Raw genomic sequence first — 144,179 nt, 5'->3', positions numbered from 1 at the left:
AGCAGCTTTATGGACTGGTGTTCCTAAATAGGAATTGTCTTTTCCCTATTTGTGCAAGTCTGGCTGTGTTTTTTACTTCCATAATTGCATGCATTCTTTTAGCAATATGATTGATTGGATCAAAGTATATCTTTCTTATGTTGCTCTTTTTCTTAAATCAAGTTATCTGAATTGCTGGAGATAAAAACAGATTTTTTTTTCCAATAAAAGTAAGCATACATGTCCAGTCTTCAAGAAAGACCATGCTCTCTATCTGTTTTGTTGCTCAGTACAAATAAATACATTGATTTTTAGTAGAAGTTTTCATAGTAATAAAATGTAACTAATAAGAAAAGCATGGATAAATACTAGAAAGAATTATAACAATGAAACCTCCTACAAAGTAAAGAAAATGTCTAATCTAGGTGAGTAGAGAAAAGGGTTAAAAAAAATCGCAAGGATTCAAGAAGCTTAGATGACTTTGGAAACACAGATCAAAAACAAAGAGACTGCAAGTATAATTAACTCCATTACTGCTCAGTCAAATGAAAACAGCTGTGACACCCCGTCTTATTTATGACAGCAGCAAATAGCTCTATTCCCTTGCTGGTTATTGCTGTAGGACAGCAGTGGTTCTACAGCAGGTGAAATAGAAACAAGCTTCTAATATTTATGTCACTAGATCAGGTTATGGATACAAGATTTATGCAAAAGTTCTATAAAAATATCTAAGTAGCTTTTATATCTTCCTGCAGCAATCCTTTTCCAAGAGCAAACTAAATATCTCTTTATTAAATATGATTCTATGCTCTGCGTAGTACTGTGGCACAAAGGCAGCTCCCCCACTGCTAAAGATGAGAATGTGTTTTCACTGCAAATCCAGTTTTGTTCACTCTGTAAAATGTAAATAAAAAGTCATTTAGGTCTCAAAACACACTCATTTATTTGCAGATCCAAGTTACACTTTGTCAATGTGGAACGGGATACATGATAGCTTGATAACAGAACTGTTAGCTATACCTAAAAGAGCCTGGGTTTGCTTTTGAAAGCATGGAAAGCAAGCAAGAAAAAGAGTTTTCAGATTAGGGTCCTTATTTTATTAGCAAATGTCATTAAATCAGATGATACCTACTTTAATATAAAAAATGTACGTGGGGACAAGATTTCCTAAAACGTATTTTTTTTTTATCCTGCAGCTTTAATCATTTTGCTTCCTACACCTAATCAGTCTTACTTTTTACTCAAACTGCCCATTAAACAGTGACTGAGAAATAAGATTTTAAATAACAGGACAGAAAATAAAGCAAGTAGAATGTTGCACACTTCACGGCTGACCTTTTCACCCTCTCCCCTGCTCATCAACCTCCCTCCTCCCGTTCCCCTCCAGTTTCAATGCTGACTGCACTCCCCAGCTCCACGGTGCGTTGACACTTGCTTGCTCCCTGCTGTAGCACCTACCTGCAACCCCCTAGATTCAAGCCCCTTTATTTCTTCACGCCTTTTCCATTATGCACCAGAAGTTTGTTCTCTAAGCACCTCACTTTGGTCCCATGTGGCCAGACACACCTACCCCCTCAGCAGCCACAGCCTTCTAGTGGCTTTGAGCAACCTTGCCATCCCTCCCTGAAGAGGTCACCTCTGTTACCTCATCCACCTACACCATGGAATGCTATGGATCCCACACCAGCGACCTGAGTGGCATCTATTCTCTGTACAAGGCTCCTGATTGCTCTCCTACTGCAACAGCATATGCCTAAATGCTCCTTCCCACCACTGTCAACATCACTCTTCCCCTCTTTACAGGTGTTCAACATAAGACATAACATCAGGAACCAGCCTCTGTGGTACAGCCATGCTGGAATACCTCTACTGCGCTGTGCCACCATCCTCAAGTAACACAGAAATGATGGAGTAGCTCAAGTTGGGTCTCAGACAGACAGACATCATGTATCTGTCTTTGTGTCCTCCATCTGGTTCTTGCATTTTTTCTAGCATTTTTTCCAAAAAAGCAAGGGTGTCACTTACAATATTCCCTGTGATCTGTTGGACACACTAACTGCATATCCAAATAGAAATGCCATCAAGATTATAGAATCATAGAATGGTTTGGCTTGGAAGGGACCTTAAAGATCATCTAGTTCCAACCCTCTGCCTTGGGCAGGGACACCTTCCACTAGACCAGGTTGTTCAAAGCCCCATCCAGCCTGGCCTTGAATGTTTCCAGGGATGGGGCATCCACAACTTCCCTGGGCAATCTGTTCCAGTGCCTCACCACCCACACAGTAAAGAATTTCTTCATTATGTCTAACTTAAGCCTACCCTCTTCCAGTTTAAGGCCATTACCCCTCATCCGATCACTACATGCCCCGCTAAAGAGTTTGTCCCCATCTTCCTTATAAGCCCTCTTTAGTTACTGGAAGGCTGCTACAAGGTCTCCCCAGAGCCTTCGTTTTGCCAGATGACCATGAGTGTTTCAGATGCAGGTAGAAACAAATTTGCCCTTTTTCTGCCACACAAATATGGGAATCTAGAAGGTCTGACTCCCTCCTAGTTTCATTTTCACTGAAAATAATGTGCAGAGGTCTGCTGACTAACTACACATGTAGTTACATACGAGCACAGCGCAGACCATGGTGAGCTTCCCCTGTGGTCTCATCACTATACCTTTACCCAGTCTTTGGTACCTGTCCACAGGAAACCATAGGCATGTGCTAGCCTGTAATACCCTGTTACTGACTAGTTTTGAAGACATTTTGTGGTCCTAACTCTTACAATGATTTATGAGAGAGAACACAGGAGTGAAACTCAGGGTCTGTCAAAGCTACAAGCAAAACTCCAGCTGGCCTCAGCAGTACAAAGGCTGAACGACTAGTAGTCCTAGCTGTGGGCACATGCACAACAACCATGTTAAGACAATTTGGCATTGTCACACTAACACTGAGCTTTCAGCTCTTCCATGATACAAATGCTTTGCCTCGATCTGGCAAATAATTGGTCCAAGTTTTGAGTAACAGTGGGAATATTTGTAGTTTTTAGCTCACAAAGGGATGAATTCTCCCTCTGTTTACTTTCTGCATGATAGAGAAGCAGCACTGGACACTACTAGGAAAAAGCATATGGCAACCATATTTTCTAGCCCTTTTCTTAAAGCATAAAATTCCTCATTCCTATCTAGTACGAAGACCCAGACCCACAAGACAATGTGTCCAAGCAATGCCAAGAAGAGGTACTGAAATCATGATCAAGGTAAATGCTTGCCTGGATTTGGATCATAAATCAAACTCTCCCAGAAAGTTTTATTTATAAATCCCAGATGATCTCTCTGCTTCCAAGAGAGACTCTGAATTTCTTGGCTTTCTCAGTCTCCCTGCAGCTGCAGCGCAGCATCACCACCACAGCTGTGAAGGCAACACGCAGTGGCCAGCTGTGCTGGGCTTCCCATGGAGCCTTCCCTGTGAACAACAGTTGGAGACCTCCACAATGAATAAGCTGAGCATCCCTGGCAGCCAGAGCCACATGGGGCCTCTTTTTGCCATGCTGTCACTCTGAGGAGACTCAGAAGCAGGGTTTTGCCTTTTGCCTTTGTGGGGAGGGTTAGAGTCTAAAAATCATTATGAAATTCCATTTTTGCTTCATCTGGGCAAGTTATTTTGTTGATGGAAAATTGCAGACAGCTCTAGGTAGCTGTTTGCTCTGTAAGGGGCCTCAAAGCAAAGAGAAGCACAGAAGACCCAGAGCACAACGAAAGACTGGAATGGTCAAAAGAGGGGCAGGGTACAAAGGGTGCGCAAAAGGCATGTAGCTGGTAAGGCCAAATACCTTCAAACCTTTGTCCAGGAGCTGGACCGTAAGGTGCCTGAGGCACCTGCACAAAAAGGGCTGATATCCCTCAGAAACTAAGGAGCCTTGCACCTTGTTGACCAACAGCTGGAAGAGTGTAGGACAGCCAAGATACCTCAAAGGGCACCACAAACCCAGGTTTGAGCTGCTGAATTATGCTCTGAGAACTGACAATGAGCCCTGGACCACCTTCTCAGGAGAACATCCTTCTATTGCCTTCTGCAAAAGGTTGTGGACAAACCAAAGAATATGGCTGACATGGTAATATATGTGTTGATACAGCAGACGTCTTCGCCATTGTTCTCGCCATTTTGTAGCTTGCCAACAGCACAACTATAAATTTTCCTATATTACAATAGCAAAATTAGATGATCCTAACAGTCATTCATGAAGAAGCATATGAGGCTACCAACAATCAGCACAGAAATAAATTATTTTATAACCTTATGTCAAACCCACACAGAAAACAGATTCACTGCTTCTGGCATATCTTCCCAAATTTGGCCTATAACCTAAAGACAGGCAATGTTTAAAAATTAGAAACAAGAAATACAGACTGTCCTGGTACAATTATGTTGATCTTTCAGCAATGTAATCAACAGAAAAATGTAGTCTGTGAGGTATTAATGTTTTTAGAAATTTAATAGTTGTTCTCTTAAAATAAATATCATACCATTTAATATAATTTATCCAGAGAACAGGAATATAACAGTACTCCAAATCAAAACATAGGATCTAAAAATAAAATTAAAAAACATATATGAGTAAGACATACTGTACTTTAGTTAAAATAACAGCTAAATGTCAGCTTATATTTCTGTATAGGAACATCTTTGACCTGCAAAAGACCACAAAAAAATTATTTTGTCTTTAATATAGGGGAGCTATATTAACTCTACTTAGTGGGGAAAAAAAAAATTAATTAACAGCTGTAAATTGCTTATTAAACTCAAAATAAATTAATTTCTTTATCTGTCCCTAGTCTACACTACTGAGATGGCAATAGTAATTAAAAAACAGATAAACTGTTAAAAAAAAGTCCATAATTTAATACACTTATGCAATGTGAGTTCTTAAGTGTGCAACAATAGAGATATTAAAAACCACCACAGTGATAAGATTCTGCTTTAAAGATGAGACCTCATATGCCAACTTTCAACAGAGAATGATTTCTTAAAGTCAAGTCATAAACCCTAAAACTGGGATTTCATGAAGAGACTATAATTTATAATACTTCTGCAGTTTTCAATTATTCAGATGCTCATGGCCCAACAAATTGAATAATGAATGGAGTAATGAATTGAACCCTGACAAGATGATAACAGAAAATATTATGAGTAGTCAATACACAGCGGAACCCACTTACAGAAAGATCCCTCAAAGAAATAACTTATTTGAAGGACACATTTTCTCTTGAAATCCAAAAGACTTGCAGGGAAATGTGTGCAGGAGTTGCCATTAACAAATAACCACTAAAGGCATAAACCTGCAGAACAGTATGTTTCTAGTGACCGAACTGTGAATCATAATCATAAATAGGCCAGTTATATTTTCTGTGGATGTAGGTTATGCATTTCATTATTGCTTTTTTTTCCTCCCTCTAATGCCACAGAGAGAGAAAAAGAATGGCCATATAAATTCTTAAACACTGTAGCTGCAGGCTTAGCCTTGGAGGTGTGATGATATTCCATAGATGCTAAAGCACACAGGTCTTAACAGTATTTAATACATTTGCATCAACACTGCAAGTCAAAAACATAAATAATAAAAATGATAAATATACTGTTCTCAAATGGTGATAGGTAATGCACGTCTGTATCTCCCAGCTAGTATTTAAAGGAGCAGTGCAGACAGCCAGAAAACGCTGTATTTAAAAAAAAACCAAAGGCACAGGTTTAAAAAAATAAAATCCCAAACCAAAACCAGATTAAAACAAAATGCTATTCCGCACCAGCAAAGACATAGGTAACTTATTCTACATATTTAAATTTTGTGAGACATTGACCAATGCTTCAAACAAAGGGAAACAACACTGCCTCCCAAAAACTGACCTTGAACTTTCTGCAAAAAATCAAAATAAGCCTTTTATGGAAGTTTGGAAACTATTGGACTACCTATAAGAGAAAAAAAAAATCCTGATGCCTGTTAGAAGAGATCCAAACACAAGGCTCATTATTTGTGGCATGTTTTGCTTGAATCCAGGGTTGGTCTTCAGTGCTAGGTCAACACTTTTACTTGGTTCACCCCAAAGACCCAAATAGCTGTAAATACAGGAAAATCTGGAAATAAACTTAACAGTTCAAGACTCTTTGTGACTGTACTTTTGTACTATTTTGATTCAGCAAAGAAATCTGAATGGTATCAGAAACCTCAAGCTTAGGTACACTGGGTTTCCCACAGGCCAGGGCAAAAAAAAAAAAAAAATCGAGAAGTTGGGACATTTTAGTAAATACTCAAATTCTTGGGCATTCTTGAGCACAGTGAACTACTCACCTCCTCGTTGTGTCAATTAACTCTGTCTCATGGGACTGTGTTGTGGTTTTGTTAGTGAGGGGGGGGCCTAAGGTGGTAGCTTCTGTAGGAAACTGCTAGAAGTCGCTCCCCTTTGTTCAGTGGACTCAGCCGGGCCTAGGGCGGACCTGCTGCTGGCCAAGGCTGAGCCAATTGGTAGTAGAATGTTCCGTGATAACGCTTCTGTGATAACATATTTAAGAAGGGGAAAACAGAAAAAAAAGAAGAGAAGATGTGAAGAAGCTGAGCGGGGGCAGAAGCACAGAGGGGGAGGCGCAGGCCTCATGGGCCTTGCAGGCCTCACCCTCTGGCCTCTTGCCAGGCGGCCGACTGGGCCCAACTCAGCCTGGCCCGGCTGCAAGAAGTGGAGACGAGATGAAATGGATGATGTGAAGAGATTCTGAGAGTCATCTGTCAGCCTGTTGTGAAGAACTTTTCTTGTGAGAGGAACAGTTGCAGACGCTAAGGTCAGTGAAGAAGGAGGGGGAGGAGTAATGCGGCTCCTGGCCAAGATTCCCCTGCAGCCTGTGGTGATGACCATGGTGGAGCAGGTTGTCCCCCTGCAGCCCATGGAGGTCCACGGAGGAGCAGAGATCCACCTGCAGCCCGTGGAGGACCCCACACTGGGGGGAGGTGGATGCCTGAAGGCGGCTGTGGCCCGTGGAGGGCCTGCTGGGGCAGCTGTTCTGGAGAGACTGCACCCCGTGGAAGAGATGACCCACGCCAGAGCAGTTTCACGAAGGACTGTGGCCCATGGGAGGGACCCCACAACAGAGCAGGGGAGGAATGTGAGGAGTTCTTCCCCCAGCCATGAAGCAGCGGCGTAAAACAACGCGTGATGAACTGACTGCAACCCCCATTCCCTCTTCCCCGCTGTGCTGCTTGGAGGGGGAAGGTAGTAGAGATAATGTTAAGCTTGGGAAGAGGGAGGGGTGGAGGGAGATTATCTTGTTCTCTGTCTCATTATCCTGCTAGTTTTAGTAATAAATGAATAGTTTTCCCCAAGTTGAGTCTGTTTTGCCCGTGACAGTAACTTTAAGGATTTTCTCCCTGTCCTTATCTCAAACCTCGAACTGTTTTTTCTTATGTTATCTCTCCCTATTCTCTTGGAGAGAATAGTCTGAGAGTAGTCTGGTCCTGATCGGGGCTGAACTATGACAGACTGTTAGGAAAGCATGCTTATTTCTATGAAATAGTGAAAGAAACTGCCCGTTTCCAGCATTCTGAAGAAAAACCCTAGCTATGCAGTAACCAGTGCCAGGTGGCACAGCCCACCTTTCAGTAGCATCTTGAAATGCTCTGTTCCTATATGGACACTCCTAATGTGCAATGACAGCTCATCAAAAAGCTACATCAATTGGGAAAATAGATCTGCACTTTGGAAGTCACCAATGCGAGCACAGATCCTATCACACGCAGTTGCCAGCTCACCACCCCATCAGAAGCTCGCATGCCCTGACATTTGTATGAACTCTCCCTGAATCACCTCTGTAAAAATCCATGAGCTGGATTACAGTGTACAGGGAGCCCAGAGCGCATATGCACACCCATCCCTTCTTATAACCTTAAAGGGATTTAGTCAGCTTTCAGCACCTAGAAGACCTGTTCTTATGCCACAGAGAAATTCAGATCTCTGCTATAATAGTGTAAATCCACAATTAACTACATAGATGGAAGAAATAAAAATATACAAATACCTAAATTGTGTGTATATGATTTTTCTTTATTGATTTCCTCTCATAACAGAGGGAAAACCAGGCATATCTGGAAGTTTGGACCAGCACTAGCATTGAAAAGGTAAGTACGTCTTAACAACAAATTGGCTTTGAAAATGAGATGCTCTAATAGAATCACTGTAATTACACTTAAAAATCACTTACATTTTTATTTCAGCATTTTCAGTACCCTGCTGGTAGTAAGTGACCTCCAATCATATCCTAAACATTAAATTGCACCCTTTACCTCTCCATTTTTCTTCAGAAATTGGGTTTTTTTACAGGTGTATCACTGTTTTCTTTCCACAAGCATTTTTTCTAGTATTTAACTCATCAGTTGTGGCAGCTTGCATTGCTTATCTAATCCAATATCCCATTATTGAAATAATGATCTAGCAATAAAAACACATTGATTTGTGTTTACTGTTAATATTTTATAGCTTAAAGCCCATTTTCCTAGCCAGAATAATGATTTGCTGCTCTATTCTGTCATCTTGTCTCATACTGAGTAGCTCCAATGAAGCCAATGGGATGGTTTAGTTAGTATGGCAAGACTCAGTGTAGCACAGGGACATAACTCTTAACAACAGAATGAAACTTTTGAAGAATTTTAAATAAATTATTGCTATCATCCTTAAGCTCAAGCTCTGAGGGCAGTGGGAACTGTCCCAGAGAAAGCGCAGTAACTAGTTTTGTACAGATTGAAGCTGTGCTCACCTTCCTGCATTTTTCTTCCCCACAAAATAGCTGTGAACTGGAGTGCTAAAGGGAAAGACATGCAGGGTTCTTGCAAAGGATATAGGAAAGGTCTTTGCTAAAGGTTGACCTGGAAATAGTCTATGTCTCACTCGAAGACGAGCCTCATGAACACAGATGCAGCTCTTCTCAGAGGGATGCTTCACCAAAGAGATCTAAATTTCAGCATGGTGCCACCAGTATAATTTTGGTATGGTGGAGCCCTACCTCTATGAGGTGGGGAATTTAAGGGAAGATTTAAAGTCTTTTTTAAGGACCATAGCATATGGAAAATGTCAGCCAGCTACTGTTAGAGAAAAATCACATAAAATATCTATTTCTGAAGCATTGGCAATGCTAAAACTTTTTTTTTTCCAGTGGTATATTCTTCAGCTGGGCCTGTGTTTGATATTCACAATTTTTTTTACTAGACTGTTTTTCTCCCATAGGTCTCTTAACAGAAAAGCATCGCTGTATCTTCATCCTTACTTTGTATTTCTCATCCTTTGTCTGCTATCCTTCTAAGAAATGCATTTCCTTCATGTAAAAAATCAGTCATATGTGGATGGTGAACTGCCTTGGGCAAGGCTATTGTCTTTACTTGCTTGATCTGTACAGAATATACTGTCTGAGTCTCCATTAAACAGTTTGGGTTACAAATGACTCAAAATTTTAATTAAAATGGTAATTTGTTTCCTATGCCTTAGTTCACACATTAATAATAATAGACAAGGCACTAAAACAAGGGTAATATTTAAATTCTGTTATGATTAGTGCTTGAATATTCCCTAACATGTTGGGGCTCGAAATGAAAGACTGTCTAAGTATAAAACTGCTATTTGATGATAGTTTCTGTTAGCTCTGCACAATAAATCTTCATCATGCAAACTCATCTCTGCTCCTCTTAGGGCTAGCACAGCTTGCTGCTGGTGTTTCCAGGTACACCTCCCCCAGCAGCATCAAAGCAGTTCAGTGGTTCTCACCTCCCTACATGCTGCAGAGCAACATCTATGCAAGCAGTTCATGCTGATGCTAATATTTGGATTATCAGCATAAATCCACTGCTTAATATGGGGATAACTTCTAATTTACATATTGGGCTTCTAACGCTCTAAATAGAGGCTTTCCTGAAACTTCTACCCTATCCAGCAGCTCCATCTTCTCTAAGACCTAAAAAATTAGATGAATCCCACTTCAAATCAGACTGGGCCAGAGCCTCTGACAAATTCCAGTTATGGGAATTATCTGCTGCCCACTTAAAACTGCCGCCCAAGTGCCTATCCCAGCTATTTCAGGCAGACACGGTGCCTCTCTTCACACATGCCCCAGGATGCTGCACCATGGGGCCAGGCATGACCAGACGGCCCTTGTATCCCCTCATAGTGCTGGGAAAATGCTTCCTTTGCTTGTTTGATGGGGAAATGCTGCAAAGCACGTAGGGATTCCCATGAAATGAAAAGGCCTGTTAAAAGTGTCAGAGGTTATTTAACATCCCCTTCAATAAGTTGATTTTTATATTTCTGTGAGGAGAGGTAAAAACACAGCAGTACTTTGAGATGGGGGATTATGCTGCAAGTACCGAAGAAGGATGTGCATCCTTGGTCGCAGCGAAACACTGAGGCAACACCTGTGGGGGACTCCAGAGATGTGCTGGGGGCACCCTCTAAGAAGCACAGGAGCTCACTTTCTTTGATGCAGCCCACCCTTTCTTTGGACACTGTTTAATCATCCCTGTCAAAACCAATTTTTACTCCAAGGGCTCCTAAAGATAATCCAAAGGGTATGGGTCACGGTATTATTCAGTAAAACACACACGCATAGATACTTGTACTTATAAAAAAGAAACAACAAAACCAGTAACAGCAACAAACCTTTGGCACAAAACAAGCTGAAACAAGGGATGACTATTTAAGACAAAGTATTTCAAATAAAAGATTCACTCTCTTTTCTAGAGATCCACTCTCAGTCCAAGTTTGTTCCTTATCTTACGCCTCTCTCTTCTGATAACCATCCCCATTTGCTGAATGGCAGTTCCAGTAGCCTTCAAAACCATAGCACTTGTATAGCAAGCCAAATTCACTTAAGAAAAAGTATTGGAATTTGGGGGGTAATTTTTGATTGTCTGACGATAGATACAAAAAGACACTTTCTGCAAGTTCCTCTAAGTAGATATTTTTAACTGCATACAGTCCTAATATGATTCAGCACACCAATGAAGGTCCACTTCTTGAGCAGAGCAGATTTTATGGTCCTTGCCCTCCAATTGTAAGGAGACATGTCACTGATCCAAAACCAGTGTACTCTCCAGAAAACCTCTAAACTTCATTCAAGCTTAAATGTCAAATAAACCTAGTGCTGGTATTTTGCACAAATGTGAATATTACCTCATGAGCATCTAACAACCTGATGCATGTAATTTATCACAAAGTTAAAACATTGCTCTAGGAATTTCTTTTTTTTATATTATTGACACACCACTGGTAAAACCAGTTGCGTACACAGCAGAATTAAAAAAATGAAAACTCCACAAACAAAAATGCAAGCGTCATTTAAAATCTCAAGAATGGTTATAAATATTGTGTTCTTGCCTTTCTAGTTGTTACAGAAAAATGAAATGCTAAATCATGTTTTATTAAACCATAGCTTCTATGAGAGCTTCTCTCTCACGAGATTGTCTCATGTTTCATTTTACTAACTCTGAAAACACTGCTGGAGTTAAATATAAAATTGGAAATAGTTTGGGGTTTTTTTTTTTTAAATCATGGTTCACAGTTAGATTTACTAAACCAGTTGAAACTGCATCACTTCAAAGCCTAATGTATAAAACAGTTTTATCTAATGTGCTAAGAAACACCAGGTCGATGAACGCTTTTGACTTACAGAGTGTACTGACTTGATCTATTAAACAGACAGCTGCACTCAGTGAGAGTCTCGTTTTGAAAGGATTCCTTATTTTTGGATTAAAAAAAAAATCTATAATGTCACTCCGAAAAGTCTTTAAGAATGTGTACATACAGATTCAAATGTGTATATATAGTCATGCTGGACTCAATGGCATTCAATGTATTTAAACACCTGCACTTATGGAGTGTTTTGCTGGATGAGGGCCGTACAAAATATTGACATCTGGATTAAAGAATAAGGATCCATAAAATGCCTATCTAAATCAAATCTGTAGCACAGTTCTGTGTTAAGCACTTAGGAAACCCTATGTACTTGTAAAATCCCATATGGTGAACACATACCTGGCATATAGCAGCAGATCATCCAGGATTAGGTGTCTTGTGTATCTACAGTTCTGACGCTGAAGTGAAGTCCTATTTGGAAGGTCAAAACTCAGACAAGTACAGTAGTTCCAACATTAAGAAAGGCAGCTTTATAAAATAATGACACATGGTACTTAACATAGAATTTCTCATTTGTGGAACTGCTTATGTTGGGCTTTCTGCAGGGGGGAAGGGGCAGATGTTACCTACACTACAGTTTGTAGGATCTATCTGAGACTGAGGCATTGCAGTGCTAAACACGATACTGTAAACACAGTCCCTGTCATGAAGAATGGATTGCGTAAATGGACAAGAAAAAGATGGTAAAAGTGGAAATAAAAGCAGACTTACCCAAGATCTCAGTAGACCAGTGCCGTGAATGTGGTTGGAATCTGCCCAACTAGGACAGGGACACAGAAATCTGGCAGATAACAAATAATATTAGTTTTGGGAACAGGGATCAAAGGGAAGGGAAAGTGCCTCCAGCTTCACTGAACACCGTTCCCAGAGTCTGGCTCGCGAGGTGAAGGTGCATTCCAGCTCTTTCCATCAACTTCCCCAAGTCATACAGCTGAACAACTCCTAAGCACAGTATTATAAACTATATTTCCTAGGAAGAAAAAAGAAAAAAAGGCAAGGAAGTCCTCTAGGATTTAATGAAGTAATACAACTGCACAAACAACTGAGCATCTGTGTAGACGGTCCCAAAGAGTTCAGAGATGAGTTCATAAACTTCATGGCAGTCTTCCCATTGGAGTATGAATAGCCATGCGTGTTTTACAGATTGGGTACACATCTGTACGAGTGTGTTCTGGAGGCCAGATCCTGAGGATACTAGGGCTGCGTAGCACTTTCAAGGATGCAGAACCACAGCTACAACAATTTATTGGTGTTACAGCAGAGCTTGGACTGGTCCATAGGAGTTCTCACCACCTACTCAAATTATTGTTCCCCTAAACCAAACTTGCACAACAACGAGAAGACAAAACTGCTTTCTACTGAACACTGCACATAAATCAAGCCATCTGCAAATAATCACCCAGACCTTATCAAAAATGAATTAACTTTTTTTTTTTCTTTTCCCATCTCTCTCCCACACAGAATATTGAGAGAAGAGAAATATCCTTTCTGGAGTCTTAAAAGTCACTCTCTTACAGTTGAAAGCACTCTATCTGGCACAACAAGCACATGCATTGTGCTCTTCACCTGTCATTGCACCCATCTATGCTGGACAAGGCCTCGTCTTGTCACGGAGACAAAGTCCAACGCTACAGGATTCCAGCTTGAATAGAGAAGACCATTGTGATTTTTGTGGGACTTTGGCTGAACATTTAACACCCTCCCTTATTGCTCTCCCAGGAGGTCAGACTTTTAAGATAAGTCAGTGCAGCACAAAAGACAAATGCACTTGCACATTCGAGATACGTTTAACGTGCACACACAAGTCCCTGGGATTTTTTAATAGTAAAATAAACAAGAAAGGTAGGGGAAAGCAGAGAAAAACTCTCTCTCTGATCATTAGTGTGCCAATGTGTTCTTGGCACATTACAGAAAATTAGTAGCTTTTAAGAAAGGGCTTTTAATTGCTTAATCTAAGTAATGTGGACAATGGCATACGTGTTTTATTTTAGGGTCTATCTAGCCCACTCAGAAAATGTAATGGACCTAATTTTCATTTAGTATAGGTCTGTGCAGTTCCTAAAACATCTAAATGGCTATTAATTTAATCAGGTAATTTAACTATAGCTCTAGAAAAGGCCACCAGCTAGTTGTCACGCAATGATTATGAGGATGACATTTCTATCCCATGATGCCAGAGGCAGACTTTGATACATCATTTTCTTTTTGAAGGTTAAACTCAGATAACCTGCCTTTGGCATTTAATTAGCTACATATTAAACACTCTTTTAATAATAAAATGATTAAAAATTTTATTGCTTCTCAAATGAGGCCCTTTTAGATAGATTTAATGACTTGGTTAGAGCACTGTAGTTTGTGAACCAAACCTTAGTTAGACCAGTATATAGTATAATGATATGCTTTACAGCTTGCAAAATCTGTATTTTATTCAAATGACTGCCATAATCATTTTGGGTAAAACTTATAATGCATTCTTCTGTATTTTTAAGTCTAACTGTTAAATGTCATTGAAAAGTAACCAAAAACCAACTGATTTCAGGATTTAAAGAAATGATCAAATTCAGGTATAGTTACATGAAGCTGCAGTAGGATTAATGTACTGTATTTTATACAGAAATTGTTTATCCTTTTAAAAAATCTTTTTTCACTGTTCAGTATCTGTAAAAAAAACCCCTCATGTTCACCTAGCAATGATAAAAAAGCATGAAGTGGCTGACAGTCTCCACTCTTTATTTGGTATAAAAATGTTAGCGATTTAATGAAAACTGACACACAAAAAGATAATATTTTTCCCATTCCTGCATGGTAATAACAGTGTCATGACTGCAGAATAGCTGCAAAGATAATAATTCCATGGACTGTGCCCACAGAGCGAATAGTACTATAAGGCAAAGCAAGCACATGGCATTTAAGAATACATATATTTTATGTCTGTGTGCATACAGATTTCTCTCTATACTTAAACCGAACAAGTACCTTATCTACAGATTAGTGTAATTATTAAAAGCTTAACTTTTTGCAGCCAGGAGTTTGGCCCACCAAAATCCCATCACCTTCACAGCCAGAAGCAGGTCATCTCCTCACAGGCAGTTAGTTACTGGCAGAGACGCATAATGTAGGAATCAACCTACCATCCAGTCCCCTTAAAAGTGGTCCCTTAGGGAAGAAGTACATTGTCAGGACAGCTGGATAAAGAGGGAAGTTAATCTCCAAGTCTGTCAACCTAGCACTTTTCATCAGCATAAAAATGAAGGAGAAAAAACAAGAGCAAACCCAATGAAGAACTGAAGAGTAATATCTTTTAAACTGTACTGCTTTGTACCCAAGTCTTTGAAGGATTCCTCATTGACTTAGACCCTGCTAGATGTCTCTCCTCAACATCTACTCAACCCAGCCATGACAAAGTAAAAGCCTGAGTCTTCTTAAACATTCCCTTTACAGGCAGGTAGGACAGACTATTTCCTTTGCCAAGATCTATTTGATAAAGGAAAAGGGGGAGTCCATCAGGATTGTGGTTATGCCCTTTTAATTTTCAAACTGCCTTTGTCCCTGTCCAGGTGTAAATTAAGGCAATCTAGAAGTTACTCTGCTTACAGTTTCAGCTGAGCACGCCACAGGGAGTAGAAACCTACTTTTCTCTGCTCTTCCCACGTCTCCTGTACCAGGGCAGGCATGCAGCAGAGAAGTGTGCACTGGTGTCCTTATCACCACTAACATCCACACAATTTTACACCTCATGTTTGATACAAGAAACCACATATCTAAAGAGTCAGGGCAGATGGTCACGTCAGGGCCGTGAGTGTGCCGACAGGCTCTAATTGCCCTGGCCAGCCTCTCATGCAGGGTGTATCTGCCTTTGTGCCCTGGTGGTATGTCGACCTGGCTTCTCCTTGGATTTTGTAACCACAGGCTCGCCTGGACTGTTGGTTTGACCCTGGTTACTGTTGTTGGCCTCAGTCTGCTCCTCTTGTTCAGGTACCATGGGGCTGATAAATCCCTGCCTGGGCTTCCTGTGTTGTCACCCTTGCCTCCTGTCTCATCTGCCCTTGGGAAGCAGCCTGCTCCCACTGCTCCCTGACAGGTTGCTGTTGAACACAAAATATTGGGAGTTTTTTTGTTTCTTTGTTTTAACAGGTACATCTGTACAACATGACATGTGGAAATAACCAAGCTAGACTGGAACAAAACAAGTTAAGTAATGAAGCCAGCACAGTTTTATTGGAATGACGCTTTTCAGGGGTCAATAAATCCCTGTGAGAAGCCTGGACAGTCTGGCTCCTGCTAAGGGTTGAGAGTTACTGTAGATGGCTTCACACAGCATTATGCCAGCGTATGGACAATCCTAACATGCTCTCTTTCAGCTTTTTTAGGCCACACCTCATTTCAATTAACTAAGACTTCTTCATGCCTCATTATATGATATGGCTAAAAGGGTAAGAGGTGCTTTGCACCTCATTTGATGCTTGCAGCACCTAAGCCAAGAGATGAGATAAAACTTTTTAAGTGCTGCCCTAATAGCCCAAAGGGGGTACTACACAGAATATTTACATTTTCTAGCCTAGACAAAAGCCCTACCAGAGAGGACCACCACAGAAATGTTTCTAGAAGAAATTGTAGTAGATACATCAAGAGAAAAAGATGAGGACAGTTCTTACAAAGGCAAATGGAGAGCGTGTAAAATACTACCGCTTCAGTACACCTCTATTTTACTAAAATGCTGCTAAGCCATAGGAAAACCAAACCACATACCATGAACTGAAGGTTTTAGAGGCTATTTCTTCTCATACTTAGAGAACAGCTTGCTTGAAGAGACGGTTTATCACTGGGGTGGTGACACTCAGATCGCTGCCTTTGCACTGCCCTTTTGTGAGGGCTGGGGGAAAAATAATCTCTCAGAGTTTGTCTTTAAGCATGTACAGATTTAAACAAGAACTCAAAAGATGGTGGGAAAGAAGATAGGTCAAGGATTTTCCTAAGTACTAGATCAACAAGAAAAAAGAAAAAAAAAAACCTTAGTCTTTCTAGATTTGTTTTTCAGTAGCACCCATTTTAAGCATGCCTTCCAGCACTGTTACCTTTTCCATGGCGGTTTTTGTTTTCTATTTTGTTTTTTCTTTCTTAGCAGTTGAATCTTCCCTATCAAACCATCTAATTCTGTAAGCTATTGTTACTTGAAAGCAGAGGAATAAAACAAGCAGCAAATCTGTCTTAAAATGCAAATGCCCTCTTCCAGTCACGCGTGTGCCTGCTCTGGGAGCATGCCCACCCTCTGCAAAAATTCCTAGGCATACCAGCTTTCATAGTCTCATTTTTCTTTGTGAATAATGACTATCCCTTTTCTTATGCTACACCTCTGTGCCCAGCTATTCAGTTTCTGCTTTTTCACAAGGGAAAAAGCTATGATCTTAATATCATGGGATGATATTACAGTATATTATTTTACTATGCATCTATGCTGCAGGTGAACTACTGAATGAAGAAGGTTCAGGCAACACTCTTTTTTTACTCCTGTCTTGAAAGTATGCAGATTTTTCACTCCTTATATACTACAAAAGTGCTTCCTAGTGTGGTGGATTACATGGCCAAGGACTAAATCTATACTTAAATACAAACTGTTAGCCCTTTTGTGCCTCTTACAGTGCCCATCAGGACTAGCTAATGTGAATACAGGTCAGAAATGGTCCTCCAGCAAAATCAGCAAGCAGATACTTGGGTAGAAGCCTGACTTCTGGAGAGACAATGGAAAAACTCTGATTGCCTGCAGTGATGCTCATGTTTCACCCAGTTTATTCAAATATATCAATTATAGTTAACTCCAGCTGGATAATAAAGGTATTGTATTAAGGGTGCTGTGTTAACGGCTAAGCCAAGGCATCGCTTGTTGCAATTAAATAAAGCTTTTCCCTTTCTTCCAGGCATATGATCCTACGCTCCCCAATACCTTATGGAGTCAGCTCATCACACCAATAAACAACTAACTTGGCAAGAAGAAAGCTCTCTGGTTGTACAGTGTGCTGAGCTGGCTCACTAATGAATCTCACAAGCCTGAGAACTGGCATAAGGGAACAAAATTCTGACTGGGATCAGGATGGTCCCTTTAAATGACAGCAAGCCTTTTGGTGTCATAAAATTATGCCCTGAATAGGAACTGAAACATAAAAAAAACCTCTCCAGCACCCCTCCAGTGGAAACATGAAATCCAGTTTTAATTTGCTGAGAAAAGGCAGTGATCCAACTCTGTACAAATCAATCACGTAAGAAGACTTCTAGTTTTCCAGCATCATTACATGCTATGGAAGATATCAGAAACACAATCAATGTGATTTGGACCTACACCTTATACTTTAGCTCCAAGCTACCTGTAAAGGAGTAGCAAGCACAAAGTGGAGCTGGAAACAAAGCACACTGCACTCAGAAGCCATAGGAATTTCAGATATTCAGAAACAATTTCTAATTAATATTAAATCCCTCCGCTCCCAAAAAAAAAAAAAAAAAAGCAACCCTTTTACATGAGCCTGAACCTCAGAACTTCAGGCCCTGGTGGCTAGAGGAGCATCTATGAGTTAAAGGACTACCATGGAAAAAGGAATCGGGGTCTGATATCTTGGAACTACTCCATTTAACCCTAAAATTACTTTTTCTCTTCAAAGTGGCTGGAGAGCTCCTACTGAAAACTAACTGGAGTAGTTGCATACTTCCTATTCATGATCCATAAGGATCCATAGTTAACTTCTGTGTATCAAAACAGAATTGCACGTACAATTTGTTCCTGACCCAAAGCAGTAATCAAACAAACAAACTCCTGAAACAAGGAGTAATGTACTTTCTTTCAGCATATACATTCGCCTGTGCCGGAAAGCATGTGATCATTTTTTTTTTATTCCTGGCTTAACGTCCAGAAAACTAAAGAAGTGTTCACTTGCAAGAAAGGGTTTCAAATTACTAGACATACTGTGATCAGACAATTGCCTCACGCAGAGTGAATGAAAGACCAAAGTTGACCGCCTTTGTGGCAGTAATGTCTTAGGAGTGGCAAGGAAGTGATTAGTTTCCTGCTGATAACCCCATCCACCAGTCTTAATATCTCTTTACCTCCAGTACAGTAACTCTGAAAAGGAAACCTTTCCACACAGGTTGCAGATTCTCAGTAGCAGTCCATTGAGCTCAGCTGCTGTGTTCAGCTGCATATACAAGATGTAACACTGCATCTTCATAACTGAAAATGCTTTGCCTGTAGCAGCCTCTCTTGCAGAAGAAAAGTTTGATATGCTCAGTGAAAGGGAGCACTTGCTTCACTGAGGAATAAATTACAGCTGTAGAAGTCCAAAAGAGAAACTTTTGCAATTTTTTTTTTTTAATATACAAACTTCCCACAGACATGTACAACTTATCATGTGTAGGATTATGGCAAGGATTCTTAGTTTTACAAGACTAAGTAAAATCCAGCTTTTCCTAACAGGTGCTATCTGCAAAGGAGAGGAGCTTTCCTTTCCTTTGGAGAAGTACAGGAAATATTATTCCCTGCCCACAAACCCAAACTCCAAAGCTGTTGTTTCTCTGCACACTTGCTGCTTTGCTGTCTCCCCTCAAGGACAGGATCTTGGGGGTTTCATGTAATTTGTATGAAAATGTAATGCTTTCCAGCTCTCTTTCATTTATGTTATGCAAAGTCAGTATTCTCCTCTGCAGAATTTAAAGCATACCCAGTGAAACTTGACAGGTAAGGGAGGGTAGGTGGAGGAAGGTCTTTGAGGTCTGAGAAAGTGAATATAATTTACAATGCCTAAACCCATAAAATCTCATTAAATATGTAAAGCCAGCAGAGCTACCAGGAGAAGAAACTAGGCAGGGCTGGCCCCAAGCACTGAGGACGCACTCCACAGAGACTCCCCAGTGACCTTCAGTGGGGAGAGGACTGCGCGTAGGTGAGCTTTGCTGCACCGTGGCAGAAGTCTTGTGGGACGTTCTCCAGTGAGGTAAGCTGCTGGGACACCGCTCCTCTTCCCCTCTCTCTTCGTCAGTAGTGGACAAATATACACACAGATGCCACACTTCATCCCTCACGCCACTCCTTTGCTGGGCTGAATGAGAAACCATTACCCTGTTGCAAAAGATTTAAAGACCATTCCTGTTCTGTACTATGAAGGATCCATAGGTTTTTTTTTCAGTTTCTCCCACTAATCCAATCATCTAATGTTCTGAGCTGTAGGCTGTAAGAAATGTAGCTGGTCTTTGAACCCAATCCATCACGGGCCAGGAAAGCCCATCACTGGGGAGATTTTACCCCTGTCTCATTCCAGTTTGATATTATTTCCTGAGTCCTCCCAAACCAATTCTAACAAAAACATTATTAAAATGGTAAGTCAAGGAAGTACTCTATTTCAATAAACAGATTTTTCAGACAAATGCTGGTTTTGAGCTTTCCCAAGCATATCACACGCAGTCTGCAGATGGGGCCCATGTCTATGATGTCAATAGGAGCAGAGTGTGCTTAAAGACCCCAGGCACCCACACAGCCAGGTACAGAACCAGATCCTAGACTTCATGGATTAAACCATACATGCATTGGTCAAACAACACAGAACTGTTTCAAAGGAGCACTAAATGCCCATGATTTACTATGATACCAACTGAAATCCATCCTTGTGCTTTTAGTTGCTTACTATTTTCTATTTTTTTTTTCCTCCCTTCCTCTCTCTCCTTTCTGTTTGGCTGAAAAAAAATAATGTTCCATCTTAAGCATGACACTGAGTCTCCTAGTTTTGCTATGAATATGAAAAACAAATGCTTAAAAGAAATGCACCTGGCTCTATGCAATTCTCTAAAATACACAATGCAATGAAAGAGCTGTTACAAGTCTTCCTGCAAGTATAAAAAAAACTCCAGGTTTTTTCCTTTGCATGCTTCACATCTAATCAATTTACAATGTGACAGTATTCCTAGAAAACCTTCTTTCTTACTGTATAAAGGTCTGGTATTCAAGCATTTTTGAGTGATAATTCAATAGGATTAAATTACACTCATGTGACAGCTCAACCTCACTAATGAGGTACATTGCAGTAAACTGTTGACAGAACTGTCTGGAAGGCTTCTTTAATTTACCAACATGTAACAACATGGGAAAAGCATTAGTCAACTAGATGAAGATGAATAAGCATTGGGGTCTGGGGGCATTTTACATTAACACATGACAACCTAAAAGTGGTTTTGTCACTTGCTCTATTTAGCCCAAGGCAGTCACTGAATAACTGGTACCTGTTAGCGTGATTGACTTACCAAAGCAACAGAAGGGATTATATTTACGAATGTCTGTATGGAAAACATGCCAGAGAAATGTCTTCCTTTTTTTTTCTTAAAAGATAACAGTTGTTTTGTGGGAAGGTGTCTTACAGCTACAGCCATACTGAAAGAATTTTTAAGTCTCTTCAAACAGCCTGCCAGAGTGCTACATTGATTATTTCACTTAAGGAGTTCTTTAAGACTAGATTTGTACTAGATTTTAAAAATCTTGTTTAAAACAGATAATTTCATACAGCTGTGGACTAGCAGTAGTATATACAACCTTGTACTAAGCAGAAAATGTAAGAGGAAGAGAGAAGGATGCAGAGAGACTCCATAGCTTCCAGTAACACAAAACTACTCTTTATGTATATCAGTTTCTGCATATGTACTGCCATTAGCATGCTTAAATAGAAGCTGAGGGATATTTAAGGAATTGATGGTATCCTTAAAAAGGGAAACTAAAATGCATGTGAAAGTGAAGACAAAGCAATGCCAGTAACTTTAAATGTGCAGCTTCCTGAAGGTATAAATTAGTGCAGGCAATTTTAAAGGTGTGATGAAAAGGCTCTCACCTGATGCACTCAACTGATGTATCTGCTGCATTTTTAAAAACTGAAAAGTTAAATGCTTGCAAATAGCTTGAATCTTAAGCAAAAGATGTTGCACCATGACTTACGGAAAGTGATCCACTGAAGGAAAAGTCTGTCCTTCTATTTAATCAGGTTGCATATTCAGTGGGGAGAAAAAAAAAGGTATTTATGGAATGCTCACAGTTATATGTGAGTTTACTTCCCTAAGAGGCATTATCTGCCTCAAAGGAATTAAAATATTCCCTAATGGAGGGGAGAAAAAAGAAAACTGAACCAGAACACAAATTTTCCAGTGTAGCTGAAACAAGCATCCTAAAATAAGACTGTGGTTGAGGACTGAGGGGAAGCAGGAGATTTTTGTATGCTTACCAAAAAAAGAAAAATGGAAAGGCTAAATTCACTTGGATGGGAATCAGACCCCAAACCCACACAGCTGTCCAGTTACATTGAATTTGAACAATGTGAAAAGAAGAGAAACAAAAGAGGTGTAAATTAATCTTGCCATGAGTAAAACTGATGAGGTTAAGTGATAGATATGCACTCAGTCTTTTAAAAGATCCATCTTTTCCCATTTGGATTTCTGCTAGTCTGCTGCTATCTGTGGGCTAACACTACCTTAATTTTTTCCATCTGTACTGGCTGTACTACCGGAACGCAACACTTTTTGCATCTGTTCCTAATTCAAACAAGACTTATTCTTACCAGTGTAGTCCTATTGCCTGTGATCACAAAATTAAAAATCCTAGTTTTAATACAAGTTAACAGCCCTCACCAGTCTCTTCAGCATTTCAGACCAGTAAATATGACAGATGAAAAGAAAAAGGGCTACAGGGGCAACACCTGGGGACTAATATAACTGCCAAAGTCTGGTGCTCAGTGTCCCCCTCTCACCTCCCTGTCACTTACACACCGACACCCCTTGCTTTGTACAATATCAGATCCATGGAACAGCACGGACAGAATATCAAGGACAGCCTGAGTGTAGAGTAACCTACATTCTGGTCCTTTCACATCTATTACAAACAACTTCCTGTGAGAATAAAAATCCTGAAGGTCTACTGCCACCAGGTGCTTTCTTCAAACCTGTCTTCCTCCATCAGGTCTTCCTTCTCACCCCCCCCTACGACTCTCCTGTCTGTACAGCTGCAGAGTTGATGTTTTGTATGGGCTGTGCTCTCCTTTACAGCATTAATAGGAAGCCAAGAACTTTGACTGTATTTGGAAAACTGTTTTGAAAACATAAAGAGAAATGTCTTATATGACAAATATCCAGAAAGAGGAACAGGGGAGGGGAAAGGTGACTGCCATATATAGAATAGCTCATTTAAATTTGTTTTTGAAGACCTTTGCACCTTGTAATCTCAGTGATGGCTGACTGAAAGCACTGATGCCACAAAAATGGAGTAGAAAAACAGATGCATGCTGTGTAGATAATGCATCTTTTTTAACAGTCTGAGTCTCTGGGGCTAAAAAGGGCTGGTGCATGACTTTGTCTCTCTTCCTTTTTTCCCTCAACTCGGATGCAAGTGTATTTATTATGCAGCAGGCTGAAACTTTTTCATCACAAAAGTTAACTTTTTTCCGTTGAGTTTTACTGTTTACTGGAAAGGGGAATTACTTACACAGCTTCCATTACTGTAGTGCCAAAGTAGCTCACAGTCCTGCTGCATTCATCCTCATAGGATTATTTGAAGGAGGGACAACACTCTTATCTACATTTTTTATATGGTAAGACCTAGGCTCAGAAGCTGATGCCTTCAAACTCAGTAACTTGCCAAACTGTACATGAACTTCTCTGCCACAACAAGGCCCTGAACTTGCGTCACTCAAGTTTTTCTATATGAAAAAATCAGCAATGAAAAAGCTTTCCTTTCAGACAACCAGCTTCTGAAAACACATAATTTCCTTCCTAATTGGTTCTTAGAACTACCAAATGTCTACAGCTGCCAGATGACACCTTGAATAATCCTCAGGATGATATGATCAGGCATATTAATAAGTCTATTGATGGCTCTAAGTTTTTTTTCCTGCTGAGGTATTTTATTATTAATAGTTTCTAATTACTAATCAGTAAGTGAGACTGAAAAGGCTGGCATGCATTAGCTAGTCAGGAAAGGGCTAAGAGTCCTAGCATCCAAAATACCAACAGAAGTGATTTGTCTAGCCTGTTGAAAACACAGGGGTTTGGTTAAGTTTTTTTTTAAAGCACTAAAATTTCCTAACCAGTCACAAGCTTCCCAGTATGTCTGATCTCTTCTACTTTGAATCAAGAGTAATTCCAAATTCAAGAAAAATATCAAGGGTGGGATTTTATCCTTAGGAATAATTTCAGCTGGTTTCCAGTGGAAACAGGCAGGAATCTTGTAAAGTTCCTGCCCATTAATACTTGACTACATACAGAAACCAGAACTGCATTTGTAAGGAGAGGTACTCTTTCAGAGACCAGAGTTCACAGGTTTCCTCCCTTTTCGCTTCTACCAAAAATACTTAGAACAAGTAGGACTTAAGAAACTGACTGATCCTTTGTCTAATGAAAAGCAGCTTTTTTTCGTGTTCACCCCATGCATTGCCAGAAAGACACAAAAAGGAGGAAAGTTAAGACACCGACTGCATGCTCCTTTGTTTCTGGAAGACACAAGGCAACTTCAGAGCATTCATGAACCTGAATCACTTCTCTCCCTTAATGAGACAGTATCTAGGAGCATCCATGGACTATGAACTACACCATGTTTTTCTCACATATCATGACTTTCTCAGGTACAACAAATCATGCTAGCAAAGTGAGTGTAGCTGAATGAGCACAAAGGCCTAATCCATCTAGGCTCTGAGAGTACATTATAGCCATACAGCAATAAATTCACCAGTGGGTTAAATTTACACCCCTCCAGCACATCAACAGAATGACTAAATTCATACTCGGTATTGTTATCCTTTCTCTACAGGTGAAGAAACTAATCAGTGCAGAACTTGAAGTAGGACACTGGAATGCCAGAAGAAAATCACAGATTTTGAGTGCTTCTTCTCCAACACCACCAACATACACACACAGCCTAGGCTTGCCGGTAATGCCCAGCCTTTCCAGTACCCTCAGCAAAGACCAAAGAGCGCACAGAGTGGAACTCAGCAGCCTCTCTCGCTCCATCCCATAAGGGAAGGACAGCAATGCCATCACATCTTCCTGACAGTGTTATTGTGCAATTCCAGAGCTGGATCTTGGGGCTATCTTCTCTCTATGTTGAAACATCCATGAGCTATTAATTTAGTATATGCTCATCACTGTCCTGATTCTTTTGTTCAGTGAAGAGTCCCCTAAGTCACTGTCCTTTTTTTATGACTGTCATGCAAGTACTTTACCCGTGGCAATGCCTTTGAGTAGTGATATCTGCAAAAATTGTACTTTTGACAGTCTACAGGTAGTACAGGCAACTGTCAGAAATGGCAGTCAGCCCCATCCTCTCCTGTTTGGCTCCAGTTCCCTGAACACAAGTCCCATTCCTATCTCCATTGACCGAGGGTAACCTCTCGGGCAGAGATGCTGAGCTGAGCTGGAGGTGCGGCACTTGCACAGAAGGCAGCTGCCCGCCAGTGGGGCTCCTGGCTGTGGGTGTGGGCCTGATCACCTGCAGAGCCATGACCGTAGGTACCACCCACGTGAAGGCACCTCACAGTTAATGCAAGCACCCGAACAAAAGCAACCATGTGCTTCCTTAGCATCCTTCTTGGGAAACGGCTCAGGTGCTAACTTGTCCTTCAAAACATGTCCTTATTCATGATTATGCAGCGCCTAACACAAGACAGACACGAGGCACCATCCCAGAATAAATTGTGATTGTCCTAACAAGCACAGCACCTACCCCGAAAAATCCACATTGCTTGCTTGCAATGTATGGCCTTGACTTACCTGGAGAGAATAGTTGAGTGGGCAGAGCACGGATACTGTGCTCCATTTTTCAGCTCAGGGAGAAAAGCGTACCCTAAGCTGCTACTGCTGCCATTACTCTGCTCCTCCAGCTTGGATCACTGGCAATTCCAGGTCTGCTGCCCTTATCTGCTACAAGATCTGCCAGCCAAAAGATGACACACATCCCTTGTTATGACAAATTGCTTAATTACAAGTTTGGCAATATGTAATACTTTGTATTTGCTATTATCGTCAAAGTAGAAGAAAATGAAAAAAACATCCATTACCCTGAGAAAAAAGTCTACTGTTACCATAAATTTCTGATAAAGAAATGAAGTAGGTTCAAGTTTAATCACACCAGCAGTAAATCAAATATCAAATTTAAAACAACGAATTACAAAGAGCCTCCTCACAGTCACTTAGCATTGATAAATTAGTAATGTAATATTAAATTATTCATATCTTTTTTTTTCCTTAGGACTATAATGATATACTGTACACACCACTGATAATTTACTTAGGCTGAGTCCATTCATTTAATTATGCTGCTAAACTTGGTAGGCCAATTGGTCATCATGAGAGTTTCCAGGCAAGCTAATCACAAATATATAGAACATGTCCCTTATTGTCCCCAGCGGCTAAGTGCTAAAATGCTATTTAGTGCTCAGAAGGTTAATGTCCTGCTTATGTAAATTGTCCAATTTAACATTCAGCAGCAGTATCATAAATTCTGGCTCCAGGATTTCATTAAACGTATGTTCAAACTAGTTGACCTTAAAGGTTAACAAGCACAAGTTAAACAGGACAATTATTTAACTCGCTTCTTATCAAGAGACTGAAGCGCTCTAGCCATTTAATAGTTATGCATACTTCACAATTAGAATTCTTAAAAGGTCTCTGATAAAGCGACAGGTCATGAATTTTCATAAGGATGTCAGATAATAACTATTTATCTGCACTTGTTTTTCTTTCTTATAAACTTAAACTTTGATCTTAACATTCAATTAGAAATGATTCCACAAAGAAAGACTAGGTGACTCAAGGAGCTTGTCTTCACATTAATTTGAATCTAAATTAAGCTTTAAAAACATTGCATCCATATTGTCTCCTACAGAAATTAATTCCGAAGTTAGCGACCTATTCTTCAAGCAAAAACCACTTTGGCCTTTCAAGTGTTAGACAATCGAAAAACACTGAATGCCAAATTATTACACAGGTTAACCATTGCATTTTTATGTAAATCACAGGAAAAAAAGTCCCCCTATACATCATGAAATAACTTGTATTATACACAATTGACTTGCCTCCTAATATGTTAACCAAAGATGAAGACAGATTAGCTGAGACCGTTTCTTTCTTGCACTGCTCTATTTCTCACACAGCCTCTTTTCCTGAGGCTTCTGTGAAATATGAACAACAGCAGCTCCCGAAAGTGGCTGCCACAGCCACCGCTACCTATGGCGGTGGTGATGCATTGAGAGCAGCCCCTTTGCTGACATTTCAAATCCCAAACTCACAACTTCCAAATGCAACAGGATCAAGTCGTAGCTTCAGGGATACATTAGAACAGTAAACATGCATGAGAAATCTCAGGAGCTGACAGTAGCTATATTCCAAGAAAGTCTTAAGAAACATTTCTTTTTTTTTCCCAGCCTAGCTATATGAGGTGATTTTATTTTCAGATAAAATAGCAACTACAAGCAATTTTATATTTATAAATCATGCGAATACCACAGTATTTTAGAGAGAGAAAAGAATGGAAGAGAAATCAAGTTGATATTTGAGGGAGAAAGTATTTTCCTTTTTGAATATGATTATGCTTTCACCCAGCTCGTAATATGAGGATTTTTTTTTAGTGCAAATTTTACTCCTGAGGGTGTCTTTTGCAAAATAGGACCAAAGGACACTTTGGAGCTAAGGCCTAATTTTTTTTTTCAGTAATACCTGAAACAAATGCAGGTCAGTGGGAATAAGTCCCTGAAGTTGGGAAGTTGACGACACATTTTTCAGTATTTTATTTTAAATTCTATCCTAAAAAGGATCAGAGAACTACACATTTTGGCAGTCTGAACAAATACTCAAGAATACAGTTATACCATGTCAGCCTTGAGGGGAAGGGACTAAGACTCGGTAAGAACTGCTACTTGCAGTACATTTAAACAGCCCATGGAAGTACGATACATTCTAATTTTGTGTAATTAGCAGATTGCTTTGGCTTGGTTCACCAGAGTTTTGTCTCCCAAAAGCATTGTAATTTAATGATGGCAAAGCAGTAGATGATGAATACTCATTCCTTTTTCTAAAGGTTATTGAAAAACTTGAAGAAAGAAAATAATTTTCTAGCATCCTGAATATGACAGCATTTTATGACCTCATGTGTGGCTCTTTTTACAAACTTCATCTTTTGAATTCTGGCTTCAAATTCTTCCTGAAAGAGGACATAAATAAAGCTGAATGGCTAATGGACTAAAAACACTTATGATCAGGTTTTCATAACGAACATTATTAATGGCTTCCTTTGCACATGCACTGACATATAGTGCAATACTCATTTCTAAAGTAAGATTTAGAGCCCTATTTGCAATAAAAAGCTAACAGATGCAAATAAAAAAAGAGAGATTCCATTACATAGCTACACACAATGGATTTCTATTAAGGATAAACAGAAACATTTTTTTTCTAGAGGCAGAAAGAGCTTCCACAGAGCTTCATTAGAAACTCACACATGCATGTGGGATCCACATTCATCTTCTCAGACAGACATGGGTATGTTTCTTTTATTGCTGTCAGCAATACTAAAAACCTTAGGTCTGGTTTTAAGTAGGAATGCATGCATGCATCCTATTTTGACTCTTCCTAGAATGGTGAATCTTCATATCTGAAAAATCAGGTTGCGAGTGTCAAGATTATCTCCAAACAATGAAAAAACCCACCAAACCCAACCAAAAAAAAAAGAAAAAAACAGGCAACTTCAAAAATGACTCTTACACAAAATGCAGCAGTCTGTCTATTTACCAGTTAAGATAATCATAAACCCTCTACTCTGCCTCTTCACAAATCCCAGGCTAGCTAAATGTTTTTGTCCCGATAGTAAAAGCCAAGTTGTTCTTCCTGCTGCCACTCTCATACCCCTGGGGCGGCAGCCGCATTCCTGCAGAGCAAATGAAGATCCTGCCAGCATGGGGAGGCTCACTCAGGCAGGAGGCTGAACAGCCCGATGAGCCTGATTTACACAATAGCACTCACTCTCAAAACAAAACCAATAACAACTATGGAACTAACTGCTTTTGGAATTAAAAGTAAAGCTAATTCCTCTGACTCTGTGTTCTGGTTTTGTTAGTGAGGGGGGGCCTAAGGTGGTAGCTTCTGTAGGAAACTGCTAGAAGTCGCTCCCCTTTGTTCAGTGGACTCGGCCGGGCCTAGGGCGGACCTGCTGCTGGCCAAGGCCGAGCCAATTGGTAGCAGAATGTCCCGTGATAACGCCTCTGCGATAACGTATTTAAGTAGGGGAAAACAGGAAAAGGAGGGGGAGAAGATGTGAAGCAGCTGAGCGGGGGGCAGAGAGGGGGAGGCGCGAGCCTCATGGGCCTTGCAGGCCTCACCCTCTGGCCTCCCGCCGGGCAGCCGACTGGGCCCAACTCGGCCCGGCCTGGCTGCAAGAAGTGGAGAGGAGATGAGAAGTGAATAAGATGTAAAAAGGATCCTGAGAGGCGTCTGCCAGCCTGTTGTGAGGAACGGCTGCAGACGCCAAGGTCAGTTCAGAAGGAGGGGGAGGAGTAATATGGCTCCTGGCCAAGATTCCTCTGCAACTCGTGGTGAAGACCATGGTGGAGCGGGTTGTCCCCCTGCAGCCCATGGAGGTCCACGGAGGGGCAGAGATCCACCTGCAGCTCGTGGAGGACCCCACGCCAGAGCAGGTGGAGGCCTGAAGGAGGCTGTGGCCCGTGGAGGGCCCGCTGGGGCAGCTGTTCTAGAGGGACTGCACCCCGTGGAAGAGATGACCCACGCCGGAGCAGTTTCACGAAGGACTGTGGCCCGTGGGAGGGACCCCACGCTGGAGCAGAGGAGGAATGCGAGGAGTTCTTCCCCTGACGATGATACAGCGGCGTAAAACAACGCGTGATGAACTGACCGCGACCCCCATTCCCTTTTCCCCCCCTGTGCCGCTCGGGAGGGGAAGGTAGTAGAGATAATGTTAAGCCTGGGAAGAGGGAGGGGTGGGGGGAGGTTATCTTGTTCCCTGTCTCATTCTCCTGCTAATTTTAGAAAATAAATGAATAGTTTTCCCCAAGTCGAGTCTGTTTTGCCCGTGACGGTAACTTTAAGGATTTCTCCCCGTCCTTATCTCAAACCTTGAGCCGTTTTTCTTATATCATCTCCCCCTGTTCTCTCGGAGGGTGGGGGGAGCGGGAGAGAGACTGCGTAGTCTGGTCCTGATCAGGGCTGAACTACGACACTCTGCATTCTTTCAATAATTTCCTTAGACCCCTTCCAAACATCCAAATTCACCTCAACAAAAGAAAACACTACTAAATCACGTAGTTCAGCTCCCCTATAGATTCAGATTAAGGTCTGTAATGCTATTCTTTTCTCAGATACTTAGTAAATAATGTGGTGATGAGGCTCAAATGAAACCTTAGGCAAATGACCAAAAGACCACACAACTCTGAAGCCGAAGGTTTTAGAGGAGTCAAGTGTCCTCATCATATCAGCGTGCTTTTTGTGGTGGCTGCTGCCCAGAGAGATTTGCATTGTTGGGCTAGTTGGTTGTCTCCAAAGAGGGTGATGGTAGCAAAGCCTATCCTATAAAAGATGGACCCGAGAATAGCAAAGCAGTCCCAAGCACAGTTTGCTCAGAAACATGACAAATAGCTACATAGGTTCAGCCAAGTCCCTTGTTCCAGTCAGTAACTTCATTTACAGGAAAACTGCTCAGTGGATTTAGGGAGTTGAATTGCAATAATTATTTCTGTTGGGGCTGGAGAAGAAAAAAAAAACATAATTCAAGTTTAGTTAATGCTAGCATTCAGATGAAAGCTGAAAGAGTAATTTTACCATAACAGGTTTGTCTATTACTAATTTAGGCAAGAAATGAACTTGACAATCATTAGGAGTTATGGTTTTGCACAGGGAATAAAAACGTAGTATGAAGTTTTGTTTTCCCTGAATGTTGTTGGATATCTACTACTGACTTCAGGGGAACCAGGAATTTACCTGGTTTGTCTTTTATTAAAGATGGAAGCCTCCTAAAACACTTTGAAAAATAACCCAAATATTACCTGGGAAGGTGCCTGTTGCAAGAACACAGAGAGAAGAAAACTTGATGAAGACAGATTGGATGACAACTCTCTCCCGCACCCATCTTAACAGTACGTGCATCTTGCTTGATCAAGCTACCTCTTCCTTCCCCTTTACTCCTCCATCTCTAAACATATGTAACACACTTCTCACTGGACAGTTTAGGTCCCTCTAAATATGTTCCAGTCATGGTAAGACTCTTGATGGATCACACATTGTTTAAATTAGTTTTAACTATGGTTGTTACCCAAGCTAAAGGAGAATTAGCTGGATTCACTGATTTGTAGATGATCTCTACTGTGAGGAGGAGGGAGTGGAGAAGGATTGATTTTTAGAAATAAATTACTTTGCAGCAATACGTCTAAATGCAAAATTTAGGTTCTATGTTTAAAGTGTTCTTGTGACCTTACTACTAGCAAAACTCTTTAAGAAAAACCTACTATTACTCAAAAATCTGAGTATGATAGAAGACCAATTGTGAACCAAAAAGGCCAGTTGTAGACAAATTCTCATTGTGCTTCAGCTGTCCAGAGGAAAAAAAAAATAAAACTTAATAATTTTACAGAAGAGTTGCTGATATGAGAATCACAGCTTTTCATCAGCACTCAGGTGTGAGTAGCAGTTACAGCTCACGTGCCCATAACTTCATGTATTCAGGCTTTGTCACGGTAACTATGCACATGCTCAGTATGCTCAGTAAGCACATGTTTCAAGATCACAGGTACTCATGGAGTGGCTTCATGTTCCGAGAGTTCACAGGTATGAGACTCTTGCTGAATCAGGATTTAAAACCTTTTTGAACTCAGATTTTTTTTTTATTTTACTGATTGGCATAGGATAACTTATGCAATCAGGTGCTATTGAAGGTAAGTGTATCAAAATCTGGTATTAAATGACGTGTAAAAATAGATACAGTTGCTGATCTTGTGCACACAAGTTTGAAAGTATAGGCCAGACCCACTAAAAACCAAGATTTCCCTTTCTTATAGTTAAATAAAAAATATGAAAATTTTAAGCTAGTTTAGCATAAAATCTTTCTTTAGCTCTTACACCATTGTACAATGATATTATCTCATCCTCCTCAATTATCTCAATACAGTTTTTGCTTTGTAGCTACAATACTGTTTTTGGCTAACCCTTCTGCATCTCTATTTTATAATGACTTTTATGGCCAATGTGAAATCACTGCAGTGAGGTTTCACCTGGTTTTGTGAGGACTGTTATAATCATTAACAAAGTAGATTCAGGAAGATTTTATAATTTGATATAATAATTAGGCATAATTTTAAAAGATTCAGGTAACAAATAAACCTTTTAGACAAAAATGTATATAAAATTCCCTGAGACTATTCTGTAGTAGTAAGTGACTCATCTTTTAATTAATCACCTTAAAAAATTACCTTTCTCTACAGTTTGTTGCTTTATAGCTGGTGAGACATTCCTACTATCAGAACTTAGAAGAACTGTCCCTGCACAACTCACCATTCATAAAAGCTAAGTTACTATTCTGGCACTTTTGTGACAATTAGAGGCTTTTATTATGATTTGAGTATTATACATTTGGATTATCTTCTGCTACAGACAGGCTCAAGCCACTTCTGTGGCTCAAGTCTCTTCTGTGATTTCCAGAGAGCAGGAGACAACTTTCTAAGCTTACTTAAGCTTTTCTGCTTTTTTTCATATTTGCAAGTTTGTTTTTCTTCTCTTCTAACCATTACTGAGAATTCTTTAAAATTATCAAATATGATGAATATGGCTCACAACAGCTTAAATGAAAAAAGACACTTCCAAATTCTTGAAGATAAAATATTCATTGACTGTTTTGTTCTCCAACCTGTCCTCCTTGACAAGTCCTTAAACACTATAAAATCTACTCAGGACATAGAACCACATTTTGGGGGACAAGTGCTTTTTCTCAATTGTTCATTGTAACTCCAGTTAGCTCCTATGATTCAAATATTGGTAAAATGGAGACAAACTGACATGAATTCATAAAATTCCAGTTACTAGTTCATGTTTGACTTGATCATGTCAGGTAATATATCACTACTATAATTCATTCCTATGAAGTATAGGGATAAGAATGGTTATTAAGCCTGAATGAATCAATGGAATTAGTGAAGAAGAAATAGAGAGGAATTTAAGATTCAGCTACCAGGTACATTAAGCCCTTTTATCTCTCTTTCATTTTCTCATATTGATGTGGGAGAAAATAATAATTACTCCTCAACATGACATACACACTTACATATCTCTTAAACCAGGAAGCTGTATTTGAAATGGCACCATGGTATTGGTTGAAAGTTACAACACAATAACCAATAGCTACATGCAGAATAAATTGTGTCAAATAATACAGATAGTTGTAAACTCAAGCACTCAAAGTTAGGAAAAGATAGATTTAAGATTACCAGGCATTACTCCACACATACGCAATGTGATAACCTGCCAACATTCAATGGGCAAGGTTTCACAAATTCTTTTTAGCATAATTTTTCAGTCCATGACTCCGAATCTCAGAACCAAACCCCCTTTTTATGTACATGAGAGTTGTTCTTCTTGGCTTTTCTATGGTTTTCATTGCTTAGGTAGCTAACAGTTGCAAAAGCGTTCAGTTAAGTCCAAAAACATGCACTTACGTTCACAGATACAGGCATAAAGGTTTGAAAATGCTGCATTTACCCCTCTGTGTCTCCCTCTTAAAACCATTAAGATTTACTTCACTGGTGATTTTAAGGCTCAGGGGCCAAACGAGTACTGACGGAAAGAAATAGGAAGTTTCCACTTGACCTTGCTGGGAGCTGGACTAGAACTTTCATGAGGCAAAACATTTGCAGGGGACCAGGTAGTATTTTATTATGATTTATTAAATGTCAGTTTATATGAGTTTTATTGAATATGAGATTACAGCAGTAGTTATTATATGACAGCACAGTATTCTGTGATTTACTCATGGACTGCTCTTCTTTCTTCAACTGCAAATACCCTGCAGAGTCTGGGGGAAAACATGGCATCAGCTAAACCAAAGAAATTGAAATGAGAATAAACATGTTTAAATCTCGAGTCACTGGAGAGCTTTATCATGCTCATCTTCTATCTGGTGTTATTGATCTCTTTTAGTGTGGGAATCAGGCTGTGAATATGACCTACAAAAGTGGCAAAGATTTTGAACTTTATTATACTGGCTGAGGATTCAGCCTTCATTGGAACTGAAAGGGCAATTGTTCGGGGGATACATGAGAGTCAAGGCAATTTGCTCACAAAGTGAAGAGGAAGAGAGCAGTAGCAGCCATAGGGGAAAGACGGAAAAGAAAACACAGCCGGACAGATCAGAAACACTGAGCTGTTCAGTTGGGATAAGAAGGACTCAGTACTTAAGAAGCTGAGAATAATGCCACAGAAACATATGAGGGATGCTAAAATGCTCAATTCTCATGGAAGCCAATACAATTTCTAGAACAGAAAAAAAAAGGGTTATATTAGAAATTACCACAATTATATTTTTTTTTCATTTCTATTCTGTTGAAATTTAAGCATAAACATCTTGATCCAAAGGCCGCTGGAGGCAGCAGGTCTCTGCATTTACTTCCACACATATCCAATTAAATCAAAACTGAACTCCCATCTTCAAGGCTCTCGGTGGCCTGTGCTGAGGTTATCTGAGAGGATACGCTGATAACAGCTGATAACAGCTGATAACTACAGCATGACTGAACTTTTTAGAATAAGGATAAGTCTGTCTGCACAGGCAAGAGTACCTTTGCACAGAATGAGACAAGTCTGTGGAGCACTCTCCCACAAGAACTAAGGATAATACAAAACATTACTACCTTATTTAAGCACAAAGTATGTTTCTCTGACCCTGTTTCTTTTACATAAACCCACTGCACATTTGGGCGTGTGTCTGTGCATTTGTGTTGAAATGCATCATGGAAACTTCCCTCCTGGAGACAAACTGACAACCGGCATATGGCAAACATTGGCCACTTTGCTTAGCACATTGCTGGGATCTATGCGTTCATTGTAACTCTAGAACAGACCTGGGCAGAAAGCAGCTCTACCACTCCAAAGAGAAAACAAAGGCATGTGTTGTCTTCATTTTGCTGCTGCTATTTTTGTAATGGGGAATATAAAATAACCACTTCAACTTAGTTGTATTCCAGTATTGCTGATATTTAAACTTTAAGCAAAAAAAAAAAAAAAAAAAAAATTAACACATTCAAAATCTTAGAAAAGAAATGTTAGGATTGCAAATCCCCGTGTCATACTTTTTACAGCATTTTTTCAGACTTAGGCTTTCCTGCATCCACAGAGTAAAGTTTCATGCACTGTCTCTTTATCCATGGTTTTACTATAGATCTATACACACAGAATTGTGCCTCTGTTGCTCTTCAGACCCTCCTGACAATGATAAACTGGGAGGTAACTGTTGCTTTTTCTGGATTGGAAAGATTTTGTAGGCTGGTTTTATCTCCAGCGTTCCTCTGGCCACAATTTCAATACAGAAAAACATTCAGGCCAGAGTGATGGGAGACAATGACAGTCATTTGAAATGAGGTTTGGCAACAAATTTGCTAACAAATGCTTTGGGATAATGCTTGTGGAGAGAAGTATGCTATCAGAGATGTGACTTGTTAATTCAGTCTGAGGAAAGATGGTTCAAAGCTGTCATTTATTGGAACCCATTACAGGACTTAATCTGAAGATTTTGACATACTTCCAAGACAAATATGCTACCAAGAGTAAGACATGTTCAATAAGGTGTGTGCACTAGGAAAAGAGGACTGTAATTGCCATATGGGAAGAGGTTTTTGCCTATGCAGTTTAATAACCTTCTCCTAGCAGTGTCCCTTCTGACACAACGTGATTCGGAGATGAATCATGCCAAGCAAATGGTAAGTGTCTTTATCATCACCTAGCAGACTTGACCAAAGAGTGCATATTATTGGCAGACACTCTAGGATTTGAGCCCTACAGTGTAAAGTATTAAGAATTATGTCTCCTGTAAAGCTTAGGCCTCTTCATTAAACATCATGGGGGTGTTTATGGTTTCCTTCTTATTCTGCAGATCATAGCAGAGGCCCAAATTTTTCAGCACAGGGTTTCTCTTTGTTTGTAACAATAAATTAGACTGACATTCTTTCCACACAGTTCTGCTTTTCAGGACAGCTTTTGATAGAAACAATAAGTCCAATACTGTTTGTCCTTAGCTGGCACTTAACCAAGATGTACATATTTAGCCTTTATAAACTTGCCTTGTGAAAACAGTTTCCCCAGCCATGTAATAATTTCTGTCGCTCTTTTCTGACCTCTCTTCAAGTTCTACTTTTTCCATCTGACACTGAGGTAGCAAAAGGAGTTTTCTACCTTGGTTGCCACCCACATTATTAGGAGAAAAACATGGAATGACAGAAGTACAAAGACATGAGTCACTGACTGTGCAGGGTAGCAACAATAAATAAAATATTTATTTACAAAAAAAAAAACCCAAGGTGTAGAAATTAAATAGCATTTAAGTTTTTAAAACCTGCAAAATACTGAAGAATACTCTACATGTAACATTTTTCTCCTGCAGTAATTTTTCTCTGAGGCACCATCATACGATAATTGAGCTTTAAAAAACAACAGTCATCTTAAAATCAAACAGTCTGAGATCATTAATATCTAGGTATAGCATTTCTTGCACCTCATTTACAGTATGAGCCACCATTCCTTGTTTTAATACATTTATGAATACAGACTTTCTAAGGTGTCAGTGAAGGTGCAGAAGGGGGAGGTGATTTATATGATCATGCTTAATGATTATGGTGTAAGGCAGCAAGCGTTTTGGGCAAATGTCCTCAGATACATTACCAGCTATATACTCATATCTATACTCATACTTTTCAGTGTCCAAGGTTATTTGTACTGCACCTTTAGAGCTCCAAGGAATCCTGGAGCTTCTGCCTGATAGCATACTTAATCAATAGAACAACAGCAGTTCTTGATAAGGAACTTCTGTTTGCTTAACTTGGAGTATTTTTACAAAGTTGCGTATGAAAATGTGCTTCTTTCACAGTTTTGATGTTCTAGCTGGTGCTTTTTTCAGGATGCACTTCTTACAGGTGCATCAAATTGAATAATTGGATGATCAGTACTGTTACAGTCTGGCCTTAAAATCTGCGTGTCTATTTACTGGTTGCCAAGTGACAGAAACTGAGTGTTATTTTCTAACCTAAGGTAAGAAGGGTTTTTGGTTTTGGTTTTTTTTTTTCCTACACATGATGGATAGCCTGCTGTTCTCAACACTCAGCGCTAAAGCAAATACTACCATTAAGAGCAAGCGATTTCAGTACATCAACTGAACAGAAGTTTACAAAAATTTCTAGCATCCTAAACTCTTAATGTGAAAAGTTTGTAAAAGAAAGTAAAGGATAGTCAGTGATCTAGGACTTAAACTATTCATGCTAAGCATTAAATCAGTGTAATTTGGGTGGATACAGTAATTGCCATGTGGAAGTTAGCATCCCAGCCCATCGTAGAGGAGACCTGTGGTGGAACATGTAATTTTGGATATGCAGAAGAAAAGCTGAATTGTTTATGGAGGAGCCATGACGCACTCAGCTGTGGCCCATGTGCCTTTTGGTGTCTGAGGAGGTTTGAGCTCATCTACCCCAGATATCAGCTACTGCAGAGTAATTTTAAAGATTGAAAACACTTTCCCACAAGTATCTTCAGAGGACATCTCTAGTGTAGAAAAAAACATATTAAAAATAGTATGTGAAAGTATCAGTGTGCAAATGGTGTATCTTTAAGAGGGTGTAACAAATGTTCATTTGTCTTTTTTTAATTTATTTTTAAATTTGACTGAATGAAAAGCCAACAGACGATAACTTCAGCTTTTCATTCCTCCTCATGTTAAAAACTGTCCGCCTTTTGGGCCTTGACCTAAGTTTTCTTAGGGCCATCATCACTGTGAAGGTAGGACTTCAAATTCTTCTTCACATTGAGCAATGTACAGCAAACACAACATCAATTTATTTTTATCATTGTCAAGTTCGTTGCGGCTCCCAAAGGTGGAAGAAAGTAACCAGCAGAGAATAACCAGCCTGGGGTTTGCTGGGTTTGAGCTTTTGCAGGGATACTATCCACACTTTGGCTGAGATAGCCTTTCCCAATGAATGGAAATGTCGGGCCACACACATGCCCCGCCCCTGGAAACACTCAAGGCCAGGCTGGACGGGGCCCTGAGCAACCCGATCTAGTCGGGAATGTCCCTGCTCCTTGCAGGGGGGTTGGACTAGATGACCTTTAAAGGTCCCTTCCAACCCTAACCATTCTGTATCGGTGTCTGAGTGGTGGTGATCCCAAGATGGTGACTCTGAAAAAGGTAACAGCCCACGGAGAAGAGGCTCTCAGGGCCTCACTGGGCTTTTCTGGAAGGAGAAGCAGCCCAGCACCCGAGACTCATGGATCTCCTCGGGCCTGAAAGGGAGCAGAAGCCTTCAGAAAACCGCTCTGCTTTATTTATTTATATTTCTGTCCCTTGTTCAGTTAAAAAACCCAACACATCCCCTCAAACTCATCGTGGTGCCTCCACGGCGCTTCAAGGTCCCCCGCCCGCCGCGGAAGCCGCTACCGCTCGCCTTCCCGGAACCTTTGGAGGCGGAACGCAGGTTCGCGGTGCGGGGGCCGGGCCGGAAGGCGTCACCGAGTGGACTCTGGGGAAGATGGCGGCCGCCGTGGCCGGCTCACGTGGACGAGGGGCCGTGGTGGGCGAGGAAGCGGACAGCGGTAACGGGCGCTGCTTTACCAGCGAGAGCGGGAAGGGGCAGGAGTGGGAAGGGGTTTGGGTCTCTCTCAGCTCGGACGGGCTTCTGAGGCCTCCCTGTCGGCTGCTCCTCTCTGCCCCGTCCGAGCGGGCCGGTGGGCCTGAGCCCCTCCTAACCCCCTTCCAGAGCCTGGGCCGAGGGTTGGAGCCGGGTGGTCCGGGGCGGCAGGAGCTAAGGCCCTGGTGAGACCGCCTGCCGGAGCCCCTTCCTAGTTGGGTGGAAGCGGCGGGGAGCCGGCGGGGCTCCATGTGGGTGGCTTCCCGCGGTGCCTGGCGTTGTGCCGCTGCCTGCCCTGCCCTCCCTGCGCTGTCGCTTGTGGGTTTTCTCCCTTTTATCTGCTTAGCCTGGCGAGTACAGACGGTAGCTCGTTTATTCTCTGGGCCCACCAAAATAACTTTCGCTGCCGCGTGTCTCTGGGGCACCTCTTTTTTTTGGGGGGCGGGGAGGTGACAGGGCAGAGCTGCACGAGCTCCGGGGTGCGATGGGCTGTGTGTCTGTCTGTGTCTGTCTGTCTGTCTGTGCGAGACGGGGATCTACTTCGTGCTCCGAAGGAAATCCGTGAGATACGCCAGTTACGGTAATCCCCCAGTAGAGCGCGGAGTATAAACACACTCATACTCCATCCTTTATACGTGCTTCTCCACTCATTCCTGCCTCTTCGTGTGTTGTGAGGGTATATCTAACTAGTTGTGATCGCTTTTTAATTATATCGTGTAACTGGATGTTTTAGTTTTTGGGTTTGTTTTTTTTTTCCTTCTTTTGCGAGGAATCAAGGTTGTGGCCATTTGGAGCTGTAGCTCACAGTGGTTCTGTTTGGTTTGAGGGTCAAAACTGAACACAAGAGGAAGCCTTGTGTGAGAGCTTCTTTCGGAGCTAATTTCTGAATGATTGCTGTTTTTAACTGTATGTGCCTACACCTAGATGACTGAGCAACTTTAGATTAATCAAGTGTGGAGATGTATACATATGTTTCATCTCCACACACACAGTTAGGATTTTTTTTATTAAATCTATGCCAGGCTTCAATCTTTGCAATTCAGAATAGAGCCCCAGGTCCTGCTTCTCATAGACTTAATCTAGTTTAAATTACTTTGAAATACCTCTGCTTTATCTCATAGTGTTGGCAGATCCTCTGATGTGTTAAAGAATAAGTTATGGTTGGTTGTTGAAGCCTTGTTCATCTTTCTGTAGTTGTTGAAAGCAAAATGTTGTTGATATTATCCGGTATTATTGTCCTATTTTAGTGGCAGAATATATTATATAAAGGAGACTAATACATGCCTTTGGGATTTTCCCTTTTGTAAGTCTGATCTGGTTTTTGTGGCTGACGGGGGAAGTTGGTCCTGAGCAGTGTGTGGAATTCAGGTTTGGACTTTTGGTAGCTGTTAGCTTTTGTATGTATAAAAAGTCACAAGTAGGAGTTAACTCCTTGTTTAAAAACTAGATAGCAATATTTTAAAATGGACGTGCCTTAGGAGTGAAAACTTGGCAAATTATTTTACATGTAGGAACCAGGATGTGGTGATGCACCTGTTTCTTTACATTCAGTGGTTTGATTTCTATTCATTTTTAAATTTGGAAACTGGGGTATGGAGACATAACGATATCATTAAAAGAATGCCTTTTGTAGTTTCTGAATGTGTTGAACAAATTTGGCACTTCTAAATTTCCAATTTATAGTAAAGACTGTTGGGAGGGGGAAAAAAAGTCATTTAACCTGCGCGGAGTGTGACATAGCACTGTGTTTGTCTTGGTGATAGTAAAAATCATACTAATATATATAATGAGCAAGTATTCAGTAAGTATTTCTCATCCGCATTTGTGATGTAAACAGACGATCTTGCTTCCTCTCATGATGATAACTGGATCTCTGCGAGCCTCTCAACATGCCTGGGCATTAGAGGCTTTGTCTTAAATTGATTACCACCACTGTTTTGCTGTTACATTGGGGTTTTTTGCTGCTTCAAAAAGGCACATGGAGAAGGAAGAGTAATAAGTTAGTCTGACAGCAGAGTGTATATTTATGTTTGTTAAGTAATTAAGCAGGCAATTAAGCAGGAATATCATTAGTAACTGCATGATTTTATGGAAAACAGATCTTGTGAAGCAGTCCTGACTTCATTCTCTTAATGATTTGGTTGATAAAGGTAGGTCATGGGATATAGTAGTGCTTGCAAGGTAAAGCACTTGACTCAGTAGTACTTCACATTGCAATTTTAAAATACTCTTTTTAAAGTAGCCTGAGAGTAGTAGATGGATAAAAGCCAGTCAGCTGGTATCTCAGAGTTGGTGGGCAATTTTCCCTGACTGATCTCAGAAACCAGCCTCCTTCTGTCCAGCACTTGTTTTGTGGCCTTGAAAGTTGTAACATAACTTATGTAAAACTTTTGGGTAGCACAAATATTAGTGGGATTGTATTTAATAGTGGCAGGACACTAGTATGCTCTGCTCTTGATTACATGGTAAAGTAGGTCCACTGAAATAACCAAACATGTTTTAGCACACATTAATCTTGCAGTCCGTTTCATTCTAGTTAATCATCCGCACCCTTGAAGACTTGATTTTTGCTATTTGACCTACTGAGTAGACTAATTAGGGAAGTGGTATATTCTTTTTTGTGTTTGATTTGCCGTCTAGTTGGCTGTTCTCTCATGTTTTACTGTTGCTTGATTCCAGACCTCAGTATTATAACTTTAATTCCATCTTTTTTGTTTTGAAGGGGGTATAGGGTAAGGAAACTTGAATTTAGGGATGTTTTATTTGTATATCAAGAATTTGAGCAGTTACTTATATGAGAAAAACTCATTACCTCTGGTTTGTTTTGAGCTACATGACAACTATCTTGATTCTTTATTTCAGAAAGCAATCTCCTCTCTGTGTTCGTTATGTTTAGGTAATCGTACTTTCACTGGAGTTATTTTCCTTCAGCAGGTTTTGCTTTCGTGTAAGAAATGCCACCCGACCTTAATCCATGTGGCTGTTTGCATTTAAACACTAGATGTCACTGTTGCAGTTTGTAGATAAGTGTGTACATGCATCTATAGATGCATGTATATGCATTTATGAATCATAATTGTTGAACTGGAAAATACATTTTTTTTTCCCCAAAAGTTGACACTCATAAACATGAAAATATTAATTAGTCTAATAATACATTTCCAAGGCTGCCTTTTCCCTTTTACCCAACTTCTTAAATGATTTTAAATCATCATGGAGATGAGCAAGCATTTGGCTGGACACTAGCTAATAAATTCATTATGGTGGTGTATGCCTGCTTGAGGAATTAATTGTAACAGCAAGCAGAACATGGCCCTGAACTCGGATAACATTTACATATGGAGCAAATTAAGTTAGTGATGAATTCTTACTAGAAACAGAACTCCTGATCCTTTTTTTTTTGTTGTTGTTGTTCCTTTTTTTTTTTTACCTCTAGATTCTGAGTTAAGCTCAGGACTTCCAGAAGACAGCTACTCTTCAGGAGGTGAAGCCCTGGATGGTGATGATGAAGATGAAACAGCAGCAGTTGACAATGCCGTTGAAGAGGCAACAAGCTCCAAAGCTGGCCCAAGTGCAGGCTGGGCAGATGCCATGGCAAAAGTGCTCAACAAAAAGATTCCACAAAATAAGTCCACCATCTTGGCCAAGAATAAAAAACTGGAGAAGGAGAAAGAAAAGGAAAAACAAGAAAGGCTGGAGAAGAGGATGAAAGTGAGAAAAAGATGCAGTATTTCATTGTGCAGTCACAGTCAGATGGGGATATATGAGATATCCCGTCAGCAGGGATTAAGGAGGGTGCTCTGAGGCGGTCTCAGTTTTGGAATCTCTTCTCCACAGTGATCACAATTAGCTTCAATTTTTTACTTTCCGGATAGTCATGCTTGTAGGGCTTTTTCCCTTACTGCTTTTTCTGGATTATCAGGTAGGCAGATCTTTGGCAGTAGGACTGTTCCAGTCTATCAGCTTAAGCTGTTTTGTTTTTTTTTTTCTGTTAGAGATTGAAAGCAACTGCTTTAAGCTTAGTTTGTTAATTGCTGTTGTTAATTTGGGGTATAATACACTTTGTTGGCATTACAAGTTAAAATAGTTCTCTCTCATTCAAAGTGAGAGGGAGAAAGAGAAGATAACTACTTTAATTTAAATTCTGCTGCAACTTCCAAAATCAAAGACCTTTAGGTTGAGATTGCAGTAATTATTTATGTGGTTGTGAATAGTTGTTTGTTCCCCTCGATGATTTTCCTGGTAGGAGTTTTCTATTACAGTGTTTTTGCCCTAGGTTGCTTCTGGTTCTGAAACAGTTATGAAGAAAACAAAACTATGTTGGCAATTAAGTCATTTGTTTGTGTGTCTTTAGTGGAACTTTTAATTCTAGGCTGTGATTGATTTACCTTCAGGCTAAAAACACATTAATAGTTCTAATGTCTCATCTTACCAGTTCTGTTTCAGTGGGATAACCAGGTTATCCTCCTGACAATCTGGGACATGCTGTGGTTAGGCCATGGCCTGCCTTTTGAATACAGAGAGCTTCTATATGGCATCTGCTCAGTTATGATTGTCCTAAATGCCTGTTCTCATCTAGTAAATGTGTGGGATTATTGCAAAGCAAAAGTGGGCTGCGGGTCCCAAAACTGACATTTTTATCCTTAGAAAAACTTGAGAACAGTCTGCCTTCTGTTAATTTCTTGCTGATGGAAGCTGGAATAGGGCACTTCTTTTGATCAAAGGCCAAAATGTGGTCCTAAACTCACAAATTTGTAGTAGTCTGCCTGGAATTATAAAGGTAAGAATTCTGAAGTTCCGTGAAGACTTATTTTGTAAAACAGACATAATGCAACATCACCAGACCTAGAACACTGTTAAATTGTTAAGAGGGAGGAAAAAATATTTCACTACCTTCCTCTTGAAGCAGAGGCTGGGGAAACACAGTTTTCTCCTATTGTAGCAGAAATAAAGCTGGTGGTGTTGTGGCCCCTGGTAATGAGAAAGCAGATCAGTTTGGTTTTGAAACAAAGAGCCTCCAAAAACCTGCAAAAATCAGTGTTGTACGCGGGAGTTGTTCTCTGGTGGGCACTTGATGCTCTTCCTGGTGTTTGAGTTCTGCCCATTGTAGTCTTTGCCATATGTCACTGTCAGTCACAAAGCTGTACCATGATTAATTCAGTGGAGGAAGTGGAATTCCCAAGGCTGAAAATGTGACATGCCTGTCTTCATAGACCCAGGATTTTATTATGTATAAATTTCTCTGTGATCAGCTTGTGAAGTCTTGGAGTTGAAAGCTGTCTTTGAATAATTTCATTGTGTGTAGCAGTCAGCGTGGAAGCATTTGAGTTTTTCTAGATTCCTTTCACTTGCTTTGAGCCAGAGGCATCACTGTGGTGTGACTCTTTTCTAGTTTTTGTTACAGAAAGCAAGTGACTCTTTGAGATTTGACTGTGGTCCCTGGTTTGTCAGTGCAAGAGTTTTGCCTCGTAGCCTCGTACCTGTTGTCCGGCCCCATTTGGAGCTCCCCTTACCCTCAAACCAAACTGAGCTTTGTTGGTTTATGTTTTCTTTTGTTTTTTTTTTTTTTTTTTTGGTCCTGCTACATACTCTGTCAGAGTATGTTGCATTCTGAAATGCTCCATGTTGTTTCACATAACAATATTTATAATGCAGCTTGATAAAAAGCGGGAGTGGGAAATGATGTGCCGAGTGAAGCCAGATGTTGTCAAAGACAGAGACAGAGAAAGAAATCTTCAGAGAATTGCCACAAGGTAAGAGTTTTTCTCAGTGCTTTCCTGAAATGTATGTGTATTGAAAACAGGAGGAAAAGGGGAAGAAAAGGCCTGTGCAGGTAATCTGTTTCCAATCAGGTTGAACTCTTAAAAAGTGACTAACAGGAGCCAAGTGATTTATATACAGATCTGCATTGTACAGTATCGAGTTCAACAAAAGATTTCAGAAGCTTTTTGAAAGAGTAAAAATTAGATGGGAATGTAATGTTTGCTTAACAGAAGTGCTTTGTTGGATCCCCTCATTTTCTTAATTTAATGCTTTCAAAATGCAGAACAGTTGTTTCTACTGCTCTGTTTTTTCCTTCTCTGCGGAGGATTCACCAGATCCGCAGCTGTTAAGTTCAGTTGCCTGTTCTGCATTGTGGTAGTTTGGTGTCGCAGAACTAGTTGAACCCCATGTCTGTGTCTGTCTCTTTACTCATTCCTCAGCCTTGTCCCTCTGCTTCAGCTGCTCTTAAATTCTTGCCTGAGGAATTTAATCGCTGATTGTAGGACAAGTAACACGCTTCTGGGATGAAACATGCTCTTGCACTGATCTCAGTGCCATGTTAGCCTGTTTACTTTAGGATCTGAGTAGCTATTTGTGGATTTGTTTGTTGCTGGTTTTTAGCAATAAGTGTGAAGGAGGAGTGAAAATTGAAAGTCTCTTAAGTTGTAGTGAATGTTACTTAACTGAATTGAGATTTTAAGTAACCTTTTTGGGGAGCTAGAAACCATCCAGCATCTGCTGTGATTAGTTGCTTTGGTAGAGAGTTCATTTTCTGTAAAGGGAACTTCAGGGAAAAACTTTGTTTTGTTGGTTTTTTTTTCCCCATCCCAGAGGTGTTGTACAACTATTTAATGCTGTCAGGACGCACCAAAAAAATATTGATGAGAAGGTGAAGAAAGCTGGGAGCTCTGACAGGCAGCGTGCTAAACTGCTGTCATCTGTTTCAAAGAAAGATTTCATCAGTGTTTTAAGAAACATGGAGGGTGCTAAAGGAAGCAAGAATTCTGCTGGAAAGGCCACAAAAAGTAAACAGGTAGGCTTCATCTGGGAGAAAAAAATACATACAAGATACCTTCACAGCATAATTACTGTCTGTTAATGTGCCTGCCCTTCAGAATAGCTCTGATCCAAATGCCTGGGTTTTTGAGACTACTTAGGAAGGGAGCAAATAGCTCTTAGCTTGCTTTCGCTGTCTTTTGAATATCAAGGTACAAAACTGTGGAAGTCCTTCTGGTAAGACATCAAGCCTTGTGTACAAATAACTTGTTTTAGCTTTGTATTTAAAAAAAAAAAAAACCATGAAAAATTAGATTTTTATCTTGGATTTTGCACCAACCATGGAACAAACTGCTAGTTTTTAGTGGGTTGTGACATTCATACTTTGACCAGTAGTAGTAATCGGCTCTTTAAAATTTTTAAAGGCGTGAGGGCTCTTCATCTTATATAGTGTATTGGACTGTACTACTTGTGTGTGCCTACAGTTTTGGGCATTTCAAACTGGCTTGCTGTGGATGAATATGGTATCTGGAACTGAAGAGCTTTGCCATACATGTGAATACTGCAACAGAAAGAAACTGAGACATATTAAACATTATATGTAGGCTTTTCCTTCCCTAATTCTGTGTGTGTGTTAGGCTGATGCGACTTTATTGCTGTTAATGATGTTTTGGAAAGAAGTATTTTGACACATTCCCCTTTTTCCACACATGCTCAGGAGAGACACAGTATAATTGGACTCGTTCAACTCTTTATTGATTCTTTCAACTCACCAAGTAGCTCAGGGTTGAAAACAAATTGCTCAGACATACTTTTTCTCGTATTTCAGAAGCTGCACGTTTTTGAAGTGTATTTTTGTTCAGGTTTGAACTTTGTGCTTGGTAGTGGGTGGAATACTGTTGGCCCAGTCTCACAGCAGTTAACTAAGTGCTTTTCTGTGCCAGGAAGAAATACTTTAATCAGTTGGGAGACAACAGTTTGTCATATGTTTTTTGTTTGTATGCACTTGGGGAGCATGCTGAAACTGCCTGGCATGAAGAGCTCATACAATTTTCATGCAAGTGTAATATTAAAGTATTTTTTTAAATTCTTTGGATAATGAGAACAATTTAGCTTGGTGCTGACACTTTATTTCTCCTTAAATAATTCCAGCTTGCTTGTTTGGGTGGGAGGGTGTGCATGTGTAGGCTTTTTCCGCCCCCTGTCTTTTTTTTTTTTTTGCTCCCCTGGAATAGCAGAAGAACATTGGAGTGATAGTAGTGCCAACTACTATTGTGGTAGGCATTGAATCAATAACTGAGTAAAAACTACGACCCTTTTTTCTTTGTGTCAGATTGTAGCAGGGCAATTTTCTAATTACTAGGTCAGAAAATATAGATTGCAAATGTTTCTATACTATGAAAAAAGTGTGTCTTATTTTTGGCAGCATCAGTAACAGCATATTTCCATTACAGGTGCTACTTTCACATTGCTTATGAACAAAAACTTCAGATTTTGGAGGTTTTTTTAATATAAGGCTACACTTATAGGTCTGGATTTTTTGTATAGGGAGGAGCGTTGGGTTTTTTAGTTGGTTTTTTTTGAATAGCCATGTCTGCCTGGATAGACCACCCCTTCCCTCCCTTGTTGCATTTGCTTCAGTGACTCTCCATTCAGTACTGAACCAAACACTTTAATAACTCGTTTTCAAGCTGTTCTGAACCTGACTTATTTTCTCTTGAGAACATATCTTACCCGTTTAGCAGGCTCCCATCCTCATAGTTTTTGATGCTTGGGGTTGAGGCCAAAATCTGATCTTCAGTTTTCTCAGAACTGTGTGAACATGTACTACTGGCCTCCACTGTCATGTCTCTACTTCTTGAGGGTTTTTCAGAGGGTAGTAAGCAGGGATGAGGTTTTTGGGTGGCGAATTCCTTGCAACAGGAGTTTGGTAGATTGTTTGTGCCATCTGAAAGATTTTGTTTGTTTTGTGTTCTTTTTTTTTTTTTGTAGCAGCCTGCTTTGTTTTTAGCAATTGAGTGTATGGTGTGTATTTCGTTTTTAAGCGAGGGGAAATATATTTATTTATTTATCTCAACAAAAACAATGGAAGAGATGCCAATCCCAAACTCTAGGCACTCTGCCATCAATTAAAATGCAATCCAGAACAATAAAAACACTACCGCACCCACATAAAACAAGCAGTCAGCAAGAAAAATAGCAGAGTAAAGTTTTCCTGGTTAAGCAAACCTTTCTTTACTCAAGCCTTGTGCTATAAAGGGAGACTTGAGTATATTTGTGAGAATGGGCAAATGCTTTTTCTTCCTCTGCAATGGTCATGGAATACAAAATTTGCTGCTGCATTTTTGAAAATTGGAAGAAACTACCAAAGTGTCAGGGGTTGTCAAATAAAACCACTTATAAAGCTCTGTTATGGTTGACTCTTTAATCAGGTATATGTGTGTGTGTGAGAAAAAGAAATCAAATGCTCGGTTAAGGCTCATCTGTAGCAGTGTGATTTCACAGTAGCGCAACCACTTTAAAAAATTTGTTCTCTGTTTCCAGAGAGCAGCTTCGTGCATTGATAGGAAGGACAGGTAGCCTGTGCCCTGTGAGAACATCGTTTATAGTCTTGTATACTTTTAGCCATTGGCCTAAATATTACTTGGTGTGCACCAATATTGCTGTAAAAAAAAGACAGGCTGTTAAAATCTTCATGTGCCATATGAAACTGTAGCCCTTCTTCAGGTTTTGCGTGCCCAGATGGGAGTAATTACTTTTCTGAGCTGGAGCCAAAAACTTTGCCTTTCATAGCATTAGCTGTTCTTCAAGGTATTTCTTAATCCTTGCTGAGCCAGCTGACTTGTGTAATATTTTTCCGTTTTTTTTCCATACATGATGCTTGCCTCTGGGTAAGATCATCTAATTTCCCTCCCCTCGCCACCTTATCTGGATGTCTTGCAGTGTGGGAGAAAAATGCAATAATTTTCTTTCAAAAAATACCGCTTGTTTGTTGTTTGGTTGGTTTTTTTAAGTTTTGAGCTCTTTTTTTTCTGGGAAGTGTTTATTGGGAAATACAAGCGCTTTCAATTTTGTTCAATGCAAGCCTTACAGACCAAGTTTTCATTTTAGTATGTGTTGTTTGTATCTTGCATCTTCCCACCTGTGAGATACTATAAGAAACATTATTAAACTACAGGTTTAAAAAAGGTACATATCGGAGATGCTGTCTTTCCAGCCCTAGTGGCTGAAGTAATCTTTATGTCTATAGAGCAAATACGGAAGTAGGTAGTGGCAGTAAAGAATTTCTTGCAGGAATCCTTTGTTTTCTTTGGGTCCTCTAAGAAATTTCTGGGTGCTGTTAGGATTACGGGTTAGGGAAGTACCTTGTTTCCCGGGTTGAGTAAGTTTCTGATCTCTTAGGGCTGCACAGACATGTTGGCTGATGTAGTGAATTATATGATGTCTTGAAAACTTAATCAGAAGAAAACAAAGAAATTCAGAATGAACATTCCCAGAGCAGCCTCAACTCTTCTCTCTTGCCGCATTTGAGTTACGGCAGGGTGGTTCAGTACAAGAAGCTCTCGACTTGACTTTTCGCTTGTCATTTGTACCACTCCCTCTAAAGTGCTACTGGGTGGTAAAACATTTTCTAGTGACATATAAATAACTGGCACGAAGGTTACAAATATTGTTTGCAACAAGCATAACCTGCACTCATTAACCTTTAATTTTGAATTAGACCTTTGTAGCATGATTTTCTGAATCACCTATGTTTGCTTTAACTTGTAAGTTTTCTTACACTGGATCAGTTGCAGAGTGTTTCATTGGTGGAAGTGAGGGCAGGATTTCCTGGTCTACTTCAGTAATCAAGATCCAAATTCTTCAAGGTAATTTTTCTGTAAACTGTGCTGACTGCATGACTTGGAGGTACAATTTGCTTCCTGTGTTCTGATGGCATCTGGAAAAAATTGATGTATTGGTCTCAAAATAGTACCTATTCTAAAATAATTTATTGATGGGAAAGAAGATGAGCAGAGAAAAATACAAGTGCTATTTCATATCAGCTATTGCTCATATGGGACTTGACATAAAATGCTTTTCCAGAAAAGTTCCTTCTGCCTGAAGTGTATTTTATAAATGTGCCTAGTGCTTGGTAAGTAATTTGTAAACACAGTGATTAGAGTCAGGTTTGCTATAGATTTTTGTTTTGTTCATAAGACTTCTAATATTCATAAATATTTTAATTTTAAGCAGTAGTTTGAAGATTGTTCAAGGGCAGGAGGAGTACTACACTCGTACTGCTGTTCTTGCTGGGAAACAAGAAGTGGCATGGGAGCTTTCATTTTTCAAGTTAGATGGAGATATAAATGTGTTTTCCAGCTTAAAAGTTAGATCTGCTTAAAACCTGTGAGAGTGACTGGCTTATTTTTCTTGCAGCTGCATAAGTACTGGTCATTTGCATGTTGTTCTGCTTTTTTCCACAGTTTTCATAGTGCAGAAATGGGGAGGGAAGAAAAAAAAAAAAACCAGATTATTTTCATCCACATACCTGTTTGGAGGGACAGTAGTCGGAACAATTGCTTCACCCAACTGTAGGAAATAGTTTGTTTCTGAAGTATGGATGAAGGCGACTTCCAGAAATTTGGTATGGTGTATCAACACCTCTTTTAATCATAATAGGAAACTTTTTTCTTAGGTGATAATGACGTTACAGAGTAGCAGAAGTTTATTAGTACAGCTGTTGTGTGCTGGTTTTACAGAACTAATTGAAGGAGTAACCAGGCATGCATGTATTCCAGCAGATTTGAGGGGGCAGCCAAGTATTAATTTAGTTCAGCTGCAGCCAGAGTAGATGTGTTCTCTCAGTTTTAATAAATGTCTTCCCATCACATGCACAGAAACTTCTAATTTGGATTGCTTTATAAATTGTGCATTTATATCAGTTTTTCCCAAATGTGTGTACATTCTCTCAAAGGTCACCTCGTATATGTTTGGAGCTGATGATTTTAATGTAATTTTTTTGTTTGTTTGTTTTGTACCAAAAGGTTGCTAAGTACCTAATTGTGTGCTGTATTCTGATTTTTATCCTTAGGGGTACATGCGGTGCAGCCTGCTACTAGTTTGCTATATTCTAAATTCCTTATGTTCTTTAAGGTAAAGTGTTATGGTGCTAGTTTGATCATGACATTTTTACTTCAGATCTGTTTACAGGAGGATGTATGGACTTACCCAGTTTGGGTCATCAGCAGGGTTAGGTTTTTAAGATGTACAAGGTCAGTTCCCTACCTGTTCCCATAGCTGGTAATACACATCTGTGTTAACATGGGAGTTAACATAGGTCTTTGTCAATACTTAAATGTGTATTTGATTGACAGCTGTCAAGAACTTGATACTGAGAGTTCAACTCCAGATAAGAGGGTTAAGGCTGTGTGATGGCTGTATTTCACTACATTCACCCTTCTTCTTGTGGTTTTTATCCTCAGATTTCCCTTTCTGTTTTTTTTTTCAGATACTTGATCAGAAGTCAGAAAGAGGAAGAGATTGTGATGTTTCAGTCAACCTCTTTCTTTATCCTCTTTGTGATTTATATTCCTGACAGGTTCTTTACCCCTGCACTGGAGGGCCAGACATGCAGCCTGTCATCCTAATGCTTAGTGTGGGAACAGCCCTGACCACTGCTCACGCAGAGAGACTAGTTCCCTGTTTGTCATCGTGAGTCAACGCATGGTCCAGTTTAATACCGTCTTCTAAGATACAGATAGTGTGTGATCAGTGAGGACAGATATTTTAAGTATTTGGATACTAAATGCTTATCATATCTACTTAGGTGACGACCTCAAGTTTGGGGAGGGGAGTCCTCCAGATGTTTGTAACTTGGCCAGATCTGGGAAGATGTTCATGGAGATAGCAAAAGACAGTTCCTGGTTCCAAGACACATCCTTAACTCATTTTAAGTTCAGAAAGAGTGAATAGTGTAAGGTTTTAATGGATGCCTGTAGGAAATGTCTCTTTCTTTCCTCCTTAGAGCTGTAGAGAAAATGATTTAAGTTCATATTCCTGTGAAAAGGGATGCAGTGATTTTAGTTCAAACATCGCGAAAGGCTTCAACCTGAAGCAAGTTGAAGTTTGGCAAATTTTGTAAGTGAATATAAACAGGGACTTGTGATTGGAATGTCATGCAATATTGAGACAGCTCCATGTGTCATATTTGAGACTAACATGCCTTGCTATTTCATTGTTAGTGCACAGGATACTATGACGGTGTTCTGTTTCCCAGACGATGTTGAGTTGGAAGCCTTATAAAAGCAGCTCTCCACTTTTGGCTTTGTAAAGTCACAATTGTATGCAGTGCAATGCACTTAAAGAAAAATATATCTAAACATTTCATAAAGTTTTATAAAAAAAAAGTTCTCTGGAAATAAAAAAGATTGGGTGGAGCTTGTCTGTCTGAACCAGTTTGTTTGCCCCATCTAAGCATTTGATATTGGAAATAATCTTGAAAAGTGATTCTGTTACTTTGAAGTTTTATTAAGGTATAAAATGTTCTGTTTTACAGAGTGATGAACTAACAGATGTGTATTACAAATGACCTTTGTGGGCACCTACTCATCTGTTTATCTTGGTAGGCTTCAGGAGTGGTGGGTCAAAGTGCTTTCAGCTTCCAATGGTTAGAGGCTTGCTGAATTCAGATTTGGTTTTGTGTTTTTTTTTCCTATGGGAAAATCTGTCCAGTTTTTAATGAGTGCTTCTGAAATTTACTGAAAGCTTAGAAAATACACTTTTTTTTAAACCTACTATTATTACGAATGATACTAAAACTCTCTTATTGGAAAAATCTGACCTCTTTTTGGTTTGTTGCTGACCCCTGGACAATGTTCTGCATGTGGTCTGTGTCATGTCTCCATCTGCAGGCATTGGGAAAACTTATACAGAAACGTAGAAGGAGATGGAAGGGTCAGAAATGTGGAAAAGGGTAGCAGATGGCTAAGATAAGGGACTGGGATTGCATACTGTTTACATATTCCCTCTTCAGGTTTAAACTGCTTTTAGAAAGCAGCCTGGGAGTGTTGAGGGGTATGGTCTGTTCCTTAGTGAGTTTGCCACTCGTCAGTGATGGTGTGAGGGAAATGACAGGAATATAAAGTCTAAGAAACTTGGATGTGCAAACATGTAGAATATGTTGCAGAAGCCATTTAAGTAAAAGCAAAGGCAATGAGGATAGAGAGGTTTAGCCAGACAAGCTGCTTTGTAGTCATAAACTTCAGTATTTTATATTTAGTAATAAAAATACACAAAAGCTAGTTCCTTGTGGGTTTTTTTTTTCCTCCCCTTCTCCCTTATAGTTTTTTGGATCCCTATACTTGTTTCAGGACTCAATGTAAGTGTAAATCCCAAGTCAGGAAGAGGCTTTTTATTAGTCCCACTTTTTCCTCATCAGCTACTCTGAGATGATTTCTTAAGTGCTGGAAGTGAAGGACTTGGTCATTACTATAGCCTTCATTGTTTGAGACAACCTTTTGGGATACACTCTGTTATGTGTCTTGCCGAATCATAATGAAAAACAGTGGATGATTTCAGCATCATTTGTAGGAAATAATCTGAGTCAGATTCCGATTTTTCAAAAGTCTGCAAGCTGCTAATTTGTTCTAAAAAAGTATTAAAAATACTCCAAACAGCTGTGGGGCTGCGTGTTTCCTTATTGTGCCAACAGGCAAGCTTTTATGAAAACGTGCAGAAGATTTTAGGTACCCAGCTGAGATAGTGCATAAGTATCTTGCATAAATGGGTGACATCTGAGAAAAATCTGTTGTGACTCAAAAGCAGACTGTTGAAAGACATTAGTACTTGACTTCTGAAGGATAGTACATTGAGAGCTTTAGTCTTGACTGGATGCTTTTTACTGAGTACTCTTGCTGTAGCTGCATATTTTCCAGATACAGCTTGATGGTTCAGGAACTGTGCAACTTGCAACAAGGATGCTGTGGATCTGTGTAATGTTTAGGCTGATCTTTAAACTTTGTCATGTCTTCATTACTGCAGGAAATGCACATTAAGAAATAACATGACCAGCTGATGGAGAGAAGCCTTTCTTATTACTTGTGGGAAATTGTGTGGCATTTCTTTCAGGGTTTCATTGCTAAGTATCTAGAAAAAAATTTTCTTTATTTTCAATCACATCCAAACAGAAGAATTCTTGGTTCATTATTTTCCTTTTAGGAATAACGATGGAAGCTGGTAAGAAGTCATTATACATGTTTGCTCTTCGAAATTAACCAATACACTTTTTGGTACAAAATGAACAATACTTTGCAGAGTGGTTACCTGAGGCTTATGATTAGCTAGCATGAAAAGCTATTCTTTCTGACAGACAGCATTGTCTTTTCCAAGTCAGAGTTACGATTTAACTACTTTGAATACCGTAACTAGCTACACAAGTTTTTGTCTGATAAGCGATGAAAGCATAACATGTGTTGCTTTAAGTACGATAATCTTGATCATATGTTGTTTCAGTTACAGTACTGATTGGGTCTTTATGTCAGTAATTCATCTCGGTGCAGTGTAGTCTTTGCTTGAAGGATCCTATTGTTCAATTAGATGAAACATGAAAGCTGTGTGGAGACTTACAGATGAAGAAAGGGTAGGGGTAACAGGTGAATACTGAGATAGCAGTGGATGGTATGGCAGGCAGTAATTTCGCTGTCAGTAATATAACTGCAGATAAATGGGCATTGCAGAAGGTAAAAGCATACTGATGAGGATAATCAAGCAGTTTTGTTTTTTTAGAGGTGGAAAAAACAAATGAGACTAAGAATGAGCGGTGATGGCATACTGAAAAAGTGTGCTGACTGGAAACATTCTATCCTGATGTGTTGCATGATAACCTAATACAGGGAATATGTTATTTATCTTTTTCTAGGTTTCTGTTCTGTAATAGTTTGCAGTCTACTTTGACTTGGTTTTTATTTGGTAACTACTTAAAAATGCATAGTTTGAGACCTTTTATTCTTTATGGCAGTGGAGTGTTTTGGCCTGATAGTTGTAAAAGCAGTGATATAATTTCTTGATATTCAGGACATTATTTTGCCTGTTATTTTATGGAACATGAACATGAGTTTAAAATTACAGAATATATTCTATGGGAAAATTTACAGAATATATTCCTTGGGAGCATGCTTAAAATTGATTAATATATTCCATGGGAATATATTCTGTGGGTAAAGGTAACAGTTCATACCTGTGTTGTAACTTAGTTATAAGATTGTTTCATAAGGTGGGGCTTAAATTCTGGTGGATTTTTATTTGATGAGCTTTTATTTTCTGTGAGCAGCTCTTGAGTATAGCACGCCCATGCTGCTCATCATCTCATTAAAATGTGTAAAGGGAATCTTGATGCCACTATGGCCAGAAATTGTCTTGCAGCAGTGTGTGGCAAAATTATTTGTACAGCGGAAGGATTTTCAGGACAGCTTCTATCTGAGCTGGAGCATGGCATGGGCTGAGGAGTTACAGAGCATACTGTATGGAGAATGGCTCTGTGTTACACTTAAATTCTTAAAATATTTTTGCTTTTTCTGACAAATACTGATTTGTGACGTTTCTGATGAACTGAGGGTGAGGAAATCTGTTCTCTCATAAGCTGTTTCTGTGATTCTTCTTTGCAACTGAGCATTTAATAACAATGCTAATGATTTTTCTTCTTCGCTTAAGTCCAGATGAATGCTTGTTTCTAGAATTTCTGTAATTTAGTTCTGACCCCTCTAAGGTTGAGGCATGTTTAAGCCTCTGCGTGCCAACCCAAAGCATTCCTTCTCATTCACACATCCCCAGTTGTAGTAAACCCCAGAGGAAGTTGTAAGGATGGGGAGATTCCTCATGCTGGTCATTAAGCTCCGGGTGGTCTTCTGGCTGTGCTCAAAAGGAAAATCAGTATTTGTTGTGCTTCTAGTAATAATTCCAGTGTGTTACTTGCAGAGAAGTTTGAACAGGAACAGCAGGTTTCAAAACACATTGTAAAAAAAAAAAAATTCATTTTTAGATTTGTTTACTAGAAATGCCAGTTTAGATTCTGGTGTGCACAAAAGACATTGTGGTCTGAGTAAATCTCCTGTGCCGCTGCTATTATCTGCAGTCTAGTGCCATTTCAAATGTATTGAGGCAATTTAGTTCGGTTGCTCTAATTTCTTGTTAAGAGAGAGGATGTAAATAAGTATTGAATGACTCTCTCCTTAAGGAGTAAATGGTTGTGCAGAATTACGCTACAGCGGAATAGACTTTTGTTGTGCAGCTCACATGTTCTGCAAGCTCTAAAATCCTTCCCAAAGTCAAAGTGAGTTGCTGTGAGACTTCAGCTCGGAAGTTCAAGATAGTAGCAGGTCCAGTTCTGTGGATTTGTGTCTATTTGGGATCAGATGTACATAGGAACCTTTCTTCTAGTCAAGATTTCACTGTAATTCAAATTAAAGTTGCAAGCAGCACTGATGATTAAACCCAAATATAATTTTTCAGTTAAAAATCATTAAGCAGTTTAAGTTTCTGCTTATATTGTGGCTTTAGATACTTCAGCTGCACTTTTCTTTATATCTCCCCAGCCTAGAGGAAACTTATTTTCTTAGCCTGTGAGCTTGGATATTCCAGGAAATAAATTTAGCAGTAATGGTTATGCTGGTGTTCTTTATTTTCCATGTCCTCCTCTCTCTTCCAAGTGTGTTTTCATTGGGTTTTTTTTTAATGGAAATTTAACATGCCCCACTATATCCCTATGCTGGGGTTTTTTTGAGCTAGATTTACACCAACTTGCTTGGGGATGAGGAACAGAACAGCAGCAGTCATTCAGAGCAAGATGTATGCTGGCTGGGTAGGTAATTGTCAGATGTATGCAAGAATGCATCTTAGCAGTTACTTTTTAACTTCTTTATTGTGACAAAAGCCTCCCTGTATTTCAAGGTCTTAGATGTTTGTATTGAGGAACCTGGGGAGGCAGTTCAAATTAAGTAGACACGTTAGAATTGTTTTCTTGAGGCTAAAAGTTGTTGCTTGAGATATTTATGTTAGAAATTCCTTCCCTGACAGGTACAAATAAACATTTATTGTATGTGATGGTAAAGAGAGATGCCCCTGCAAGCTCTGGCATTTCATCCTGTACGTGCGCAGAGCAAAAGCATGAGAGCCCAATGTGCGGTGTAGTTTCTGTATCTGACAAATGTTCTTTTGTTAATACCCTGCAGTTACTGTCTTCTGGGCACAGGCTGTAGGGGAATCTCTATGGTAATGTAGGTATGTTTGCTGTTTTGCAGATACAGAAACTGGAGTATGTTCAAGTGACACAAGCTGGTGGAAAGCAGAGTGAAGTGCTGTCTTTAATCTGTGCGCTGTGGTTGCGTGACATACCTTTTAATGCTGTTACTTAACCAATAAGCATTATGGGACTTTACTTATGTGTAGGGTTCTGAAAAGCTCTGGCAAACTTTTCTGCTCTGGTTTTAGGATGTTGCTGTGCCACTAAAGCAGTAAGATGAAAATAACAATGTCCTGTGACTTAGACAGACTGAACTTAATTCCCTTAAGCTTTCAAAGGAAGCAGGCTTTGACCTAAGGCACTTGTTTGCAGGCTGAAGCAGCTATGTGCAGTTACAAGTATCCTGCTGCTGCTTCTGGCAACTTCAGAAGGGGTAGAGGGGATCGGTCTCCCACCTGAGTGGCAGTGCAGTCTACCACAGTCTAGTGCTGAGTTTGGCAGGTCTCAGTTGAAGATACTGTAACGTCATTTACCAGGAGTGAATTATATAGCTCCAAATTTTTTGCAGTGGTAAAGAAATGAACCAAAACAGGAAGATTCCTAACTTGATCTTGATTTTATAGCTGCTGCTGATGCCATGGGGCTTTCATGGACCAATTCCTCCAAAAGCATCCAGGTGGCAATTCCAGGCCAAATCCTGAAAGGGACAGCTGTTTGTTCTGGTGACAGACCAAAGCTTTGTTGTTTGGTGGGTGATTGGTTTGTTTTATTAGGACTTGGCTAAGAATTTCAGTTCACTTTGTCTTGATGCAAATTTTAGAGGACATATCTTCAAACTGGAATTAGTTTGGTAGGTATGTCCCCACTACACAGCCCTACTTTTGCCAGACTTGAGCAAGTGTTGTCATAGCTTAGGTGGCACACAAAGCAGGCAAGATGGTGTTTGTTTTATTTATATGATCCCTTTTCAACTGGACTATCGGTCTGTCCCAGCAAGTAAGTATCTGCACTGGAATAACCGCACTCCGCAGTTTGGTCCGAGTTATTTCAGCTCATGACAAAAGTGCATCACCATGTACCAGTGACTCCTGAGATATTTTACTAACTGCTGCCTCTCAGACCTTTTGAAATATGTTGCCACACCTTCAGGCAAAGAACAAACTATTCAAATGTATGTATAAAAAAAAGCAACACGGGAATTCTTCACGCCTTGCCTTAGTGAAGGATCCACTTTATGTAGCATTACACACTAATGTTTATATGGCCTGCTTTGTTTTCATTTGGGGATGTTCAAAGGGGACTTCAGTGTTATAGTGAAATGTGGGAGATGTGGATGAACAGCTGACTGGAAGTTCAAAACCAGTTGTATAGAGTGAAAGCTGGTTTATTTTGCATGTGCCAAGAATCAGTTTTGTTTTATTTAGATGAAACCAGGTTATGGCATTGAAAACCCAAGTGTGTAAACATTCTTACATAAGGCAAATTGGGAACCGATATTGCAGTTGAACTAATTGGTAATTATACAAATAGTCTTGCTGTATATTTTCTTAAGACTCCAGGAACATTTTGTGATACAGTAGATTTGGGTCGTTTTTAATTCTGAAGGGAAAATAGAGCAGTAAGTGAGTTAGGAATGAAGATGCTAAACATGGGGTTTTCTTTACTTGGGAGCATGCTTAAAATTGATTAAATATTTGCTTTCAAACATTTAATCTTCATCTTTGAGGCACGGACACGCTACCTCTGTCTTTTTCTTTAGGACTTGTTGTAAAATTCAATTCAAACCTTTGTGGTGCCTTACACAGTAGGTAGTGCTATGGAGGATCAGCATCCCTGTTTTGTTGAGGTCCTGCTTTTGTCCTGTTGTTCACTTGACGTAGCCAGAAAGAAGGGCTAATGGTTGCTGAATAGCAGCTTGGGATGAATTTGAGCACTGGGCTTTTCAAACCCTGAGCCTTTCACTGTCATTGCTGACAATAATCTACTGCTTCTGTGCTGTTTTAAAAGACAAAAACCAAAATCCGTTCTGCACATCTGGGGGCGGGGGGAGGGAATGGAATCTCTATCTGCTTTATTCTTACTGAAAAAAAAAAAAAAATTGGATTGTGTTGTAAGGAAGATGGGATTTTTCCATTTAGGTATTTCAAATTTTACTCTGTGGTGTCTTTAAACAGTGATTTATAAAAGGTCTGGGATTAAAAAAGAGAGAGCTTGGTGACTTCTGTAATCTTTTTGACCTTTCTGTACTCTGCAATGGTAAACACATAAAACAACTGCAACATAGTTAAAAAGGAGGGGGTGGGGAGTAAAGCTACCCTCTCCTTGCATCCCATAACAGAGTACCTGTGTTTGCACTAATACAAATTATTCCCATGTGAAAATCTTAAGGTCTGCCTAGTAACCTGCCTTATCTATAACTCTTTAATTCCAGGTAATTGGTTGCCCTGTCTGAGGTGATTTCAGGCTTTTCTGGGTGTAACATTTGAAGTGAATTGCTGCAAGAGTGGAAAGTGGTTAGGAGGCACTACTCTGGGGAAAAGGGGGTTTGTTGGGATGGGAGAGTTACTCTTAGGACAAGTCATTTAATGAGAGCAGTTGTGAAGACAAAAAAAAAGCCCCCCCCCCCCCAAAAAAACCCCAAACAACCAAAAAAATAAAAACAACGAACAAAACCCAAACCAACCAACCAAACAAAACCCCCCAAAAAAACCCCGACAAAAAAAAAGACCCCCAAAACACAGTGCAAACGTCTTGAGGAACAACTGTAGATTTTATGGGTTTTTTTTTGAACTGGGCCCTAGGAGATTCCTTTTGGGAAGGAAAGTGTTAAAACTTGTTACCCTATTTTTGTGAGAGTTCTTCAATAGATTGAACAGCTTTTAGTATTTTCCTTCAGTAAGAATGTAGGAATAGATTCAAGCTGTTCTTCAAAACTGTTGCCGCAGGATGGAGCTGTTGCACTGCCCAAATATGATCTGTCACTTAGAAGAACTGCAACCAAGCACTGTTTTCAGTGCTAACCTAAAGCTATGCTTCTGTCACCTTTCTCTATTATTTACCAGCTCATGTAGTGTGGCATCAGTTTATCTACTTTCAAGAGGTAGGAAATTTGGAGTAAGGTGTTACTGGCCTGATTAGTGTGGATCAACATTGTTTCTTTTAGAGGCAGCTTTGCACCATATGACAAGCCCAGGTAGTGAGGTAATAATCCACATAAAGGGGATTTGGTTCACGTATTGCAGAGTATGTTAAATATTAAATTTGGGGGGTTTTAAGCCTTTATTAAATCCATATTTGTGTGTTAGAAATGTGCCAAGAAGTGTTCTAATGAAGCAACACCTGGGGGTTAATAAATGATATCATGAATCCATTCTGATTGCCAAGAAAGATTTTAATAAAGGAAGCCATGCCCAGGGTTGACTGTTTCATCAATGAGGAATAATTGTTTTGTTTTTACCAACCAATAAAAGAAATATGGAAACAAGTATGCACATTAGCATCAAGTCATTTATTACTGTCCTGCATATTTCTGTATAAAGTGCTAGCCCTCAGTAGGTCTGCCGATGCAAATTGTAAGACTATGAGAGGTGTTATTTTGATTACATGAAGAGCTTCCATCTTTTACTGCCTTTCACATTCATCTCCTCTTCCTCTGTTCCCTGTTGTCCTCCCCTCAAACATTCAGGGTGAAGTGAAGTCTGAAGAGGGGCCAGAATGGAAGATATTGCGTGATGACTTCATGATGGGAGCATCTATGAAAGACTGGGATAAGGAAAGCGATGGAGAGGGCAATACTGAACAAGGAGATTGTCTGGAACAAGAAGATGACAGTGACTGAATGAAACTGAAAACCATTCAAGATAATGTTTTATCTTCTTAACTTTCTTTGGATAAAAAGTCAGCATTCTGTGAATGTACAACACTTGGAGGATGTATCTTTTTTTTAAAAAAAAAAAAATACTTGCACAACTTTGGAGTGTTTTCTCCTCCATGTCAAACTTTTATTTAATATAGCTTCAGTTGCTATACCAAAATCCTGAAATATTTTCCAAAACATGTATAATTTTTAACATATTTCCAAAACATTTTGTACAGTCAAAATAGTGGCACCTGCCCAATGAAAGAAAGATTTTGCCAAGGTCATTAGAAGTTTATACATTAGTCATGGCAATTGATGTATTAGTGTGTCTGAATTTCCAAATCAGTGTTGCACTTTGAAAAGTTGTTAGCAATTCGCAATAGAAATGGCATACAATAAACAAAGAAATGCCGTCACCTTGTAAAGTTGTTGGACTCCTATAGAATCTTTACTACTTTAGCCAGAAAAGGTTTTGTAGATAATAAAGAAAAGTAACCATTAATGTGATAGTTCTGGTCTTGGAGCATTAGTTTGATTGGAGACGATTCTGGAAACATAATTGTAAAGAGACCCTGCTTGACCCTACTGATTGGCTTTTATATTTTTATATATATATTTGTATATTTTTTCAGTGAAGCCTGAAGTTGTATAAGCTAAGAGACTGGTAGGAGAGGAAAGGACAGTCCTTGCTATTGTTTTTGTTGGAGAAGGGAGGGCTTTTCTAGCAATATTGCATAAAATTGTATTCAGTGTTGTTTCATTTACAGTTCTGGTGTTCTGGCCTTTTTCAGTAAGGAGCTGGACCTCCAAGATATGTCCTGTGGGTTTAGTCAGCTATAATGCGAATTCCTCAGGTCTGTAAAGGGCCAAACAAAAGCCCTTCCTCTTAGATGCGGACTGTAACAGTACCAAATTTTGGAAAACATATGTCTGCACAACACTACTTGCTTTGTTTAAGATACAGCAATTTCTCCTAATTAGTTGTTTGGTTGCAAAGGTGCAGAAGACAACATACATAACATGAGCATATTCTGTATAAGCATATGCGTACAGAAGGAAGTGCATTGTGATTAAGGTGTTTTAAATGAGAGGCTGGGGTTAAATTCTGCCTTCACTCTTCCAGACTGGCTGTCTGATGCTGTGTCATTTGTTTAATTTTGCTATAGCATTTCCCTGTTTGCTATGTGAAGAAATGCCTTGGGGCCTATTAATTGATACTTAAAATACAAGGTACTATTCTGTCTGTTTCTACAGATGTCTTATGTACAAACCTTTCTTTGTACCTGCTTGTATGCAAGATATGATTAGGAGTGACTTTCAAATTTTCAGTCATCAGCGCTGAAATGTGTGGTAGGACAGTGGATTTAGATGTTTCTAACAAAGCCATTGAGGAGGGGAGGGGGTTTGAACTTTGCATACACTGCAGGATAAAAAATATACATACAAAATGGCAGAGAAACCCATCCGAGCAACTGGCAAAGGTTGTGTTATCCCTAGCCTATTCATCTGGTATATATTGTAGCATAATTCTTTGAGGAGAACTCAAAGCTAACAGCAGAAATGTTTAGATTTTCAAGCTGTTTTGAGTGTTAAACATATTAGATATCTGAGGGGACATTAGCTTGTGGCCTGATATTTATTATCACAAATGAAGGCATACACCCAAAATATCAAGTGGCAAAACCACAGAAGTTTAACATATGGTTATCCCAGCTTCTGAAGGGTAGACATCTGTATAGCTATTCAGCAAGATCTGGCATCTCATTAGTGCAATACAAAAATATACTACAATGAATTTTGAGTCTATGAAGGAGCATAATAGTCTAATCGGACATTGCTTGCTTTCTGCAGAGTTCAGTTACTTTGTGCGGAAAAATTACATCAGCACCCTTAAATCTGTAGTTGTCCTCTAGTTTGATATCACCAGTCTCTGTCTAGATCAAACTTTTGGAAAATAATCTAGATTGGGTTTGGGTTTTTGTGGGGTTTTTTTTGTTGTTTGTTTGTTTTGGTTTGTTTTTTGTTTTTTTTTTTTTTTTTAGAAACTACAACATCTGAGATCACTATAAAAAATTCAAAATACTTTCAGAATACTTGTAGAATACTTGGGTGTTTACGAAGTTTATTTGTGCATTTTTGAAGTAACATTTTGATTAAAGCACTGAAGTGTCGCTAGCTTACTTAAGAAAAATGTAGGATGTATTGGTATTGTTAAAACTATCTTGAGCTTCCATATAACTTAGAGTGCATAGCAGTATTGCAGTATTTAAGCATCTTGCCTACAGGTGGAGAGCATTTCTTGCCTTTAAAGAAGGATAATACTCAGATCGTTATGTATATTGGATAGTTTTAAAATTTTGATACTATACCTTGCCTTTGCCTTGTACTCTGGTTGTGCCAGTTCTTAGAATAACTTAAATTGGTAACAATCTCCAATAGAAATATAAGCTCAGGACTCTTGTGACAAATGGGAGTGATACGTTTTAATTTTAAGCACTTGGCAGCTGATTTATTTCATGAGTTTTGCTCTAACTGACTAGCAACTCAAAAGAAGAGCTGAACCCTCTTTGGCCCAAACACCTTCCAGTCTCCTCTCTCACTGTGGAACTGGCTGCCCTACCCACCTCCCTACCAGCTTTTTCAGTAACATTCTTCCTTTTTGATAGCTACCAAGAACAACCTTCAGTGTCTTTTCCCGTACTTTTCAGAGTATTTGGTCTGTTTTGCCTGCTCCCATGAATATCTCTGCTTAGGCAAAGCTGTGCCGTTGCCCTTCATTCCAGAGAGCATGAATCATCTCAACTTTGTATATTTCTGTACCTATCTATATAAAGCCAATAAGTATGGGGTGGTTCCAGTTTTGTTAGGCTTCAAGCCAACTCCAGAGTATGTAGAGTTTAATATTCTATGGATTGTATGCAAAGCAACAAAGTTTTGTTTAACAAGATAAGGCACAGGGTCAGTTCTTCCCATGTCTCTCATCCTGTGGTCTAATTTCTCTTCACATTAATAGTATTAACTTTTTTCAGCAAGGAAAGCATGAGTTGGCCTATGGAAAAAAAAAAAAAAAAGACCATCCTCTCTCTGTTTTTCTTCAGCCTGCTGTTAGGGAAGCAGTGGTGGAATATCCTTGTAGTACCTGATGCTACTGCACCACAGCATCTTTCTTTCCTGCTGGAACATGGAAGGAAGATCTCCCACTTCTGCAGCTGTGAGGCAGGTTCTCCTGGGTTCACAGGTTGAGCAGAACAAAAGAGCTGGAAGCTGCTGCCTGGGGCCCTTGCTACTTCCTAGTGGAGATAGGGCTTTTTTGTGTGTGTTTTGTTTTAAAGAGAGAAATGAATTGTTTGTAGGCCATAAGTGTTTTGACTATCTGATGCTTCCAGAAGAAGGTGGTCTGTAAAGCTGCATCTGTTCAGAGCTGGCTCAGTAGCAGTCTCCAGGGAGGAAGGCAGAAGTCATCTGGAACACAACACTGCACAATTTAAAATGACAAACTCCTCATTCTTACGAAATGAGTCCTGGCATAGTTAATATCCACACAGAGCAGTCATCAATGTTGTTCACTTCCAGCCCCTGCAAATTGCTCAATGATTTCTTCAAGACTTGCTGAGGTAAGGAGTAAGAGGGCCAGGAGAAGGCTTGAAGTAGTGAAGACTCTTGGGATCCTGTCAGATAGATGGGATCCTAGGGCTAAATAAGATGTTAAGCTTAGACTCTAGGACTTCAGTGGTAGACACTGGAGACCGGACGATTTCTTGGTTAACAGATGGTGGAAGACTGTTGATTTCATTTACTGTTTTTCTAAAGCAGTGGCTTTTAACCTCTTGTCAGTGTGTAAACCTCAAAGGTTTCAGCTCTGTACATGATCTAGCAGATAAGGGCTTTTCCTTAATCATTCTTTTTCAGACTGATAGGAATGGCTGGTATTTCTTAGACAAAGCATTTTGTTTTCAAATGCATCTTTTAAATTGCTTTTCTGTCTTAAGGGACATGTTGAAATAAAACTCCAGTCAAACTGAATAGCTTCAACACCAAAGATGCGTGTGTTTGTGTAATGCTTCATCCTTTGAAATTATTTCCTTGTGTTTAAATCCATGTGTTTAATCTGTTGGATATCAAATGGTAAAACGAATTGGGATACTTTCGTCAGAGCTTCATGTATGACCTCATGAGCACAAGTGGCTTCCAAGAGGCACTTTGGAAAGTGATTTTAGGAATACTCATAAAAAGCATTATTTCTTCACAGTGCCTCGCTTGTTTTAACAGCCCATTCTCATGCCAGTGAGTGAACTTTTTGGGCATTTTGCAACATTTTCTTAATGTTTCTTAATTCTTTTTTTTTTTTTTTCAATATATGTGGTGTTAATTGTGAACTGCTATCCAGGATCAGATTTGGATTGAGGTTTGATACCTCTAGGTTTTCTTACAGACATGAGTGCTCTCAGAAGTAGCTAAATAATTAATAGAAATAGTTAACTTAAAAGATACACTGGTTTACACTTCTTATCAGAAACTGAATGCGTTGTTTAGAAATGCTTAAATATACATCCTGGTGTTATGTACTAACCAGGTCTTTAAGTAATGTCTGTTATAGGCATATGTCATCAAAAGTGGAAGGTAACAGAGGGTTGTTTGGCATAGTTTTAAAACCTGTTTGAATATTGAAGTACTTTAAAGATTCCACTAGCCATTTGTGAGCCCTTTATAAACTGCATTATGAATGTAATCTTGGAGATTATGACTGAGGGCCCTTGGTTATTCAATCACTTTGTTGCTTTTAACTTTGTTTTTCTATCCTAGTTAAAAAGGGCACTCCCATTTTTGTTCAGAACAGAAATACATGCAAGCATTGCTTCATCCAAGCAAAACAGTAGTGAAAATCTTTCTTAATTATGTGGATGTTTGGTTTTGATTATTATCTTGAATATTTACTACATTGACTTTCAGGTTGTGTACAGTTTATCTGAAGAGGATTTTCTTTGTTTTTCAAGTGATCGATAAATCGCAAAGTTTGTGGGCAGTGATGTATTGGAAGAGTAGGAAGTTGCAGGTAGAAATACAGGTTATCAGCAGTCCTGGGCTTCATTCCCAGCTCTACCACTGACAGAGATGTCTAAGAGTATGCTTTTGAAACAGCCTTATACTTAGGGTATCCTACATCCAGGGACAAATGCTGTTGTGGATCTGTTTTGGGAAGGGTGCCTGAAATCAGGCAGCTGAATGAAAACTGTTGCTAGAGGGCTAAGCACCTGAGCTTCTGCTCTTTGTAATTGAGACTGATATACCTGCCCATAACATCCAGTCACCACCCTGCAGTGCTCCTAAGAGATTAAGGGCAATCAAAACCACACTGTTAGCCGTTCCACCATTGTGTAGGTCTGCTTCCTCATTTATAAGCCAAATGAGTTTCAAAAGAGCTTGAGGTTTGTAAGTAAAGGATGTCACACAGCTACGTGTTGGTAATGATAGTGTGGTTTTGTATAGTGTTGCTTTTTAGGTGAGTGAAACACTTGACAGTACCTGTGAAATCTTAATACGTGCTTATGAAAAAAATTATTTTTTAAGAAAAGACTTCATAAAAATTCTCAAGTGGGTGTCACTTCATGATAACAGAAAAAGACTATAGATTTTTCCGAATCTTCAGGAAAGATCTTCAATTTAAGGGCTCATAACTCTGCCAAAACAATATATTAGACCCAAGTATAAATCTACTTCCAGCTGGAATATTGATCAAACAAATCCAGCTTGGGAGGATGATACAGTGACATTCATTCTTGCGGATTGCAAAGGGACCAGTCAGGTCTTGTGAGATACTGAACATCTTTCTTTTGATGTACAAGTGCAATCAGCAGCTCCGATCAGGATTGCCAGTGCCACTGCTGTTCTCTCCATCGGCTATGTTAGTTACTTTTATTCCCTCTTTTTAAACTGCTGGAGCGTTCTTTTATTTTAAGTTTTGGTGTCATTGCCTAGAATTAAAGTGGAAGGAAGTGAAATATATATTTTTTGTAAAGAAGGTAGTTCAAGTAAGAAAGAAAATGAATTACTCGTGTGTCTTTCTATAATGTCAATATTATGCTCACCAGAGACAGGCAGTTTTCAGTTCTCATTCACTTCAGTTACTGTTGAAGCATATTGCTGGACCGTCTGCCTTATGACTGGAGTGATGGGTCTGTGGACTCATGTCCTGTATGTGAGGTCGTACTGGGTCTGACATCTGTGTTGTGAGCCAAGGTGTAGGCTTTTTTTTCTAAGCTCTGACTTGCCTGTTAAGGAGGTGGATGTTCAAATGACACTTAAATTTGTTAGAGTAGGCATTTCAGCTCTCAGTCTGTATCCAAAGTACAGATTGGGCTTTCATCTGTTTAATGAAGATAGTTCTCCCATTCTTGGTATCTGTTCTTAAATTTTGTTTGCACAATACCTTTCTCCTTTGTTTTTTTTTCTAAAAGATACAGGCCTCTTAAATTTGTGGAGAAACACAGCAATTCTTTTGATTTTCCTTATGCTTTTAAAGATCTTTGCCCTTAAACACAGCCCCCCTTGGATGATAGGGGAGGTGCTCTCAGTTTCTTCTCCTTCTGCAGAACACTTCACTGAGCACACTCTCAATGCAAACCACCCAGCTGAGGGATCACCTGTGCCCTTAGAGGCTCCCGTTTAAAAAGGGGTGTTGCACAAACTCTTTGTGAGGTGTGTGGCCAGATAGGGCACCATGCTCAGCCATGGGCTGGGCCTGGGGGATGTGCAGGCGGTGCTGCTCCTCAGCTTCCCAGCTGCAGCCCAGACCCAAGCCAGTGGCCTGTTCTAGATCCAGCCCTACAGTAATCTAGATCTGGCTCAAAATTTTACTATCTCCGAATCAAAAAGCTTTCAATTATGACTTAAGTGTAAAATTTCTCCTTATAGTCCCAGTTATGTGCTGAGCAGTGTGTCAACTCTGCATAGACAAGCTAAGGATGCCAGCGCTTCCAGCTCTGTGCTTCATGTAGTGCAGCCTTTGGGATAATATAAATATGTGGGCTTTGTGTAAAGTTGTGCTGTAGGGAGACAAATCCCAGCTGAACTGAAATGGATCTTTCTGTTCTATTTCTAGATTGAGTCACCAAGCTCAAAGCATCTCACTTGGAAGGGTGTAGTTTGATTGGCCACTCAGGAATACTGCTTTCATCAATTTCAGTAGCCAGGCGTAGAAAACAGGTTTAAAAATGTGTAAGGCTGGGAGGAGAAGGGAGAGTGGCAATACAAAGACCTTCTCTGCAGCTAGTGTTGTGAGCACAGCACGAAACCTTAATATTCCTGAGGTAATATAAGGCAATGCATTGCTTTCTCTAAACTCGCTAGGATCGTCTTGAACATGTGTTGCTTAAAAGCCATTAGGAAAAACGTTTATGAAGCTGTCTTAGCTTATCAGAGCTTTTCTTCAGTGCAGACTGTACCAGCAGCTTGTGAAGAAGACAGGACTCTAGACCTAAGGCAGTTCATTTTTTGTAGCTACAGAATATGACTTAAAATACTGCTTTACTGGCTGGCCCATTTTTGAAGTTTCTGCCAATTAATCTTGCTCTGTATGTAATCTTAAATCTTCTGCAGTGCAATCTGGGTGCATATTCTAAGTTGAGTGCATAATTTTAATTTGCTGAATAAACTCCTGTAGATGCTCTGTTAGGAATACAGTATTTATAGATATCATTTGTGTGTTACTTAATGAGATATAACCCAAATCATCACTGAGCAGTTCAGAAATAGAAGGCAACAGCTGTAATACTGACACAGGTCAGGAGTTCAAACATTGAGATCAAAGGGAGGGATGACTTTTACTCTACTGTCTTTACTTTTGTCATGCTTGCTATAAGTAGATGTCAAGACTGTGGTATATAAACCACTGTGCTTATATTTCTCCCTTTTAAAAAAAAATTATTTTTAGTTAGTGAATCTGATCATCTTGTTTCCACTTTAGTGGAAACAGGATTTCCTGTGGTGATTAAAACCACAGGTGCTAGGACTAAGGAAGGCCTTTTTTTTTTTTTTGATGGTATATAGACTAAAACTGGAAGGATACAGAGAGGATTAGTGTGGCATCCTCAGGGCTGACAAGCAGATTTTGAAGACCACAGGGAGCTTCTCTGGCATTCACAAAATTTTTATTGAGACTTCAGTCTTAACTAATTTAAAGATGGGAGTTGGCTGTTGGAAGCAGAAACCTCTTTGGATGCAGCACTGTGCGCAGCTTTTGTAGAAAAATGTATTTTTACGATAGGCAGTTTAGACCATTCATGGGTGTTGCTTCCCTAGACCCTTAAACATCCAGCTGTGCTCTTTGGAGAGAGAGAGGGCAACTTTACTACAGGGAAGCTATTTTTTGGATTGTCAAATCCAAGCCATGGAAGATGTGGATAACAACCCTAGCACTAAAATGCAGACCAATGCTGATGTTCTTTTCTGTTCCCTTTTTCCTCTTATCCATAAGACTTTTTTTTCTGCTGAACATTCCCCTTTCCTTCAAATTTTAGTCATTCTGGCTTAATGTGTCTTGGGATCAGGATCCTGTCTGAAGTTCCTTTTTTTTTTTTTTTTTCCTTTTTGTAATTGCATTCTAGATGTCTTTTTATTAAGGTACACTTTTAAACACACAGACTGTACACTGCTGCATGGACATTACAGCTTGCTGTAGTACTGTGTTCTCACTCAATGGTGAAGGTGATGCCATTCCATAAGATCACAAAGGAGACACCTGAACACCCAAATGTCTTTTTGGACCAGATCCTGTTGACTATCTCTTGTGATTGTTTCCACTGAAGCTATTGAATCTATTTGTAGGAATGAGATCTTTTATTTTTATAAATATATTCATATATACATACATATACTTTTAGATATTTTATAAATATATTTTTATGTATACACACACATACATACATATTAAAAATAAATGTTCTCTTTCCTACAAATAGGTTCTCTATATCAGAAACATACCTTTGATTTGCAAGTTGACAAGTAGTTACATATGTATATGTATATATGGATAGCAGCCTTGTGTGTCAAACAGCATGTTCTATAAAGTAGCCTTTATCTTCTGGAACATGAGCGTTGCAGGAGCGGGCTGTGGTTGTGTGAAATGCAATCCTAGGGGCTGTGGGGCTGCTTGTATTAGTAAGGTCAGCAGGATTTGCTCTCAAATTCAGCCAGGCATTACTGCGCACACTAATGAAATGTGCAGCACAGAAGTATGAACTTCTACTTCACTAAGGATAATAAACAGTCAAATCTAAGGTTTTATTATGGTATATATTAAGATTTTCCATTATTTGTCATCTCCTCTATGCCTCACCTTTATTAGGTGCCACCTTGGCTCTGCAAGCTGAACCTTCGTACATGCATTTTTATAAAAAGGAGAATTCAAAAGTTTTCTGCCTAGCACCCTGCATCAGAATGACTGAGATTCTACACGACCAGAGTTACGGCTGCAGATTTCTGTGGGTGCCACAAAGAATTAATTGTGCAATCATCCTGCACTCGTCATCAGTGTGAGAGTTTACAAAAGTCACCTCTTAACTTTTAAAAGTTATTCCTCTTCCAACAATGTTCTTTAGTTTATGAAATGTGGCCAGCCACCTTACTTAATGACCTGGTCGTCAGCAGTTTTAGAAAGATTATTGCCTTTGTATTTCGCACAGCACATTTGCGTATAACCAAAACAATCTAAAAAGAAACCACAAATTGTAAAATCCTGACCACATAATTTTTAAGTTAATAGGAAACATGAAACCTTTGCATTTAGTGAAGTAACTCTCCAGGTGTCTCTGTTTTTCTAATAAACAGTTACTGTTTATTAAAAAAGTCAATATATAAAAAGACAGTATTGTATTGAATTAAAAGCTCCAAAACAGATAAGTTCTGTTCTTTCCCTGTATGCATGCTAAGGGCCCATTTCTGCTTTTTGACTGACAAAGCTTTCTCTGACAGCAGCACCACCAGATAAGTCTTACTTCATAAAGGCAAAGGAACAGATCAGTGCAAGATGAGTTAAACTTTAGTGTCTCATAATCTCAGCAGCTTTTGAAACTAACGGGTAATCAATAAATACAAACTATTGTTAAATGAGTAAAAAATAAAAATATTTTCAGGCTACAATACGGAGCCATAAATGGGATGATTTTGACAGATGTATCAGTCCTGAAAACTAAAGGTAGAATGTGGGAGCTGGATTACCTGTGCAGAAGGGCATGCCATTATTGAATTCTGATAATACTACCCTTTATCCAGCTTTGTAGAGTGCACACACTTTGGCTCTCTCATGTCTCACAATTTTTTTATTGCCTCTTCTGTGCGTTTCTCACTTCAGCAAGGGAGAAATGGCACCTGTTTAGAGTCTAGTTTGCAGGACTTTTATGGCCAAAAAAAAAAAAAAAGCAGGGGAGAGATTTGAGAAATAAGATCAGGTATATCATGATGTATATGTTCCAGATATTTTCCATTTACCAAATGGAAAGTCAGTGTTTATGAATGTCGATGTGTATTTGAATGATTTGGCTAGCAGGTAGGTGTCCCTTCTGGGGCGAACCGCAGCAGCTCAGGCATGTGTGATGGGCCTGCTGCAGCTGCTGGGGATTTAGCTCAAGTGGCCAAGCCTTTTGGAATGGGGAAGCTGAAGCCTGTCTCTGCTGCTGCACCCGGGAAGTTCAGCTTGTCAAAAACATCACCATGGTGAGAGCGGAAAGTTTTAGGGAATCGAGCTTTGTTGCAGAGGTGAGGCAAAACAGACCTGCACCCGGGCAAGCCCAGCACCCCATGTCACACTGAAAGGGTCAAAAAATAAGGTAACGCGTCATCTCGAATGAGAACAAAACCAAGATTTATTTTAATTCTTTCTTTTTTTTCCTGGCTGGTCTGAAAGACTGTGAGGAAACATTGCCAAATCAGAAGGAATCTCAGCAACTTTCAAAATCTAGTCGGACTGGTTTGCTGTCAGCCTGGCTGCATCTCTGAAGGTTTAAGTGGAGGGCTCCACTAGGGCTTGGACCTCCAGCAGCTGTGTGGGCAGCCTGGCTGGTCGGTCACCAGGCACCTGGGAGTTTGATAGCCACCAGTCAGGCATCTCTAAGGCTTCGGGGTTTGTGAAAGACACTGCAAAATCTGGAGGTTTTTTTTTCTCCAAATTGGAATAAAAACAGACCTGCAAGAATCAAAACATTTTGTGATCTGGCAGGGCTATATCTGTGGAGGTCTCCTGAGAGATGGTGAGAAGTTTCCTACAAAAGGAGAAGTTTCCTCCAGAAGAGAGCACTGTCCCCATAGCTGCTCTGATGCCCCCGAGGCAAGTAATGGGCAGCGCATTTACAGTGAACAAGTGTTACAGGGCCATAGATGCTGTGTAAAGAATTTCTCCGTGGGTTCAGCTGTAGCTTGTCGAAGAAATAATTTAATAACCCTTTTCTTTAGAAGTATTTGCAGTTGAGGTACCTCATGTAACAGAGCCAATTCCTCAGCCGCTTAGCAGCAGAGCTGTGAGATATAACAACTCGAGGAACTGTCCCCTTGGTTTTGTACAGGTGTGCTGCAGAAGTGAAACCAGCTGAGTCTACATGTTGAGCTTGCTTGTTTATTTGAGTAAGTTTGGAAACACTGCCATTCCTGACACTGCAGCTGTGTTTTTGAGGTCAGTAGGAGCAGGACGTTGACATGTATGGCAGTAAAAGCCTGATGTTGTGGCAGAGACGTTTAATCTGGCCTTGCAGGAATTCATAGATGGAAGTGGAAAGCACCATGAACACTTGCATCAGGAGGCTGCAGTCTCGGTTGTGTCTGCAGTGCTGTATGTACCCACGCCCTTTTAAAGAATGAAGAGTAAGTTTACTTTCAGGCTCTGTGTGTGTCCGCATACCTGTAAATAATATGCTTTCTTAGCTCTTTCATCTCTTGGAGAATCTCATCTTTACTGGTACCCACAGCAGCGCTAGGTTAGCTGGCTGCGTTGGGGCAAGATTCCCTCAAAGCAGAGCCCTGCCAATGTAGACCGCGTCCAGCAGCTCCGAGCTGCTGGGCGCCTCCACCACCCCAGCACGCAGCCACAGCTGCTTGGAGGGAAGCACTTTTCCTCACCGGCGTGCTGGGAAGGAAAAACACACTTTTAATTTTTATTTGAACGTTTTGCAGGAAGAAGATGGTTCTTGAGATGTGGTTAGCTGGAGAAAGTCTTTGGTGGTGTTTGGCTGGTTTATGTCTTGTGTGATTCTCATTGTGCTCTCGGAGATCCCAGTCATCCTGTCTCACCTCTGTTACGTGTGTTATAATACCATGGACAATGGCCCAGCTTCTGAATGCCTCGAGTACGTCTTCTATGTGTTTCTTCATCTCTGGAAACAACGCAGAGGTTCTTCAGAAACAGCCTTGTCCCGCCTAGGAAGGTGTGTTTGGAAACTCCTGGCAAGTAAAATCTGTGACAACTTAATTAAGAAGGGAATATAGGGCTAAAATGGGTGAGGGTAAAGAAAAAGGCTACTTAATCACTTCATAAAGTTAATGTTGATGTACAGGGGTGATAAATGGACTGTACTGCGTCCAGCTCTGGAGTCCCCAGCATAAGAAGGACATGGACCTGTTGGAGCTGATCAGAGGGCTGGAGCACCTCTCCTGTGAGGACAGGCTGAGAGAGTTGGGGCTGTTCAGCCTGGAGAAGAGGAGGCTCTGAGTACCTAAAAGGGGCCTACAGGAAAGCTGGAGAGGGACTTCTGTCAAGGGCAGGAGTGATAGGATGAGGGGTAATGGCTTTAAACTAGAAGGAGGCAGATTCAGACTTGATCTAAGGAAAAATATTTTTTGCACTGAGAGTGGTGGAACACTGGCACAGGTTGCCCAGAGGGGTGGTAGATGCCCCATCCCTCAAAACATTCAAGGCCAGCTTGGATGGAGCTCTGAGCAACCTGATCTGGTTGGAGATGTCCCTGCTCCTTGCAGGAGGGTTGGACTACATGGCCTTTAAAGGTCCATTCCAAACCAAACCATTCTATGATAAAGTTGAGGGATGCCTAGCAGACCGTACAGTAATTTCCCTGCGGGGGGAGGAGGGCGTCTGTCCCCCTGAGGTCGGAGGAGGGGACGTTCCCCATACACACGGGGTGGGGCAGGATGGAGCCTGTGCCGTTGTTTGTGGCCAAAAGAGGCAGCGGAAAACTTGCATTACAGGGTCAGCCTCAGCGTCTGGGGCTCGAGAGCGTCTGTCAAGTGCAGCTGAGGGTGCGTTTGCAGGCTTCCGACGGGAGAGGAGACCCCGGGGAAGGAACAAATCCTCCTCCGCTCTCATCCCCCTCCTGCTCGGCGGGCGGCATCGATCACCGCGGAGCGACGGGATCTGCCCGGGACGTGTGGGAAGGGAACCCCGGGCGCGGGGCAGCGCGGAGCCCGCCCGCCTCCTGCCGAGGGAGCACCCCTGCCCTCCGGCGATATTAACGCCTTCCTTAAAAAAAAAAATAAAAAATAAAAAAAAATTTAAAAAAGAAGCCTGGCGGGGGTTGCTTTTTTTCCTCTCGGCTGCGGGCTCTCTCCCCCGCCCCCCCCCCGGGGGTGAGGCACCTCAGCGGGCTGCGGCCACCTCCCCCGCTGGCTGCACAGAGCGGGAGTGAATGGGCGGGCGGCGGGGCGGCCGGCGGAGCCCTCCGCTCCCCGCAGCCCCTCCACGTCACTCCGCGGCGAGGCGAGCACGTGGGGCGGGGAAACCTTATAAATCTCCCTCTCCCTGCGCGGCCGTGATGTTATCTGCTGGCACCGGTCCCCTCCTCGCAGGGAGAGCCGCGGGGCCGGTAGAGGCGGGCGGGGGACGCCGGGCGGAGCAGCGCTAGATCCGCCGGGAGCTGCGCGCCGCGCCGGGGCCAGCCCCAGCCCCAACCCCCGCGGGGTGGAGGCCGGGAGAGAGCGGCCCTGCGCTGCTGGCCGCTCCGCGCCTGCGATCGGCGGGAGGCTCCGCGTCGGGGCGGCGGCGCTGCCTCGCTGACTGCGGCGTGGGGTTGGCGTTTGGGAAGGAGGAGGAAGAGGAGGGAGCTGGAAAAAGCTCTGCAGCGCGCAGCGGCCCGGGCGGGGGTGGGTCGGTGCATGAGGCGCGGGGCGCAGGCAGCAGCCTGCAGGACGCGGCCGGACGCAGGATCGCCGCCGCTCGCTGCCGCCGCCGCGGGGGCAAGGGGCCGCCGCCGGGCCGCCGCCGCCGCCTGCCGCTCCGCCGGGCCGCGGGGGCCGGGGCTGGGCGCCGCCGGGCGCACACGTGCGCGCCTCTGCCGGCGCCGCCGCGGGGGCTGAGCGCCGGGGGCGCGGGGCGGTGCCGCTGCCGCTGCCCGCCGGGAGCCGCCGCGGGCGCACGGCGGGGCTCAGCGCCGCGCCCGCACCCTCCGCCCCGCCGGCCGCCGCAGCGCCCTGTGGCACCCAGCGCCGCGCTCCCTCCCCCTCCTTCCCCCCCCCCCCCCCCGCCTTTTTTCAGCAATTTTTTGTTTTCCAGCCGGCTCCGCCAGCGCGCTGGGAACAGTCTCCCTTCCATTTACTTGATTCGCAGGTTTGTTTATCTGTTTAGGGCTTTTTTTTCCTCCCCTTTTTTTCGCTGTCCCGCTCACTCCACCCTCGAATTTTATCTAGTTGTAGCGACTTGCTGCTTTTTTTTTTTCCTCATTATTATTATTGGTATTTTTTCACTGACGCCTCCCGTGCGTTTTTCGATTGCGAGTCGTCCTCGCAGTCCGGGTTTTAACTGCATTTTGTCTGCAGATCTTCCCTTTGTTTGCACACATCCCCTTTTGATTTTTAATTTTTTTTCCTCCTTTTTTTTTCTTCCCGTTGTTTTTCGTTGTTCAAGTCACTCTTTTTTTTTTTTGGGGGGGGGGGGCGCTGTATTTAAACACTTAAAATGCACTGCTATCTCCTGAGCGTGTTCCTCACCCTGGATCTGGCCACCGTGGCTTTCAGCCTGTCTACCTGCAGCACCCTCGACATGGATCAGTTCATGCGCAAGAGGATCGAGGCCATCCGGGGGCAGATCTTGAGCAAACTGAAGCTCACCAGCCCCCCGGACGAGTACCCCGAGCCCGAGGAGGTGCCCCCGGAGGTCATCTCCATCTACAACAGCACCAGGGACCTGCTGCAAGAGAAAGCCAACCACAGAGCTGCCACTTGCGAAAGGGAGAGGAGCGACGAGGAGTATTATGCCAAAGAAGTTTACAAAATAGACATGCAGCCTTTTTACCCCGAAAGTAAGTGCTCCGTGTTTGTGCGTGTGTGTGTGATTTCCCCCCCGAGGCTTGGCAGTGCCCAGCACCGTCAAATACCAGCCCCATGCATCATCGTCGGCCGCCTTTGCTCGTTTTGCTCTTATCCTCCGCGTCGCTTAGGTGGTGGTTTCTAGGGTTGCATTTAGGTGACGGGGTATGCGTATGCCTGGGTGGGTGGGTTGGGGGGGTGGTCAGCTGGTCCCCCAGACTCTCGAGGTTTCGGATCCCCTTCGAAGTCACCCAGGAATCTCTGAAGGTGCCCCTGCTTTCCATCACCATCTACCTGAGCAAAACTCTCCCTGCCCAGCATCCCCCTCCCTCCCCAGCAGTGGGTTTAGCTCCCCCACAGCCCCGTGTGCAGCCTCGAAAAAGAGCCAATATCGTTCCACTGCTGTTGTTTCCCTTGGAGTGTCTGGGTCGGGCAGGTTTCCATCTCTTCATAACTGAAAAGAAAAGGAGGTCTTAAAAAAAAAAAAAAAAGTCACCGGCTCCTTTTCTGTCTGCGCCCCTCCAGAACAGCGTCCCGCAGACCGCTGTTTCAGATCGGCGCTCGGAGAGGACGGAGGCACAGACATCCTCCCTCCTCTTCCCGCTTCAGCTAGCCTCCTGTTTCAGTTCTTGGGGGCTTTCATTTCAGGTACAGAAAAAGTTTTCCCTTCTGGGGAGCGTTGGTTCTTGGAACCTGTCTCAGCCTGTCTGCCTTTTGCTGTTTTTAACGGCCTTTTGGTGATCCACGCCACGTTTTGCACAAAAAAAAAAAAAAGGCATACAGATGCTCTGTGCTGACCGAATCCACTGGGAGTGATTAATAATCATAACGATGTGCCTTTTTGTTTTGGTGGTGAAGTTTAAGTTTATAGAGGAAAAAGGAAAAAGAAAGAAAAAGCACCGCACTCCCTTAAAAGAATCTAGATCATCATCATACCGAGGAAAGTGAAATACCAGAAGCAGAAAATAACTTCCCTGTTTGCATATCCAAAGCCTAGTCCTCACTCTTTTCATTTAGCTCACTTTTCTCTCCCTCCCCTCCCCTGCCACTGGATGATGCCCTGTATACTCGCTGTCTGTTTTTGAAAAGCACATACCTCTTGTTTAAATAGATAATGCAGCCATCTTGGTAACTTCATCCTAGAGTTTCTAATTGCCTTTTCCCCTTATTTATTTTTAGTTTAGCAAGTTGTAGCTCTGGGGCTTGCTCTGTCTTGCATGTGATAGTCCTAGGATGCCAGCCAAGGTGTCTGAACCCTGCGCTCCATGCAGCTGCCTCCCTTTCTTCCTTTGTTCTTAAATGACAGCATCAGGTACAGGACATCCTGGCAGTCGGAGCTATTTTATTATTGTAATTATGGTACCATCCATAGTAGCCATGATAAATACACTCCACCCTTGTTACCCTTGGGGGAGAAATAATTCTGTTTTGTTTTTTTTTTTTTTTTCAAAAAAAAGGGTACTTGGAGCCAGGTGGGTATGAACAGGGAGGTTCAGTGTAATTCACAGCAGTAGCAAGAACACAGAAATTGTGCCCATTTTCCACGTTGTTACACTGTAGTATTTTGCTGGTGGAAGTCAGGACTTTGTTTTAAGACCCGTCAGGTGGTGCCCTGAGCAGAGGAAGGAGCACCTGTGGGCAAAGGTTAGGGAGTCCTATAGCAGTGCCTTGGCTTGTGGAGTTGACCCTGTGGCAGAGAGTCTCTGAGAACTGTGAAGTGCATCCCTCCTGAGCAGGTCCGTCCTTTTTCCTTGCGTGAGCAGGCTACAAAGAACCGATAGTCCAAAAAGCAGCCGCCTACTTTCCAGAAAATTAAAATATCTGTGGTGTGTGACTTGGATGGTGTTGACAAAAGATGATCTATTTTTAAAATGTTGTCAGAGGCCAGGTTTGTACTGAAGTATTGATAGAGGTTTTGAAAGAGCAAAGGAGATTGCAGGTATCTACCAACAGAGTGCATCAGACGTTTGGGATCGGAGGGCCAGTTAGCAGCAGATCCAGTACTACTGTGCAAGGGCTGTCGCTAACATCAGAGTAAGTAGGTTAACTGTTTTTCCACTGCTCTCTAGTTATGCTGGATGAAGCGAACCTTTCCAAAAACGACAGAAAAGGAGAAATCGCTCCACCATATTTTAAAGGAAGAAATTGAAAGCGCAGCTCTGGCGGCCACGGTCGCTTTCTCAGAGACGTCTCGGGGTGGATTTTTTTAACTCTCCGGTTTCTGCTGCGTCGGAGGGAGAAGGGGATCAGTCTGAATGCGCTGGAGGTCAAAAGCTGCTGGAAGGAAGGCATGGGAAAGATCAGTGGTTCAGTTTTTACCACAAGTTGTTAGCGTTCAGTAACTGACTACAACCCAAGTATTACAAATATGCTCTAATTATATTCATAGTCAGCAATATATCACTACAGATTGCTGATAGGTCTTTGTGGGGCATTTTGTAAAGTTCAGACTAAATATTTTTAGCAATGAGGAGATTTAAAAGGAAAACTATAAGAGATATTGTATATACCCTAAGGCATATTTTGTCTTAAATATTATCCTTGGCCAACTGTACTGTATAAATACAGTAAATATGAATAGAACTGGCGAGATGCCAATCTCCTGGGATGAATTTTAGTCAAGAAGGTATTTATGGGATATAAATAATACTGTGTCAACATTTAAAGAAGGGATCTGATTAGTTTTGAATTTATTCATATTAATCTTTTCACATGCTGTTAGTTTAAAGCTCAAAGTAAAGTTATGCTAAGGTTTACTGATAGCTTGCGCTGAGGAAATAAGAGGGCATCTGGCTTGACAGTCCACTTGAGGTTAAAGACACATCTAGTCAGAATATACGTGGAGATTCAGTGTGTCGGGGACTGCTAGACCCAAAACCAACAGTCGTGAAAAGTAGTGGAGGAAAAAAATACTACAAAGAGGTTTGGAAAAACCAAAAAGCTTTTGTCCATGAAGCACACCTGCCTGTGTTGTGCTCGCAACAGCATGGATGAGATATTGCGAGTTGGAATCTCTCCTAAGTCCGATTGGCAGTCAGGATTTGGGTTGTTTTACGGAGGAGTTTAAAGAGGGAGGTGGGATGTGGAAGCTGAGCACAACATCAGGGAGAGTTCTTGTGAGTTCTGTGCCTAGGCAGAGTTACCTGTGCCGGTGCTGTGCTTAACACTGATTTCTGTGAAAGCTGGATCACGTTAGAAGTTTATTACTTACTAGTTCTCCATTGATTGTCTAAGGCCTGGTACTGAAGCTAGTTACTTATTTGAGGCTGGGTGGTAATCGCCATTGAACTGATAGTAAACAGAAATTTAATGCCAGCACAGTTAAGGATTGCAAACTGTAATACTAATGCGTAACTGGGATACTCGAGAAAAACGGGCAACACGTGTATGTGGGGTTGAGGCCCAGTTCTGTCATCTTCATTCGTGGGAATTTCTGTCACAGTCAGTGAGCTGGTCAGTACTGGTGGCTTAAGGCTAATGCAGGTAAATTTGTAAGTTTTTTGCATTTTTTGAGGTTGGTCTGTAGGTACTCTGTAGCCTAAGAAACCACGGTTCTGGGTTTGGACCCATTTTTTCATAGATTTTAAACTACTTTGATATGAAGAGAACTCCATGAGTTCCAGCCTGTGCTGGGTGGCAGGATTAGTCTTTGCAGGAGCTCTGTGCTGTGAATATTGCTTTACATAGGCTGTCGTTCTGCTGAATATTTGCCTTATGAAAGACAACATTATAAACTGGCTGGGCACAATGACATGCTTCTACTTTATCAACAAGGGCTTGATTTACCAGCAATTATACGTATGTGGGCTCCTTGTCTTCAGGGTACCAGAATTACTTGTGCAGGAGCAGCTGTGCTCCTCTCTGCTGGTGCTGACTGCATCCTTACCCCAGTAACAGTTACGGCTGCACGGCTCATGTGTGTTTGTTTAGCAAAACACAGAACTTAATCTTTCAGGATTTCCTATGTTGTTAATGATACGGAAACAGTCTCAGGAGGAGTACCTTATTTTGAAACCTCCTAGCTACGCTAGTCCTACGGTTGTGCTCTGGAGCATCTCTTGTAGGAGGCGTTTGCCAGGCTTGCTCTCTGGTTTGCAGAGAGGACCTGAAGCAATGAGAAGGCTTCCCCAAGGAGAGATGTGGGAGGAACACTTCCTTCCTCCTTGTTCATGAATGGCACTTACTGCAGTCTTCCTAGGTGGCCATGAAAAAAAACAGGAAATTGTAAACGGCTTTAAAAAGGGGCAGGGTAATTTTCTGGATGGTAGTCCTCTACATTCTAAGAGGGATAATAAAATAACATGCTCTGGTGCACTAACCAAGGGCAGCTGGAATCAGAGACCTCTCTTCTTCCACTCCCACTCATAGAGAGCAGATGGTGGGGTGCTCAACGTGTGTTTCCTGCCTGTCTTCTGAATCACCAGCTACTCGCTGTAAGCAGGGCGCCAGGCTGGGAGAGAGAGAGGTCCACAAGCCAGTCTAGCGTGGTACGTGGTCCCTGCATTTCTTCCAGAGGATGAAGCCTGCAGAAAAGCAGAAGACCCATGACTCCCCTCTTTAACACTGCAAGGTTGGAATGCCTGCAAGACAGAAACATAGGGTGATATTCCCAAGTCCTTTCCATAACCATCCTTGAGTTTGTCTCTGGTGTCTGTTTTAAAGAGGCAATTTTGCTCTGATTTGCTGAGTGAAAAGGTTAGATGTGTGTCACTGCCCCGCCACTCCCCCACCCTCCAGCCCGCTGGCAGTGTGAATGTTTTACAGTCCCAGAAAGCTGTCTGGAAATACGCCTTTGTCTGTTGCTCATGGCTGGACATCTGCTGGGAGTGCCCAGAGCTTATACCACTCTTGCTGGCTCCCCTTAATTGCAGGACTGGGTGTAAGTAGATGACTGTGTGAAGAAAACAGAGCATCGTCTTGATGAGCTGCTGGTTTTAGCCTAACTCATCTTTGGTGCACTGTGTAGGAACAGTAATGGTCATCAGGATGGCTGTGCTACTTTGAGGTTACTATTCCAGTATTTTGCTGTCAGTTTGAAATTCCTACCTGCACCAGAGCTGAGCAAAAAGATGAATGGGAACTCCTGGCTGTCTTCATCGGTGAAGCATCTTCAGCACAGTGCTGAAACATGTGCGGAGCTTCACACACATGACTGGACTCATTAACATTAAGGCTCTGTGTATGCCTAATTAGCTTCCTGAGTTGGGGCCCGGTTTGTGGCACATTTGCAGGGATGAACAAAGCCAGACAGTTCAAATCCCTCTTGCTGTGTTGAAATCTGTCATTTGGGCATCGGAGGCCAGTGAAGAGGAAATGCTTTGCAGGAGTTTTTAGAGAGGAAAGAAGAGGCTCTTCAGTACTTCTGTGGTCCCGAAGAAGGCTGACCCTGCTGGGCAGCTGGCTTCTTTTGTCTTTGCAGTGTCTGTGCTAGACTGCTCCTGCATTACAGATAAAGAGAGGAACCCCAAGGTATGGTGACAAAACAAGTCATGAGTGAGGACACACAAGTGTTTTCATTCCTGTTGTGAAACCACATGCTGTACGTTTTCAAGCAGGCAGCTTCTAGCTTAAGGGTGATGCGCTCCCCAGGTATTATTTAATGTAACACTGTGTTAACGGATGTTTCTGCTGATTTGTTCAGACTAAAAGTTTGGTTTGGTCATTTGTTTAGGAAAAGTTTGCATCCTGCCTTCAACCACAGGCCATTGCTTGTTTCTCTTTCAGTCTGTGATGTGGACTAGTAGGTGGCTAGCTCCAGCATCGCTGTCGGTTGGCTTCCTGTAGTAGTCAATCTGAAGCAGCTATGTTTCTTCTTAAAACAGACTCCCCTTGCTGTCCTTGCTGCTGTTAAGTGATTGCAGCTGGGCGCCCAACTGTACGAGGCATACAGCTGCAAGGTGTAGAGGAGAAACTCGAAGATTTGCCTGTGACAAGAGGATGGCGAGCTGGAAAAAAACTTAGTATTGAAGGGTTGTGTTTTATCTCCTTCCAATGTGACCACTTGTTTTTGAATTTATGAATGACTCATGAGCCTGTTTAGGTACTGTGGTTCTCTTAGCTCAAATGGCACAGGATTGGCCCTGGAGAAATGAAGTGCTAGACCTGGCATTGTTAGACCTGTCTGGTGAGCAGGTTTTTACGTGTTTTTGGTGCTCTGCAAGTTGGTCCAGAGTAGAGAAGTTGCCTCTTTGGGTACCATAGCGTTCTCTAAACCAGCCAGGTTTTCCAAAGGGAGCTGCACAGCAGTTCATGCATGCAGCTTGGAAAGCTCCTGGGTCCTTGCGGAGGATGAGTTTAAGCAGCAGTGCTGAGGAACTGCTTGCTCACTGTGGAAAGATGGGCTCTGTTGAAGTACATCACGTGTTGCTGTTTGAGTCTTCTAGCATAGTTTGGTTTCCAGGAGATGCTAAATCTCACAGGCGTCCTTGCAGCAGATTTATGGCTGAGAGTATGGATAGCATCTCTCCCTCGTTCACATTTTAATTTGGACAATGAGTGAGGGTTCCTTTTAATTTGATGTGTGATGCTTATTGACATATTCAGGATCTTCACTGTAGAGCTGAACTTTTTCCCACTGAAACCCTCTTAGGGCAGGAGAGTCTTTGTGTTGTTACATGAGATCTAGCACAGTGGGATGTTGACTTCAGGTTATTATAAATAATTGTATAAGTAATAAGTTGACCTCATAGCTGACCCTGCTTTGAGCTGGGGGTTGGACTACATGTCCCTTCCAACACGAATTAACCTGTGAACCTTGTAATACTACATTTTAAAGCAAGAAAAACAATGCCTTACATTTCAGCTTTCATGGGGTGGTTTTGGTTCAAGTGTCACCCACTTTCTAAAGATGCATTTTCTGTGAATCTTGGATTTGTCCTTCTTTTGTAGCTTTCCTACACCAAAATGATCCTGTTCTTCTACCCCTCTTCACTCATTTTTCTTTTTCTTTCCTTGTGTGAATATTGCTTTTCAAGTAAGCATGGTAGGTTGCATGAAAACAAACTACTGTATTACACTTTAGCGAAAGCTGCGGCGTCATTTTAGGTAAACTGAAGGGGGAAAAAGGAAAATGTTGTGATACTGACCTTTCACTTTGCTTGTTTGGCTTCTTCCCACCATATCTAACCCACGCTGCACTGACAAATACCGCATCTGTCTTGACAGGCAAGTTCACAAATAACCATTCATTCATAACTTGGAGCTGCTGTAAGACTCCTTATGGGTTGCTTAATCTGACAGTTGTGCATTTGAGCAAAGACTTTGAAGAAAAGACTTTCCAGAATGACCGTAAGTTCACTCTGACTTTGTGAAAACTAAGAGGGAGGTCTTGCGTGAAAGAGGATACTGTACTTAAGTGTATGTGTGCGTGTATGCATGCACGCATACACGTGCGTGCATATATTTAAGAGCATTAAAACATCTGTTGTTGCCAGAGCCCAAATTGGAATGTTCTGGGAAAGATAATTTAATTTTTAGCTTCTGGATTCATTTCAGTGATGGTAATTTCAACACTTCCTGGGGAGAGTCTATCAGTGGTTATGTGCATCAAATGCAGCAGTAAATCTGTCATTCTTTCCATTTCAGTTTTTCAGGCTTACAACTTAGTTATTTTTCCCTGTTTGGCTGGTGTTAGTATCCAGTGTTTTCCCTGGCTTCATCTCTTTTAAACCCCTGCCTTGAATTTTAAAAGGAGACCTAAGCCTGCTGAAGTTCCTTCTCCTACTTGTTTTTGTTTACGTATGCCATTTGCAATTCAGCAGCTAGCTCAGCTGAAATAGTTATGGTAACTTATCTTTACTCTCATGATGATTTAAAGATAGGAATCAGAACACGTTGGTTTTCATTCCTTGGTGTGGAAACGAAAAAACAACCCACAGAAAAACCCAACCCTGTGGGTGGACTTTGTACTCAGGAGGCTGAAAAACTCCAAGATCTTGGCAGCACTGACTCTTTTGAAGTGGTCAGAGAGTACCTAGCAATCCCGTACTCTATGAAGGCCTCTGCGCAATAATACTTAATAATCCTGAGCCCACAGTTGCCTTTACAGATGATCTCCAATACTCTCAATTGAAGAAGAGAGTAGTGCTTGCTTAGTTGAGTGGGTGTTGTCCAATATGATGTCAAAATCAACTTTTTTGGACCTTCGGGCAAATGGTCATGGATATCTTCTCTAAGACTGTCAAGATCTACAGCAGGAAGAACACCTGCAGAACTTCCCATTTTGCGAGTTACATGTAAAAACTGTGCAGCAAATTCACCTTCTTCAGATGCAGCAGTGGGTTGAAATAATGGCAGAAGTAGCTGGCAGGCACAGCGTGGTTGGGGTCCAGCATTCACCAGAGCCTGTGGCAGACTGCTGCTCCTTGTCCCACCTCTTCTTTTTCTGAGAGGTGGCCCAGGTTGGCAAAGCTGAGAGACATCTCTGCTCCCCTGCGAATGTGACAGTGGAGGGGCAGCTCTGCCCTTTGCATTGCAGTACCTGGCTTTCATGCTTCAAGGCTTTGATGCAGGAGTCGATCCAGTTGTCTCGAAAATACTGAAACAGAGCAGTTAACGAATAGCTAGTAAGCAGAACTTACGGATACCAGGGATCAGGTCCACTGACACTTGTGGTATGTGCAGTTCATTTCTTCATCCAAATGCCTACAGGGGCTTCTAGGTGTTTGCCCTCAAGGAAGGTTAAGTGATATATTGTATTCTTCCAACATGAGAGGATGTTTTATACTGCCTGGAGATGTGTTGAGTCCATGCAGATCATTGGCATTCTCATTCTCGCCCAATCTCTGAGAGACCCAGCCCAGTCTTCTTGGCTGTTGTAATTGGCTCTGGGCCTCCCTGGCAGAGCAAGGGCTATATAGGTCTTGTGCCAATCACTGCTCTATACTAAAATTTTTCCTGATGGAGGCTTTGGAAGTGAAGTAGCCACATTTCAACATTGAGGTATGCTGAAAGATGTCTGTACATTTCATTTGTTGTGCTTGTTGTGTGCTTACCTAGCGTATAATGGCAGGCTGTTGCAGCAGACATACATACATACATCTTTAGGTTTGTGAGTGAGGAACAAGTTCCAGCTTTCTTGAAAATAAATCTGGTGTTCTGATCTGGTGGTGTGATAGGAACTGAGAGGTTCCCTGCCAGGATATACAGTTTGGAAAGCAGGGGAGTTAAGCTTTATCCCAGTTAGGCTGGACTCAAACAGATTGTTGGGGGTCTGAGCATTCTTTCCCTCTTTGAATCTGGATTCCCCCATCCCAGCTTGCATTTCTCCCCGATGCTAGGAGGCATGTATTTGGAAATTTCACATTCTGCTTGCTAATCAGGGAAAAAAAGAGCCCCAAAAGGATATAGAAAAAGAGATCTTCATAAAGGTGGCCAGAGACTGAGTTACAACAATATCATGTGTCTGAAGGAACTTACCTCCTTCCAAGTTGGAGTCCTATTATTTACCCACTTTATTGGGAGACTTAATTTTCTCTGGCTGGAAGTGTATTTGTTGAGGTAGAGTCTGGAAAGGAATCTGCCTCATGCACACTTGCCACAAGGCCAGCTATACATGTGATACAGCCAAACCTTTCCATTTTTTTGCCTTTTGAGAGTATGTTCCCCAGATTAAGGGCCCTGGTCCAAAGCCTGCTGAAAACACTGGAAGTCTTTCCATTGACTGGAAAAGTCTTTGGATCAGGTATTAAGTGCTGTTCCTTTGTTTCAGGGAACAGCCACATCTTCAAGATATAGTAGAACGTATTACTGTAGTGTGGTGCTTTCCCTTTCATTGAGTTGCCATTGGAGATGTTCTTCTGCATAAGGCTTTGCAAAAAAAAAAAAAAAAAAAAAAGAATCACTCTTAAAAATAAACACCTTAGTAGCTTATTGATAGAAGTGTTTGATGGCAGATGTCATCTGGCAACAGCATATGGCAGCAATATGGCAAGAATTGCAGAATACAGAGAAAGAGGCATGAGTTCATGTCCTGTACTGCTTAGGTATTCCACACCTCCCCCTGTCTAAAATAAATGACCATCTGACTGCAAAGGTCTTGGCAAATAAACATGCTATAATATATCTCTCTCATCCGCCCTACAGCGAGTTTTTGTCTAGAAGCTCATCACTCCACGTTCAGATGCTTCTTATAAACACATGCAAAATCAGACCTCGGCGCCCAGAGCAGGGAAGACTCGAAAGGCTGTGAATAAGAATGTGGCAAATCCCTGTGCAGTGGACTGTAAAGAGAGGTCAGGGATAAGCCAACAAGGTGTTTTTATATTATCAATAAAATCTTAAAAGTCAGTGCTCAATAGAGCTGGAGCCAGGAGGACAACTTCTGGAAGTCAATTTGCTGCATGATATATGCCGAGTTTACAAGCTGGAAAGCCAAACAGTTTTGGAGCAGGAGCTGTGCTTATAGCATGAAGGTGCATGTGGTTTTACGTAAAGCCTCTCTGACTTGATATGTCTCAAAGTGGCTCACAAAATAACAAGTTAACTTTTGAGGTACTTTTTTTTTTTGCATGAATGAAAAGTTGGAGCAATTTAATTTGAGTCAGTAAACCCACTCCAGATTTTTCCTTGTGGTGTTGAAACTGAAGTCTGTGCAGTGGTTGTTCAGGCAAGCAGAACAAGGCATAGTGGCTGGGGTTTTAAGCAGCACCTAAAGGAGTTAGATATTTCACTCCTGTTGGTTCCTTCGTAGCCTTTGAGAGTCCCACCCTTTTATTCAGATGGAGCCTGAGTCAGGTAAATCCACTTTGCTGATTAGAAATGTCCTGAATCCTGTTTTGTATCATGTTTGTACTGCTACTGTATACTTTTCAAGGCCTAGGTGGACTCGACATCCAGCAAAGGTTGTTGGGGTTTTGTATGTTTCTTTGTTTTTTTTTTTTTTTTAAAAAAAAAAAAAAAAAAAAAGCAGCTTTGTTTATATTTTGTCTATGTGATACTTCCTGTGTCCTGTTTGGATGAGATTTGATCCCAAGCCATTTGATGTGGGATATGAAACCAAAGGGCTTTGTTCTTGTTTAATCTAAGGCAATATTACAGTGTCACAGAGTATAAGGTACCTTAATGTAATGACAGCCAGACCTGCCAGCAAGTTTTTGATTGAGTGTTAATGTTGCCTTAGAACTGAAGGAGATACTCATCTTAGCAGGAATGAGATGTTCTTTTCAGGATGTAATGTTACAGGTCTGTTCACACTCATAGCTAATGACTTGTTGATACCATACTGTACTTTGGAAAGGATGAGACTGATGTTGCTCTAGGAGACTTTGAGTTATGGTAGAATGGACACTTACAGATTAAAAAAGCTGGAAGCCGCCATGATGGTGGTCTTGTCTCACTACCTGCCTTTTCCAAGCCATTGAGTTTTGCTGAAGTAATTCTTCTTTGAAATAGAATTCACACCACGCTTGGTAAATCATTCCAGTGATTAATTATATTCACTAGAAACATGAATCTTTCTGTTTTAACTTGTTTAGCATTTGAGTCTGGTTTAAACCTTCACTTGGTATTCTGAAGACTCATTATAGAATTTGTGGGCATTGTGTAGGTACCTGCAGGAGACAGAAGTTTTGCAGACAGAAGCTGATCTGGCTGAGGGCAAGCTGGCGTGGCGTGGGACAGCCAGGAGCTCAGCATGGGCTTCTTTACCCAACTTTGAGCATGTTTCAGATCCATAGACTATGGTCAAGCCACAGCTTTTTTAAGTTTGATGTGCTGTGCTCCTTCAGGTACTTCCTAGCCTTTTCAGTTATTCTCACAGTTTCCCTCTGAAACTCCTGTGCTTTATTCATGTACTGCTGAGATTGTGGACAACGGTGTTGGACACAGTACTTCACAGTGGCTGTGCGTTATCAAGTACAGGCATGTAGCAGACTCTGCTCCAATTCAACATTACACAGTTTATGCATCTGATTTCGGCAGTAACTTTCCAGGAGCTCTACAATTTGGGTAATTATCCATGAGAGTCCTGTCCCCGTCCTTTTCAGAGGTGCTGACTCTCAGGATGGAGTCACCTACTCTGTAAGTATGGTCTAGTTTCTCTGTCCTAGAGTTATATGTTCATGTTGATTCTACTGACATTTACATCTTGATAATTCAGGATTCCGATCACATCCATATTGTTATTTCATCTGCAGTTGGTTAATAATGATTTTGTTTCCTTCCAGGTGATGGATAAAAATATTAGATCGCACAGTAAAATGAGCCTTATGGGACCTTGTTAGAAGCCTGTCCCTCAATAACGGTTTCCTGCCTACCATTGCATTTTTAATCTCATAAAAACACAAGGCTTTGAATCCTTTACTGCCTGGCTGTGTTGGTGTCCTGTTGTTCCTGTTTCCTAATGAAATCATTATGTAGCACCAGCTTAAATATCTTGCAGCTACCCAAGTACATTGTATGAAAACAGCTGTCTTACCAACAGGATTACCAGTCTCACTCACTAAGGTCCTGGACCAGTGGGATCTGTTTTTCTTGAACTGATGTTGGTTGTACTCCTTTAGTTCCTCCGAGTTGATTCTCATTCCTGCACTTTGCATATTTTTTTTCTGGGATCAATATAAGGTTGACTGTATACATGAAGATAGCATGGGTTGACCTGTTCAGGCATTGTGTATTAGCAAATATATTCTGCCTCAAGTCCTTAAGATATTTTCCAGTGTTTGGGATTTATTGAAAGCCAATTTTAATAATTTAGATAGTTCCTTGGACAACTCTTTCAACTTGAATCAAGACTTTTATCTGATCTTGCTTGTTTTACAATGTGTGATTGTAGAAGCTGTTGTTTTAAGACCACCTGAGTTGCTGCTGTAATTAAAAAAAAGTCTTTTCATCTTATGGTTGCCTGGCTTTTTATCTACAGGCATATATTTCACATTTCTGTACTATTATTTCAACAGTTTTTATCTTGTAATGAATGAATATCATTGTTAAGCTTCCTTAAAACTTAAGTAAATCTCATCTTTAAGTTTCTTTGCCATGAAGCTGGTATGCCCGTTTGATTTGTCTCATTTATTCTCTGCACTTCTTATTTTCTGATGTGTAGTAGCTCTCAGCAGCTGTTGCTTTTACCTTTGTTTGTAATATATAGTTGCTTTTTTTAAATTTTATCTTCTTAAGGTTGCATTTGGTTTCTGTCACAGTCAGTTTTCTGACCTGAGTGGTCTTATTTGCTGATTGTGGAACTGTGTCAGTTCTACCTGTTTGGCAAGCTGAGCGTACGTCCATTATCCTTTCCAGTTTTCTCTGTAACCACTTCTGTCCAATTCATTCAGCTCATTGTTGTATTCATCTTTGTATGACTGTCTCTTTTATAGTACTAACTTGAACATGTGCCATTGTCCTGGTTCTGGCCAGGATAGAGTTAATATTTACCTGAGCTGGGTGGAGAACTGAAGCTGGTAGCCCCTATGGCTGGGATAGTTAACTAATTAGCTAACAGCTGGGGTTAATTTACCCAAATTAGCCAAAGGGCTATTCCATCCCATCTGACATCATGCTCAGTATATAAGTGAGGAGGGTGCTGAAGGGAGGCCCCCTGCTACTTGGAAGAGACTGGGTGTGGAGATCTGTTGTGAGCTATTGTACTGTATTTGTGTTCCATCACTGTCTTGTTTTCTTCTGTCATTACTGTTAAATTTACTTTTTGTTCTATCTCAACCCGCGTGTTTGGTTTTTTTTCTGGTTTTCTTTTGTTTGTCAAATCTCCTCCTATTCTCTCGCAGAGTGGGGGGAGTGAGAGAGACTGCGTAGTCTGGTCCCCATTGGGGCTGAACTACGACAGCCATTCTTTCGTACTTCTTGATTTTGTGCAGAATACGAGGTGATCACTTCTGCCTAAGCTGTGAATCTTTCCTGTCACATCTGGGTAACCAAAGCACCTCAGTTCCATCTTCAAAGTAAAGTGGTACCTATAACTGTCTCCTTGAAGGTGTTTAATTGTTGAAGTGCTGGGGCCTAAAATAAGGAGTTTCTAGAAACCAGCTGATCAGTGAGTTACCGTATCTCAGCAGGAACCAGATACAAAGGTGTCGCCTGGCAGAGTTGGTTACCATTGAGCTGACGGGTGCAATGTGGCCTACAGCTCCTGCCTACAGAGGAGGAAGTAGGTGGTGATGGGTTATCTGGTGCTTGTACAGTTGGCAGCTCATCCCTCAGAGAAGCAAGGGGCCAGACACTCCAGCTGTGAGGTTAAGTCTTTTGCCAGAAACCATAGTTTTGGAAGGCAAATAATGGTTTGGGGTTTCTTTTCCACAAGGTGTGGGAGACCTCCAAGTCACTGACTCAGTTGGTGACTCTGTTACATAGTGGTTAGTGGAGGTGTTCTTCCGACCTCACCCAAAGGTCTGAGCCCTTAACCTATAAAGACATTTCACTTGTGTTAAAAATAGTGCAGAGGGCACAATGGATCATAATTCATCCTAGTAATTAGGACTTAGTAAAAGGACCTTGGAATTAGGAATATTTGTACTTAAATAATAAGAATTGAAACTCTTATTGAGTCCATCCTCTTAACACTGAACTGGAGCTAACTCTAGCAAGTATCTTTAGGGAACAATCTGTTTTTGACAAGTTACTTTATAAAAAGAGAATGGCCGGATATTCAACATTGGTCTTCTCTCTGATAGCCATGATTTGATAGCATGATTTGGGGGTAGTCATATATGAAGCTCTGCAGATGAGCTCCTCCAAGCTTTGTTGTACTGTACTGTTTGTTCTGCAACTCCTCATCCTTCCATGTCCATCTCCATAGTCGTCTCTGGGCTCAGTAAGCAGCCATATTTTCATGCAGCCCATGAGGCATTTTAGGGATTTTCAGAAGTGAGGACCTGGGAGCTTCCCAGGCTGGTTGGGGTGAAAAGTAGAGTAAGGAGTTGAAAGCTGAGGACCTCCACATGGGCAGGCAGGCGTGTGTTTCCAGCATCCATGCAGCTAGTGGCACTAACTTCTGCTGGCTGAAGAGTTTTCCTGATGAGAGGTTTACAATATCTGTGCTTTTCTGTTCCAGATTTACACTGGACCAGGGTGTAAATCATTTTAATTGTAATTACTGTTATGAAGCAGGAGAGATTGCATGATTTTAATGTGGTTAAAAACTTTCACTTCCCTCTGTCTCTAACATTTATTATCCACTGCCTTTATCTTAATCTTTTAAAGATGTGTTGCCTGTGCTTTGAGTCTGTTAATCTTGACTTCTCTGCAACGCAAAAAAAAAATGTAGTTTTCTTTTGCCTTTCCTTCTGTTACGCTTCTACTGCTTGTATAATTCCTTTTTCTTTTTCTTTTTTTTTTTTTTTCTCTCCAGAGTGAAAGGGTTGGACAATCCAACCTGCTTTTCTTGAAAATGACTTGCTTTCATTTCCTTCTCCAGCCAGGGAATAGTTTGGAAAAGCTGTTCTCTGGACCCTCGGCGGAATAGGAGAAGGCAGCCAGCTGCGCTGCTTGCCAGGGGAACAGGAGCGCTTCCTGGCAGAGGTGGGGCGAGAGGAACAGAGCCTGTGCCGTGGGACTCGCTTTCATCTCCTCCACTCTCTGCAAGGCAGTCCTGAAATTTCCTGACCACTTTTAAATCTTTCATTTAGAATTGCTGAGCAGTGAGGCCTGCTTGTTAAAAAAAAAAAAAAGAAAAGAAGGAAAAAAAAAAAAGGAAGAGAGAGGAACTTGCTCTTACAAATAGCAATACATTAAAAATACAAATCTGTACTGGTCAATCCAGCACAAGTTTCTCTATGTGTGATTTTGAATACCCAGTAAGAGAAAATGAGTACTCTCATATGCCTGGCCACCATTATTATCACCTCATATGAATCTCCTTTTTGTATAATCTACATGGGATTCTTCTCTAAAGAATAGGATCTAGGTCTGTGGTTTATCCTGTTCTGTCATATTTAGCATATTTAGGGTTGGATGCAAACTGTAATGTTCTGACTCCTGTATCTTTTTTTTTTTTTTTTTTTCTTTTTTTTTTTTCTTTTTCAAAGTTCTGGGGATGTTTGGATTTGTGGGTTTGGTTTCAGGGCCCTGAGCATTGCAGAGTACCTGAGCTCTATTGCTGGGGTGAAGTGTTGGGCAGGAGGGGTGCTTCAGCATTGCATTCTGGCTGTGGGGACATGCAGACAAGTTGCTGTCAGCAACACTGCAAACACTTTACTTCGGGGAGTATTCTTTGAACTTAAATTTTGCAGGTTTCCTGGTAAAACCTAATTAAACTTAATTCTTTGGTCTCCATTGTTGGGGCATATATTAGAAACACTTGAGTGAGAAGACTTCTCTAAGCCTCTGAGAAGTTTGGAGGTATCTGTCCTTTGTCATGGTTTCGTCACAGACACGTTTCAGAAGAGGTCCTGGTGTGAAAGTGACTCCTGTAGAGAAGGCTTTCTGTTATTTGCCTCCAAGTCTGACATGTCTAAATATGCCGTTTTCTTGCCTTCTTCCTAAGGCATTGCAGAGATATCTGGAGATGCCACGGATTCTCATGCCACCTTTGTAAGTGATGTATTTATCTGTATCTGTAGTGGTTCAGCTTTTACCGTGAACCTTGAGTGAAGTCAGCAAATGATAAGGGGTTCCTGGCTTGACCTGACGTCACAACTGACAGAACCACTGGTGACAAAAGGTAACTCATCTGAGGAGCTAATTGCTACACTTACATCAACAGTGATGAGAAACCTCAAAGCATTATGAAGCCTCAGCATCATGGTGAAACTTCCTTCATCCTCCCATGCAGTTTTTCAAGGTGGAGGAAACAATTTGTATGACATATGGAAGAGGCTTTGTTTTATCTGCTTTTGTGAAAGTCTGGGTATGGTGGGATGAGCTTTACAAACTTCTAGTTGCAACTCATGCTTCTTAGGTTGGATGTAAAAATTGCTGGTGGCTGACTTGGCTAAAAGTGGCCAGTACCACCAAGAGCAAATACATCACATGTACTGCGCAAATGGCGTTTGCTCCTTCAGAGCCTTTCTGGTAAAAATTCATGTTTCTAACTGCAAGTTGGAAAGCCTGTGAGAGCCTGGGATACTTCTGCCTTGGAGACTTTGTTAGCCTCAAGTAAATACCAAAATACCCATCTTAATTTTAGCATTATGAAGCAGTGGCACAGCTAAGCAGGTAGGCATGAGCACTCTTAGTTCAAGGGCATTGGTGGCTATTCTGTGGTGTTTGTAGTTTTTCATCACTTTTGACAAGGAACTTTAAACTTTTATTGATGTCATCAAAGAAAAAAAAATCTGCATGAAAGCAGTCTTGTTCTTCTATGCTGGAAAAATTGAAAAAAGAGAAAGGAGTTCACTCTGGATATTTCTTTCCCCTCCTGCTTCGTCTTATTGAGAGGTGCTAAGTAAAACATCCATGGGTAGGAACAGTTCAGTTGGGGAGGCTGTAACTGCCCACGTTTAGTGAGTCAGTCCTCTCCACAGCTCCTGTAACAGAGATCCTTTTCTTTGCTCCCATTCTGGTCCTGCTAGTGCATCAGCCAACTTTTACCCCGTATTGCAGCTGCTGACAGAGAGTTTTTCTGATGTGTGGAGCCAAGGGACAACCACAATTTGTCCATGTATTTACAGGGATCATTTCACTCCGGTAGAAGCACGGCCAAATATTTCTTGATAGAAACATGCTGCGTCCATCTAACAACACTATCCAGTTGAGGCAAAGTGAAGAACGCCGTAATACTTGTATTACAGTAGTTGCTCAAACCCCAGTGAGAGATCAGGACCCTGTTGCGTGAGGCGCTGTTGATCTCATAGTATTTTTCCCAGCCCCACAGACCTTCCTGTCTAAACTAACAAGTCAGATAATGGTGCTCTGTGGTATACTCAGTTACACTGCAAAAGGCGCGCGTGCTCAAAACCAGAGACTTTCATGTGAGCTTGAATGTTTCTTCATGTGATAGTGTTCGTCACCTCGTGGCTGTGCTAGTCCAGCGTGCTTATCTAGGGAGTGATTGTATATGAGAAATGGAGAAACTTCATGTGTCATTCAGTGCACTGATGTTTTTTTGTTTTGTTTTGGGTGTTTTTTGTTTTTTTTTTTTTTTTTTTTTTTTTTTTGCAGGGTCAGACATTAATCTTGGCCTTGTAGCCCAAATAACTATTATTTCTCATCAGCAGCATGGTGAGTCTGGAAAGAGAAATTAAAGTCAAGAGGATATTTTCCCAGAAGATTACAACAGTTATAATGGAGGTCAAACTTTTGGCTTCAGCTATTGAACTGTAACGCTTTAAACTTGAAATGCACATCAGCGAAAGTAGCAAGTTCAAAGTTTGGGATGAAATAATGCCAAAGACTAAGGAGAAAAAAAAAAAAGCATATCATAGTAATTTTACTGAAACTTTGCCATCACTCTTCACACTGCATATAACTTTTCAAGCAATTTCACAAGCAATCCCAAGATAATGAATCACTAGTGGAGGAAAGTGCTGTACAATATAGCATCCTAGTTTGGGGAATTCAAGCCCAGGGGGTGGAGTATCAGTTATAATTATTTACTATGTTGTTTTAAGCATGAATTTGATATTAGTACCACAAAGAACTCACTCATTATGCTTTCATTGTTATACGTTTCAAATATCGTGATATAAATTCCTTTAACGCAAGGCTTCTCCCTTTAACTTAAGGAGCTGTTATGGATTTTAGCTAGTTGCAGGATAGTTAGAATCATAGAATGGTTAGAGTTGGAAGGGACCTTCAAAGGTCATCTAGTCCAACCCCCCTGCAAGAAGCAGGGACATCTCCAACCAGATCAGGTTGCTCTGAGCCCCGTCCAACCTGGCCTTGAATGTTTCCAGGGATGGGGCACCCACCACCTCTCTGGGCAACCTGTTCCAGTGTTCTACAACCTCATTGTAAAGATTTTTTTCCTAATATCTAATATGAATCTACCTCCCTCTATTTTAAAAACATTACCCTTTGTCCTATTGCAACAGGCCCTACTGTACAGCCTCTCCCCATCTTTCTTGTAGGCCCGCTTGAGGTACTGGAAGACCGCTATCAGGTCTCCCCAGAGCCTCCTCTTCTCCAGGCTGAACAGCCCCAACTCTCTCAGCCTGTCCTCATAGGAAGACAGTTGCAGTAGACTTCCAAATGCATTATCCAGGAAACAGGATGCTTCAAAGAAACATCATTAATTTTTTAAGTTACTCTGTCTGTATGTCTGTAACTAATAGCACATACAGATCATTCCCACAGGAGGGGTTTTAGAGGCCTGTCACTCACTCTGGCTGCAGTGGGAGCTTTCTGTGCATGGCAGCTTCAGCTCCGTGCTCCCAGCTGTTATTACCTGCTACATACTGGGCACAGCACTGGCTGGCTGGAGGTGCCCTCCAGCCTCCAGGTCTGTTGATGTTAGCAGAGTTCATGTATTGATCTTCTCTCTCTGGGACCTGACCTAATGACATACATTCTGGAAATAGTTTGAATAATTACATCTGACACATGTAGATGTTAATAAATGTGTTTGTAAAGCTTGTTCAGGAATGGGAGCTGTTTGCCAACAGCCAGTTATCACGAAAGAAACGTAGAGCTGGAGGGACTTCAAGAGGCTGCTCCATTGATCCTGCATTTGAAGAGGGTGTAGACTGTAGCCATGATATTCCAGACCTTTTCTTAAAGACTTCCAGTCACCACCACAGCCTCCCCATGCAACCTGTTCTAGTGCTTTGCTATTCTTGATGTCTGAAGGTTTTCATGATACCTAGCACCTTCCTTGCTGTACCTCAGACCTGTTCATGATTTATCCATCATGGACATGGAAAATGGATCATTCCCCTGCTTTTTGGGGCAGCTATTTACATACCTGAAGGCTGGTTTTATGTAACACCTCCAGTAGTGTCTTTTGGCTAAGTAACCCAAATTTACTCATTAGTCCACCTTTTCTAGCTCTGTAGCCTCATTGCTCTACAGCACCTAGTTGGGTAGATGCTTCTGTTTTGACTAGGAACCACTGATAACTGCTTTCTCAGTGCATTTTTCCAGTTTTGCAGCCTACCTACTGTACTTTTTTTTTTTTTTTGTCTAGACCTTGTCTCCCTCATTTGCTAATGGGCGTGTCAGCATCCAAACTTATTCAAGTAGTTAGTACAAGATAAATGTCATCTGTGGTTTCTCCTCTGTTTGCTAAGCTTGTTATCCAGTCCTGAAGGCACTTCAGGTTGCTTGGGCACTAATTGCTTCTGACAAGTCCATGTGAGCTGTTACTCAACTCCTTGTTTTCTTCCAGGTGCTAACAAATTGTTTGTCTGAATATTTTTCCACTCTTGTTCTGTCTTTAATTCCTCACTACTTCTTATTCACCCTACTACTATTTTTTTAACAGATAGAGTCGGTAGCTCTATTCCGACCTTCTGGTACTATGTACTTGACACTGTATTTAAAACTGTGTTTTCTCATATGGAAGTGTAATTGCTACTAGAAGCAGTAAGGAATAGTAAAATCGATAAGGAGCAACATATTAATTTGTGGCAGATCTTTTCAAAAGTTTAGGTACATGTAGAAAAACGTGCAAGTGTCCATAGTCCTTTGTATCCAAGGCTGCACTGCTTGCATAAGAAAGGTAGAAGAATGGAGAGAGGATCTGAATGCTTCTGTGCCTGAGTCTCTGCCTTTAAATATAGTCTGTGTCTGGGGTTTTAATACATTGCACTCTGGCCCTTGTTCACCAGCTGGTCGATGAATTGGTTCGTAGCTTGCTATGTACTTCGGGAAGTGAGACAGACCTTGAGAATACCTCCTGTGGAAATACACTGCAGACAGCAAACGGAGTTGCTGGCTGTGTGTGAAAGTCGCATGTCAAATTTGAACAACATCACTATCATACTTTTTTTTTTGTTTAAAAAAAACAATCCAAAGGCTGATGAGTAGCATTCTGAAGTATCTTGTACTCAGGGATCTCCACAGATGCCTACAGGAGGTTATCAAAGGAGAAGAATAGAGCTCAGCTCTGACCCCTCCTCCATCATGCGTTATTGTTATTGTTCCTTTTTTCAGATGGAATTAGGATTTGATGCTCTTTCAAAAAAATGGAAGCTATGAAAAGAATGGAGAAATAACTTCTAAGCATTTTCCCTCAGGCTTCTATTCTGAAATAAGCAAATGAATTAAGAATGTAACTTTTTCATACTCTTTTCAAGAAATTAAAACAAAGCCGTATCATCTTTCTGACCGAGTGTATAACATTGGCTAAGTTAGCTGTTCCAGAGAATACAATTGATATTTATGAGAAACATAATATTCTGGGTTCTTTAGACTTTGTTCCTTTGGATAAGGAGTGCTCGCATTTCATGCCAGCATACTACCTGGCCCAGGTCTCTAGGACAGCGGTGCTTCATCACCTCCAATTATTAGTAGTTTCCCAGCATCATTTTTTCCAGTGGCCTGTATTTGATCCCATGGATTATGTTACTTTCTGCATGAGCTCATATTTTTTACCTTTCCTCTCTCTCCCTTTTTGCTTCAAGTCTCACTGGCTCCCTTGCTGTATCAAGGTGTCCTTCCCTCCACCCTTGGGGTAGCTGGCAAGGGAGAAGGGGGCATTATGTGTTTGCAATGGTTTAGGCAATTGGTGCCACAGTTTAACTGGAGATATGCTTTATCACAAATAGATGTTGTTCACTTAACCGTTGGATTAATGCTTTGGTAACTTATTTTCAAAATGAACTATATGTTCTTGAACTGGATCCTTAGCTGCCAAAACTTCAAGCAGTTGTGTCTGCTGCAGGGGGAACTGCCCTGAATTATTTTAGCTGAGTTGAGAGCAGAGTCTGCTGCTGATATGCTTGCATTGTATTTCTTTTAATTCCTTTTTGAAGTCAACTGCGAAGTTTTAATTTTTATAAGTGACAAATCTGGAGGGTAAGTGTGCCGTATTTAATCTCCCCCAAACTTGTTGGTGTTTCTATGTGAGAAGTCACTGATTATTCCTTCCTTCTGGACAGTATAGTTAAGGGCTCAACTATATACATGGTGGGGTAGAAGATGGGGTTACAAAGGACCTGCTTGGCATGTGTTCTGTTTCCCCACCATTGCTGGCGTGTCCTCTTTCACTTAATCTGCTTTTAAAGGCCAAGTGTAAAAGTTTTTGGAGGTTATAATTTGCACTACTTCTAGAGGCCACCTGAGTTACGGATTTAAAAATGATACTTAACTGCCAGCTACAGTTAGGTGAAATGAGGAACTACATCAAACCAAATAGAAGACTGCACTAAATATCACAGTCTAAAAATAAGGTAATTGATTTTTATTTCTGGGAGAGGGGTTCAGTTCTTCACTTCACTCTTTCTGGTCCACTCAATTGTCTTCTCAATTTTTATCATCCTGAGGCCAGGAGTGCCTAAAAAAGTCATGCAGCAGTTCCATAACTTCTCTTAGTAAGCAAAGTGGACTCCAACGTAATGATATTACCGCCCTAAAAATTGCTGTCACTTTTTGATGAGTACATGCTTCAGATGTTTCTGCATGGTTGAATTTTCACCCATTCCATTACTTCTCATATAGATATTCAGTCTTCGTGGTCTTTCATCAGACTCTGGAGCTGCTAGATCTCCTTGCTTAGCTCTGATTTCTCTCCATTTTGACACTATCCTAGTAGAAAGAGATGTCCAGCACTGAAAGGAACTTTGTGTGTGTGTGTGATCTCAATTGATTTCTGTAGTAAAAGACTTATTTTCACCTTTCCTTGCAGTCTAAGAACATGTAATTTTGCTGCAGTGTTGCAGTGAGAACTCATTTATCTGCCATATACTATCAACCTTTGTTGTCTTGTCATGTCCTTGCAATTGAATTAGGTTTTTTTTTATTATTTTCTCAGTCATTTTAATATTTGCGATTACTTGTTATAGATTTATGCCTTCTAGGTTCCAGTAATGCTTTTATGTATGTAAAACAATTTATGATTGTGTAAATTTGAAAATGGCAAATATTTGTTCTTTGTTACTTGGCATGAGTATAGGGTGGTTAGCTGGTGTCCCATACTTGTCATTTGTATGTGTGATCCTGTAGCATTGTAGTATCTGTGTATCAAATATACAAAGCCAGGAAAAAGGCATCACCTCCTCATTATAGATGTAATTCACGTGTGCATTTTGGAGACACTTTCATTGTGAGTTCTGAAGTTCCGCCTCTGAAATGTGGAGCTTTTCCTTTTGATAGTAAGTGTCCTGGTTCTGGCCAGGATAGAGTTAATATTTACCTGAGCTGGGTGGAGAACTGAAGCTGGTAGCCCCTATGGCTGGGATAGTTAACTAATTAGCTAACAGCTTGGGTTAATTTACCCAAATTAGCCAAAGGGCTGTTCCATCCCATCTGACATCATGCTCAGTATATAAGTGAGGAGGGTGCTGAAGGGAGGCTCCCTGCTACTTGGAAGAGACTGGGTGTGGAGATCTGTTGTGAGCTATTGTACTGTGTTTGTGTTCCATCACTGTCTTGTTTTCTTCTGTCATTACTGTTAAATTTACTTTTTGTTCAATCTCAACCCGCGTGTTTGTTTTTTTTTTTTCCCTGGTTTTCTTTTGTTTGTCAAATCTCCTCCTATTCTCTCGGAGAGTGGGGGGAGTGAGAGACTGCGTAGTCTGGTCCCCGTTGGGGCTGAACTACGACAGTAAGTCAGCCTTGGGTTGTGCAGAGCTAGAAGGATCCTGAAGCGTACTATGTTTTGTGTAAATATGTATGATATTTCACTGTCATGTATTCTTTTGTGTCAGTGTTTAGGAGGACTCTGCCTCCAGGGTACGCAACCAGTACTTCAAACAAAACACCCAGCTCAACAACAAACTCAGTGGACAGTTCCCTGTTTCATAACCTGCTTTCCAGTATGATGTTCCCTCTGAACATGATTCTTAAGAAGCTTAAGTATCCTGTGTAATTTGTGCCAGTGTCATAGGAGTAAAGCAGTAAAGACTATTTCTGGAGCCCTGCTCCTGCAGGCACAGGTCAACTTAATACCTGCAGAGTCTGACCAGTAGGAAGCATGACTCGTAATGCATGTAGAACAGAAAATTTAAAACTTGCTGTGAAGAGCTACCATAGTTTTCATGCTTCTTTAAACTAGTATGTTTTCAAATAATTCTTTAGGTTATTCCAAGAAGCCACTGATGCATTCCTGGTCTGTTTTGATCTTTAAGAAATGCAGACGTTGACTCTGTAATTGCTATCCGTATTCATTATCGCAGTCCTGGTGTTGTATGATGCAATTTGTGGAGCTCTTTCACTGAATGTGATCTCTGTCTGGAGTCTGCGTTAGTTTTGGATCCTTCTGAATTGTAAATGGTCAGAACATCTTTTTCTAATATTTAGTTGGATATCATCTAGTTAGTCTGAAACATATATTCTTTTTGTTTTGTTTTGTTTCTTCGTGTGCGTGTGTGTGTATGCACGCACCTTTCTCTAGCAAATTTTGTCTCAAAGATTTATGCCTGTCCAAAAAAGCAGAAAGTATGTTGCTTGCAAACACAAAGCCAGATTTTTTTTTTTTGCAATTATTGCAAAAATTGTTAAAAAAATAGATTAAACCTCAGGTAGAGGGTTTAAATTAATTGAGCATAAATCACCATTAAAAATAGCAGGCAAAAAGTAATCTGTTGTTAAGCTTGAGTGTAATTTGATTGTCTTGGCAATGCTGTGAGCCCTCTCATGGTGGGTATCCATAGCCCCGTCGCTCAGGTACCTCTGGTGCACCAGAGCTGTCCTGCAGCACGGCTTTGTTATTGTGCTGTCTCCTTGGTGTGTGATAAAACTCACCAAATAAAAAGGAATCAGAAACTCAGTCTTAGTGATGTATATCTAAAAGCTAGTCTTCTGGAGATGAATCTGAAGCAGGTGGCCACACTTGGACTCGTTGATACTCATAGTGTCTCAGGGAAAGACGTTTATCTTACGCTTTGGAAAATCCAACTGGATCCATCTAGCTGTTTTATTTGGACACAGGAAAACTAGTCTAGCCTTGTAAACCTGAACACTCAGCTATGAATAGCACAGACAAGACTGTGTGCCCACTATGGTATGAACTTGTGCCATTTCCTCATGTATTAACCTGTGACAAGGAGGGGCCACGCTGTAAAGTAACAGTTGAGTGTCTGTAGTGCCCTGTGTTACATTGGGTATTGCAAAAACAGAATACATACCTGCAGCAGCAGCCGTCACAGTCAATTGTGCTATTCTCTGTTCTCTATATTCCCCAAATCTCCTCTTCCATTCCAGATACTAGAAGGTTAAAACATAAAAAGTGCATATATTGTAACAAAACACTTAATCCTTTTTCAATCTGTATGTGATTTTACCCAGACAAGGCAACCTTCCAGATTCACATTAACCAATATTTGAAATGGGATGGTTTTAAAACTCGGAAAGCTGTCTAGGACATCTTACTATATTAGCCTATAGTTTTTTGGCAATACATCTTTACAATTATTATTTTTTTTTAATCGTATCACTGTTCTGGAGTGAACTGTGGAGGCTTTCACTTGTCCACCATGGCATTATATACTCACTCTTAATGTGCTTGGACCAGTAAAGGTTGGAGACCACAATTTCAATCAGACAGGGAAAAGAGTGGTTTTGAGTAAAAAGTAGACTGTTAGAATAAATCACTTCTGGTCATCAGTATCTAGAACATTTCTAGCATTGAGTTAAAAAATGTTCAAATGAACCAACAGTGTCTGAGAAGCAATGGTCTTCCCACGTCTTGCCACTAGTCAGAGGTTCTTGCATAAATGTCTGTGCTGAGTATTGGTGTCTTTTCGGATTCAAAGGGTAAAAAATGTTTATACTATCTTGGGATTTAATATCTTCATTTGAATTTAATAAAGCCAGTTGAATACTGTTTGGCACTAGGCAACAAAGTACATACGTTGAGGTGCCAAGAAGAGGCTCTGCTGAGCTCTAGAGGCTTCACATTCCAGACCTGTTACCTTCTAAGTGTAATATTTACCGGATTTCAGTCCAGCTGGAGATGAAGAGCAGGCCTGTGAAGGAGAGAGAAGTTAGGGAGATTTTAAGCTTGAGGAAGAAGAGCTTGAATGAGCTGGGACAGCACGCTATATTCTTCCTGGGTAATTGTCTTATATTAAGATTTGTAAAGAGCGGTCACTCATGGTCAGTTTATTCAGGCTAAAGTCAACATGCAAGACAGTAGAAGAAAAACAGAAAAAGGAAGGGGAGGGGGGGAATGAAAGGTCTACTCTAACCATGGATGAAAAGCCCCTACCTTCTGTGTTTGCAAACACAAATGGATTCTTACAAACTCACAAGAGCAGTTCTAACACTTTTGCTCCTGTGCACGCTTTGCTTTTGCACCCAGATGGCTTTGTCTACTGGGAGGACTTCTCCTTTAGAGGAGATCGTGGTCAACGATTCAGTCCGTGCTTGAAATCTTGTTTACAACAGAGCTGGTAAATGAGCAAAGCTGAGTGACTAGGACTCGTAAACATTTTTAATCTGTGCAAATCATAAAATCCAAAGCCTGAGAAGACATGAGGAAGACTTGCAAAATCAACCCGATACTGCATGTTTCAGTCCCATGTGAGTGTTGCTGGAGAATTATTTCAGATTTTGGTCTACCAAACTAAAATATCAGGGAGAAGCTGGATCCAGTTCAGCTGGGCTTTATTGGATTATGCCTTCATGCTATTGTAGCTGAAAAAAGTGCTACAATTCCAAATATGATGTGTAACAATTGTGCAAATTCCTTAATTCTGTTTTCCATTCATTTATGTAGTAATTAAAACCATAGACCTGGAAACTATTTTCACAGGCAACTTTCATTTGCAAAGGCCTATTCAGTTTCGTATGTTTTATGACTGTATATTCAATTTTACTCTCTTCCCCTTCCAGAAGAGAGTGAAACTTGATGGTGTTACCTTCGTTATTGATCTGTGCATTGGCTCTGTTTCTTACAAGTTGTACGTTATTCCACTGTGCAGAACATGACAGTGTAATTGTGGTTGGTTATTTTTTTTTTTTATTTCATTTTGCTCTCCTTAGAGGGCACCACAAAATGCTCTAACGAAAGAATAATCATAAGCTTAAAGAGGAAGGAAAGTTTTAAGGGACTAATTGAAGAAGGGAAATGGCTCAGTGGTTTAAAGGAATGAAGTGATGGGAGAGCTCCAAGTGAGATGAGGCAGCAAAAGTAAAAGAGCTGCCACCATTTCTGATGAATGATAGAGGTGCACTTAAAAGTTGTGATCATGGGTCTGTATAAGTATACAGATAGAGTGAGGAAAAGGATAGTTTATGGTTTGTTGAGGAAACAGCAGTTCAAAGGTGCATGGCCTTATGCAGTAGTCTGCAGCCATAGGTAACAGGCAGTACTTTGTGCTCATGACCTATGGCAGTAGGACACTACCCCTTCTAGGTCCATGTTAACAGGAAAAGCAACTTAGGATGTGGTGTATAGTACACTGTTACTCAGTACAGTCATCCATGACAGAGCAAAGACCACTGCCCTACTGGGTTCTGTGGGATGCACTATTTAATTTGATCTCTTGCAACTTTTGTCAGTTAACCTGTGTTAACCAACTTTTGTCAGTTAAAACTGTACTCTCTTCCCATTTCGAAAAGAGAAGAAAAATGAGGGAGACTGGATGGCTTGATCTAGACTGGAATTTAATCAAAGGTGGGGAGGCCGGGAGAGCATTAGTAGCAGGTGTCTGTCCATTGGCCAGCTTGAGATGAATGGGATGAGCTCAGCCTAGCAGGTAAATCTTTGCATGCTCACGGAAAGTTAAGGCTCATTTTCATCTCTCTCACCAACAGTTTGAACTCGAAGGCTGCCAACAGCATAGGCATGAAAGTTATCACCCGCTATTGCTGCTGCACACAGGAGCGCTCTGCAAAACACGGAGGTTGAGTAGGTTGGGAAAGCAGTAAGAAAAATCATGTTGCAAGTGTGAGGTGCATGAAGGATTTGGTCCTGTGAGCACTACTCAGCCTGAGGAGCTTAGTGAGGACTGGATTCACCCCGTTCTCCCTCACTGCTAGGGGCTTTGAGGCAGGAAGGCTTTTAAACACATGGCTGCAGAGGAAAGCTCATAGGATGACTTCAGCAGGGCTGGTTTAAAGTGAAGCCAATGCCTATACTCTTTCTTCTCTGAGGCAGAATGGTAGGTTTCATTCCCTGTTATTCTAGTAAATATCAGATTGATTTTACCACTTATCTCACACCCTGCAGATGAATTGAGGGGAAATAAAATGTTTAACTTGAAAACAAGAGAAATTATATTTGGATTATTCTGTGCTAAGGTAGAGAGACGCATGAACACAGCAGTATGAGCAGCTTAAAATGAATTGTGAAATAGCCTGAGAATGTCTTTTTGCTGCCATTTCCTTGATTTCAACACCACTGAGTTTGTCATGTATGACGGCTTTGTGGTTGTTGTGACACTGTTGGAGAAAATTGGATTTGGGGAAAGTTTTCTTAGTAGTTCTTTCAGTAATTCAAAATGTTTTCCAGTTGTGTTTTTTTTTGCTCCAGCACAGCTTTGTTCTGCAGTGGTACATTTTTTGTAAAGTAAATTTTATGTGTAGTGTTGCATCGCCATGGCAGTGTATAATCCTGGGGATATATCCAAGGGATTTCCAGCCATCCTCTTGGATTTTGTAACAATGCTTGTGATTAGAAGCCCTTCTGTGTAGAAAATTAAAATGCAGATGCATATTCACGGACTTAAAATACAGCTCAAGTCATCCAGCACGAAAAGGCACAAGTCAGAGCCTGTGATGAGCGTGTTTGCTGTCAGAGTGCAAGCTGTACCAAACTGACATTTGGTGAATGGCCCAGTTTTACAGATACAGACATACGACAAGTAACCACAGCTTACCTTAAGGAAGTATTAAGTCTGTTTCCTTGGAGAGGTTAGCCTTAAAAACATACTAGCCTGATGTCTAGCGTTGAGTGTGCATGCCTGTGCATGGATCAGGCTTTATCACAATCTTCCTCACCGGAGCTGCTTTCTGGGGTCCCAAAAAGACTGCTCTGGTCTCCCCAGGTCTGGGAGGACCTGAACCAGGTTGACCCTGCCAAACCACTGTCCTGTGGCTCTTGCGGGTGGCCTGACCCTGTGGGCTGGCTGCCTTCTCCACTTTGGCATTGCACGGCACCCGCGGGTGCAGGGGTGTCCTGCTCATGGGCAGCAGGTCCTGCCGGGACTAAGAACGGCTCCATCACACCTGCCACCTCACCTTCAATGTCTGCAGAAACCCTGGAGCTAGGAGGAGGGAGAGGATGCAGAGTGTGCACAGCTGCGTGCAGGCATGCCAAGCTCCTCTTGTATGCTGACGGGGAGAGTAGATTTATAACAGAAGCAGGTTTTTTTGGTGAGTCTGATGGATTCACTAAAAGTGTGTCTGCACAATATATTATTTTAAATGTAGCTCATTAGTAAATTGGCACTGAGATAACACCATGGAGCCAGTTTTAATCCTACTGGCTGGGCTGTCAGTCCAAGTGAAATTCATGAGAAAGGTGCCAGGAAGAGCAAAGATTTAAAAAAAAAAATAATAAGCTACGTAGACGTTCTCAAACACACGCACATACATCTAACCTTACACCTAATCTGCTGTTGAGAAGAGAAGGTGAAATGTTTTCTTAGATAAAAATTATTCAAGGTTACTTGGGTTTTGGGGGTATGATGACAGCTTAAGGGTTTCTAGGCACTGCAGTCAGCATCCCCATACGATATGAAGTAATGCAGCTGGACTTGTGATCATGTTTGCCTCTTCAGCCTTCTGATGGAGAGGTCTCTTGTTATAGATTGCTTCTGAAGATATCACTTCGATAGCATGCAACCAGAAGAAGGTTGGGAAATGAAAGAGAAAAATTGTCTTTGTTACGAGGAAAACTGTTGGTCATTCTTGTGAGCGGCAGAAGGTTAATCTGTTCTGTTTTAAGTCACTGAGGTCATTGCAGCCATAAAAACTCAGCTGAACAGTGCCAGAAAGTCAGTTTTATTTTGCCAATGAGACAGGTTAGCTTGTGTTCCCTGGTGAGTTTTTTTTCTTTTTGCCTCCACCTTTTTTTTTCCTCTCTTTTTTTTTTCCCCCTCTTTTTTTTTTTTTTTTTTTTTTTTTTTTTTTAGAAGAGGTAGGAGATTGTGCTTGCAATTCTTGCTTATGATTTCTAGTTGAAAGAGGAGCAGCCCTTTGTGGAGAGAGATGAAAGACACTAGGAGTATTTTTCTTACATTCCAGTGTAAGCAGAATAGCAAAGTACATACCTGAGAAGCTTCCAAACACAACACACATCTATTTACATATTTGATTTCAGTGGTGATACATGATAACCTGGGATTTCATTCAAAGGATCCTGATGGGGATTTGAAAGGAGTTCTTCTTCCCTGAGTGTTCACAAAATAACTGCTGAAAGCTGAAGGACCTTTTGTTGGCAAACTGGATTCTCAGAGAGCAGGAGGCAGAGAGGCTGGAGACAGTTTTCTTGGGCTGAAAATCCTCTCTGTGCTTACAAGTGTGGGGGTAAATTCCTGGCCCTTTTGAAAGCAAAAGGAATGTTTTGTCGGTGACTTCAGTGGGACCAAATCTTCACTCAGGTTTCAGAGAGGCTTTGGTAACTCTATAACTTGTTCTAATGCCTGTTGACAGGTGCAGCAGCTTTTCTGTTAGCTTGTCGTGCATCTTCCCAGCAGAAGATGATCTGTCAGCTCCTGTCAGGAATGCATGGTCAAGGGCTTGCTATGATGGCATCCGACACAGGAGCGAGGGACACATGTGAAGATGTATTTTTGTCTCTCACTATTAAAAATGTAGTGTTGCATAAGCAGCAGTGAGATTACAGGGCGGGTTATGTTTTGAGAGAGTGAGCTATTGTGCTATTTCTTTGCCTGTATGTTTTAACCTGCCACGAGATTAAGATTTCTTTGTGGAGAAACAAAGATAGCAGTATGATTTGTGTTTACATTCCCTCTTGCTCCTTTGCATGACAGGGGATGTGTAAATAGGACTTTGAGAAGAGGAGAATTGAGGTCAGACCTTTCAGACTTTCTAAAATGCATGGAGATTTGTGTATGCTGAAAGATGGTCTGGAATGGTAAAATCGGCATTTACTGCTCTCCAGAATACTCCCAAGTAATTAGGTTATCCCAATTAAGCGTTGCTCAATGGCTCAAAATTTAGACCTGAAAATAGCTCTCGTGATGCATCAGTGTTGTTTGCAATACCCAGCCCCTGCATTTCAGCATAGATGAGGGAAAACAAGCCAGCAGCCTGAAAGGCTTTAAAGGCATCAGAGAGGAGGGTCTGGTGAGTTCACATGAGGGGATTTTTCTTCAGGAGATTAATTTTCAAACGATCATAAAGGCAGGAGCAGAAAGTGTCCACTGAGCACCATGCGCCTGAGGGGAACTCGCAGGTGTTGCTGTGTGAGGTGCTGGTTTGCCCCCGTTTCCAGCTACTCCAGCTTTTGCAAATAGGCAAATAGCCTTTCTTAATGTGAGAGAAAGATCAGATGTGGGGCTGTGCTACATGTGCTGCTTTGTCCCAAGAGGGGCCATCCCCTGGGAGGGACTCCACTCTCCTTTTTAAGAAATAGGAGTATTTGGCAGTGGTCACACCAAGTCTGCCTTGGGTTGGGTTTTTGTTTTTGTTTTCCTAAAAGGAACCGGACAGTTTCCCCTTTCATTTTAGTGAGAGGCTTCAGCGCTTGAACTGGCTTTTGATCCTCCTCCAGCTTCAGAGGTTTGGATCCAGGCAGTTGGTTCAAGCCTTAGTGCTCAGTCTGACTCTTCTGTAAGTTAACATTCAGAGTTTTGTTTTATAGCAGAATCAGCCTTCTGGGCAGTCCTCGCTTTCTTCAGAGTCGCAGACGAAAAGTGCACTTTCTTAGAGGCATTCAATCTTATTCAACAGAACAGACTCTCGGGACAAGAGAATTTGTAAAGGACAGGGATTGTAGCTTGTAATTGCCTCACAACTGCCCTGTGGCTATAAAGTAGTAATAACACAAGGTTTTGCAATCTCTGTGCTGACTTACCTTACCATACGTTTGAAGATGTGAACTCATGCACGCAGTCTGTAGTCCTTACTTGCAGGTCTCTTCCTATACATTCCACAAGCATTTCCTTTTTGTTCAAGACAGCCTGCACAGGCAACTGATTTTTCCTCTAAAATGAATTGTGTCACTTGTCTGGAAGGACTATGCACTGAGGTATGTGTTTCGTAAGTATTTTTCTCCCAATCCCAAAACTCATTCAGATTTTCTAATTTTCTTTGCAAATGAGCAACACTGGGGGACAGGGGAGGTATAGGCAGAGGATTAGAGGAGCATCTCTCAGGAGATACACCGCAGTGCTTACAACTGTTCCTGAGAAGGGTTATTCTAGAAGCACGATTTTTTGATCGCACACAGTGTCTCTTTCCATGAACTGGTTAGTTTTTGCTGCCTGTGCTGTGACAGCATGTTGCTTTGGTGGGATATTTGTTCTTTAATGGACCAGTTGAGGAAAATATAGGAGCTATCACACTGACACCCGGCATGGACCTATGGACCAGTATTGTATGGACCACTTGGCTAAAGGCTGGACATGACACGTGATATCAGAAGAAAGGGAGAGAGGAAAGATGCACAGAGGATTTTTCTGACTTTTCTTCTTTTTCAGTAGGTGGTTGGGTTTTTTTTCTGAGTAGCTCAGTGGCTTGGCTTCTAATCCTGCAGATAATGTTTTTTAATTGTTTTTAATAATTATTATTTTCTACATATATGACTACACTCCAGCTCACAGAGGCTGATAGAGAATTTTTTAGTTTCTTGGGCAAAGAGAGCCAGGGAGAAGGCAAGATTTAAAGTAATATCTCAGCACCCAAGGCTGGGGCTAGCTGGTGAAGAGAGATCCAGCTCTATTTCAGTGCCAAAACCCAAGACTGATTTTCAGAAGATCACAAGAAGAGTTAGGCCCTTTGAAAATCAGGCCAGAAACATCCAGTTGGAAGACTTCATTCTAGGGACATTTGGAAAAATTAAAAAAAACAACAACAACAACAACAAAATCTCAAAATACTGGGTGCTGAACACTTGAAAATCTGGTCTAGCCTTTAAAGCCTAGCTTAAAGCACAAAAGAGGTTAATCACTTTCTGCTTGCTGGACATTAGTAGCATGGTCTGGGAAGGGAAGCTGGGTCTTTCTGTGGGAGCCTGCACCCACGTTAACTCACCTTCCCCTTGCAGCAGGAGTGCGTGAGGCAGCAACGCTTCTCTGTCATTTGCAGGAGAATGATCACATGGACTTTGTCTGAGACTTTTGGTCGTCATCTCAGATAAAGCAGAATGCTCATGCAATTCTGCTCTTTGGTATTGAATTTGATTCTCCTTTGCCTTTTGGGTGACACAGTAGCTGCAAATCTTTTTCAAGAAGTGTTCATTTGAGGGCTCTGTCACAGCCCAGACTTCGTGGCTGTTTGTGTTCACCTAGGAGGAGAGAAATCATATATGATGTTGGCCCAGCAGTTTTTCTTCGTATCATACCTGTAGGAAAGTGCAGAGTGAAGATGCCATAGCTGATTGTTCAAAATAGATATTTTGTCTTCCTTCTTTCTAGCTGGTGTGGGTAGTATGGATTTTTTCAGGCTAAACAGTGTTTTGGACTGAACCTACAAAGACTAGTAGCTTCATGAGAATAATTGTGAAAGGGTGGCAGAGAGAGAAAGTCCAATGGAAAAAAAAGATTTAAATGAGGGCTTCCTGGTGGATAAGATTCACTTGAATCAGACAGTTCAGTGGTACAGGAACATTACAGCCTTTCTTAAAATGGTCTCCTGACCAAATTAAGGAACATCCAAAGTCAGTTTCAGCTGCAGCATGTAAATACAGTTGAGGTTCAACTTGCAACATGATTTGGCTCAGCCCAGGGAGAACAACTACCAAAAAAAAAAAAAAAAGTTTTAAAATGGGTTGCATTGTTACAGCCTTAAAACAGCAATGGTAGCTTTTCCTGGCAGGGTTTGATGTCCACTGTAGGATTCACATCTATCTCCAATGTGCTAGTAGAGATGAAGTGACTCAAATTAGGGAGTATGTAACAGGATGCCCTTCTCTTTTCATCTTTAAAATGACCCAGAACACCAGGACTTAACTCATTTTGTACCAAGAATCCCGTGCAGCACCTTTGCTGTGACAACAGCAATGATGTAAGTTTTATTTTACTACTTGCCCTTGTGAGAACTTCACCTCAACCTTAATTTAACTCTGTGATTCTCCAGTGGCTAATTACACCGTCTCAGTGTCCTTACTGTGCCAGTTGCCTTTTGACCCAAAGATGATGGCAGGATGTTTTTCACCATTACAGAAATCAAGAGTACAAAATACAATTACATAAGTCCATCAAACTCCAGTACCTTGAAGGAATTCATTATTTGGGTAACTGGAAACCAGACTACCAGATGACGGTGCTATTGAGGTCATGGCTTTGGCTAGTCATCTTTTGCTTCAGGCTTGGTGGGGCAGTGAGAATGTAGCAGCAGAACCAGAAGGACCTTGTCAGATTTTAAGGAACACATAATTTCATAAGCAAATCTTCTGGAAATTGCATCTTTGCCTCATTGTACCTAACTCTTCAATCCGGAGGACATCCTGGGGTTGTTTACTTTCCATATGTTGTCATAGATCTTAGTATGTTTTAAAAGAGGAATAGCAAGTGGTTCAACAGTGGGATATGTGTCACAACATCTGGTAATTACTCTGTTCTAAACCTGTGCCCACCTAGACCTCACTGATGTGTATTTTGTGGACATATGGAGCTTGACAGAGACAGTGTAGGCAGAAAAAAATAAACCGTGTATTTGTGCTGTGTGAGCACTGCCAAGCATTTTTGCTCTGAGCATTCTAGAGTCTGCTAGTGACATTTATTGAGTCTTTGTAGCCAGTTTATTGCATAATAATTACATGTATGGATTCACCGCTGCGTATCAGGAGCTCAGTGGGTTGTCATTACAAAGAAAAAGCTAATAGAGGAAGAAGTTAGTGAAATAAGAAAAAGTCTTCAGAATTGGCTTCTGTTAGCATTACTGGTGAAAGAAAGTCATGTTAAAAGAGCTGCAGCAGGAGTCCCTGTAGAAGTGAGGTTTTGTTGTTTATTCTCAAAGGGGAATCACCTCAGGACTCTAAAATCCGTTGTCTTAGTGAAGCTGTATTGAGGCTCCCCTGTGCGACCGCAGGCTTGGGTCCAGGGGTCAGTATTGGTGGTAAAAGAGGGAAGTGGTTTCAGTCTTCGGTTGTTCTGATGTTCAAAAGGGTCATGCAGCAATTAGATCTCCAGCCTGTTCTCTTTCTGTCTGTCTTTCTGATTAAGAAAGCTCTGTCATCCTTTATATATATCTGTCTGTCTCTCTTGCTAAGTGTCAGCATATCCATGTGCACTTAATACGAACACTGAAGGTATGATGGAATGTGGAATCATGAACCTTCTTCTCCCCTTTGGCATGGATAAATTATGTGTCTAGGGATTGTTCAGTGGAAGATGCCTAGCTGCCAGTTTGTGGTATGGTTTCTTCACCAAAAGCAGGTGCAATAACAGGACATGTACGTCGTGTCTTGCATTGTGCTGTAGGTGTGGGCATACCCTGTTCTGCAAGAAGAGCTGCTCCAGAGCCATCGGGCTTCAGCTGAGAGCCTTATCCACTGTTCCCAGCAGTTCTTTTCTGACTTTCAGTGCAGTGCCCCCTCCTCAACAGCAAATGGTTGATGACAAATAAAGGTAATAGCTCATTGGCAGCTTTGTAGGTGAAAACTGGAATACTGGAGTATTGGAGTCTCTTGCACTGCTTTGTACTGTCTGACTTTGAAGCCTTGCTGGAAACGATGTCTTGAGCGGAGAGCAGCACAAGTGTTTCTGTCCAAGAGCACCGGTTAGCTAAGGGATGTGCGCATAACAGTGTCACAGCAGGGTAGTTTCTGAGCTAATGGAAAGCTGATGTACCACTGATTTACCTCTGAGGGCCAATCCTAGTTCACAAATATAACCTGTATTTTGGTTCACTATATTTATGTATCCCCTTTCATTGCAGAGAGGCAGTTTCCAGCAGAATTGTGCAGTCACATCAGGGTCAGAAGGGGTGAGCAGAGTAATTATCCGTGGGCTTTGGGAGCCCAGATGCGTTTAACAAGTTTCTAATTTCTTGGAGAGACTTTCCCTGAAAAAGAGGAGGGGATTTGTGACCTGAATGTGCCTGACAGGAAGGACAAGATCCTGCTGGAAAGATGTGCTGTTACAGCTGATGAGTTGTCCATCCTTCCAGCACATCTTGTGCATGCTGCTTCACTTACCATGGATGTCCTTAAAGGCAGCCTGACCTGGCTCGTGGCAGGGTCCTGCATGTTGAGCAGAGAGTAAAATTCACACGGGGAGAAACAATGTCACGTTATGCTGCTTGTTATAAAAAAAAACCACGTAAGATTTGCTATCAGCGAGCTGAAATCTAAACAGCCTAAATGGTCCTAATAGTTAGAGGGGTTAGGGAAGCTTGCCAGAGCGTGGAAAGCATAACAACTGCATTTAATAACAATCAAGCTACTCTTATAAATATTTGCATGTGCTGCTTCAAAGCCTATTACATGGTCATTCATGTACTGCAGTTAGAAAGACGAGGAGGGGAAAAAAAAAAAAAAAAAAAGAGGGTGAGAAGAAAAGGGCACTCCATGTTTCGTAGCTGCCGTAATAAAGAATGGGCAAAGCACCAGAAAGAAAAGAAAAAGGAAAAGAAACCCTCCAAAGTTTAATAAACACAAAAGGGAATAAAAATAAATCTTTGGAGCATTTATTACAAGCCCTTGATGGAAGGATTAGATTGAAGCTCTCAGCCTTTCCAGTGTGGGTGTGCGTATGAAGTCGGCCTGTCTGGCCTCTTCCAACAAGAAAAGAAAAGTTGTTTACATTTCCTAACTTGGGCTGTGCATATAATTGATTTTTTTTTTTTTTTGTTTCAATAGCAGAAATGAAAATTCAGAGGGGGAAAAAAGCCTCGTTTGGATACAATTGAATTTAGGTCTTTTTCCTCGCCAGAACGAAAGCCCAACTCTCAGAAGAGCTGTGTCAAACAGAGTGTTTTGGTTCTCCTGAAATGTCAGTACACAAAGTACTTGGGAGGAAAGCTGTGGAAATGCAGGACTTAGTTCATCAAACACAACTGTGGAAGGCAAAAGTGTCATCCTTTTATGCAGGAGATTTCTGACTTGGGGAATATCTCCAGCATGAAACAAACTCTGTCCATTCCCACTTCTGATTTAAGGGAGCTTGACTCCATCTTGCTCTCCTCCCAGGAGCAATCCCTGGGGGTCTATGTGCTGTTTTGGATGGTCAGTCAGAGGATATGTTCAGTCTCTCCTGTTGACGATGCTCCAACCTGGAGCAATACTGCAGACTGATGGCTATTTTGGGATAGGTCTCCTGCACCCCTCCCATCGGTGCTTTTCTGCTTTGTCAGAGCAGGGCTGCTTTCTGTCATAGTTGCTGGCACAGGACCTTAGAGGATGCTGGACACTGAACAAAGTCAGTAAGAAGCACAGAAACCACAGTGTCCTTATGCACTTAAACATTCACATACTAGAACACGTTTTAACCTGTCAGTTTGGACTCTCCTGTGTAAAGCAGCTGATGAAGTTTCAGCTCGTTCAAGAAAAAAAAAAGGCAACACAAAAGGAATAAAAAGGCTGAACTTTTGATGCTCAGTGTTCAGCAGGCTAAAGGAAGGAGGAGGGATGCTGCCTTCAGCCTCTCCAACTGTGTTTTATAACTCTTGTCTCAACTGTACTGTGATGATTGTGATCATGATTATTACAGCTGGAAGTCTTCAGGTTTTTTGAGGGTTGAATTAATGAATAATTTAAAGATGATAAAAATTGAATCTTTCATTGTATTTATTATTCCTTCTCTATAAAACAAGAGAAATGTGTTTTCCCAGCTACAGGAGACATATGGATTTAACTCCACTTATTAATGATAATGTTTCAAAGAATACTTAAGGAGCCTAATCTACGGCAGGGTAACTGTGTTTGCAAACTAACTTGTTCAGAGTCATCCTTGTGTCTACTGGAGTCGTTGGGCCAAAATCAGAGGGGAGTCCAGAGGTATCTAGCTGAGACTGAATTGATACAACTGTCAGGTTAAGGTGGAGTCACAAGGAGATACAGATTGCAGCATCTGAGATCACTTAAAGGCTAGTCCAAAACCTTGTAGACTCCATAGGGTTCTTTCCATTCCCTTAAAGAGAGTTGCAAGTCTCAATTCTCAGTCTTAATGTTGATTAATTTTCATGTAAACCCCAGTTCTGCAGTCAGCCATTCTTTTTCAGAGGCAGGGTTCCAGCTAGTAAAAAACCTTTTTTTTTCGGCTGTCCACGAATAATGCCTCTTCCTGAATTGCCTTCCCATGGATACTGTCATGAATGCTAGAATAAAGAAGTCAAATTTCTTATGTGGATTTTTGCAAGATATAAAACTGTCTTGTAAGAGACATGAAAATTCTGTAAGACAATAATTCATTCATGGCAGCCTGTTACAAGTGGTGTCCCCCAGGGGTCGGTACTTGGGCCCACCTTGTTCAATATCTTTATTGATGACCTAGACGAGGGGATTGAGTGTACCCTCAGTAAGTTTGCAGATGACACCAAGTTGGGTGGTGATGTTGATCTGCCTGAGGGTAGGGAGGCCCTTCAGAGGGATCTGGATAGGCTGGATCGCTGGGCTGAGCTGAATGGGATGAGGTTCAACAAGGCCAAGTGTCAGGTCCTGCACTTTGGCCACAATAACCCCATGCAGCGTTATAGGCTCGGAGCTGAGTGGCTGGAGGACTGTGAAGAGGAAAGGGACCTGGGGGTGCTGGTTGATGCTCAGCTGAACATGAGCCGACAGTGTGCCCAGGTGGCCAAGAGGGCCAACAGCATCCTGGCCTGCATTAGAAATAGTGTGGCCAGCAGGAGCAGGGAGGTAATCATCCCCCTGTATTCGGCGCTGGTGAGGCCGCACCTCGAGTATTGTGTTCAGTTTTGGGCACCTCACTACAAGAAAGACATTGAAGCACTGGAACGTGTCCAGAGAAGGGCAACAAAGCTGGTGAGGGGTCTGGAGCACAAGTCTTATGAGGAGCGGCTGAGAGAGTTGGGATTGTTTAGTCTGGAGAAGAGGAGGCTCAGGGGAGATCTCATTGCACTCTATAGCTTCCTGAAGGCAGGTTGTGATGAGCAGGGGTTTGGCCTCTTCTCCCAGGCAACAAGCAGGACCCGAGGAAATGGCCCCAAGTTGTACCAGAGGAGGTTTAGATTGGACGTGAGGAAAAACTTTTTCTCCCAAAGAGTGGTCAGACACTGGAATGGCCTGCCCAGGGAGGTGGTGGAGTCTCCGTCCCTGGCAGTGTTCAAGAGGCGGCTTGATGAGAAGCTACAAGATACGGTTTAGTAGCTGTGGCAGCAATGGTAGTGGGAAGACGGTTGGACTAGATGATCTTATAGGTCCCATCCAACCATGTGATTCTATGATTCTTATACATTCATTGTGGGTGGAAGGTAAATGCTCGTTTTCTGTGTATGCAAATGCACATATGCAAACACAAAAACATGCACACTGGAAGAGTATTCTTTCTCTATCTTCTTTATATAGGAAAGAGAGAAAAAATGTAAATGCAGAGATGGTTTAGGAAAATCTGTTTCGATACATATTCACAGATTTGTTATATGTAGTATGTAAAATATAGAAACTGAAAAGACTACAAATATAGCTCAAGGAAGTTCTAGAAATAAATTAGAAGCTAAATATAAATCAAACAGATAGTCAAATAGGACTTTTCAATCTGAAATAAAGTCAAGATGGACAGGGTTTGTCTGTGCCAAGACAAATGGCTGGCTGCTAGTTTGGCTTGTCCACAGGCAGTGGATGGTAGGTTGATGCCTCAAATAAATGAAAGGGAAGGACAACTTACAACTCACCCAAGAAGCATCAATCTTATATATATATATATATACATATTATTATGCCAAATTATATTCCTAGTAGGATTAGGTTTGACTGAAGAACAAGTGGTAGTTTTGGAGTTTCCTATAGCAGAAAAATAAGTTGAAGAGATTATTCCTCTCTTAAATCAGGATATAATCTCTGATCTGAGTAGCTTTTATCAGAATTTGCAAAATGTATCAAAATTAAGATCATCATTGCATAAAGTTAAACTTTTCTCAGAAGACCTTTATTTGGTATTTTGAGAGAGACCAGCACTAACGTGTTGCTCATGGGAAAGAGGAGCAGTTCTAGTGCAGGGGTAATTTGCATCGCTTTTTTTTTTTTTGAGTTCTCCCTACAAGATTGTAGCAGGGTTTTTTTGTCAGTAAGCCTGGCAGGCAAGACTACCAATCATGGTGCATGGGGGTTTATTTTAGAGCACTGCAGATGTGAAAATTTGAGAAGCTTTTTTTGTTTCTTTAATTAAATGGGATCATAAGGAAGCCTGAGGCTTTCTGTTCATATTAATACGTATTGACCCATTGACTTCCTTTGGGAAGTACTCTTTCAGAGGATTTTTTAAGCATTTTGAGAACTTGTCGTCTCTTGCTTGTGACGCATCTACAGTTGAAGCCTAGGGTCTTCCTTTATCGACAAAGATTTTCTCATAGCCAGGATTATTTTTAGGAGTTTTCACCTCTGATAATTTAAAAAAAAAAGAGGATGAGTGTTTGTGAATTTTTGTGAAGACAGAATAAATTTGCTTTATTCCTCTTGTGACTGACTTGTGCTTGGTATTTATTATGTAGTCAGTTTGAACGTAGAATTATTTGGTGAACTGCAGCGAATGGGTTATTAAATGCATAACTGAGAGTTGTGTTGCCTCGTGTAGCAAGGAGCTGCCGCATTGCTCAGAAGTTCCAGTAATAGCAGCCAGTCTAGAAACACTAAATATTTGGAAGAAGGTCTTTAAGTTATTAGTATGTCTTATTGATACGAGTAAATAGTATTAAGGATTTATTCCAACTACCTTTAATTTTTAGTAGTTAGAAATAAAGATAAATATACTGGACTTAGCTTCTCCCATCTCTTTACAGAGAAATGATCAGTGTATATTGTATCTATTAAGAATTAGGTGTCTTCCAGAAGAAAGTACTTTATTCGATTGATAGATGCCTGGATAGCCAAGGGAGGCAGCAGAGCAGGAGGCCTCTATGGGGGTTCTGGACAAGGCCTGGGCCTTTCGCGAGAGCTGAACTGCACTAATGTGCAGGCTGTCATCTCTTGCCACTGCATGGCAAATCCTGAGCTACATGACTAGTGGGAAAACACCGTGTTTTGCAATTATTATCTGATGTCTTCCTGCTGGCATGGCCCCAGGGAGGCCTGTGAGGTTTGCTTCCTCAGCTGAAAACCCTTCCTCCCCTGGCCCCCTAAAACAATTTTTCTCTTTCTTCTTTTTCTTTATACGCTTCAGTTTTCACACTGTAAGATAAATGAAAACCCTTCCCTCAGCTTGAACGGAGAATTTTATCCCGGCCTTTGAATTGTTCAGACTCCTCTCTGGTTTTGGCTCTGGAGTTGAGGGGCGCCTTGCCGGGCAGGGGGGCGAGGGAGTCGCACACAGGCAGGACGGTCAGGAGCACCGCGCGCCCGTTTCTCTTTGTGCTGCTGGCCAGGATGGGGTGGAAAGGCCTCAGGTGATCACTGAACCCTTCAGGTTTATGCAAAAGTGCTTAGCTTCAGAGTTTACAGCTGGAAAGGAGGCAGAGACTGTTTTGAAACCTGACCTGATTATTTTTAACACCATTACTGAAGGTTTGAGTTTGTTTTTCTAGGTGTTTCTTCTGCTTTCTTCCCAATATATAGTGAGGAGTGGCTCACTATATATGTTTTTGTATGTATGTCTATATATGTTTATGGCTTTTCCTGCTTCCATGTGATCAAAATGCACATAATTCTGTTTAGAACATCTTCTATCTGCTCACCCTTTTCCTCCTTTTCTTCTTCCTTTTCTCTTCCTGCCTTTGTTACTATAATCAGAACGAGTATTTTATTCCAATAAAATCCTTTAACAGCTAAATAGAAAACCAAATCTGAAGCTGGCTACTTTATACTCCTATGGTCTAGGGGAACATAGGCTTCAGAGAACATAGAGATCAGACGAGTTGCCATTGCCTTTTGTCTTAGCTGATCCTTCTGAAGTCTCTGTGCAAGTCTGAAGGCATTTGCCAGATGCCAACTGTTGTGATGGTTTTTTTATGAAGTTGTAAGCATCCAGGATTCTCCACCAATATGTCCAAAAAGGGGAGTTTAAATGTGTGACCTGAAATAGAGTTGGAAATTGTTGTTAATCTCTATTAATTTGGTATTCCTATAATCAAACACATGTGGAGTTGTTTGGTTTTTTTTATTAAATTGTTAATAATACTAAATTGGCCATTGGAAACTGAATCGTGCTACAGATATTTCCCTTACTGAGGCTGTCTTGTATTAGACTGATTAAGGAACAATGTATTTTATCATTAAAAAAAATAATAAAATCACACTACCTTCTTGCAGATGCCATCCCACCAAGCTATTACAGCCTTTACTTCCGAATCGTCAGATTTGATGTCTCGGCGATGGAGAAGAACGCCTCCAACTTGGTGAAGGCCGAGTTCAGGGTCTTCCGCCTGCAGAACTCGAAGGCACGGGTTTCGGAGCAGCGAATAGAGCTGTACCAGGTATGGCAGCACCTCACACGCATCAGCTCCTTGTCTCTACGCAGCAAACCCGCCTTCTACCCGTCTAGCAGGTGGAACAAACCACAGGGAGAAGCTGTTGAGTCTCGTCTTTCCATAGTAGCCTCTTACATTCCATGCCTTTCCTAGAAAGGACTTCATTCAACATCATATGAAGTGTGCAAACTTTTTCTAGCAGTTGTGCCTCAGGACTCCAGAGTTTCAGCATATAACGATAAGTGACAGAACAAGACATCAAACAAGCCATCCCCAGGATCTCTGTTTCCCAGCACCTGGCCTGTACTGCGGTTTACATAGAAGTCAAATTCCTCTCTCTGGCCTGTGTTCAGGAGAAGCCTGTTAACCGTTCCTCTTGGCCATTTCAGACCAGGCTTCTGTATAGTGGCCTAGGGATTGAGGCAAGGGAGTGGACAATTCGGAGTCTGAGGAGTGAGGAAGAAAATGACCCCATGACTCTCACTCCTAAGTGTTAATAAGATTGATGCCATTTAATCTTTAAAACCGTTAAAGTAACTTATATAGAGTCTGTGCATGTGTGCAAATATTCTCTAGAGCGTATTTAATCTAAAGCATGGTTCACTTTGCTGAGAAACCCAGCAACAAAAAGGGGCTCAACTCCCAGCAATTTCACACTGAGTAAAACTCATGATTGTTCCAGCAATTCAAGACTTGTTTTGCTGAAAGCCCTGCCAGATAGGATACTACTTTGTAAAACAAAAGTGTATTGAGCCCCTCTTTGGCTCTATTCTTGCTGCCTTCATTAGCTGTGCCTGAGCACTGCTCTGGGTTTGCAGCACTGTAGAGTCTGGTTTGGATCCAGTGGGTGCAAATTTGAATTAGTCTTCTCCCTCACTTTCAACATTCACCCTTTCCTGCCTGGTCTGGTCAAGTGCAAGCCAAACTTGGAGCAGAGAAGGGGTAATTTGGGTTCACATGCTTGCTGAAGTGGCAATATAAACCAGCTTTATGGGCTGACAGCAGGAAAAGGCTCACTGGACTTTTTAGACATCGTTTAAATAGAGGAGAAGCCTCATTCCCAGTTGAATGTAGCTCAGGTCCACAGGTCACTGGGTGCTTGGATTCAACCTGGCTGCCTTAGTTCCCAAGGACAGGCTGTCAGAAGAGTTGAGTAAACAATATGTCATTTGTTAAAAGAGAAAGCTAGCAGGAATCTTTAATGAGAGTCACTGGTGTCACCTATATATAACAGCCGTGATGAGAATTACACTGAGTCCTTATGAAGCTGCCACACCAGCCTGTTGAAACAATTGTATGTTCTGGCTTGACCTCACTGTTCAGACATCCTAAAAGGAGTTGATGGCATCTCTGGGCTTTCTGTTGTTCTACTTTTGAGAGTGTTAGTCAGCCACCTGAAAGGAGTACAGCTGCAGATGCCTGAGCTCAGCTCATTGCCTTTCCGTGTGTGAGGAACATGGGACACAAAGGGTTCAGCAGAGATAGGGAAGAAAGGGCCTTTGCTTGGCTGGAATTTTGCCTTGTGATGAGAAACAGCTGGAGCTTAATTTGAGAGAGTCTGGCGTCAGCAAGCCTGTGCCCATCGAAATGACTGACACCTGCATCCAGGGCAGGTACTTGGGTCCTTTAGATAAATATAGAGCTGGTGAGTAAGGCAATTTCTTTTTTAGGCTGGGTGGGGCATCGTGAGGGAAGTGTTAGGTGAGTAATGAGTGCAGGTTATTGTAGGATTAGGTCTTCTTTCCACCAAGTAACAGGCAAGCCAAAGGCAGCAAGTTCAGAGTGTGTGTTTGTGCCAGGCATATTTTAGGCATGTTAACTTTACTCCTTTGCCTGTAGAGAGGCAAGCTGTCTCTGGAGTTTTTCCCTTTCAGAGCACCTATTAAGATGATAAAAGCTACCTGTTAGTTCTTCTCTCTGCTTTACTTCTTACAAGCTCCTGTAGCTGCCTTCTACTGGTTGTTTTTCCCCTGCTTTGGTCATATTTACTTGTTGCAGTCTTATATGCAGCTCTCCCCAAAACCTTGTGTGCAGGTATTATTTTAGCTCTGTGATGGTCAGTCTGAACTGCATAGGTTCCTTACCAGCAGCTCTGCTGCAGGAGCGTAAGAGTCCCTAATATTGCTGCAGCTAATCCCCGTCACAATGCATGAGGTTAGCATGCGGTGTTTAATGGGAGGAGCAAAAGCAGGGAGAAGTTGAAGAGCAGGATGTATTACGGGACAGCACTATAGAAAACATCCTAAAACTTAGAATATATATTTTAGAGAGGAAAATCTAAGAAGCTGAAGGTGGGAAAGGATGGCTAGGAGGCGTAGGTGCCGGGGTGATGCTAGAGAGAAGCTTCAGGTTTGCTTAATGATAGGGGTGTCTAGCAGTGGAGGAAGGAATAAATGTGGGAGGTAGAAGGGGAGAATGAGGAAGATGGCTCATTTCAGAGGACATAAGAGAGGCAAATGCATTTGGTAAGGGCTGAAGGCTTTCTTAGATATCTTCACTTCCAGCATGAAAAGCTGTGCGTGAAGAGAGAGCCTCGCAGAGGAGATTGCTGGAGGAGTTGGCATGTGCAGCCACTGTTCCTCCATGCTTAAGCACTGCTTCCTGTCTTGTGAGATACGTGCTGGGCTTGCCAGGGCTGTTGTGCCTAGAAGGAACAATGTAGTTTTTCATCTTGCATAAGCAATATTTAATTATTAGGGTGGTGTTTTGTTTTTTTTTTTCCTCCCATCAAGTTTCCGGTTGCCTAGTGTTTTGCTTTGTTGAGATCTTCTTGATGAGGCTTTTTGAAGTTTGTCTCATACCTGTAGTTTCAGGGAATGATTGTTCTCGTGTCCTCTCATCTTTCTCAGTCAAGCAGGAAGAGAGGGACAGAAGTCTTCTGGAGAGAGTCAGAGCTTTCTTGTTGTGGTTTGCTGGGAAAGTGGCCATCCCTGGACACATGGCAAGTCTCCTAACTGCTCTCCAAGAGCTTTCTGACTTAGTCCAGTGGCAGTTTAGTAGTAGTATATATACCACTGGTGTAGAAGGGACAATATTACTCTGAAGGACTATTTTAGGAACAGCTAGAGACAGATGTGCAGGGTAAATGGAAAAAATAAGCAAGCAGAATATAAATATTTTGCTTCTCCTCCTGATTCTTTCTTTGTGTGGTCCTCTGACCTTAAAGATCTACCCCTTAAAATGAAAAAAGAAATGCAAGACTGCACCTTTTCAGCTAAGCTTTCCTCAGACTCTACTTGGCTCCCTTTTCCAAACCACATCAGAAAAGGACTTTGTGTTTTCCTGCAGCCCTTGTTTGCACTGACTCCAGGAAGGCAGTCTGGGGCTGCCTGGCATGGCGAGCCAGTGCTGTGGCCCCTCACTCCCAGCCCCAAGCACAGCACGAGCAGGACCCTGTTCCTACCTCAGAGGCAGGGTCAAAGCAGAGAGCACCCTGTTGTATTTATGCTGGAAGCGAGTGGTTATGGATCTGTTTGCCAGCTCTGCTGCCCACAGGGTTTCTCTGGGTAGTAGGTCCTGGAGATCAATTCTTGTGGAGGTGCCCTGGATGTGTCTGTGAAGTCAGTGGGTGGGTGGTAATCCCTGAGAGCAGAAACAGTTTCTTTAATGTCTGTTTTCACCAAGAATACTTTTCTTGGTATTTAAGGATTAGTCAGCCACATCTGTGTGTTCATGTGCAGATGGGAAGTGCAGTGCATATATTAAGTAGTCGTAGGATAGAAAATAATAAAACTCATAGAAGTAGCAATTAAGTTTCTTTTATGATGCTGGTATAAAAGCTTCTGTCTCTTCTTGGCTCTGGTTATGTGAAGCCACAGAGCATTAAATTCTCTAAAGGCACTATCTTTTCTGTTATTTCATCTCCCTGAAAGTGAGGGTTAATCGGCTGCTGGTGCTGCTGATCATCAGCACGTTGGAGAGTGGGAAGCTGGAGGGAAGGAAGGAAGCAGCATGACCTCAGATGCAGCAAGTGCTCTCCTGCGCTTCTCCTCCCATCCTTCCACTGCTTCGCATTCGCTCGATGCGCTTCTCACTGTGTACCGAGACTTCAGAAAATATTAAGAGGATAAAGTACTTTTGAAGGAGGGAGGAGGAATAATATTAAATAAACAAGTTGTAGCATCCTCCAGTGGCCCTTGCTATGTTTTTAAAGATTTATGCCAAATGCAGGCTTTATTGGAATTTGATCAGATAAAGCTCAGTTGTTATGGGAATGTCTTTGTTCATCAGTTTTCCTGCCTGCTTTGAAGACTGCATCACATCTTTCTTTTATTAAGGTGCTTCTGTATTTATGAATAAAGTCCCTGCACCCTTCAGAAAAAAAGCTTGTCTTTTATGAATAAGCATTCCAAAAAATAAATAGGCACCGCCACAAAGCTGGATGAGTAGAAACCCTCACAGGGCAAAAAGCCGTTGTTCAGAGAGTGTTATGATATTGTTTTTAAGGTGGTTTTGTTATGTTCAGACGGTCAAACAATAACAGATAATAATTACTTTGTATGGAAACGATGCCATGTTTTGTTAACACATCATAAAGCATCACGAAAACTGCAGCTGAAGTGCTGGTTTTTAGTGTCATCATTATCCGAGAGTGCCGTGGGTGTGGGTACCTGAGCGGCTGTGGATGGAGAGGGACGTACCGCAGGATATATTGGAGTGCAGGGTTGGAGGAGACGAATGGCGCCAGGGGAGGCCATCGGATTATGATGAAGAATTTGAAGCAAGCAGGAGCAGACCTTTGGTCTTGTCATGTCCGGAAGGGTCTGGTCCGTGCTGAGGGCTTCTGTGGAGCTTGCGCGGGGTCTAGGAAGAACTGTCTGCCCTCCAGACAGTGGTAACCCCCATTTCTTTAAGGGCTTCTCTCCCTGCTTGGAGATAGGAGGAGGAAGATGCTATGGAACATATTACCCCATTATGAGTCAGATTTAAATTTAAACCACAGTTGGTTGTTCAAATACTTTCAATTCAGACAGTGTTTTGTCTTGTTTTTCAGTTAGGGAATACATTTAGAGCGAGCTACTATAGATTTGGGCCAAATCTCCGCAGTGCAAATCTGAGGCAATTTACACTGACTGCAGCAGAGCTACTCCAGACTGGTCTCTGTATAATCAGGAGCAGAGGGGCCTTGCTCTCTTTTCTTGCCAAAAAGTGCCATCTCTAATGCCACGGAAGAAAATATCAGGAAGCAGGATTTGTGGCTGTGAGCACAGGATGTCTGTATTACAGATATCACCTGGGGCATTTGATTTTAATTGACTGCTGTTGCTGTGACCCACATCTAAAGCAGTATATTTGGATCTCACAATTTATGTATTACTGTCCTGAAACCAGACTCTTGCTATCTGAAAGGTTACAAGGCTATGGTAAATGGCAAATGTATAGTGCCAAACTCGGTGTAAAGTGTGGACCTAATAACTTTCGACTCTACCAGCAACAGCTCAGGAACAGAGGAAGTTAATCTGCAGTATATTTCAGTTTAATTGCTACTTTCTCCTTGTTCCAGAATACTTTTTTTTTTTTTGTTTTGAAATACTGTATCTCCTACCAAAAAAGTCCAGTATGCTGGAGGCCATGTGTAGAGTACCTTTGGCAAATGATCTGTGAGTGTGGGTGAGGGGTAACACTTATTACTGTGTCACATTCACTGTGATTTGAGAGCTTATCTCAGATGCAGCCACCTCTTGCCAGGAACAGAGCAGAAGATGACTTGAAGTATATAATATATATCCCCATTAGCTACTGACATGAGCCAGCGTGTACTCGCAGCTCGACCCTACCGTGCGTAGAAATATGGGACACTGAGCTGGCAGATCTGTTGCTGTTTGCGATGCGTATACATTATGGGCAGCATAGGAATTCAGGACATGGGTCAGAAACCAGCCACTAAGTTTGAGTTCCTGCTCTTTGAGCTGCAGTCTGGTGAGGTGGCCAAGCCCACGTTACAGTGAGACACATACAAGTTTTAACTAAGCACCGCAGTGTGGTAGTTACTGGGCTGAAGAACGTCAGACTGGCTCTTTGGAGAGGGGAAGGTAATGTTGCTGTTTTGAGGAGGTGTAGGAAACAATGTGAAGCTTTGTTGGAGAGAAGCCTATATGAAGAAGAACAGATGGTGGAAGAAAATGGAGGAGGACGGGAGTGATTTGGGTGGAAGCCTGTAGCTGGTGGGAAGAGAAAACCACGAGGAGAATCGTGGCTTATGAGGAACACTGCAGTCAAGAGGAAAGGAAGAAAGAGGAGTACTTGCAGAAGAAGACAGCATCTTAGAAGAAGCAGTAAGTCCAAATACTCAGAGAGCAAAGAAGGTTGCATGCCAAAATGTTACAGTAAAATGCGTGTGAACATGAGATATGGCTGTTAGGGACAGGACTGAGGAAGAGAAAGGGCTTGGGAGACCAGTCCTTAAAGAGGAGTTGAACACAGGAGTACCCTGCAGGATCTAGGGGATTTGGCTAGAATACAGGAGAACCCACTCTGTTTTTGTTGACTTTGGCTCCTCTTTGTTGATATTTTAATAAAACATAATGTGCCTCTGGCAAGTTAAGGCTAAATGCTAGATAAGTTTACAGGATTTTTTTTGTTTTGCTTCATTTTATATAAAATCTTTCTTTGGAGCTATCTTAAAATCTCCTAAACAGCAGGAAATTGCGCTCAATATTTCAAAATCTTCCAGAAGAAGGACCCCAGACCCTCTGTTCTTGTTTATTGCTTATACAATGCAGAGTCTTCCTGCCTGCTTAAGCATAAGTCAGACTGAATGGCCTCAGGACTGTATCCCCAACTTACACTGCACACATATCTTCAGTGGCAGGAGGAAAGCTCTGTTTGGGGAACAAATGGAGAGGAAATCCCATCTCAAGATTCATTCTCTTCCTGGAGCTCATCCCCTCACCACAGGGTGATGCAATGAGTCAGTCACCGTGATTCTGTGACATGCTTGATTTCCCTTCCCTTTTTGACATGCTTTAGCCGCTCGTCTCTTTACCCTCCTCACACTTCACCTTCTTTTACCTTTAAGCGAGTAGCAACCAGAATCCTACTGCAGCTGTAGCCCATCCAGATATAAAAGCGGGTGGGTTATGTGTGCAATATGTTCTTTTTATTTGCAAGTTTGCATGAAGAACGTGTCTGGCAAGTTCTCAGCAGATGGATCAGAGCGCTATGGTTTTTTTAAAAAACTTTGGCAAGTACTCCATACCTTTGTATTTTGGCAGGAACTCTGCATCTCATATACTACTCTCTGAAGATTCTGCCTTCAGTTTGAGCCTGATTCAGAGACCTTTGCAAGTAATGGAAAGACTTCCATTGATAAGCAGGGGGGCTGTGAAGCCTTTTTAACTCCATAGCACTGGAGGCAGAGTCTGACTTACTCTTGCAGAAGTGGTTACAAGAAAAGCTTGAAAATTCTTACTGAGAATTTTTGAAAAATTACGCAGTCAGTCTCTTGCACTAGTGGTGATAAGAAGAAGCTCAGAATTTGATGGCCAGTAGATTCCCAGTTATTTGGCAAAAGATACTATATGGGGGCTTTGCACTTCACAACATATGTTTCCACATATGATGAGTAAGAAACTGGAGAGGTTTGCAACAGAATTCAGGGTTTGCTTATCCTTGTGTCCAAGATAGGATCAAAGACCTTGAACTCAGCCAGGTAGTGAGAAAGTATTTAGAATTAGCATAGTCATTTTTTACCTTTAAGCTTCAGAAAGGGCTGGATGAAGTCCTTGAGAGCTGTCTGAGGAGACCTTTGAAATCTGGAACAAGGCAGTGAGTGAACCTTTCAGTAGACTGAATAGTACGGAAGAATTTGGAAACCACAAGCGACTGCATATGCAGACCTTGGGAATCTCTTTATTCTGCTGTGGAGGGTTAGACTGGAGTCCCCTTCATGTTTCTTCTAGTTCGGAAGAGGTTATCCTAGACGGCAGTTTTCAGCCATGATGTTGTGCATAGCTGAACTTATCTCTCCTCTGATGTTAACCAGCATTAGCACATAATTTACCACTAGATCTCATTGTTTGGGCTTATTTACTTTGAGCTTACAAGTAAGTGTCAGGTTATTTCCATTATTTTAAAAGGCCCTTGAAGTTCCAATGGAAACCATGGATAATGACTGATAAGTAAGAGAAAGATTAGTGAGCCTGCCAAGATGTTGTAATACACAAGAACATCACAGGAGTCTGAAATGACAGGGAAGGGAAGGAAGGAAGTTATCAGGAAGCCAACAGCATCTGGAGGGAGGAGATCAGACAGTCCAGAATGAATAGAGGAAAAACAGATTAATAGCAGGTTTTTACAAGATAATGCCATGTTTACTCCTATTCAGTGATTGCAGAATCCACGCTGGATGACAGCAGCGACCATCCCAAGTTCCCAGGCAATGCAGCAGACAGGGTAGATATTTTTAAGTGGCCATATAATCTTGTTATTATGTTTTGAAAGTTCATCAGCTTCTTTTAAGAAACTGTAAGTCACCAAAAATGTTTCCTAACAGTTGGTGGCTGTAATTCTCAGCTATGAAATGCCCCTGTTGTTGCTAAAGCTTGGTCTCTGATATGTGCCTAGGGTTTTCTTGGCTGCAGCAGATGGATCATTGATGGATAGCCTGTGTATCATCACTGCTGAACCATATTCAGTTGTTTGTTTGTTTGTTTGCTTGCTGGGGAGGTGATGAATTTATTAGGCAAAACTATTACACTGTAAATTATACTTAATTTTAGTTTTCCTATTCTTCTGCCTCTGATTGTGGTAACTATAGAAGACTAGAAGTAATTATGGGCCAGACCATCAAATCTGAAATAAACTAAGCAAGTTGCTCTTCTGGAGCTCTAGTTATTTGAAAGAACCACTGTGTCTTTCTGTCATTTTTTTTCCTTTTATGTGTGTAATGAGTCATGAAGACAGGCTGTTCTGGCGTCTGCTCTCAGTGGTTATTGTCTAGAATACATACACTAATATGTTCATTCAGTTATCCCCTGCTTTAGCTGCCTATATATATGAGAAGGGGAGTAGGCAAAGGAAAATTTGAGCAAAATAATTACATTTCTATTAACAGTCTTGGGTTTTGGAGGGTTTTTGATGTTGTTTTTGAACCACTATAATTACACTGAATGCCAAATGCTCCTGCTCTGCTTATATCAGCCTCTGATATTCCCCATTTGTTAAAAAGTCATATTTTTGCTAATTTTGCAAACATTCTGGTTTGTTTGTTATTATGAACTATATAGTGTTCTCAGTGTACTTTACAGTTTATAAAGTACAGACTAAGACAATCTTTGTCTTTATTTTTATGCTCACAACTGTGTGATAGTTGCTTAAGAGTATAAACCTATGTGCATATAAATAAAGTTTCATCCTGTGTATTTTAATGAAGATTTCAGCTACTTGAAACTTAAATTAAAAAAAAAAAAAAATCAGTTAATGCTCTCCAGTTGATCTGAAAAATAAGCATAGTAGGTGGCAGAAGTAATTTAGAGATCAGTATTTTCTGGAAATTGACTTGTCATTCTTCTGAAAACAGTTTCTGACAAAACAAAGCTTTTCACTGCTGAATGCCCTGGTTATGGTGATTTGGGATATGCTTCCAAGATAGCATCATGGTCCGGCCTCCTCTAACGGACGAGGAGGAGCGCAGACACATCCCTGCCAGCAGAGCAGAGGGTCTCCCCCTGAAGACTGAGCAGAACACCTTTGCAAAACCAGTGAAGACTAGATTTCAATGGGATTTATAAAATACAGAAATCTGGCAGGCCTGATGAGGGTGGCACGTGAGTGCTGTCATCACTAAGATCCCCAGCTGGTCTTCCTAAACCTTTGTAGCTGAGTAAGCAAGAGCAATGCTTTGTTTGCATCTGGCTGCTTCATGAGCCCTTTCCTGCAATTAACTGCATTATTTGTGTATTCACGTGTTTGTTTTGCCTTGATCTGCTGGCAGTAGCAGCATATTTGTGGTACCTAGAGATCCTTCATGGGTATTTGTAAGATAATTTTTTCCCCAGGTGTTTTTAAGAAGGGTCAGAATAGAAAAAAAATTGATGAGGGGAAGGTTAGCAGTGCTTGTAGAGAAAGATAGCTGGAAGGCAGAGCTTAAGTGTACAAGATACTTTGTAAAGAAGAGATTGACAAGCATTTTGGCTAACTATTTGATTTCCTGTGAAAGGGAGGAGTCCTGTGAAGAAAACCAAATTGTTATTAGAATTTAGAGCATTGCTACTGAATGAAAATTATCTTGCGTACTGAGCTGGAAGTCTGCTGGATAACCTTTTGGTAACACTTCTACTTATTCAGGTTATCCACACATGATGTGATTATATTCATATGTAAATAATCCTTTATTAGAAAAGGCAACGTTGCGTTATCACGTTGTTGAAAGGGAGACCAAATAAACAGATATACTGGAAGAACATCCCCCTATTCAGAAGATGCAGAGGTTTTGCACAACCTGAGTTTTGAGTTTGTTGATTTTGAATTGTCACTCAGGCATGTGTGAAGGTGTGCGTGCTCGCACCTGCACGGGTGCAGTTGTGCATCGTCAGCTGCTTGTGCATGCAGGTGTTTAAATGTGTCGCTCCTAAGTGAGGGAGATCAGTTTGTGTGTGTGGAAACTCTTGTCTCCTCCTCATGCAAGTGATTGAATCTGTCATCTTTACATGCAGGTGGTGATGCACATTACTGCCCCACGGCGAAAGCCCTAGCCATCCAGGTCATGACCCATAGACATACCAAACTTTCTGCCTCTTTAAGAGGGAGTATCTGGACAAGGTGCCAGAAGGAAATGAGAAAGGATTAAAGGGGAAGTTTAACTCAATCTTCCTTCTCTCCCGTGGTTTGATTTTTTTTTTTTTCCCTTCTGATAATATTTTTAGTGCACTGGAAACTCTTTTGCACAAAGGCTGCCTGCTTTTCAGGTCTGCATTTGGCTCCTGCAGATACAAGTTGTGCAGTAACATTTCTGATAACGGTGTGTGATGTGGTTGTGATGGGCTAAGCATGAAGGTAAGACAGTGTTTATAGGCAAGGCAATGTTTATAGGTAAAGGTAATATCTCTTCTAATCAGTATAGTTGGAAGAAGTAGACAAGCTTTCAAGCACAGAGCTGCAAGGCACAGAAAAGGCTTCTTTTTTTTTTTTTTTTTTTTTTTTTTGCAACTAAACTAGTTGATCTGGTAGAAAGAAAGTATAGGAAATACTGAAAGAGAAGTTTTTCAATGGGAATATAGGCTTGAGGGTGTATTAGAAGAAAAAAGTGTGTTGCTGATGGGGAAGGTAGGACCAGAAATGTACTGCAAAGTACAAAGAAGCAAACCAAAGAGGGGAAATGGCAGAGAGAACCTGAAATGCTTATCTCATGTAGTTATTTCTAGAAGACTAATTTGATGAACACAGTGTAGCTGTAAAAATTTCTGATAGGTTCCTACAAATAGGCCACTTTGTTTAGCACTATATAGAGTGCAATTGCTTCAGTATGAATGGAAAACACAGTGTAGGAAAAGAAGTGAAGAGTCCTTCATCAGGTTATTTTATGGGAGAAAACAGACTCTGAGGATCCAGCCTAGAATTTTATAATTTGTTAGCTTTCCACGCTTGCAATGATGTAACAGAGAAAGAAGGAAAAAATGGAAATAGTGAAGCTAGAAGATCATTCTTGCTTACAATCAATCAGGCTGTTGAGATCATACATCACCCTAATGCTATAAAGATACTTAATCAGCCCAGGAGAAGGAGATTCAAGCAGACATGCTAATTTCACTAAGTATGGCACTCACCACACTTAAAAGCCTTTTGCTTCAGCACCAATTGTGCAATTGTGGAAATTATGTCATACTTAGTTTGTGACTTTTTAGCTCATTCTTTATAATTTTCTTCCTGAACATGCAGCGTTAACAAGATGGAAAGAAGCCTTATTTGCAGATATCATAGATACTGTAGTATGGATAATATCTGTCTCTTCTAATCTACAGTGTCCGTCCTATCCCACAGTGTCCTACAGTTTTGAAACCTGCAAACACTTTTCAGTTCTTTGTTGAGGATGGATGTTCTTTGTACCATTGGGCATGTGCAGTGATGATTTCTTGCACTTTTATAAATGCCTTTCATGCCAGATACACACTTCCAGACCTCAGCTTTGCCTTTTGATAGCAATGGGATTGGGATAAAGACATTTTATTTTGGATGCCCAGGCACAGCTGAGTCTTCAGAACATGTCTAAGACCAGTTATAGTTAACATCAGGAGATTGCTTTTGGCACATTACTTACTTTTAGATCCTTACATCACTGCCAAAACTGAGGTATGCAGTTTCTGGAGTCTTTGGAAAGATATGACTGTGCAGAAAGGAAGAGAAATGAGCCAAGTTCTTCTGTCCCATTTGCCTCACACACACCCCCGCCCCAACACATCTTTGCAGAATGACAGCTGCATTACATCCTCAGAAACACTTGAGTTGACCTGAGAAAGACCAAAGGGAAGGCAAAGTTATATTTGTACTTCTCTGGGACTTTCCCAGCATTGATTACGGATTCTCTCATCCCTCTGGCACTTCTGAGCAATGGTAGTCCCCTTGCTGCTGCCAGACTCTCTGTAAACAGTTGTTCAAACACTTTGTTTGAAGGTTGCCTCGTAAAAAGGAGTCCCAGTGTTCAAATTTGAGTGTCCTCAGTTTCTACTGGAGAGCTCAGCATCGCCTACTAGGGGAATTTGTTGGTTTCCTGGACTTGGACCAACGTCTCATGTCTTTTTGCTAAATGTGCTGATCAGAAAGACGACGAAGATCTTGTCATGCTGCTGTTCTTCCCATAAGACAAATGTTATTGTGGGAGCCGCACTGTTGGCCTTTGAGAGGTCCCTTGAAATAAATAGGGAGGCTCTACATGTTGGACAGAATCTGGCCTTTTCAAGCCTGTTTTTCTGTTTAATTATGAAAAGCCTAATTTTATCATGATGACATAATTTCACACCTCTTTTGAAATATTTTTCTTTACATGTATTATGCAGTTTCACCATTGTTTTATTCCAGCAACGTTTGCTAGATGTCAGGTTGGTCTGGGCTGAGAAAATGGGAGGAAACAATGAGACATTGTCAGTTATTCATTTGGAGATGGACTTGGATGCGTAAAGAGAGGATGAACCCAAAACAAGATACGAAGTCACCCAGCTAGCATGCCAAAAGTTACAAAGTGATGTTATCGTGTGGTATCTTGATTGGAGTTGACTTAATGTTGCATGGCATTCCAGCTTCCTGCGTTGCAAAACTATCAACATAGTAATAACTGGGAAACCAGAAACCTGTCAGCAGCCAAAAGTCCAATTGTTTTTGTCCTAGAGTTAGGGTAAATAATAGCAGGCTACATTTGTATGTGGGAAAGCACTCACTGAATTGTTTAGATAGGAGGAAGACTGTGGGCACTTGAAATTCTAAGCATGCGGTGCTCTGTCTTGAAAGGAAGGGGCTGGTTTGTTTTTTTTACAGGTATTTTTTAATTGCATGCACAGTAGCAGGCTTTGCTGAAACTTTTGACACAAATACAAATACAGCTGGCATCGAAGTTTGGATGGCAGCAGTATCACCTGTTACACAAATCCATGTGTGGCCAAGATTCACAGCAGGCTCCAGGTTCATGACCCCAGGTTACCTGTATGGACAATAACTATTTCCTGTTTAATATATGACCAGTACCTGAAGTCAGAGGGAAGGCTGGAAGCATTAATAAGGCAGTACCATACAGATTAGTTATGGGTCAGCAATATAATATCTTCAGTGTATGGACTACGTTGTGTACAGGCTTTACTTTAGCATCTGATGTTATGCTCTAACCAGTGTGTTACTGAAGAAGGTGAAATAGCCTCTTTTGATGTTCTGGTTACTGTGATGTCTTGACCACTTGTGTTACAGGAGAAGTTTTCAGGGCAGTGATTTCCCTTAGAAAGGAATATGTAATGGCATATTTTGCTTGGGTGCATAAGCTGATTTCATTAGTGTTTGTATATCACCTTCCTCTTCCCACACACCCTAAGAAAATTCTTTCTGAAAATGTGCCTGAATGTAAATCTGCTGCCTAGAGGTTTGAGCTGTAATAGTTTCTTCTGCTATTTTATAACATTGGTGGTCCATTTTAATAAAAAACAGGTAAATATTAACCTGTAGGCAATCATATTTCTTGTTCCTCGCAGGTTCTAAAATCTAAAGAATTATCATCACCGGGACAGCGCTACATTGACAGCAAAGTAGTTAAAACAAGAGCTGAAGGAGAATGGTTGTCTTTTGATGTCACTGAGGCTGTACATGAGTGGCTCCATCACAGAGGTGACAAGTGCTCTTTGCCTTCACTCCTGCCCCAAGTGCTCCTCCATTAACTCAGCAGTATTTCAGGGTCATGCCATGTGTAAAAACCAACTTCACTTACTTTTATGTTTTTCAGACAGGAACCTTGGATTTAAGATAAGCTTACATTGTCCGTGCTGCACCTTTGTGCCTTCCAATAATTATATCATCCCAAATAAAAGTGAGGAGCTTGAAGCAAGATTTGCAGGTAACAAAAGAGAAAAAAAAACTTTTTCAAATGTTGTAGTACTTACTAATTGAGGAGGGAAACAAAGACCTGTTATTGCCTCTCTAAAATGCCATTCAGCTGGTTGAAAACTTGCTCATTTGAGAATCTTGATTCTCAGCTGGTAAGAAATGGTATTGAAGGCACAAGGGTGAAACTCTCTCAGCTGGACTGTTCTAAAACAAGATGGCATGAATAAGCCATCTCCTTCCATGCATGCAGTTTTGATGTTCTTAAATGTCTGTGTTACAGTTTGCAGCATGCATACCAGATACACATACAGTTTTGGATGAAGGGAAGACTTGCACAGTAGACCATCCATTGCTCAACAGTCATGAGAAAACTTGCTGAGTGTTTTCAAAATAAACCCTTTGACTGCTGTCCATCCTAGCACTGTAACAGGTTCAGGCTTAGTAGAGAAGGCTACTGCTGGCAAGTTGAATTAGGATGGTGTTTGGCTTGCATGTAAGCTGCTTCCAGTAGATACATGTGTGAGCAGGGTGTTAGGAGTGTTAAATAATACTTGTGGCAAATTTCCGAAGTATAGGTAAGGCAACAGTTGGCTGCTTTGCTTACAGAAGCACCTTCCTTTGTCCTCACTAAGTGTAGGGGGTCTCAGTCTTTGTAAGTACTTGCACACATAATTCCAGCTCTTCAGGCACACTAAATATCTCCAGCTACTCTTTTTTTTTTCCCTTTTTTTTTTTTTTTTTTTTTTTCATATCAGTAGTATTTTACATTACTCTGAGCAATGGCATCAGTTGCTTTGGGAAGATGTGAACAACAGGTGCCAAACTTGTATAAATGTCCTGCAGTGATTTACTGCCAATGTGTTGTGGGTTGAGGAAACAGAAATGGTGTGCCTGTCTGTGTGCTCCTACTTCCAGCAGTGGAAGTCTGATTCACAGGTGAAGTCAACAGAACTCCATTAATTAACATTGATTATCTCTATATACATTGGCACGTAGAATTTATTGTGCCATATTTGTGTATTAATTACACAAAGCATTTTTTTTTTTTGCTGACAGCTTGGTAAAAATGTAAAGATTGGATTAAGTGGGCATTAAAAAATAAGCAACAGTGTGTAGTTAGGGTTATGGATATATGTGCTTTTTATGGACAGCAGACAAGGTGATACAGAGTAAATATATCAAGGTCACATAAGCTCCCTTGTGTTTTTAAGCCATTCAAGTTTCATTTTCAGAAAGGGAAATGTTATTTGATTGACTGTGCTATAGTGATCATCTACCAGTACATATAAAACTATGACTACATTAGAACCAACCTAAATTCTGTTTATCCAGTTCTCATTTATTGAAGTGTGTCATGATTTGGTTCATTTATTTTCCAAGGATTTGGCTATATTCCTTGTTAAGTATAAAGTTTTTCTAACCATTGTTTCACTGCATTGGAACTTTTTCTCTGAGTAAATACATGTACTGTACCTATGATCAAAGTTATTGTGTGTATTTAAAAAATTGTTAGTATGATATTTGGTCACTGTAATTGTAAATGTTACAAAAGGAAAGGTGTATCTTTTTCTCTTTAGGTGGTATTATCTGGTTCAGGAAGTTAATTTTCAAAAGGCTGGTAGCAACAAGCATAACATGAGCTGTTTGGACTCCTAGGAAAGGCTAATATCTTGAGGGTTTTCCCTGTGCTATTGCCATGATAAGAAGTTAGTAAAGCAGTTGGTGTTTCAAGAGAAAATACAAAGTGTGAGGTCATTGATTGCCACTTCGAGAAGAAATATTTTTATCAATGTCCTTGCCATGCTCATACAAATGAAGGGGCTAGAGTAAGTGACTTTCTAGGAAAAAAATAGCCATTTTAAATAAACTGGCAGTGGGAGACAGAGAATTTACAAGCGTTAGAAAGAGGTGAATGTGACAGAGAAAACTAATGGGATGGAAGTAAGCAGTGGGAAATGCAGGTGAAGTATCCAGAGCAGCTTTAATGGTGTTGCAAGGTTTTAAAAGGTACATAGCTGTTAAAAGATGGGAATACTGCCTTAAGTGAAGTGGCAAAAGCATCGCTGCTTGGAGCATTTGCAACTAAGCAGTGCAGATGCAGTGGCTGAAGTAGTCTTTTCTGTTGCTCATTTCAAGAGTTCTATTAAATGTACTGAAATGCCATTAAATGGCTATGAATATGTGAGGGCTGATACAATAGGTAACATGAGAACTGTAAATATCTCAGGTTGAAATTTGCCCCCACTTCCCCAGTACATATGCTCAACTGACACCATCATTGCCCGGTTTCTGAGAGAATTTTTTTAAGAGATGGTTTATTTAATTTGTGAAGAAAAAGCAACACAATGTTTATCACCAAAATGTATTTTTTGAAGGTATTGATGACTACACATATTCCAGTGGTGATGTGAAAGCTTTAAAGTCCAATAGGAAAAAATACAGTGGGAAGACCCCACATCTTCTGCTAATGTTATTACCCTCCTACAGACTTGAGTCGCAACAGCCCAGTCGGCGGAAGAAGCGCGCTCTAGATGCTGCCTATTGTTTTAGGTAACTATGCATCCATATTCAGTATATTTACATAGTAGTACCAGCCTGTGAGGTGTAATGCAGTTGCTTATCATGTTTCTTTACAGTTGGCATTTACACAGAGTGCAGACTCCTTCATAGACCCATGGGGTCTCTGTGCAGCAGGTATCTGCTCAGAGGTCTCCAGTCCCACAGAGACAGTGGCAGATGAGGAAGATTGTGGCCTTAGAAAGCAGAGGCTGAGCTTCATCTGGGATGATTTCCCAAACGTGTCAGTCCCACAATTACAGCCAAATTATCCCCTCCACTGTGCTCACCTACTCAGAGAGGCCACTCAGTAGGACCTGGAGAAAAATACTTAATAGTCCTGTCTGTATAAGCTCTGTCTGTATAAGCAAGTCCTGCCACGTCTAAGCATCTGATTTCAGTTACAGTATAGCCTACTATTGATGTGATTTGGTTGTGAATTTTTGGGACTCGGGCTTACCTGCCTCTAAAGCATCATTCAGGGAAGCAACTGGATTATTTTTGTTTCCTGTGTTGTTTTTGTTATGACCAATGTGTTTGTCTGTATTTTATTTCCTAGGAATGTGCAGGATAATTGCTGTCTGCGTCCACTTTATATTGACTTCAAGAGGGATCTTGGCTGGAAATGGATTCATGAACCTAAAGGATATCATGCTAATTTCTGTGCAGGAGCCTGCCCGTATTTGTGGAGCTCAGATACTCAGCACAGCAGAGTAAGTAGTGATTCTGCTAATTTTCAGCTTGTATTTTATAACTGCAGGGTGAAATATGTTTCTAGGACTGACATCAGCACCAGTTCCCAAAGCTGGTATTTATTATCTCAGTAACTACAAATGATGAAATGCAGCCCTGTAGAGGGACTTGCACATCACCTCAAGGTAGTGTTGAAGCAGTAGGAATGTATTGGCTCAGAGATCTTTTTTTTAATGTGTTCATCAATATGACAGACGGATGAATGGATTGAATGCTCTTTGTGAGTATGAGCATGGTGTAGCTTTGGGATGCTGCCTGGGAAGGGACCTTTCATTACTGAGCATGAGTGGAAGATGGCACAATGAGTTTGGTCAGCAAAGGCGCTGAGGGAGGCACTATTAGAGTAATAAAAGAGCTGGGTCGTACCGTCTGATCATCACCTACTTTTATGACCTGCCATTTTTTTTTTCATTGTTACTGATATGCTACCATACTGAATTTAATGAAAACATACTGATACTTGTACTTCTTTTACTTCAAAAGATATATTCATTCTTGTAATTTGAATATTTATATGAGAAGGAGGAACCTTGTGTCTGGGATGCCAAAGTACCAGTAATCATCTGAGATGGGATTTTTTATTTTAGAGATTAGGTGTGGTATTTTAGCCAACTGCCTTAGGATGAGTAGTATTCTGCTGTGAAGCGCTTATTTTACTCAACTGTCAATAAGGATGTCTAGACAGTAAGCGCAAGAGGCAGATATTTGCATTGCAGTTGTCATAAAGTAAGAATTTCACCCTCAGGTCCATACAAAGAATGATGTCTCCCTTTTTTCAAGCCTCCCTTAAAATACCAGATCAACATCAGCCAGCAGAGAGAACTTTCTGTTTCCAAGGGACAGTTTGTTTTCCCTTTGGTCTGTAAAGCCACGATAGCGTGTTCTTCCTGAACTTACAGACCTCAGTGTGGCTGTCACTGGCTGTGCCATTGTACTATTAGCAATGTCAGCAGACAGAGGTATAAATAAGGTAAGTATGTTTTCATGCTGGTGTGGAGTAGTAGTGTACCCAGTTTGGAGCAGCACTTGTTTTTAAAGGAAAGAGGAAGAATAACTGTCATGGTCACAAATACGTGGTTTGGATAGTTGCCCGAGGAGTTAGAAGTTGCTTAATAAAGTAGTTAGTGTTGCTGTCCTGAACAGATCTTCTGTCTCTCAAAGCTGCAAATGTTGTGTTGAAGTTCTAGGAAAAGGTCACTTGGTGTTTGGCTAAGACATTAATGGCATCCTCAGAAATACCTATGCATCATCAGCGGGTAACCCTACATACTTCCCTTGCAGAGAACCATGCGTATGAATCCAATGTGGCATAAAGCACCAGCACTCCTAACTTCACCGCCACTGGTTCTCAACAGGAGCAGCTGCAGCTTGCGTCGTAGTGCTTGCAGGGTGGTGTGAATGGACTTACTAAAACATAAACAGAGAGGAAGACAGAGGGGTGCTTAGGCACTGAAGGGCTCTCTTCTCCCTTTAGCACACTTGTAAAGCCAAAATCCTGTAACAGCAAATGGCAATCTGAAGACACAGATAAAAACCTTTCCATTTCTTCTTTCCATATCAATACAGTGTGCGTGTTGATTCAGAAGGCTGTGTTTTAAAGGCAGTCTCCAGGCATGTGCCTCTTTTGAGGTTTAAGATCGTATTGGTAAAACCTTAGGAAACTCAGGCAGATTGTGACACCAGATTGAACTGGAGAAGCATAAAAAAATAGTAAAATCCAGGAATCTTTGCACTGCTTTCAGTGGGTTTTCTCTCAGGCGCTGTGGGAAGAAGCGATGCAGAAAGGAATTTGCTCTGCAGTGGCAGGAAGGCAGAGGTAGCTGACTTAATCTCTCATTTTTTCCTTTCTCCTTCTAGGTACTGAGCTTGTATAACACCATAAATCCAGAAGCTTCTGCGTCTCCATGCTGCGTGTCCCAGGATTTGGAACCTCTCACCATCCTCTACTACATTGGCAAAACACCCAAAATTGAACAGCTGTCCAACATGATCGTAAAGTCTTGCAAGTGCAGCTAAAGAATACCCCTGAAACAGCATGACGTGTGGGTATTAAAAAAACATAACCAAGTTAAAAAAGAAAGAGAGAATGAGAAGGAAAGAAAAAAAAACTGAAAACCCCGGTTCATCAGTGTTAAAAAAAAAAAAAAAAAAAAAAAAAAAAAAAAGAAGGAAAAAAAAAACGGTACTAGTCTGAACTGTTCGAAAGTTTGTTTTGTTTTTTTTTAAACTGGCATCTGAAGCAAAACATTGAAGGCCTTTATCCTACATTTCACCTTAACATAGTGTGAGATAGACAAGAAGCAAAGAAAAAAAACCTTTTAAAAAATAAACACTGGAAGAAATTTGTTAGTGTTATTATGTGAAAGGAAAAAAACAGGAAAATCCCATGAAGTGGAGTTGCTGTATCTGTCCCGTGCCTGACTTGATCTCTCTGTATTGTTACGTAATAGGCATCCTACCCATTCCTCTTAGTTGTAGAGTTAACGGTGCATTATTTATTTGTGTGTAAAAACTATCAAATGAACATTTCCGTATCGCCATTGGAAAAAAGAAAACCAGCCAATGTGGACAAAGCGGAGACCAAATAAGCTGCCAGAAATATATATAAACCCTAAAGGAACACAAGCTCAAAAGAATCAGAAAAGTGATGGTTAGTTTAGTTCGATTAAAATAGAAATCAGTTATTACTTTATTGAGAAACTCTGCCTTTAAAATACCTTATTTTTCATGCCAGCTGCCTAGAGAGGCTTCTTGTAAGGTCTCAAACCCTTGTTTTAAATACTGAATAATTTACTAATAAAGGACACTCTGTTTCTGTCTCAAAGACAAGTCTATAAGATTTTTTTTTTTTTTTTTTTACTGTAAATGATTTTAAATGTCAGTTTAGTAAACCAGTGAAATATTTAACATGTACTGGTCTAATCTTCAGACCTTAATATGTTGCTGTATAGCTATGCTATGGGATTTTTTTTGTTCTTTTGGTATATGTAACCATACCTAGAGTATTACAATAGGTGGGTAGTAAAAGCCAGCTTAATTGGAAACATATCTGTAGATCTCTATTTGTAAACTATTAAAAAATTAAGTACTTTATGTGTAATGTGTAAATTTTCACCATATTTTTGTACTCTGTAATACTGTCAGCTCTCATGAGTTTGAATTTGAATTTGGGGCTCTTTTTGATCACTCAGAATCATGTGTTTCCCTCTAGCTGGCCAGTATGAGTAGAGTCCCTATATTTTGACTTGCACTACAAATACATGTTTTATAATAATTGCTATACATGTGCTTTGTATATTGTTCATCATTATGACATAAGCTACCTGACTCCATTTGTTTTTCTGTTTTATAAAAGAGATGGATTAAAATGATCTCTCCGCCCCCCTTCTCCCCTCCCTCCTCAGTCATCCTCATTTGTAACGCTTGAATCGCGATGCGGTTCGAATTCCTAGACCCTTTTTATTCCCTTTCGGCTATAGACATTCAAACAGATGGGCAGGGAGTGAGATGTTCCAAAAAGAGGTGTCCCAGCCTGGCTGAGGCGAGGCAAACCGTTGCAGAGAATGACATTCACCACTGTGCAGAAGGCTGGTAGGAATCGTCTGCTGCGGTGATGCCCTGAAGCGGGGTGTGAGCAGGATCGGTTTGTGGTCAGAGGCCATGCGTCGGCCTTGCACACAGCGGGGACTTGCCCCCGCAGTTAGTCTGTGGGACCGATCCTGCTCCTACTGCAGGTAACAGAGGTTTGCCTTGAACTTCTGCAGTGGCACAGCAGGCCCCTTTAGGCTATAGGTGTGTGTGTAAGGATTAGCAGGATCAGACCCTTGATTTTTGTGAGTTTGCCTTTATTTTTCCAATTGAATTCACAATAAAACTGCTTTCAGAAAAAGGAAAAAGGAACATGGGTTCCTAGGATTTGTTGTTGAAACACATATTTAAATATTGTAGAGGGAGTAAAAAAAAAAAAACAAACCAAAACACATACTCCTCATTTGAAAAAAAACCCCAACCTAAATTAGCAAAAAAATTATGAAGGCGGCGCATTCAGTTCATTTCACGTGATGAATGGTTTTGCACAGCAAAGCTGGAAAACTGTGTTAGAAACATACTACTTGGATGAGAAGGATGTTTTCTGTCATTGACCAGAGCGGTGTCGGGAGGATGCTCCTGAGCTTGATGCTGTCAGCTTGAGTTTTAAGAAGTGCAATTTCTTTGGCTTCAGCAGAACGCTGATGCAAAACTGAAGTACCACAGTGGCTTGCGCATGCCGCTCCTCGCGACTTCAGTAGAGCCTGTGCTTATTGCCTAGATGGAAACGTAGCCCCACAGATGATCTAATCCCACCCGTTGACTCAGCGCAGAGGAGGAGGTATGTTAGATTTCTGATTTATGGTGTGAGTTGAGATGAACTCACATCATGACAGAAAAATCTGTCCTGCTAACACTTGCTTGAGCCAGACTTACTCCAGTGAGAAGATGCACTGAACTCAGTGAAACTCCTCAGGGTAGTAAATACTCTGGATTTTGTTGTATATGGCAGCAAAATTAGTTTTATCAGGTTCAGTATGAGAACTGTATATTTGTTGGACAGGAAAGGAGACAAGGGTGAACACATTTAAAAACTTTAAAACATTTTTGCAATTCTCTGGTATGGGAATGCAGCTCAAAACCAGTTTTGAAGCTTTGAAAAAGTGGAATAGGAGATAGCATGGTTGTCCAAATATACTCACGATGCGCTGGACGCAGCTGAAAATTTCAGTTCGGGTTTGGAATTATACTCTAAATTTCAATGTAAAACCTTACTTCTGTAAGTCATTACCCCAAGATTGAATACTTTTCTTTTTACTTTTTTTTTTCCTCAAAATGCACTGATAGTATCTGAAATACTCTATTGCAAAGCTCCTACAAATATTTTTTGTGTTTGTTTATTAGGCATGTATTTACCTTTCATTTCCAAGGATGTTAGGCCTGATCCTACAATGTGCAGAATCCACAGGTGAAGTTACCCTCTACAGAGTGGGTCAATGTGAGTCCTAAGCACCGCTCAGGTCTGATGTAAATCCCCCTTGAATGATGTTTAGATGGGTCTGCAACAGCTCAAGGACTGTGCCAGGGGCCTTATCGTGATGAGGTAATTGCCACTGTCTGAGCAAAGTCCCTGAGAACTGGGGGGAAATGTTCAGCACCTTGAAAGATCAGACCCAGGGGCTTGCCTGGGACTGAGGGGGAATCTTAGCACTTAGCTGGGTGGGGTAGGACTGCATTTTTTATGTGTTTAGCATCAATACAATTGTATGGTTGGCATGGTTTAAAGGAGGAAAAAAAAAGGAACTTAAAGGACAGCTGTGTTGTACTTTGGTGATCGATTACTCTGTATTTTAACACATTGTATGTCTGTTTTTGTGGTGCTCTAGTGGTAAATAAATTATTTCAATTATATGCTGGTGTTGCTTTCGTATGGCACCGTTCTTCTGGCGTAGGTGACTCCTCAGTAATGGCTCAGCATAATCCCTGCAAAGCCTGATTAGGTGTGTGATCTTAGTGTGTGTGACCTTGACGCGGACCGGCACAGGCTGAGGTGAGGAGCAACCGTCCAGGGTAAGCGTGAATCACATCTACTCTGAGGATTGCTTTCCCCTCAGCCACTGCAGTGTATGTCTTGGTCTGTAGGCAAGAAGCGGCTTCTGGGTGACTGCTCTGAGCAGCAGCACTGTCTGATGTGTGTGCAGGACAGGTACTGCACTGGGCAGGAGCGGTGTTACCCCATGGTTCCACCGTGCCTGATGCATCACCAGAACTGTGCCCTGGTGGTGGCATTACTGCAGGGACCAGTTTTGTGATCTTTCCTTTCTGGTAGAGGATCTCAAAGTAGATTCTTCCTCATGTCTGTAGTGCCATGGGAGGTGTGAAGGTGATCTGTTTCACAATGCCCGTACACTAAATGGTCCTACACCAGTGCGTCCTTCAGTAGAGCTCAGTGAAACTGTTGGGTTTTGTATGTTGTATGAAATAGTCTACAACGTGATGAGATGGGGTATTGGAGGAGAAGCAAAAGACATGCGTTGGAACATGGCACATTCTGGCTTCGTGAAAGGAAAATACTTTTATGGTTGAGGTGGTCAAGCCATGGAACAGGTTGTGCAGAGAAGGCATGACATCTCCATCTTTGGAGATGCTCAAAACCAGCTGGGCGAGGCTCCGGGCAGCCTGCTCCCACTGTGCCTGCTCTGAACAGGAGGTTGGGCTGGAGACCCTGCCCACCCCCATAGATCTACAAACAGTCGTGGTCCAACCCAACCACTATTTCTATCACTGGCTAAAAGAGCACAAGAAACACTGGTGCTCAACTGCTTCAGCTATTTCAGTTTGCCAGGAGCAGCCACATAGCCATGTGGAAGTGGTTTTTTTGACAGAAAATAGGATTCCCTAGTTTGTTGCAAATCTCCCTCCATGCGCTCTGCAATATGCAATTGCATTATCTAAGCAAGTAAGAATTAAGGAGCCTGGTATTGCAGCTTTTCTTTATCAGACCTTCTGCAGCTCTTGTCACTTAAATAAATAAAACTGATGGGAGGAAGGGCTGTGGGACTGAATCATTACTTTTAAAGTTGATAAAATCATATCTGAAAATGCTTCCAGACCAGGGACTGATGACAAGAAGGGGTGAACATCTGCTCGTCCCAGTGCCTTCTCTGGGATCTAAGGGGTGTGTAGCATTTCTTGGCGTGAATGAAAGAATATGTTTATGCCAGATTGTTTAGTGTTGTTGTGATAAATTAGAACAAATGGACCCTGTGGTCCGTGAATATGTGTTTAAGAATGCAACTTGGGATGAGCATTAAAAACAATCTTAGGGGGCGTTTTACCACAGTTACGCTCCAGCCTTACTCTGCCTTAATTGATTTCAGTGAGTTTACACTAGCATAAAGCTATGGTCCTGCAAAAATTGCCAGCTACTAACTTGCGTTCTAACTATTTTTCGTTACCTAGCTGTGTCCTTTGACGTGAATGTAATCTGCCAGCCCTACTCTTATCCAAGGTAGCCTACACGCAGTAAGGTGAGAATACTTTGTATTTCTGTTTGCTATATTTCTGAAATCAGTGAAGAACAGGAAGGTTTGAGGAGGAATGTTGATTGGAAATTTTAGATTGGAAAGTGGTTGTAGTGCCTGTAACTAAAGAAGAGCAAAGTGGAGGGAACACAGTGTGCTTTGAGAGATTTTTATAGTGTGGGGCCGAAATGATGGAAGCTCTCCCACGACAATGAGATTTATGCAGAATATTTTGATGTCAGGCTTGTCTTTTCGTTTGACTAACGCAGCCTCTCTAGACTGTATCAGTGAAGCTCTTGCTGCTCTGCTTGAATCAAATTGTGGTTAATAAATGTGGAATATTCAATATAGGAAAAAACCCAAACCATGTAAATGTCTTGAAAACCATTTTTTGGGCCAAAATCTGCCTCTTAGATCAGACGGAACAGATTCTGTGAGGAGCCATGAGTTCTGGAAGAAAATAAACCAAGAGGTTATGTAATTATATGTGGTTATAAAGTAGATGTGAAGTAATGTAGTTGGCTTGTCAGTGGGTCTGGGTGTAACAGTAATTCCTTCATCTGTGTAAAAATAAAATTAAATGGAACAGAAAGCTGATGAGAACTTCCAATCAAATTTGATATGCTCATTTAGTGAAGTAACCTGCTGGAATCTAATACAGAACCCCTGGGGTATAAACCTTTCTTAAAACATACGGTGGTCCAAGAAACAAATATTTCCTTTGAATGGGGCGTTTCAGTGCCAAACCAAGATGATGGCAGGAATGGAGGACTGGTCAGCGGTCACTGATCTCTCATATAATGTAGGCAGGTCCCAATTAAAAGGTCCATGCAACTCATACCAAAAACATTTACCACAAGAAAGGGAACAAGGAAGATACAAATGGCAAAAGGGAAATGAGCCTCTTTTTGTTCAGTAAAGTACACCATGAGGCTCAGAAAGGAGTTCTTACATACAATTTCATCCAGCTAATTAGAGCTAGATCAATCCAAATGTTAACTTGTGAGTCCACATTTTACCA

General features: G+C 41.2%; 2 protein-coding genes across 2 annotated transcripts; both read left to right on the top strand.

Moving 5' to 3' along the window:
* The first annotated feature begins 38,442 nt into the window (after positions 1–38,442).
* On the top strand, positions 38,443–60,910 carry RRP15 (ribosomal RNA processing 15 homolog). Its single transcript, XM_086745574.1, has 5 exons — positions 38,443–38,530; positions 42,002–42,276; positions 44,221–44,318; positions 45,160–45,361; positions 60,228–60,910. The coding sequence occupies exons 1-5, from the start codon at positions 38,467–38,469 to the stop codon at positions 60,378–60,380; spliced, it is 792 nt and encodes a 263-aa protein (XP_086601700.1). The 5' UTR covers positions 38,443–38,466; the 3' UTR covers positions 60,381–60,910.
* Positions 60,911–74,843: 13,933 nt separating this feature from the next.
* Positions 74,844–141,545, top strand: TGFB2 (transforming growth factor beta 2). The gene is made up of 7 exons (XM_086745227.1): positions 74,844–75,634; positions 118,123–118,286; positions 132,449–132,581; positions 132,697–132,807; positions 135,173–135,347; positions 135,913–136,066; positions 137,964–141,545. The coding sequence occupies exons 1-7, from the start codon at positions 75,292–75,294 to the stop codon at positions 138,120–138,122; spliced, it is 1,239 nt and encodes a 412-aa protein (XP_086601353.1). The 5' UTR covers positions 74,844–75,291; the 3' UTR covers positions 138,123–141,545.
* The last annotated feature ends 2,634 nt before the right edge of the window (positions 141,546–144,179 follow it).

The sequence above is a fragment of the Chlamydotis macqueenii genome, chromosome 3 (assembly GCF_036417535.1).
Source record: "Chlamydotis macqueenii isolate bChlMac1 chromosome 3, bChlMac1.mat, whole genome shotgun sequence".
Taxonomy (NCBI): domain Eukaryota; kingdom Metazoa; phylum Chordata; class Aves; order Otidiformes; family Otididae; genus Chlamydotis; species Chlamydotis macqueenii.
This window is presented reverse-complemented; position numbering and strand designations above follow the sequence as displayed.

Coding starts and splice junctions, on each gene's coding strand:
- RRP15 (XM_086745574.1), top strand. CDS start 38,467: ATGGCGGCCGCCGTGGCCGGCTCACGTGGACGAGGGGCCGTGGTGGGC. Junction 38,531..42,001: donor GGGCGAGGAAGCGGACAGCG/GTAACGGGCGCT, acceptor TTTTACCTCTAG/ATTCTGAGTTAAGCTCAGGA. Junction 45,362..60,227: donor AGGCCACAAAAAGTAAACAG/GTAGGCTTCATC, acceptor TCAAACATTCAG/GGTGAAGTGAAGTCTGAAGA.
- TGFB2 (XM_086745227.1), top strand. CDS start 75,292: ATGCACTGCTATCTCCTGAGCGTGTTCCTCACCCTGGATCTGGCCACC. Junction 118,287..132,448: donor AGCGAATAGAGCTGTACCAG/GTATGGCAGCAC, acceptor TGTTCCTCGCAG/GTTCTAAAATCTAAAGAATT. Junction 132,808..135,172: donor GCTTGAAGCAAGATTTGCAG/GTAACAAAAGAG, acceptor TATTTTTTGAAG/GTATTGATGACTACACATAT.